Here is a 144179-nt window from a genome sequence, read left to right on the forward strand (position 1 = left end):
CTTCCTTCTCCACTCCTATCAGTATTTCAATGAGTCTTTTGTCTCCTCTTTCATTCCCACCCATCTTTGAAAATGGCACATCTGCTATAATTGCTGAAAGTGCAATACTCCCCTTCAATTCCATCCAGGACCACAAACAGACCATCCAGGTGAGGCAGAGCTGTACATGCACAGCATCCAACCTAATCTACTGCTTTCGGTGCACCCAGTGTGGCATCCTTAACACTGGTGAGACTAAACACTTTACCACACACCTGCACTCCATCTGTGGATCCACACTGAACTTCCGAATGCTTCCCATTTTAATTCCTTTTACTTTTCCTTGTCTGTCCTCAACTTCATCCATTTCCATGGTGAGGCCAAACATAAACCAAAGGAAAATCATATCATATTCCTCTTGAACATCCTTAAACCTAATGGCATGAATGTTGAATTTTCCTATTTTAAATAGGACCCTCTTCTGATTCCATTACTTTAATATATATTTTTAACCTATTCACATTATAATTTTTCTCGCTAATCTTATACACCCACCCACCCCCACCTCATCTCTCAGTGGTCTCTTCCTATACCTCCCTCTCCACCTTTCCCAAATTCTGTTCAATACCTTATCACCTCGATCCATCCCCAGTTTTCCCCCCACCTTTCTATGGGCTTGAAATCTCCCCTTTTACTTTAATCCCAAGAAAGACTATTCTCTCCATGGATGATGCTTGACTTGATGAATTCCTCCAGTCATTTTTTTTGTTCACTCAAGACCCCAGCATCTGCAGTTCCTGTGGGGATAAAATGGTTGTAACATTTCACTTTGATATTCCCAATGTGGAAACATTGCACTTTGTTTAAAAAATGAGGAGGGTACAGCAAAATGAAAGTCATGTCACATTTTCTCTTGAAAAGCTGTTTCTGAGGAAGGTGCATTGGCAGGAGAATGTATTGGAAGTAAAAACACACCTTGCTGGGAAAACTCAGCAGGTCAAACGGTGTCCTTTATATAGCAAAGGTAAAAATACATAACTGGCGTTTCAGGCTTGAGCCCTTCATCAAGGTATGGAAAATGTCGACAGGTATATGAGCTAAAGAGTAGAGGCGGGGGGAAGATGTGGTCACAAAGGCAGGAGGTTATAGGTAGAGAGGGGAAGGAGGGGACAGCAACAATCAAGGGTAGGAGAGATGGCTAGGTGAAGGGAGGGGGAAGAGAGAAAGTGAAAGGGGAGGGAAGGAGAGAGCAGGTTAGCAGAAACTGGAAAAGTTGATGTTAATGCCATCTGGTTGGAGAGTAGTGCCCAGAGAGTAAATCAGGTGTTGTTCCTCCAATTTGGTGGTCATGGTGGGATAGTGCATGAGGCCATGGACAGACACTTGATTGTGGAAGTTTGATTCAGATCTGGCTACTGGGAGGTCTCTGTCACTTCTACAGATGGAGTGAAGATGTTCAGACAAGCGATTTCCCAATCTGCACCCAGGCTCTCCAATGTAGAGAAGGCCACAAAGGGAGCACCAGATGCAGTAAATCTGTCCTGAGGATACACAAGTGAGGTGTTGCTTCATTTGAAAGGCATGTGTTGAGGGGGGAGATGTGGGTGCAAGTGCTGCTCCTCCTGCAGTCAAAGAAGAAGGTGCCGAGGGGGTGGGGGGAAGATTAGTGGGGAGGGATGAGTGCACGAGGAAGTCATAGATGGACCAATCCCTATGGAAGGCAGAGAGGGTAGGAGAAATGGGATCCTGTTGTAAGTTTTGCAGGTTAATGTGTCGAATGCGGAGACTGGTGGGGTGATAGGTGAGGATAAGGGAGACTCTATGTTCATTGCGTCTGGAGGCAGAGGGGCCAGGGCAGATGAGTGGGAAATGGAGGAGATGTGGGTGAGGGCTGAGTTAATGGTAATGGAGGGGAAGCCACGTTTGTGGGAGAAGGCAGACATTTCAGAAGATCTGGACTGAAAGACCTCATCTTGGGAACAGATGCAGCAGAGATGGAGAAATTGAGAGAAGGGGTTAAAATCCTTGCAAGGGACAGGGTGTGAGAAAATCTTGTCCAAATAGTTGTGGGAGTTAGTGGGGTTGTAATATATGTCAGTGGAAAGCTTGTCTCCCGAGATGGAAACAGAGAGATCCAGGAAGGGAAGAGTGTTGTTGGAGATGGACTAGGTGAGTTTGAGATTGTGGTGGAAGTTGGCCAAGAAATGGATTATATTGAGGCAGCCCCCATGTAATCATCGACATGCCAGAGGAAGAGTTGAGGAGTCTTGCTTGTGTAGGCTTGCAGCATGGATTACTCCACAAAACCCACAAACAGGTAGGCGTAGCCGAGACCCATGCAGGTACCCATGGCTACTCCTTTGATTTGGAAGAAGTGAGACGAGTTAAAAGAGAAGTTGTTTAAAGTGAGGACAAGTTCTGCCAGGCAGAAGAGGGTGGTGGTAGAAGGTACTGGTCAGGTCTCTGGTCCAGAAAGAAGCAAAGTGCTTTAAGACTTTCCGTATGGTGGATGGAAGTATAAGGGGATTGAAAGTGCATTGGATGTAGCTGAACAGAGACCTGGCTGATGTCAACTGTAAAGTGATGTGAGGAAAATATGGTGATTAAATTCAAGAGGCATCATACATGTTTTGACCATGAGAATTGTAAGGGAATTCCTTTTGTAAGGGAATTAGCAGGCAGGATCAAGCATCTGAAGATTGTTGTTAACCAGCATCTATATTCTGAACAAAGGTATTACCTCAGAGAGACCTATCCACTACAGCTGTGGGATCAGTTTTACATTTGGCACACTATATTTTCCATGGAATATAATCAATGTACAAACTATTACTTAAATTGGGTCATTCTTAAATATTGACTCATAAGGAATGGATTTGAATTGCATTTTTAACTTTAAAACCAAAGGAGCAAAAGATGCTTTGATCTCAATTAAGTTTCAAACCTAGATGCTAGCAGCTCTGTATGCATCCTAGTGCAAAGCCCAGCATCTCACCATGACATTGTACCCCAATACTTTGCAATTATATATTAAATTTTCGTTACATTACAGGCAATAAAAATAGATATGAAAATAAGCTACATAAATTGTAGGGAATGCCGATCCCTATCACAAGAAAAATTATGAAATAATGAATCTTATATTTGTGATGTCTATTTTTCAGATTTAGAATAGTAATGTTGATTATTGTTACTGCAGACCTGGTGCATTGCTTGGGAACACTGTTTTTATCAGGACTGTTTTGAAGTGATTGGGTCTAAATTCCCTGCAAGCAATTCACTCTACTATCCCATTATTTATTCCATGACGTTGACCCTCTAGTAACCATGTTGCAAGCCTGAATAAAAGAAACACAATATGTTGCTTATCTTGACTGACAAACTATCACTACAGCCTTTGTCCTGCAAATAAGAAATGTAATTCACAGTTTAGAAAGCAATTTGAGATGTCACAGTATCTCTCAATAGAAGACAGGTAATCTTCAAAGCCCACGATTACCTCTCAGTGAACAAAATAAACAAAGATTAGTATTTAGTTCTTATTCCAGGGAGCGAACCATTTCTAATGAGTTCAACTTAGGTGCATAACCTTCTGTGCTTTTAATATTAGAAACATGCACAATACCACATTAGTTTGAACACCATGGAGGCACATGTGCTAACCCCTAAAATAATCACTTTGATAAGCCAGTAAGGACCCTGATATATTTTCTGGGCCTCAGAGAAGATGTTGCTTTCTTCTCGACTTCCTTGAGTTACTTTGCTACCATTTCTCTCTTAGATCCCACTCTTCAACCACTGGAAACAATTTCTCCCTGTTTAATCTCTCCACAGCCTGAAAGTTTGACTAACTAATACATTTTTTCTTAACTTTCTCTGCTCTATGTGGAATACTCCCAGCTGCTCCAGTGTTTCCATGGTCCCAAGTTAAATTCTGATAATGCACCTCTGCTTCGTCTCGAGGTCTTGAATTTCTTCCTTGCACTCAGAACTGCAACAAAGTGCTTTAGCTTCAGCTAAAGTTGTCTTCTAAAGGATAGTAGCCCATTGGTTTACTCCATCCCTGTACCATTTTGCTTATTGGGGTATGCAGTGCACGCTCACATATTTATTTAACATACCATTTAGTCAATTAGACCTTCAATGACCTGTTCACTAGTGAAGGACACCTTAAAATTTATGTTTGTTTCTTATTCCCTTGCAACAAACTCAGAGTGAATTTTAAACTGATTTAATCCAAGCCAATATCTGGAATAAAATTGTCATGGCAGTGCTCCCAAGCCAGAATATCAATGTTGTTCTGGCAAAGCACTATCTATTGATAGCAGAATTTTTCATCCATGCACTCCATTTTACTGGAATTAACTACTGGAACCAAAATCAGCTTTATTGTAAGGGTGACATCATTTGCCATTATGCAAATAGATTTGTTAAGCATGCAGACAACTTGCAGATGAAATGAATGCAGTAGTGCGGGAGTGACGTGCGGGAGTGTTTGAAAGGCGAGTTGATCAGAGCTGAGCACTAGCACCTAGTAAAGAGGAAAGCTTTCAATAAATCTGTAATCAGATAGGGATGGCATGGTTCAGGGACCTTTGAATGACAAGTGATATTAAGTTTAGTCAAAAAGAAAAAATAAAGTATATATAATATATATATATAAAAGATGCAGCAAAGAATTTAAACAAGTTCAAGCTTATTGTCATATGTACCAATTCACAGTGATGGTTTGTGTTGTTAGCAGACCAATTAGACATCTTATACATAGTGCAACAAGTAAGAAAGGCTTGAAAGTGCTACAGAGAGATATCGATTGGCACAGATCAAAGGCAACATAATTTTACCATTGCAAGGTCATTCAGAAATGTGTTAACAGTGGGAAAGAAATTACTTGAATCAGGTGATATATGACCTCACACCTGTGAATTTTCTTCCTGATGGGAGGGGTGAGGAGAGTGTGGCTGGGGTGAGATGAGTTTTTCAATATGTTGGCTACTTTTTCAAGATAACATGAGTTGTAAATGGAATCAATGGAAGTGATGGTCTGAGCTACATTGACAACCTTTTGCAGATTCTTGCAGTCTCGAGTGAAGCAGTTCCATACCGCACGGTAATGTACCCTGATAAAATGTTTTCAAATGTGCACTTACAGAAATTGTAATGGAAACTGGTGACATTCCAAATTTCCTCAGGATTCCAATGAAATCAAGGCACTGGGGTTCTTGTTTCGCCACTATATCAAAGCATAGAAGGAGGTCATGGAACGTCAAGGAGAATCTTAAGGCATTTTAGGAGCAAGAGGGGGACTGTAGAAAGGGTAGACCACTCAAAGTCAAGGAAGAAACTTGTCTGTGGACCCAGAGGAATTGGGAGAAGTTCTAAATTACAAATTATGTCAGTATGTATCATGGAGATGAACAGGGGTGATAGTCAGATACTGGAAAGGTATGTCAATACTAGAGTGCATGTCAATAGTAAGAAAGAGGAGGTAATACATGAATTTAAAATCATTCAAATTGATTTGTCCACCAGAACCCGATTAAATCTATCCCAAGGTAATAAAGAAGGCAAGGAAGGAACAGGTTGAGGCCTTGACAGAGTTCTGTGTATCTTCTTTAGCCAAGGGCAAGGAGTAAAAAAAAAACAAGAGAGTAGACATGTTTGTTTCTTTTATTCAATAGGGACAAAGCAGAAAATTATGAGTTGGTACATGGAGGTCAGTAGTAGGAAAAATACTGGAGAAGATTCATATGGATAGGATTTGCTCACATTTGGAAAAGCACAGACAAATTATGGATAACCAGAATGACCTTATCCTAGAGATATCTTGCTCACAAATTTGAATTTTTTGAAGAAGTGACCAAGATAATTGAGGTAAGTCAGATGCTGTCCTCATGGACGATAGTCAAGCATTTGCCAAAGTGTGTCATGGTAGGGTGGTCATATTAATTAAATTATATGGGATTCATGGTGAGTTGGTAAGTTGGAAACAAAATTGATTTTGTCATCAGAGGGTAGTTGTAGATTTTATTTTTGACTAGTGGTCTGTGACCTCCACAAGGATCAGTTCTGATAGTAAAAGATACATTCCAAAAATACATTTCTTAGTATTACCTCTCCTAATAATAACTTGAAACTCACTATAAACTGGTAAGTGCATTGTTAGACCTAATTTTTCCCGCAAGTATCTTTTCAATTGGAGATAGCAGAAAAGTGTATTCCAAGTTGTTCCAAATTTATCTCTTAATTGTTGAAATGACATCAATTGAACTTGTTCTGCATTTTTAATACCATTATGAAACCAAATATTTTAAAATTGGTTATCTTTAGTAAACAACATAATATTATTTTGAATCAAAGTTGTCTTAGGTGATAGACTTACTTTTGTACCAATCACATTTTTTATTTATTTATCTTGTTTCAGATAGTAATCAAATGTTTAAGCAAAGGTGTTTCTTTCATACCAGTTATTAACTTTGAATCTTTTTTATATATAAATTCCTCTACTAATATCTCTCCTATTTTATCTATATCTATATTGACCCATGCTGGTTTTCCTGATCCCTCAAATAATGAGAAAATTTGCATATAACTTAAAAAATAAATATTCTACATTCTTACAAATTTGGAGCCCATATATCTAAAGTTTAGGAATAAATATGTAAGAATGCATTTCCAGCCTTTTAAGATCTGTAACAATCTTTTTCCCTAAAATCGGTCTATAATTCCCAACGTGTGAGCTAATCCTTTGTGCAATCCAGGATAGTATTATTTTTCTCCTTTTCTTTCTTCTTTTGTTCTATATTTCTTCATGCAACTATATATTATATGTATTTCTATTATTTTTTTACTGGGGGTGTAAGAGGGTGAGAAGAGAGGGCAGGGGGCTAAAGCACTATAATTTCAAGTTTAATCAAATTTTGTTTATGTAAAAGTATATACTGTATATTTCCTTGTGCAAGTCGTTGGAATATAAGCTAACCCCCCCCCCCCCCAACTTTTTCAGCTTAATTTTAAGGGATTTACGGTATATCCAGCGTATGTCGGCCCCAATTTCCTGGCTGCCTGAGGTGGCCCATTGACCTTTAGGCTCATGATACTGCGTATACATTGAACCCATAGATCACATGGATTGATCTGCTGGGTGTTGGCTGGAGTTGATTGCATCATGCAACGAAAATATAACGAGGTTTAAGTTGAATGTAACAGAAATGGCCAAGAAAACCAACAACTGGGCTGCTGCAAGAAAATTTAAAGTGCATGAGAAGTGGGTAAGAGGTTAGAAGAAGAAAGAAGAGACTTTAAGAAAAATACCGAAAAGACAATGTTCTTTGAGAAAAGGAATCACTCGTTGGCCAGTGTTGAGAAATTACGTTGCAGAATGGGTAAGTGAACAGAGGCAAAATTGCTACATAGTTACGCAAAATAAAATAAGAACATTTGCACTGCAGTGGGCCAATTTCCACTCAGGCCTCAGTGATGATTTTACGGCTATAGTAGGCTGGTGCAATCATTTTATGAACAGGAAAAATCTAGTATTACACCAGAAAATACCCTAAAATTGTAAAGAAACTATCAAAAGATCTTGATTATAAAGTTGTAGGTTTTCATCAACTTATAATATACATAACCAGCAGAAACACTAGTTTGCTTTGGCAAATATGGGAAACATGAACAAAACCCCTTGAATTTTGACATGATAGGCAATAGAACAGTGGAATAAGAAGGTGTTAAAACTGTGCAAACCAGAAGTACAGGCCATGAAAGGACTATGTTTACCATGGTGTTATCATGCATCGCTGACAGGACAAAGTTAAGACCTATGGTAATCTTCAAACACAAAATTAAAGTGAAAATGAAATTCCCTGCAGGTATTTTGGTACATTTTCATGAAAAAAGTATGGATGGATGAAAATGGTGTAAAACTATGGATAGACAATGAGTGGAATAGGTGGCAAAATGGTTTAGGCAAAGAATGGAGTTTGCTGGTGTGGGTTGTGTTTCGTAGCCACTTAACTGAGAAGACTGAAAGTAGATTAGCACTACATAATACTTACATGGCAGTTATCCCAGGTGGTTTGACATCTATATTGCAACCTCTTGATGTTTGCTTGAACAACCCATTCAAAGAGCATGTGCGTGAGGAATTGGGTACATGGATGTCAAGTGCAGAAAAGTGGTTTACAAAAAGTTATATGTGCTGCATCACTTGATGTGCTGTGTAACTACATGTTCAAGGCATGGGACAACTTTAAAGTAGACAATGTGATAAAATCATTTAAAAAGTGCGGTATCTCTTGTGAAATTGATGATTTATTGTGGAACACTGACGGCGAAGCTGAAATCGCCTCATCAGATACAGACTGGGTCTGTTTGAACAGTAAGAGTACGGATGTGCTTGCTTCAGACCATGATAGTGAGAGTGGTTTTTGAAGGGTTCTAAAGACGTTGCTATTTTCAGACAATGATAGCGATTTTGAAGGGTGATAATTGTGTTACTGTTTTCAATAAAAATCTCAATGAAAATCACTCGCAGTCAGGTTTTTTTAAGGGTCAAGTCATATGCAAAATCGGTTTTTCAAGGGTCGACTTATACACTGGATCAGCGCAGATTGCATTTTGAACTGAATTTAAGGTCTCAAAAGTATATCTGGCGTGTAAGTCGGCCCACATTTTTTGACAGTTTTTTTGGGTTTCACAACTCAACTTGTATGCTGATATATACGATAATTACATGGATGAAATGGTGCAGCCGAGATAGGCACCATTTCATCAGATGCAAGGATCGACAATGAGATAGACAACAGACTCGCCAAGGCAAATAGCGCCTTTGGAAGACTACACAAAAGAGTCTGGAAAAACAACCAACTGAAAAACCTCACAAAGATAAGCGTATACAGAGCCGTTGTCATACCCACACTCCTGTTCGGCTCCGAATCATGGGTCCTCTACCGGCACCACCTACGGCTCCTAGAACGCTTCCACCAGCGTTGTCTCCGCTCCATCCTCAACATCCATTGGAGCGCTTACATCCCTAACATCGAAGTACTCGAGATGGCAGAGGTCGACAGCATCGAGTCCACGCTTATGAAGATCCAGCTGCGCTGGATAGGTCACGTCTCCAGAATGGAGGACCATCGCCTTCCCAAGATCGTGTTATATGGCGAGCTCTCCACTGGCCACCGTGACAGAGGTGCACCAAAGAAAAGGTACAAGGACTGCCTAAAGAAATCTCTTGATGCCTGCCACATTGACCACCGCCAGTGGGCTGATAATGCCTCAAACCATGCATCTTGGCGCCTCACAGTTTGGCGGGCAGCAACCTCCTTTGAAGAAGACCGCAGAGCCCACCTCACTGACAAAAGGCAAAGGAGGAAAAACCCAACACCCAACCCCAACCAACCAATTTTCCCCTGCAACCGCTGCAATCGTGTCTGCCTGTCCCGCATCGGACTTGTCAGCCACAAACGAGCCTGCAGCTGACGTGGACTTTTTACCCCCTCCATAAATCTTCGTCCGCGAAGCCAAGCCAAAGAAAAGAACATGGATGAAAAAAATTAAATTAAATATTCCAAAAAAAAGAATCAGTGGAACATAGGAAGTAGGAACAGGAGTAGGCCAAAAATGGCCATCAAGCCTGCTCCGCCATTCAATACGATCATGGCTGATCTAATTTATGACCTACCTACCTTCTCCCCATATCCCCTAATTCCTCTGTGCTGAGATTGGGTTTTTTTGTAATTTATATAAATGACATGAATGGAATTTTAGGTGTCTAATTAGCAAATTTCAAGACAATGTGAAAAAATGTAGCTAATAAGGAAGGCTGTGAGAGGACCCAGCAAGATATAGATCAGCTGGAAACTTGGGTGGAGAAATAGTCGAGTGAGAATCCAGGGAAGTGTGAAACGATGCACTACCAGAGGTCAAATAAAACGGATAGTGTGCAGTGGAACAACAATTGTCCTAAGTGAAATGCAGGGCCGGGTGGAGATGAGCAAAACTTTTGTGATAAGAGATTTGATAGTTAGGAGCCATTCAGGAGATTCTGTTGCTGTAAGTGAGACTCCAAGATGCTAAGTTGCCTCTTGAGTGATGGGGTCGAGGATGTCTCCAAGCAGTTTTAGATAATTCTCAAGCAGGAGAGAGAGCATTCAGAAGCCACAATACATTGGTAGAGACCCAAGTAGAGAAATAGATGTTAATATACTGTAGGGAATTAGATTAATAAGAGGAACCTCAAGGGTTCTCTGGATTAATCCTAGTGTTATTGAGGGTAGGGATAGGAGGATAGGGCTGATGAATGTCTGGCTGAGGACTGATATGGGGTGCAGGGAGAGGGGTTGTTCTCAAACCATTGATTTTTCTTCTGGGGTAGAGGTGATCTGCACAAGATGGACAGCTTGCACCTGAACTGGAGGGGGGACTAATATCCTGGAGGGGTGATCTGAGAGGGAGAATTTAAAGTGGTCTTGGAGGGGAAGTGACAGATAAAAGCATTGAAGCAAATGTAGAAGATAAGATGAGTAAGTTCAATAGCCAGGACAGGCATATTTGAATCCAAAAAATTAAATGCACTCTGCTGGAGGATCTCACAGATCAAGCAGCATGAGTGGGTGAAGAAAGAATGGTCAGTGTTGCGGGCTGGGATCCTGATGAAGAATTTTTATCTGCAATGTTAGCCATTCTTTTTCTCCCATTGATGCTGCCTGACCTGCTAAATTCCTCCAGCAGATGATGTTTTGCTCCAGATTCCAGGATCTGCAGTCTCCTGTGACTTCATTGTAGTGCAATAGAAATTCACAGGAGACTGCAGATAAGCCTACTAAACTCAGGCATTGAGAGGTACATGGGACTGAGTTATTATAACTATTACAAAAGCATGTTTGTTGGATGGGTATGACTGACAGCTCAGTTCTGCAGTACAAATGCGACAGGCTAAAACAGAGGAGGAGGATGTGCCTTTTTAAGGACCGCAGTCCTCAGAAAGGATATTCTTGGGGGAGTGAGCCTATATGCGTGAAACTTGGGCAAAGGAACAGGATGAATATTTGATGAGATTGTACTGTAGGCCTCCCACTGTCAATGGAAACTAGAGGACCAAATATATAGGGAAATCACAGTTAGGTGTAAGAATATAATGGTTTTAATAAGAGATTATTTTAACTTCCCTAATATTGACTAAACAGAATTTGTGAAATTAGTCTAGAAATGTTATAACAAGCAATATATAGAGAGGAGACAATACTCAAACTCTGAACGGGAAAATGGTCAGGATTAAGGACTGAAGTGTCAGTTGGAGCAATTGGGACTAGTAAACCGAATTCTAATTGTTTTTACGTGGATTTATGAAAAGATAGGAATAGTCCACAAGTTAAAGTCATGAATTAGGGTCAGGTAAATATTTCCAGTATTAGACAGGAATCCTCATTCTCAGTTTCAGCTCAAAATATTGACAATCCTTTTTTTCTCCCACTGATACTGCTTGACGCATGAGTTCCTCCAGCAGATTGAGTTTACTTGCAAAGGTAGATTTGGAGAAACTGTTTGCAGGCAAAAGGGGGCTTTTACGTGAGAATAGGGAGACTTCAGGACCAGAATAATGATGCTAGAATGAAGGGAAAGTCGGGCAGAATTTAGAGATTCTGGTTGACAAGAGTTATTGAGGGTCTTGTCAGGAAAAAGGTGTATGTCATTTGAAAGCAGCTAACCAATCACTCGAGGAGCATAAAGGATGGAGGAGTACATTTAAGGGAGAAATCAGGGGGGCAAAAAGAAGTCAAGATAGTTTTGACAGATAAGATAAAGGAAAATCCCAAGATATTCAATAAGTATATTAAGAGCATGATGGTTGTCTGGGAGAGAACAGGGCTCCTTAAAAATCAATATATTTGTCCATAGGAGATAGATGAGGCCTTAACTGTATACCTCTTGTCTGTATTTACATTGGAGAAGGTCATAGAATAAAGAAAATTCAGATTAGAGAATTGTGATGTCATGAAGCATGTCCATTTTACAAAAGAGGAGGTGCTAGCAGGATCTAAATTAACTGAGAAAGTGAGTCAATGAATAGCAGATAGTAGAATTTAACAGTGTGAGGTGTTACATTCTGAGAATTTGAATCAGGTCAGGATTTCCACAGTAAATGGCAGGCCCTGGATAGTGTTGTACAACAGAAAGACTTAGGGTAGAAGTACACGGTTCCTTTAAAGTAGACGGGATGATGAAGAACCCAAGGGAATTCAAAAATGAAGATATTACAGTGTATTTAGTTGGTCTTCAAAGTGTCCAATTTCAAGTCACCACATTTCACAAATAAATTATCAAGTCATTTGAGATGTTACTGCTGAGGTGAAGTACTTCAGTTGTGTAGAGAGGTTATAATCACTTGAGATTTTTCCCAAGAGGTTTGAAAGATAAGAAATCTCTTAAAGGTTTCCAAATGATGAGTTTGCTTGATGGAGCAGACTTGGTATAACTGTGTCCATTCACACTGAGGTCAGTAACCAGAGAAAACAATTTAAAGTAATTGGCAAACACCTGGAGAAGGATGGTTTTCTAAAAACAGTCTGAATTATGATCAAGAATATACTGTACGAAAGGATTATTTTTGAACCGCATGCCTTAAGTGATGCCGAACCTTGAAATGTTGTTCTGTGTGAAAGTGATATTCATCAGTTTTGAAACATTGCAGAGCTGGATGAGGTGCCAAACTGAGCTGCAGTTATAAGTGACCTTCTTATTCCCCCACAGGGAAAATTGATGCTTATCTACTCTTTAATGATCAATGAACCAACTTCCTATAAAGGCAAGCTTTGATGAGATGAGTCTCTTGTGATATTTCTCGATGCTAGCTCTATTTATTTAAAACTGTTATTACTCCGTGTCAAACTTGCTCTGTCTTATTAAAGCTTCAATTACAAAACATAGATCATAATGCTTTGAACCCCAAAAGTTTGAATGTCCCTCCTCATGATCTCAGTTTCTGGGGGATAGTGAAGATAAAGCAACAAATTGCTAAAATATAGTTCCATACAAGTTGTCATAAACCATGAAAGCAATTCATGCCTGAGTTTAACTGGGAAAATAATATAAAATTTGATGAGCCATTCATAAACATTGAAATCTGTGGAAATGGAAATCAGAAATGATGCAGCACTGGTGATTTATCAGTAGAAACAGTTATCATTGCTGAATTGCCCTCAGTGTACAGTATTTTTTCTAAGTAAAGTCAAGCTTATTGTCATCTGATTACACAAGTGCAACCCGACAAAACAGTGTTCTCCGGTCTTGGGTGCAAAACATGAAGAGACACACCCAGACATAATACACATACAGACAAATAATACATATGCAAATAAATAAATAAGTATTTTTTCATGAATATGAGAGTCTCAGCTGGTCAGTGTGAGCAGTTCCTTTGGTCGTTCAGCATCCTCACTGCCTGTGGGAAGAAGCTGTTCTTCAGTCTGGTGGTGCTGGCTCTGATCCTCCTGCATCTCTTCCCCAAAGGGAGCAGCTGAAAGATGCTGCATGCAGAGTTGAAGGGGATCCTCAAAGATTTTGCGTGCCCTCTTCAGGCATCTATTCCAATAGGTCATGTCGATGGAAGGGAATGTCATTCCAGTGATCTTCTCTACCACTCTTGTAGTCCTGTGGATTAACCTCTGATCCCTTTCTCTGCAGCAATTGTCCCACACTGCGATGCAGCCAGCTAGGATGCTCTCGATAGAGCTCTTGTAGGAAGTTGACATAATGGTGGCCGGTAGCCGTGCCTGCTTCAGTCTTCTCAGGAAGTGCAGTCACTGTTACACCTTTCTGACAAGTAAGGAGACGTTGTGTTTCCTCGATAAGTCACTAGTTAAATGAACTCCAATGAACTTGGTGTTCTCCACTCTCTCCATTCTATTGATGTGTGGTGGAGGGTGGTCATCCCTAGTCCTCCAGAAGGCCTTCATCATCCCGTTCATCTTGAGACTCAGATTGTTACTCTGGTACCATATTGTGAGATTTTCAACCTCTTCTCTGTAGTGCGACTCATTATTGTTGCTGATGAAGCCAACTATTGTTGTGTCATCTGCAAACTTGATGACACTGTTGAAGCTGGTTCCAGTAATGCAGTTGTAGGTCAGTAACAAGTACAGAAGTGGGCTAAGCACACAGCCTTGAGGTGTGTCAGTGCTCAGTGTTACTGTTCTCAATGTTCTGCTACTGACCTGGACAGACAGTGATGTTTCCATTAGGAAGTCCAGAATCCAGCAGGAGGGCAGGGTGTTGAGTCACAGGGAAGACAGCTTTTCCACCAGCCTCTGGTATGAAATGCCGAGCTGAAGTCGATGAACAGCAGCTTGGTATATGCGGCATCGTTCTCCAGATAGGTCAGAACTGAGTGAAAGAACAAGGCCATAGCCTCATCTGTGGAACAATTTCTTCTATAGGAAAATTGAAATTGGCCCATTTGGTGGGTGTGCATTCATGCCTTCCATCACCAGACACTCAAAATCTTTCATAATGGTGGAGGTCAGTGTCACAGGGCAGTAGTCATTGAGGCCTATTATTGTCACCCTCTTGGGTACTGGTTTGATTGTAGCTGCCTTGAACCCTACAGGAATGATGAACTGTTGTAGTGAGGTATTGAAGATATCCATGAAGGCCTCCGTTAATTGGTCTGTGCAGTTCTTCAGTACCCAACCAGGTATGTTGTCTGGTCCTGCCATTGTGTGTGAGTTCACCTTTCAAGATTCAAGTTGTTGTCATTGTAATAAAACAGTGTCATATTATATGAAATTGCTTTTGCCTGCTGTAAGGCAGACAGATTCGCCATCCGCAGAAATTGCCTGAAGCGCCTCTTACAGTAAGAGAAAGAGGAGCAAAAGAGAATCCTCCCAGAGTCACCAAGAGTCTGTAGATTCACCTCCAGTGCACTGCAGCCCCCACAGCCACACAGAGTCCAGTCCAAACCATTTGTAAACTGAGCTCCAGATCTGAACTTCCGACATGGTCAACACATCCCCTCACATCCTGGTTCCAAAATCTGGTACACCTTCAGCCAGTTTCAAGGCAGTCTCCAGCAATCTGCAACCTGGCATTAGTCTCCCGACAGCACACTCCATCACCCCACAGCCTCCGTGAGTTCCTCACCTCGAGTCGCCATCAGCCCGCTACCTGCGTGGGTCTTTCAGCCGCATAACGTCCCACTGGTCTGTCGCTGTGATCACTGACCCGTGGGTCTTCTCCTCAGACGGATGGTCTCCCCGTTTTCTGATGTCCTGTGCCAGTCCTCCACTCCCTTGGAGTCTGCAACCACTCGTGGCTGCCTGCTATCATAGGCACTGCCATCTTGGGCGCAGACCCTGTGGTCACAGGATTTTAAACAAAACTACCATTGGCTCCTTTAATAGGCCATTCAGAGCCTGTGCACAGATGATGGCAGTTGACTGGGCAGCTGGACCCAGCGGGAAAGCTATATCTCCGCTCCTCACTCTCCATGGGTCTGCACCAGTGGCAGCACTGCCGTTACAGTGGCTTTGCCAGAGCCGCCTTTGATAGAGTTCTATCAAGTCCAAGTTCATGCTTATTATTATCTAATTGTACACGTGCAACATGATGAAACAGCATCTTTCAAGACCACAAAAACACACAATGCTGTACATAGAGATCACATAAATATTCAGATTAAATACATATACATAAATATTCTGAATAATTGTCATGGTTCCAGAATACTGTTCATCAGTTTCACAACCTGTGGAAAGAAATTATACCCAGGCCTTGCAGTCTTGTACCTGTACCTCCTTCTTAATGGTAGTACATTGAAGATACTGTGCCTTGAATGGAAATTGTTTTCTATAATTCCTTGAGCCCTATTTAGACAATGTCCTATGTCTATAGAGAAAAGGAAGATCAGAGTGATCCTCACGGCTGTCTTCATGATAAATTTCCAGCCTGATGCTTTGCAATTACCAGACCACACAATGATGCAGCCTGACTGGACACTTTCACTTGCGCTCCTGTAAAAGGTGGTCATGATAGGGGTCGGCAGCCTTGTCCTCCACATTCACCTTAAGAAATGGTGGAGCTGGAGCTGCTGTGCCTTCCTGACTAGTGAAGAGATGTTATGAGTTGAGGATTCCTTATATCCACAGCAAGGAAATTCATGCCCTCCAATCTTTCCACGATGGAGCTATTTATGTGAAGTGGAGAATGGTTGACCTTCGTCCTCCTGAAGTCAAGCATCATTTCTTTCACCATGTCTATGGTGAGACTCAGGTTGTTGTTTTTGTATCATTTTACAAGCCTTTTGACCTCCTGTCTCAGTCCTTGCTTGTAAACAGGTAGGAGAAGCATAGTCCCCTGGTCTTCCTTGCCCAAGTGCAGGCATGGGAATGAATGAGAGGCAATTTTGTTGGTTGTACAACAGCAGTCAAGGATTTTGGTGTCTTGTGAGATAGGAGATGTGCCAGTGGTATATTGGGAGCACACTCTTGAAATTGGCTTGGATGAAGCCTCTGATTTTGGTTCTTTGCAAGTCTGTTGATGGAGATTAATTGTTCATCTAGTGCTAGCTTCCTGTTTGCCTGATATAATACATAGAGAGTTGCCATATTCTAGTCATCGTGGAGACAGCACCCCAGAGTTTCAGATCCAGGCTCCACGTGTTACGACCAAGTACCGCATCGTGTTGATGAAGAAGGAGGCACTTCTGCCTCTTGCCTTTCCTGAGGATGATGTGTGATCCGCTTGGTAGAATTAAAATTCCCCCCACCCCCATTTTAAAGCATGATATCCAGTGCAAATGTAAGTCATGCATCAATGAAACAGAGACCACAGCAGGACCGTCTTGATTTGCTTCAATGGTTTTGATGTTCAGCAGGTGTATTTTTCTTTCATCATCTGCAAAGCATAAACAAATTCAATACAGTTCAAACCATTAATACTTATTCACTTATTTTTATCTCTTTTTCTGTCTTGATATTTGTGCCAATTTAATTTTTCACGATTGTAGTTGGGGTAATTTATGTCACTGTTTGGCTGCAGCAATTAAGAATTTTGGTGTTCCTCTACATTGTACTTGTGTATATAATGATAAACTAATCTTGTACATCGAACAAAATTTATGACAATTACTTGCATAGGCTAATCCACTCACACTCACAATATCTGCTACCAAAATGGCTAAAAGCAGCAAACACATGAGAACACCACCCAGTTGGTCACACACCACCCTAATATGGAATGTCATCTCTATTCTTTCCATGTCACTCAAATCCTGAAATCCCCATCCAAGACATTATGCAAGTGAATGAAATGAATAAAACATGATCCTGCAGATCCATACTGCATCTTTTTAGAATGAATAATTTAAAATTAAATCTCTGAATGAAGAATGTGATAGAACAATGCAGAATAGATTTAAATTAATGTGCTCTATATGTACTTCTTAGTAATACATAATTTATGAATTATTGTGAGATGAACAAAACTAATTCATTTCTTGATGCTTAGATTAATTTAATTTAGATGTACATCATGGTAACATCCATTTCACCGCCCCAGTCGGTTGGTGCAAGATGGAACGGGGCCCCCCTTCCCTTCTCAGGAGAAGCCCGTGTTTAGCGACACACATTGCCGGGGAGATGTCGCCACTTCCTCATTACATGTCACTGGGCAGGCAGTGACTCACTTAGACCAGCGCACCCTAGACAGGAAGTGGTCATCCCCTAGAAGCAGCACGACAGATTCATCCTCGTGTTGTGTGGACATACTTTAAATAGCACTGCCATTAACAGCCACTGCAGTGGTGACCCTGAAGGTTCCAACGTATTTGGACCCCACTTTGAATGCGACAAAATGATGCTGCTACCGCTACAGTCATAACGGCTGCGACCAACACTGTGGGCATGTATTTGCTGCCCTTCTGGGCCAACTGGTTACAACTGGCTGAGTTACAGTTCCAGGTCAGAGGCATTGTCTTGGAGGACATCAAGTTTTGGCACGTTGTCAGCGCCATGGATGCCGCTACCACAGACAAAGTAAGCTCCATCATTGAAAATCCTCCAATGGAGCATAAGTACGAACCATTCTTGCATTTCCTCCTCAATTTCCTGGAATTCAGCCAGCACGAGCGCTCCTTATGCATCCTAAATATGCAAAGCCTGGGCGATAGGAACTCCTTCGAGCTCATGCACAAAATGGTGGATTTAGCAGATGGGCACACAAACTGTTTCTTGTTCGAGGCCCTATTTCTCTCCAAGCTACTGATGCATGTTTCCTCGGCAATAACAGACATGGATTTCAGTGTCCCATACCTGGTAGCTAAGGAAGCAGATAGATTTTTCCACACCCCACAGCAGAGCTCAATAAATGTACAACTGATTTATGCCATTGGCACCTCCGGCTCAGCCGCTATACCAGGGTTTTCCCCTCCATCAGTTCTGCCAATTGTAGCTGCAGCCCAACCATAATGCAACAAGCGCTCAGACAAATGGAGCGATTACTGTTTCTACCTCCGCAGATGGGGCCGCAATGCCTGGAGGTGCATCCCTCTATCCTCATATCCAAATGCCAAGTTGAGGGCAGCAATGGGAAATGAACAGGCCAACTGTCGATAAAGGCCTCAACGGTTGGCACACATAAAGACCTACTCTACCTAAGGGACCAGCAGACAAGGATGGATTTACTAGTTGCAGAGATAAGCCTCATCCCACCAATGTACTTCAAGCTCAACCACAATCCCAAAGCCCTCCCCCTACAGGCAGCCAATGGCTCCTCCATTCCAAGCTTTGGCACTCGTCTGGTCACAATCCATGCCATGGGAACTGTTTTTTGTTGGAAGTGTATGATTGCATCCATTGGGCAAGCCCTACACAGAGCCAATTTCCTCTGGGTGCACGAGCTCCAGGTAGACATGAACAGATGCCACTTGGTTAATGCTACCACCTTCCAGTCATACCCCCTCATGCTACAGCAACATTCCTTTTTGCCATTGGGCATCCACACTCGAGACCGCAATGATCATGGCTTTTTACTGGCCAAGTATCCATCACAGTTGGTGCCCAATTTCCATGATGCTAAGCCACCACTGAGACCACCGGGCCTCCAGTGTACGCACGGGCATAGCGCCCTCCACAGGACAAACTCCTCCAAGCCAAGACCGAGTTTGCTGCCATGGAAGAGTTGGGTATCATTCGACACTCAAACAGCCCCTGGGTGTCCCAGCTGCATGTGGTTCAGAAGAACTCTAGCAGTTGGCATCTGTGTGGTGACTACAGATGACTCAATGATGTCACAGTCCTAGAGATGGGTACTCCATCCCACATGTCTAAGACCTCACTACACAGTTCCAGGGTTTCCAAAATTTCTTGAAGGAAGACTTTGTCAAGGGGCACCATCAGATTGTGATGCATCCTAATGATGTCCCAAAAATGGCCATTATTTTGCCTTTCAGCCTTTTTGAGTTCCCCTGGAAGCCTTTCGGATTAAAGAACACAGACCAGATGTTTCAACATCTCATGGATGTGGTTGGCAGGGACCTCAATTTCATCTTCGTCTACCTGGATGACATCCTCATCACCATCCCTGATGCCAGCACACACAGGACGCACCTAACACACCTTTTTGACAGGTTGCAGGAGTTCGGACTTATGGTGAACCAGGCTAAGTGCCAGTTCAGCCTGGGGCCACACCGCTGCTAGATAGCTGTCCAGCGATTTCCCCAGGCTGCGTATGATCAAAGGCCTTCAAACATTCCTATGGATGGTGAAATTTTATCATTATTTCCTCCCGGGAGCAGCCACCCTCATGCAACCTCTATTTGACCTCATCAAACTCGATGACAAGGTGCTCCAGTGGACATACAAAACCATTGAAGCATTCCAGGAAACTAAAGTGGCACTGACAGAGGCCACATCTTTGGCCAATCCAGACTCCTCCTCCCACCCCCCCACCCCCCGGGCCTTACAACAGATGCATCAGACAGAGCAATCAGTGAGGTGCTGGAGCAATGGGTCGATGAACAGTGGCGCCCCCAGCTTTCTTCAGCAAACATCTCAGAACACCAGAATTCAAATACATTGCATTCGACCGAGAGCTGTTGGCCCTGTCCCTGGCAATACGACATTTCTGTTACATATTAGAAGGAAGGGTTTTCATTGCCTACACAGACCTCAAGAAACTCACTCATGAACTCAGCAAGGTCTCAGACACATGGTCAGCGAGGCAACAACAACACCTCTCCTACATTTCCGTGTATACTATGGACATTCGCTCGTTGCAGGCTAGTTCAACGTTGTGGTAGACGCTCTGTCCAGACTGGCCATCGCCGCTATCTCAGGAGCACTCGATGTTGCTCAACTGGCCAAAGACCAGGTGGAGAATGCTGATGTCCAGTCTAGTGGACTGCCATCACCAGCCTGAAGTTAGTGATTTCTGTCCTTCACCAGGGAGCCCAACTTTACTGTGCGACATATCCACAGGCTTCCCCTGACCCATCCTTCCCGTGATCTGGTGACAGCATGTGTTCAACCAAATTTATGATCTGTCACATCCTTCGATAAGGTCAACAGTCCGCCTGCTGTCCAACAAGTTCAGGTGGCACAGCCTCCACCGCAACGCAGTTCTATCGGCTAAGACTTGCTTGGAGTGCCAGCGGGCCAAAGTGGTCAGACGCAGTAAGGCTCCTCTCCAGAATTTCACCCCGGCTCAACGCCGATTTGATTACGTGTATGTGGACATCCTTGGCCCGTTTCCCATGAGCCAAGATAGGTGGTATCTATTCACAGTAATCGACCGTTTCACCTGTTGGCCAAAACCAATATCCGTGCCCACATGTGACAGAGACTTGCGCCAGAGCCTTCTTGTCCACTTGGGTCGCATACTTTGGCGTCCTGTCCCACATCAACTGGGACCAAGCGGCCCATTTCACATCCTTGCTCTGGGCCAACCTAGCCAAATTCTGTAGCAGCCAGTTACACCACACCACATCTTATCATTCTCAGGCAAACAGACTTGTCAAATGCTTTCACTGCCATCTGACAGCAGCCCTGAAAGCTTGACTACAGGGCCCGAATTGGATGGACAAACTCCCATAGGTTCTGTTGGGAAGATCTTCCAGCATTGTCTGCAGAGATAGTGTACAGCTCCCCACTTACCAGCCCAGAGAACATTCACTTCAACCCTTCTAGCCTAAACCTAGTGCATTGGATGTTCTCCAGTGCTTGAGGGAACAAATGGGTAAGCTGAAACCTCCACCACCTTCCCGACCTGGCTTTTCACCCTGCCACATCCCAGCAGATCTACAGTCCACTGACTTTGTTTTCTTTCGCAAAAGACAGGAAGGAACACCTCAGAAAGCCCCTACAAAGGCCCATTCAAGGTGTTACATTGCGACAGTGTCATTTTCACCCTGGACATTGGTGGGTGGCAGATCAGACACAGAGGCCGCCTACCTAAAGACAATAAAGACAATACTGTGATTTGCTCAAAGGGGGGCAGACATTCTGAATGGGGGGGGGGGGTGCTAGAGGGCCAAGCAACCACGCGGTAAGATGGGCCAAATAACCGCCCCGGTCAGTTGGTACAAGATAGCGTGGACCCCATTCCTTTCTCAAGGGAAGCCCATGTTTGCAGAGGAGATGTCACCACCTTCTGGTTGCTGAGCAGGCCCTGACTCCACAACGCGCTGATGTCACTTTCTTAGACCAACGGGCCCCAGAGAGGAAGTGGGTCGTCCCCTAGAAGCAGCGCGAGAGATTCAAATAAAGTCAATTACTGGTTCACCCTCGTATTGTGTGGACGTACTTCATTTCAGTACCGCTGCAATTAGCAGCTGCTGCAGAAGCTCATTTTAAAATTACTTCTTTGGCTGGGGACTACTTTGGAATAATCAGAGAGTAGAAAAGGTGCACTCTTACTCAGTTTCATTTTTAAAATTTAAATCTTGCTGTTACTTTCAAACAAAATGTAATGATAAAATAATTAACACAGAATATATATTCAATACCATTGAAAGACAATAAAGCCACAGATGGTAACTAATCATGTCATGAGATAGTTAGAAATCAGGAATGCTAATACCCAGGTCAATCTTAAAATGTATACATTTTACTTGTCCCAGTAAATTGCATATCACAGAATGGGGAATAGCTGAGCTTGATATTCAGCATATGTCAAATAAAATGTTGCATCTCCACATGATATGCTACATGACCAAATTCTTATCCCAAAGAAGATCTTTTTATGACACTTTAAATCAGAAAACCACATTTGTAATTCATTTAGCCTGAATATCACACTCATGTATTTTCTTTTGTGAATTCAGGTTTCACTTTAATAACATTTCCAGCACACATTTAGTTCACTAAAGAAGTATGAAGTAAAATTCTCAGTCAGGCATTTGCCTGATGTCAGAAATTGTCTTGGACTTTAACCAACAGCTCTTAATCAGTCAGGTGTAATGATACAAGAAAGCAAAGCAAGTAAGCCCTACAATCCCTTGAATGCATTCCACCTTTCAATAAGATTACAGTTGATCGTCTTCCTCAACTTGCAATCCCCACAGTCCTGAACAAATTGAAACAAGCTCCAAATTTTATTCTAGTTATATTGATTGAGCAACAAAACCCTAATTAATATTTCATGGCAAAGTCCAGCGTGCTTGAGAGTTCTTCAAAACATGGAATATGGAGAAAAGCACATAAATCCTCATGCCTGTAAAATAATCTCCAATTTATTCCATTTTCTTCCTTTGTAATTTTCTTCCTATTCAGTATTTATTCAATTTCCTTTTTGAAAATTGTTCTCAACCCATGCATCTTTTGCACAATGCATTCCAGATCATAATTTTCAGAATGAAATTATGTACTTTCATGGCCCTCTACTCCTAGTGGAAGTTATTTTAACCATATTCACCTTTACCATAGAACCATCGAACATTACAGAATAGAAAAACAGGCCATTTAACCCTTCTGGTCTGTCCCAACCAATAAAACTAGCTAGTTCCACTGACCTGTTCTCATTCCATAACCTTCCAAACACCCCGATCCATGTATTTATCCAATTTATTTTTAAAACTCAAGATTGAATCTGCATTCACTACATCAGATGGAAGTTCATTCCACACTCCTACCACTCTCTGAGTGAAAAACTTTCCCCTAATGTTCCCTTGTGCTCCTTTCAACCTAAAGCTGTGACCTCTCGAATTTATCTCTCCCAATCTAAGTGGAAACATTCTGCTCACATTTACTCTGTCTATAATGTTATAAACCTTTATCAAGAACCTCATTCTTCTTCGATCCAAGGAGTAGAGTCCTAACCTGTTTAACCTTTCCCAGTAATTCAACTCCTGAAGACCCGGCAATATCTTAGTAAATCTTCTCTGCACTCTTTCAGTCTGCTGCTGGGTGAGCAGAACAGAACACCATATTCTAAGTGTGGGCTCACCAATGATTTGAATAACTTCAACATAACATCCCAACTTCTATACTCAATACTTTAATTTATAATGGCTAAGATGACAAAAGCTTTCTTTACTGCCCTGTCCACATGCGACACCACCTTCAGGGAACAATGTATATGTATTCCCAGATCCATTTGCTCCTCTGCACCCCTTAATATCCTACTGTATACATCCTACCCTGATTTGTTCTTACAAATTGCAACACCTCACACCTCACACTTATCTGCATTAAATTTCATCAGCCATTACTGCCTTGATTTCCCAGCTGGTCCAGATCCCTCTGAAAGCTTTGAAAATCATCCTCACAGTCCACTACACCTCCCATCTTTGTGTCATCAGCAAATTTGCTGATCCAATGCACCACATTATCATCTAGGCCATTTGTATAGATCACAAACAATAATGGTCCCAGCACAGATTCCTGAAGCACACCACTCAACACAGACCTCCAGTTTGAGAAGCAACCATCCACTACCACTCTCTATTTTCTTTCAATTTTGAGTCCAGTTTGCAACGTCTCTATGTATACCTAATATCCTAAGCTTCTGAACCAACCTCTCATGTCAAATACCTTACTAAAGCCAACATAGACAATATCCATAGCCTTTCCCTCATCAACATTCTTGGTAACTTCCTCAAAACCTCTACAAGATTTGTTAAACATGACCTACCACACATAACTCCATGCTGACTGTCCTTAGTCAGTTGATGATGTTCCAAATATCTATATATCCTATCTCTCAGAAATACTTCAAATAATTTACATACTACTGATGTCAAGCTCACTGGTTAGTAATTGCCTGGTTTACTTTTGGAGCCATTCTTAAACAGCAGGACAACATGAGCTACTCTCCAATCTTCCAGCACCTCCCCCGTGACTAAGGACATTCTGAATATATCCGCCAAGGGCCCTGCAATTTCAGCACTCGTCTCCCTCAAGATGCAGGGGAATGTCATATCTAGTCCAGGGGATTTGTCTACCTTGAATCGTTGCAAGGCACCAAGCATCTCCTTCTCCTTAAACTCCAAATATTCCATGACACTTCTATTTGTTTCCCTTCTATCCTTATTCACTATTCCAGTTTCCTGCATAAATACCGAAGCAAAAAAATTGTTTAAGGTCTCTCCCATTTTGTGAGGCTCCACATTTAGTTGACCACTCTGATTTTCTAAGGGTCCAATTTTGTCCCTTACTATCCTTTTACTTTTAATATACTTTTAGAAATACTTTCATATTATCTGCTAAAGCACCTTCATGTCTTATTTTTGCCTTCCTAATTTCCTTCTTAAGGATTCTCTTACATTTTCTGTACACTGCAAGGAACTCATTTCCTCCTTGTTTACTATTCTGCATATACAGCTTCCTGCTTTTCTTAACCAATATCCCTTGAAAACCAAGGTTCCCTATGTCTGTTAACTTTGCCTTTATTCCTGGTAGGAACATGCAATCTCTGAACTCTCAAAATTTTGTCTTTGAAGGTGTGCAATCTGCTGGATGCATCCTCGCCAGAACATTACTTTGGTTACTTTCTTTCAGCACAGGGGTAGGCCACCTTTTTTAAAAAATCTCACATTCCATCGTAAGTATTCCCTAATGCCACAGGTGCTCTGTGATTAGTAAGAGATTACTTAAGGTGGTATGTGAGTGGAGAGAAAAAGTTTGAAAACCACTGTTTTAATCATACCTAATTAATTAGTTATGTTCACGGTTTCATAACTCCAAAGGAAATGGACCAATGACAATTTTTCTCAAGCAAAATATTTCAGTAACAATTGGGTCTTGAGCAGTGATTTTCAAGCTTTCCTACCTACTCACATAACACCTTAAACAATCCCTCACTAATGACAAAACACCAATGGCATAGGTATTACTTAAAGTGGAATGTGAGTTTTTTAAAAAAGGTTGCCGACCCCTGTTTAGCACATTTTTCCTCCTTATTTTGAAATAAGGAGCTTTCTTTTGAAGGCTTCAGATCATGATACAATTCTATCTTACTTTATTTGATGAAATATTTGGCCATTAGTCTTACTTTCCCCTGTAAATTGTGATCACATTTCATCTGATAATACGTGTGCCAAGAGAAGTTGGGTTATTGTTCCCCTATTAAAGATGTTTTTAATGGAATAAATAAATGTATTCAATTACTTTCTAAAATATATTCAGCTTGTCAATTCTATATTCATTAAAATTTTAGTCAACCACTTGCAACCATCATCAAATTGTAAATGATTTTCCTTCTTTTTCTGCACACCAAATCTCCTTGCTGCTCCTAAATGTGTCAATATTGCTGTCTTTACTTCCAGGTAACAATCTACTCCTTACTCAAAGCTATTAATTTATAAAGTATATAGATGAGAGTATGTCTACCTGATCTGTGAAAGGATCTCTGATTGAGAGAATAATGTAGAATGGTTTGTGGAGGGTCATGTGATCTCTCCAGCAAGCCTGAGATGAGAAGTGAAGTCACCTGTCAATCAAGGATTAGATCTGCCCACCTGTGATTGGTTCTTGCAGCTGATGTGTGATTGGTCTTCTGGGTGTCAATCAATTGTGAGATTTGCCCACAGGTGAAGCTGGCACGAAATTGGTCTGAGCAGGTCATGTGATCAAGCCCCGCATTGAAAAGCCATGCATGATGCTGTTTGGTTCCTTTTTCTGCTGCCTCAAGACAAGCACTGAAATCCCAGTTGCTGGCTAGAAGTTGCGTATCAGTGGGCTGACTGCAACTGGCCTGTCTTGGATCCCATGCTGTGGTCAATGCTGGAAACCAGGTTCATTTGATGTACTTGTTGTAATTACTTTACTTTTCATTGGTGAACTTGGCTTGTGGGTGGTTGGGTATTGTGTATTTAACCTTTGTATTCCCAATCAAGAGTTCAGAATGTTTAACAGCGATTTATGTGCACCTTATGTATTTCTTTGTATGTATTCTGGGTTAGACTGTGGGAACTAGTGCCCTTTTGTGAATTCCCCTGTGCCTTGGGAATAAAGACCACTGTTTATTGATAGCACGTATCCAGCCTTGATTCTCTTCAAATCCATTGAACCTATTCTAAACACATGTAATTGCACAATTTAAAAATGTTTTAACCTATAGTTGGCTGCTACATGGAATAACAACATCAGTCTGATGTTCCTGCTTACTTTCCATTTCTTCCATCTATTTAGTTTTTTTTAAATTTTACAACCAAAGTGTTTCATATTACTTGCCTTCTTTCTTCTACTTGTACTTGCATTAAATTGGCTACTGTTAGAGTTCTGTTGACCTATGTGTTGTTAAAAAGTGACATTTTGCCTTAGAGAGCCAAAGTGAAATTGGACTGCTGTGAGTGGGAGGCAGACTGAGCATGTGCAGAAAATGATCTAAAAATCTCTGGACTTTGATGATAAACCACCACTGGGGGTGTTGTGAAGATCTTGTAACACTACAAGAAGTGGTAAATTGGAGAAGAAAGAAGTGCAAAATAACTTGACTCTGGAGGCCATTATTGACCTTCTGAATCAGCATGGGTCAGATTAATACTAATCTTGAGGATGTCCAGAGATTAGCCAAGGAACACTGAATGCTTGTCATCTGTTGAGCAAGCATTGAGCCATTTATGTGATCATATTGATGAAGTATAAAATTAAGCAATAGTCATTTGAAACTAATAGTGAAGGACATTGACTGAGAAGGCAGGAGCAGATGACAAAATCTATACCTTCGGGGCTTGGCTGAGTTATTCTTTGGCTATATCATTATCAAATAGAGGATTCTTTGATTTGTATTGGGTCCAGCATATCAATATTGTAGAAGATTATTTTCCTAAAACCAATGCACTGAATATAGAAAAGTAATGTCAGAGTTGTACAAACACGTTCCAAGCCTTCCTTGCTATATGCTAATGTCTCCACGTTAAACTTTCCAATGGTCAGAAGAAATGGTTGCATTCTGAAGAGGCTTGGACCTACCTAGAAGATCTCAATACTACATTGTGCCCAGTGTGAATTTCTACCTGATGACTGATTATTATTAAGGTTTCTAGCATATTATTCATTGGTCGAGGACTTATTGGTTTTCTTTGCCAAGGCAATTTTTATTTTCTGCGGTAATGAGCTTACAGTACTAAGGCTATATTAATGTAAGTACTTTTCTTTGCATTGTTATGAGCTGAGAGGACCCCAAAACCCAGCAGCAATAGAAATTCACCAAGACAAATGGTTACTTAAACAAAAGTTGCTTTTAATCTTTAAATATAAAAACAGGATCAAATGTTAACTTATTATTCTTAACTTAAACCCCTTATAATTCTAAGCACATATGTATGTAATATGTATTTGTTCAGGAAGATTCTTTGTTTTAATAGTCCAATCATTCACCTCACTTCTCCAAGTTCACCAGTATCAGGCAATTCTTATACTGAGCACAGAATTCAACATTCATGAATTTTCACCAGGATCTGGTGCTGAAAGGTGAATGGTTACTACTCAGGAATGTTCTTGTTGGTTTCAGAGAGAGATTTGTTGCTTGTTGGATCAGTCACTTCAGTTGTCTTGGTGGAGAAACTTACCCTGTCATGGGTTTTCCAAATGAAAACCTCTTCTTGCAGGTCACCACAGAGTTCCTCCGGTTTCCCTTATTTCAGGAGAAACACTCTAGCCAGCCATTTCCTCTTGTCAAGATTACACATACCACCTTAAGCATTCCCTTACTAATTACAGACCACCAATGTCATGGGGATAACTTAAAGTGGTATGTAAGAGGAAAGAAAAAGGTTGAGAACCACTGGTTTAGATGGAAGGATGATGCCCCACCCACTCATGCTCAATGACTGAGAGATATGTCTTGCTTAAATTTAAAAAACGATTTATTACTCAGTAACTCAAATAAGGCTTCAAATGCCATGGGGACCATTCCTGAATTATTTTCACAATCTTTAGTTTTAATATCAACTCTGAATTTTAATATTTACTGTTGTATTTTAGGAACAAAGTGTATTTTTCTTTTTTTGAAAATTTTATTTATTGATCATGAGAAAACATACAATGAAAAATACTGCTTAGAAATAAACAAAATACATACATGATATTTTTAATGTTGTGGCAGTGATTTCCACCACATTGAGGGTCGTTAATGACTGGTTTTATTCAAATTCAACACGCTCCTATAAGGGCAGCATGAGCTCAGTCATCTGGTATATTGTGATGTCATAATCACTGCCCAGGGTGCGCACTGGAAGGGCTGCTGGAGTCGGAGAGAAACCTCTTGACGGCGCCATTGCCCCATGACTGCTCTGCTACATGGCGATACAAGTGGGGGAAGTTCGCCGTGATAACCACCACAAGATAAATGATAACCCCTGCAACTCCGCACCCACTCCTCTCCACCACCCTAAACTACTCCTAAAGAAAAAAGAAAGAGATCACATAACATAAAGCTCATCAATTAGTTACCATGGTTCAGAACAACACGATTAATGTTTGGAAAGGGGATTAATTCAACCCCATATAATCTAAATATGTGCTCCGAGTTTTAAGAAAAAAGGAATAATTATTATGTAATTATGTTATCTTTTCCAATTGAATACAAGATCTCATTTTCAAATGCCATCTCTGAATACTCAAGTTAGTCTAATCTTTCCCAGTAATTGTCAAACATTTTCTCAAAAAATCAATTTGAAATTTATTTAATTTTAACTCTAAACTCAATCTCTTAATGTAACCCAACTAAAATACTAAAGGATCAGGTGGAACCTTCAAATTAAAAATAGCTTCTAAAAGTTGCTTAAATCTATTCCAAAAAGGTTTCACCGTCTCACATAACCAGGTAGAATACAAGAAGGAGCCAACTTCTTTATGATATCTAAATCATAAATTCAGAGGAATAAACCTATTTCCTTAATTTCTCTGGAATTGAATATAATTGGAGGAATATAATTGATGAAGAAAATTATAATGAAACAAATGATTCCTTACATTTATAATTTTAGTCATACCATCCTTGCATAAATTCATCCAATCATCCTGAGATAGATGCAACTAAATCTTTCTCCCATTTTAATCTAGATTTATGAACATCCAGCTTAAATATTTTATTCTGTAATAAAGCATATCTCGGATATGAATCATTTCTTGCCACCTTCAGTAAGTAAAATTTCAAAGTATATTTTTCTTTAGCCATTCAACATTGGTTTGGGGCTGGGTTCAGAGTCATGCTATACTTAATAAAATTTTATTTTTGATGTATTTGTGTTATGGATGCTATATATTCCATAAGTGTTTTGTACATGTTTGTTTATTTGTGAACAATCAATAAAAATATTAAAAGGCAATGGCAAAATTGTATTTGGTACATATAATTTTCTTCAGATGTATACTAGACCAATGGTTGGTGAATTAACCTTGAGTATGCAGAGCAAAGATAAAATAATTCTATTAAATTATCAATTGTGGCTTCTCAGAAGGTTAATTATCTCCTTCAAGGCAAAGGACATCAGGATGTTGTGTGTATGTAGTCATGGGGAGAGACTGAATAGATTGGTCTTGTTTTCCAAAGGAGGTTGGGGAGTGACTTCATGGAAATATACAAGATCATGGGAAGTATAGATGGAGCAGATAGACAAAAACTTTTTCCTGTGGTATGAATAGCAAAAACAAGGGATGTAGGTTTGAGGTGAGTGGAAATAGTTTTTAAGTGAGATCTGAGGGGCAGCCAAACTCAAGTTTCTTTGCTGAAGCATGAGTGAAAATTTTTCTCAAGGCAGAAAGCAGATTTGAGGTGAAAGATTGTTCATTAGAGTGAAGGATGTAAACTTCTCACAACCCCACCCCCAGCCAAGGATGAGAACTAGTTACATTGTATTTGTTTCATTACTATTAATGATTTAGATACGGGTGAGCAAGATAACATCTTCAAACTTGTGCATTACACAAAACTTAAATGTTTGATAAAACAATGAGGCAAATAGACTGTAAGGAGTAAATGCTGGGCTTCCAAAGGACAAATATGTCACAGATGCAACTTGATAAAAGTCTGAAGGAATCCATGTTGGCAGCTCAAAAGGGTGTTATTTAATGAATTGGCAAAATACTTCAAACTACAAAAAGATTGACCGGCTTATCAATGACCGGCTTTCCAAGTAATGGCTATGCATTTCCTAGAAATAGCAAAAGCAACTCATAAAAATTCAATTTGATACATAGTTAACCTCATTTTAGGTCTGATAATTTTAATACTACCAAACAAAAATAACATTGGATACTGGGGGAGTTTATCCCAAGTTATTTTCTCCAAAAAGTTCTGTACCTCTAACCAAAAAGGTTTTACTTTAGGGCACTTCCAAGTAGAATGCAAAAAGGAACTGATTTCCTTACTACATCTAAAACATAAATCTAATAATGTTGACTTCAATTTTTAAAAAATTTTTGAGGAGATAAGTATAATTGATGCAAAAAATTTTATTGAACTAATCTATACCTGACATTAATATTTTTGTCATATTTTATTATATAACTGCATCCAATCATCTTCATCTATTTGTCTATTTAAATCAATCTCCCATCTTAATCTCGATCTATGCATTCTTAATTTAGGAGCTTTTTGAAGTAATTTTTACATTACTGAAATAAATGTATTCAGATTGCCCTTACAGATCAATAATTCTAATTCATTCTATTTAGGTAACATCAAGCTAAGACCTAATTTATCAACCAAGAAAGCCTTAACTTGATAATAACAAAAACAGATATTAATTGGGACATTAAATTTATTCTTCATTTGTTCAAAGGTGATAAATTTTTCAGCTTCAAAACAATCTTCTATTTTCTTAATCCACATTCAACTCCAAATCCTCAAAAATTGATTATCCATAGAAAAAGAAAGAAGTCTATTTTGATATAAAGGCATTTTTCAAGAAATTAGACCTTTTCCACCTATTTCATAATCTATTTTACTCCATAATTGAATCTAATTTTTCAGACACACATATCTCTACTACCTACTAACCATTTTGAATTTTATTTATAAATAAATATCCTGCATACTACTTTCTCCTGTTTTACTCAATTTTATTTGAACTCAAGCTGGAGTTGTATCTACACCAAACATCACATTAATAAATTTCAATTGAGCTGCCTTATAATAATTATTAAAATGGGGAAGCTGCAAACTTCCCAATACAAACTTCCAAGTTATTTTTTTCCAAAGAAACTCCATCTATCTTTCCTTTCCATTAAAAAAAACTTCCTAATACTGTAAAAACAAGTCCTTTTATTTTGGGGGGTGGGGGAGAGTAAAAAAAGCAATTTTCTAAAAAATATATTAAACTCCAGGAAAAATATTCTTCTTTATACAATTGACTCTACCTACTAAAATTATAGGCAACTTATTCCACCTTTCAAATCTTTTTTGATTTTATTCAGTAAAGGTAAATAATTCAATTTATATAAATTATTTAAATCATTATCAACCTCAATCCCCAAATATTTAATTCCATCCTCTGGCCACTTAAATCGAGCAAATTTTATACATTGAGTATAATCACTTTTAGCCGGGGCATAATTTTACTTCTGCCCCAAGGAACCCATTTCTTAACTACTAGCAATTTTCAGGTCATTATTAATTTTAGTACAGATCAATGATTTCAACTGTTCAATTATGTTGGCTAATATCAGTTGTAGACAAATTTAGGAGAGGTTATGTCCAGAATTGGTAGAATTGAGTGCCTGTCCAATTTTGGGATGTTCCCTCGCTGTTTTTGCTTTTGTATTACACCAGTTGCAGAGCAATATGGTCACTTCGTAACTTCCCTCAAAAACAGCTAAGCAAGTCTTACAATTCAAGTGCCATTAACAACATGTTTTAAATGCAAACCTTGCTTTTATGCTCAAATCTTATGGAAAGTGCTAAAAATATCCCAAGTTAGCAATTTCTGAGTGTCCAGAAATTCCTTTATTGCCACATTCAAGGCCTTTTTGCTGCTACCTGTTGCAATCCTAATGCTTAAATATGTTGTTGTGTACATGCATTCTATAAATGTCCTATTTTTATCTGTGATTTACAGGTGTGACTGTTCTTGTTTGCCAATTCATCAAACTACAAAGCTATACAAAAAAATATTAATTTTGCTGGTTATTTTAAATCCAGAAATCGCACATATAAACATGCAGTCAGCTGTGGGTTACATAGATGTCAGTCAAGGGATTAAGATTATATTAAAAAGCACAGAAGTGAAGGTCAAGGGGATTATCAACACCAGCTCAAATCGAACACAAATTACTGCCTTTGAGCATGCTCTAGTAGTATGCGTTATTCTGGATGACATTTTAGAAATATTAGCCTTTACCTTCCTACTTGCATTCCTGGCATACAAACATGCTCTGCTTAATATTCTGCCTGCAGTTCAGAACTATACAATGAGTAGAATAATACCTATGTTTAATATCATACAAATGCAGGAAGTTTTGAATTCCAATAGTCAGTTTTCTTTAACTACAGTAATTTCAGCTTTAAAATCCACAGGAGGCTCAATGAATATTTTAACAATTAACATGTTAAGGAGGGTCTGGAGTTATGATTTGAACCTCTGTTGGAGTTAGAATAAACATGTAATTCTTATCTTACAGGGCTCTTTGCCTCAGGATACAATGCTAGCTGGTGTTACCAGTGCCAATTCTGTTTAATGGGAAGTTGGACTCTTTTTACACTGGGTCAAGATAGGCATCTTTATAGAGAGACAGAACTAGTTGCCTTTTTAGTGGCTAACTAAGCCCTGGATTGGTATAGCTCTCCAGGCAGTCAAGCAAGTTCATGTTATAAGTCCTGCAGCTATCTAGATTGGCTCTTTCATAGATAGAAACATCAGCAAGGAGGCCACATTATTAAATTTGCAAAAGGCTGGAGATTAACAACTAGATTACTTATTAATAATCCCATGGTCAAATCCCACCATGACAGCTGAGAAAGTTAAATCAAGTTTTATGAAATAAATTGCAATAGAGAGTTTGAACAATGCAGTTTGTGAAATTAATGGATTGACATCTGAATTTTTTTTGCCTTTTAGCGAAGAAAATACATTTTCTTGTGTAATCTGGCCAATATGCAACTTCAGACCAGAAGCTATGCAGCTGTCTCTGAACTGGTCATTAAAGTAGGTTATCGCAGCAAGCCACTCTTCAATATTTACTTTTGATGTCCATGTTACAAAATAAATATGTGGTTGCACAGGAAGTAATACTCACATCCCAGTGACCTGGATTCAAACCGAACCTCAAGTGCTGAGCGTGCCAAATTTCCACATTTTCCCTGTGACTGCAAAGATTATTTCATGTTTTTACCCCAAAACTTCAAAGACTTGCACATTGATAGTTTAATTGGCCACTGTTAATGAGGCCATTAGAATCGGGATGAATGATGGAAACTGGAGAAAGTGGATTCTATTGGGATGCAGGGAGAATAAATAAATAGTACTTGTGTAAATGGGGCCAGTATAGATACAGGGGCTAAAGGGCCTTTTTCCATGCTACATGGCTCTGTAATAGTGCTTGTTGTGCTCACCTGGACTAGCTTTAATTGCATGACATTGTGGAAAAGGTATTTAATTGAGCACTTCACCTTTTATTGCACCTTGAGGTCTCTCCATCCCTGAACTGATCTGATTGTGGTGCTGCAGGAGAGGTAGGGGTAGAGGAAGTGTCATTTCACAATCCTTTGGCTGAAGTAATTTTTTGATGAATTTAACAGCTCAGCAAATTCCTCCTTTCAATTAATTTGTAATTTTGTTTTCATGAGACTTGTGGTCAGTTGACCATGTCAGTGTTCCACCATGTGAAGTGGCTGGATGTCTTGCAGTGAGCTACATGAAAATTGCCATGACTGATGGGGATACTGCTACCAATGCAGCACATTTAAAGTACAGTTAATACAGTAATGCAGCAGATGTCTTGTGTATAAGAATTCCCAAGTGACAATGAGAAGGCAACCACTTTTACTTGCTCTTCCAAATTGTAGCTGAAATTTGCCAGGCCTTAATATTCCATCTTCTCTTCCAAACAAGGAACTCCACAAAGAATCAGACTATTCAACCCATTGTGTCTGTGTCAGACTTAATGGAGCTAATCCTATCTTCTGGTCCTGCAGATCATCACTCCTTAAGAACATATCCAAGCATTATTTAAATATATGTTGAGGTTTCTGACTCTCTCCTTTCAGATTGTGAATTCCAGACTCACACCACTCAGAGATTTTTGTTTTTAAATCTCACCTTCCCTTTAATCACTCTATCAATGTTTAAGCCCCTTAGATTTTAGATCTGTGCTAAGGAAAATAATTCTTTCCTGATTATTCCATTTCAAATGTTCATGAGTTGTAGCACCTCAATCAGCCTCCACTTTTTAAAAGAAAATATAACCAGCCTGTCAATCTTTCCTTGTGGCTACATATTTATGCGTCTTGGCAATGACCTTGTTAATGTCCTTTGCCCCCCCCCACCCTCCACTCTCCAATGCAATCACCTCTTTCCTAAAGTGTGGTACCCAGAACTGTTCTCAGTAATCAAAATGTGGCTAATCAATACTCACAGTCTCTTTATTTCTCCAACCATTCAATGGGCAATGAGACGGCAACCAGTTTTACTCATCTGGTTTTAGGAAGGAATGATGGCCTCAGCTCACACCTCTCAGTTATTATGCATTTCTTTACTTTGTTGCATCTTCTTAGTGCATTACCTTCCAGTTCTCTGAATTTAATTTGATTTAGTCTTTTTCTGTCAATCTAAAGCTAACCTCTTCTCTGCCAAAAATACAGGTAATCTGTTTTTCCACATGCAGATGACTTCTTCAGGAGCCTTACATTTAGGTCAAAGTTATTAGCACATTGGAGAAAGCAAGGGAACAACATTCCAGTTATAAAAGTAGCCATGAAACACTATCCTATGCTCCTGACATTGAACTAATTGTCAGTCAAATTTCCCAATCACTCTCACATCCTGACTTGGACGTCCACATTTGGTTTTCAGATTTTGAACAGTATATATTGTTGGGCCTTTTCAGATGCATAGCCAAAACCCATTACCTCCTCAAAAAACTTTATCATGTTAGACAGACACAAAACTCTTCTTAGCAGATCTATGCAGATTTCCTGATTAATTAATGCCTTTTAACGAGTTGCTACAACAGAGAATGGAAGAATGACACTCAATCCATGCAGTTATAGACGTGACTGGTTTATTTCACTCCCTGCTCCTTCTTGTATAGGCCCAGATTCCTGCCACTGAGCCTGGTTTTCCTGCTGTTGTTGGTGGAAGTGACATTAGCGGCATTCTGGTCACTGATAGGTCCGAGGAGAAAAGCCATTGGTCTGTGCGGGCCTTGTGTAATCGCCGCATTCAACCACCATTTTGTATGTCAGGCCACCTCCTGATATCCAGCACATGTGTGGACCCGCTGTGCCTGGTCACTTATATGGTCATTTCAAGGGAAAGCGGTGTGCTCCCCATCATACAAAGATGTATTTACATGTCTTTAGGTCCATGGGGATGAATGACTTTGGTTGGCCGTGCAGCAAGAGCTGCGCTGGGGCTAAGCTGCCTTGTCACTCCCTTACCTTATCCAACATTGTTGCTGATGGTTCTTCTAAGTCCTTGGCAGCGGCCAAGAATTCCCTTGGAATGACCAACAGTGTGCTGCACACCATTTCCACTGCTGAGGCATTGAAATCCTCCTTTGGTGCTGTGTGGATACCCAGGAGGATCCACAATAGCTCATCTGTCCAATGCATTCGCTTGAGTTGAGCCATCAGAGCTGCCTTCAGGTGTCTGTGGAGCAGCTCCACCAACCTGTTGACCTGTGGGTGATATGCTTTTGTGTGGTGGAGTTAGGTTCCCAAAAGGTTGGACAGTGCCACCCAGAGCCCTGAGGTGAATCGTGCCCCTCTATCAGAAGTCATATGCTCTGGTACCCCAAATCTGGCCACCCAGGTATTGATCAGGACGCGGTAGTTGTTTCTGAGAGTGGAACGGCTTCTGACCACCTTGTGGAGCGGTCGACTATCGTCAGAAGGTACCTTTCCCTCCCTGGGAGACTGGTAGCAGTCCTACAATGTCAATGTGGATGTGACTAAACCTTCATTATGTTGGTTTGAAGGTTTGGAGAGGTGCTTTGGTATGCTTTTGCATCTTTGACCGAGTGTGCAGGTCTTGGCCCATTAATTAACCTGCTTATGGAGGCTGTACCAGACAAACCTGCTGGCTACTATCTTGTTGATAGTTCTGATGGCTGGGTGTGCCAGATTGGGCACCACTTTGAAAAACTGCCTTCTCCGGGATGCTAGTATGAGGGGGCTGAGCTCTCCTGTGGACACGTTGCATAGGAGCATCTAGTTGCTTGGGCTGATGGTGATGTCCTCTGGCCTGAGCCCTGAGACTGACACCTTGAATGCAGGAATCTCAGGGTCTGTCTGTTGTGCTTTGGCCAGAGCCATGTAGTCTATCCCTGGGACGTGGTCTGGATGGCCTGAATTGCCTGTCATGATAATGCATCAGCCACTACATTGGTTTTACTGGTGATGTGTTTTATGTCCGTGGTAAACTCAATAAACTTTTCGCCAGGCTGACCACTTGTCCGATACTTTGTTGAAGGCGAAGGTTAGTGGTTTCAGGTCTGTGGAGAACTTGAATTGCCTCCCCTCCAAATGTATCTGAAGTGTCAGACCACCAGGTTTAGTGCCAAGAGTTCATGATCAAAAGCTCTGTATTTGATTCAGATGGTCAAAGGTGTCTGCTAGAAAATGCCAGGAGCTGCCATTGTCCACTGTTCAAGCACACCACTGACCGCCGTGTTGAAGGCATCTACTATGCGGGCATTCAGGCCATCTGTCCGAGGGTGCACCAGAAGCCTAGCATTAGCTTTTGCTTTTGCTTATTGTACTTTTGCTTATTGTAATGCTTCTGATGCTTCCTCGTCCCAGGTTATCTCTTTTCCTTTCTCTGCCATGAGTGTGAATAGGGGGCGCATGATGCAGGCTGCTGCAGGCATGAAATGGTGGTAAAAATAGATCATACCAGCGAATTCCTGGAGGTCCTTCACCATGTGGAGTTTCGTGAAATGCCTGATGGCCTCTTTTTGAATAGAGGTGGTGGCCTGTGACTGTTGATCCTGTGGCCCAGGAAGTCAATTGTCTCTAGCCCAAACTGACATTTGGCCGGGTTAATTGTAAGGTTGATGTCGCTCAGGCGAGTCCACAGTTGTCTTAGGTGGGCTGTGAGATCTTTGTGATTGCAGCTGGCTATCAGGATATCATCCAGGTAAACAAACACCAACCTGAGTTCCTGGTCTTCTGCATCCATGAGTCTCTGGAAGGTCTGAGCTGCACTCATGAGCATGAAGGGCATCCTTATGAACTTGAACAGCCCAAAGTGGGTGATGATCGCAGTTTTAGGAATATCATTGGTGTTGTGTGGTATTTGATGATAGCTCTGGATAAGGTCGACCTTGGAAAATATTCACACCCTTTGTAGATTTCCATTGAAATTCTGTATATGTGGTACATGATATCTGTCTGGTATGGTGGCTTTGTTGAGGCAGTGGTAGTCTCCACATGGCCTCGACCCTCCTGCTGCTTTTTGTACTGTGTGCAGGGGGGAGACCCAGGGATTGTTGGACCACCATACTATTCCCAGTTGCTCCATTTTTTTATAAATTCCTCTTTTGAGAAGTTGGGTTTCTCAGGAGGAACGTTCTGATAAGGAGTGGATGTCCCACTGTCAGGATTTGGTGCTGTACCCCATGTTTGGATTTGGCCAAAGTAAACTGGAGTGTTTACAATGGAAGGGAATTTGGCCAGGATGTGTGTGAACTCGTTTTCAGACACAGTGACGGAGTCTAGGTTGAGGTGGGTGGGGGGGGGGGGGTGCAGTAGTCTGGCCACCCAGGGAGAAAGTCTGAAAAGTCCTGGCATGCACCAAAAGCATGATGCAGGCTGTTCACTTCCCTCAGGGCTAGGCCTTGTTTAGCATTCCAGGTGTCATAGGCTGATGAGGGATGGAAGCTAACCTTGGCACCCGTGTTGACCAGGAGTAGCCATCCTGAGAGGGAGTCCAAGACATGTCTCATTGGCCAACTGCCATAGCCACTAGCAATGGTTTGCCACGGCATTTCCCTGAAACACACAGCATCAGCGGGCCTTCGTACCCCATCTCTGATGGTAGGAGCAGTACTGATTGGTGGAGGAGTCCCCTTGCCTTTCTGATTGTTGTTGTGGCCTTGGCATTCTGTGTGTGTGTAGCCTAGCGACCTGTTCCACCACAGAGCTGCCAATCCTTTTCACTCACCAGAGCACGTCCACTGAAGCTGCAGCTTTCCTGGGGTGAGCAGCAGTCGGATATCCTCGGGCAGCTGTTCCAGGAAAAACCTGCTCAAAAAGCAGGCAAGGCTTGTGCATCTCGGCTGAGTCCAGCATTTCACTCATGAGGATGGATGGGCCCCTGTTTTCCCAGGCCATCCACATGCATCAGTTGGGCAGCGAGCTCGTGCCATAAGGCCCCAAGTTCAGGTTAAAAGCTCTTTGTGGGCATTGTATTTGCCTTGTTTTGGCGGCGACTGCAGGAAATTGATGACTCGTGACACTGTGTCCTGTTCAAGTGAACTCACCACGTAGTAGTACTTCGTAGCATCAGCGGATATCTGTCGAAGTTGGAACTGTAGAGTTGACTGGTTGGTCATCTTCGGATCAAAATGCCGTTTGGACCAGCCACGTTCACCAATGTAGCGAGTTGCTGCAGCAGAGAGTGGAATAACGACACATTCAATGCGGTTATAGACAAGACTGCTCTATTGCACTCTCTGGCCTTGCTTATATAGGCCCAGTTTCCAGCCGCTGGGCCCAGCTTTCCAGCCGCTGGGCCTGGTTTTCCCGCCGTTGTCGGCGGAAGTGAGGACAGTGGCATTCTGGTTGCTGATTGATCATGCTCCCACTGTGCAGGCAGTTGGCTGAAGAGAAAGGCCATTAGACTGTGCAGGCCTTGTGCAATTGCCATGTTCAACTGCCATATTGTGTTTCGGGCCTCCTTCTGGGTAGTGGGCCACTATAGCCTTCTAAATGAATTTCCCCTAGAGCGCTTTCCAATAATTTGCTCACCACTGATGTTAAATTATCTGGCCTGGAATTATTCAATGTTCCCTTGCTTCCTTTATAAACAACAGGACCAATGGTAATCCTCCAGCCATCATTTCAGTAGATGGAGAGAAATTAAAAATAATGGTCCAGACCTCTGCAGCTTCCTCCCACATTTCTTTTAACAGCATATATTTCATTCTGATTTGACAAGTTATCTACTTTCAAAGATGTTAAACCCATAATACACCCCTTTCACTTTATTTGTCCCACCAAATATCTCACACTTTCAAACTGCAGTATCAAATTCATCCTTCACTTTTGTGAAGATAGCCTCCAAGAATTCATTAAGAATCCTCCCACATCTTAGCACTTCCACATATTGGTTTCTATTAGGCTTGAAGAAAAAATGACTAATTAGTTGTGAATTTCCTACTCACTGCTTCATGTCCAGTGTGGAACTCCATTCAATATTTCGATCTCCAAATTGCTGAGTTGAAGTGAATTAATACAACCCTATGTCACAAGTTCATGAAAAAAAATACAAGTCCCCTGGGTCCCTTGATCTCTATTTTCCAATCAGCTTCCTGCTGATCTGAGATTTTTAAATCAACTGCCTGAGTCACCTGACTCTAACTACCAGGTGAAGCCTTCAGATAAAATCCCTGCTGAAGTCTGCTACAATTGCCCCTCCAAGATCACAAGAGCACCAGTAATCAATAATGAGAAAAAAATAGCATTACAGATATATAATATCAAGAGTTCCTTCTGGTGTTGAAATATTATGCATAACAAGCTCCCCAGTTACTTTTCTCCCAGACCATGTTGTTTTTACAGGTGGAGGTGTTGCAGGTGGAGGTGTGTTATCGCCATCAGAGATAATAGTGCTTATGATTGCTGGCACAACGAGTTTGTTCCTGGTTATCAATGTAGCTAAACCTCATCCTGTAAGTGAGCAACTTTAAGACAGTTGATGCTAATAAACTCCCTCTTGCCTTGTATATTGAGAATTAAATACTTGGGAGACCTGTGTATCACCTTATATGGTCCAGTGTTTGGTGTCTGGAGGGTTTGATGTACTGGGTCATATCTGACAAATACATATGCACACAAACTGAGCTCAGCAGGTACATGTGATAAAACACTTCATGTACGTATCTTTGCAGGAGTGATATTTGTCATGTACTGCCATAGTCAATGAATATAATTATTTGTGTCTAGTATCGATGAAGATAGATCAAGTGCCACCATCAGTCTAGTTACTGTTAGTGTAATCCCATACGCTAGTTCAGCCGGTGTGCAGCCTTGGTCTTCTTTTACCATTGTACAGATGCCCAGTAGTATGATTGGCAAGTACTCATACCACTGGTTTAGGTTCTGCTGGGCTTTCGATGCTGCCTTGAGTTGACGATGCCACTAGCTGCAGGATGATAGGCACTTGTGCTGATTCATGTGCTACCAAGTAGATTGGTCATTTCATGAAAGAGTTGGGATTCAACTGTCATCCCTTGTCTGTCATGATGGTAGATGGTGTGCATAATGTGTTACTTAGTGGTGGACCAAACATTTGGCCACTGTCTCAGCTGTCATATAATGACTAGGTATAACATCAACCAACCTGCTAAAATGGTCTATACAGGCAAGAAAATAACTATATCCATTCAAGGGAGGGAGAGAATCTACCATATTGATGTGTATATGTTGAAATCTAGCATCTGGGGTAACATATATGTCAAGGGGAGCTCTGGTATGATGGTGAACTTTGGCTTTCTGACAGACAATGCAGCTTCTAACCCACTGCTTAACATCCTTATTCATGTTAGGCCATACAAAGCAAAATGTTATCAGCTTCTGTGTAGACCTTATACCAGGATGCAACATACTGTGGAGAGCATTGAAAACAGACTGCCGATATTTATTGGGAACATACAGTCATTCATGTCCAGTAGGTACATCACACCAGATGTGTCCATTACTTGCTAGCAAGGGTACATCCTCAATAAGAGTGAGGTTGATTGTTGAACTACAGCCCAGTCATTGTTATCCTCCAGGTCACAGGTGAGTAGCTGAAAAATCAATGATAGAGCTGGTATGCAATGCATCTACATGCAGGCATGACAGTACATCTGCTACTGTGTTTCCCTTCCCTTTGACATGTTCAATATCGGAGGTGAACTGCGATATGTAATCCAAGTGATGGACTTCATATGGGAAGTACCTTTCCAGCTTGGAACAAAGAGCATACATCAAAGGCTCGTGCTTGATGGAGATGGTGAATGTGCGGCCCTCGAGTAGAAGGCAAAAATGTTTGACAGCAAGGTAAATAGCCACCAGTTCATGACCAAGTGTGTTATACTTGGTCTCAGCAGGTTGGAGTCAATTGTAGAAAAATGCAAGTGGTTGCCAAGCACTATCTGAGCTGTTGAATGGCTCCACCCACTCCAACATCTGATGCATTGACAATGAGACATAATGGAATGTCGTGTCGAGGATGTACCAGAGTAGTCACACTAGCCAATTCGCTCTTAGCACAATGGAAGGCTGAAAGCTGCACCTCATTGGGTGTGATGGACTGATTTTTCTTAGCCCTATTGTTCAACAACTCTATAAGTGGTTGGAGAATGTCAGCACAGTGCAGGATGAATCGTCTGTAAAAATTGATCAGACCAAAAATCTCCCTCAGCTTCATGAGTGATGAAGGAATGGGGAAAAAAAACACTGATGACCTTGACCTTGTCATCATGAAGGCAAATCCCATGTTCATCAACTGTATGGTCCAGGAAGGTGAGTAATGTGTGACAGAGTATATAGATATGTTTTTGGGAGATAAATTTGGAAAGGTTTGTTAGAGTAGGTTACACACAAACATTTTAAAACAGATCTTATTTAAAATACTGGAGCTCTGTCCCATGCTAGATATATTGGCTCCACAGCTTTTGCAAAAGATTTGAGGAGTGCTCAAGAGACTTCACTAATGGATTGTTTTTTACAAAAGGCAACAGATGAAAGATCTTGTTGGAGCCACAGACTGTCTGGAAGAGAACTTGTTGTTCTAAGAGGGTCATGTGGTTTTGCAAGCAGAGAGAGTCAAACAGTCTTTCTCTCTGGGGGAGAGAGAGAGAGATCAATTCTACTGTGTTACAGCCAGTAGAGGCAGCTGGAACAGGACAACCTGGAAAGCTTGTGGAAAGCCCCACTTTGGAAGACAGCCTTGTCAAAACCCTTGTAGTTCATGCAAGAGGAGAGGACTGGCTGCCTAATGTTTCACTTGGAATAAGGGAAACAAAAAGAAACTCTGTGGAGACCTGAAAGAAAGTGGTTAGCATCTGGAGAACCCTGAAGGACCAAATTTTGTCAACAAGACACTGAGGTGACTGATGGAAGTCCATTAGTTGTGGAACAACTAATCTCTCTCTGAAAGCCAACAAGAACCTTCCTGAGCAGTAACCATTTACCTTTCCTCCACCAAAGCTTGGTGAACTTTATAAATGTTAAATTCTGTGCACAGTCTAAGAATTGCCTTCAACCAATGAACTTGGAGGAATGAGAAGTGAGACTGGACTGTGAACCAAAGAACTTTGCTGAATTTACACATGCATTACACACGTATGCTTTGAATTAGAAGGGGTTTAAGTTAGGTCAGTTAACTTAAGGTTTGATTCTATTTTATGTTTAAAAATAATTAAAAGCAATTTTTGTTTAAGTAACCATTTGTCTTGGTGAATATCTATTGCCACTGGGTTTTGGGTTCTTCTGGGCTCGTAACAAATGGTACTCCAAACGGACACTTTGCTAGGATGACAACTACGCCGTACTCGCGCAAATACTCAAAATAGACAGAGATGAATCTCGTTTTCGTCATCTGTAGAGCTGGCTACTAGCAGGTCATTTATGTAAACATAGACAAAAGGATAACCACAAATTGCATCATCCATCAGCCTCATGAATGTCTGTGCTGCATTTCATAAACCAAATGGCATATCAACCTACTCAAAGTTCAAAAGGAGTCATGATGGCTGTCTTATGTATGTCAGCAAGCTTCAGTTGGATTTATTGGTGTGCCCAAATCAAATCTATCTTGGAGAAAATGCGACAACCATGAAGAGATGATGAAAAATCCTAGAGATGCGGGATAGGGTACCAATCAAACTCTGTATGAGGATTCAGGGCACGGTTGTCTCTACAAGGGCATCAATCTCCCATTGTCTTCTTGGGAACCATGTGATGGGGAGACAACCAGTTGCTGTCGGACTGTTCAATTAATCCCAGTTCCAGCATATGATCAATTCAGCCTCAGCAATCTGCTGATGATTGGGCGTGAGTTGCCGAGACTGAGCTGAAACAGGTGGTCTACGTGTTTGTATATGGTGGGTGTCAGAGAGTTTGACCTCAATATGCTTGTAAATTGGACGAGAAATCTCAGGATACTTTTGAAGAAGGGCTTCAAAATGTGCAGTTAATATTGTGGTCATGATGGATGGACTGATTGATGTGTATCACTGATGATCTCCTGAACTGTGAGGCTGGTAGTGGAGTCAATAAGTTTGTGCTGCTTGATATCCACCAGCAGTCCATACCCGTGTAAGAAATCACCTGCAATGATGTGTGTGGGTACATCAGCAATAATTAAAAACCTACCTAAAAACACACCACAGGCCAAGATTAAGTGTGTGATCTTTCTCCATATGTAGAAATGGGTGATTTACTGACAGCTAGTAGTTGAATAGAAGTGGAAATTCCACATATATCATATATCGATGGAGGGAGAACGTTAACTTCGCTCTGGCACTTACTAGGAAACAAATGCCCTGGTGTTTGTCTGTAATGGACGACTGTGCAGCTCTGTACCAGGAAGACTCATTAACCCTAGTCCCTGGCTTGGGCATTTCCCTGATATTTAGCTTGAGAGCAGGGTGGCAAACAGTGTTAAGCCTTGTCACCAAATCTCCAGTGATACCAACATTCGGCTCTGGCATGTGATAGTGACTGGCTGCACTGAGGCTCCACCTCTGATATGAACAATTCTGCCATTTCGGGCTGTCACTGCGGCCTCGATTCGCAGTGATGTGGCAGGTGAATGCCTGGACATCACACGCAAGTTGATCAATGGTACGCTGCAGTTCCAACATTTCTGATTGCTATATGGAAGGAGGCCCAGGTGCGTCAACTGTTTGCACTGACCAGCCCGGCATAGCCACCTCTAAGTCCTTGTTAGCAATCTTAGCGAATTCATTGATATCTCCAGCCTCTGATGTTGACTTCAGGATCAGATGAACATTATTAGGTTAATGCTGTAAAAACAACAGTTTTAGAATGTTGTGCTCCAGCTTGCTGTCTCCTAACAGCTGGTACATTGGCCAAAGAAGCTGCAACAGCTTCCTATCAGCCAGCTCTTCAGAGATAAGAAGGCAGTTTAAACGTTGCTGTGCTGAAGTGCATTAGCACCTGATCAACTCAGCTTTGAGCTTGTTATAACTGTCTTCAATTGGTGGAGAAATTAAGAAGTCACGTAATTCTTGTACCACCTCTGGTTGTAAAGAGCCAATTGTCATGATAATGAATATGCATGAGATGTATTCACCTGACCGGAAGTCAGATGGTATGAGAGAGAGAGAAGAGGAACAATGAAAACTGGAGAATAAAGACACGGAGATATTTAACTGGTAAAACCTGCGGTATTAGTGTTATTAACTTCACATTTCAGGCCATAAATGTGACAGCAATAACATACGCAAAACAGGACTCCTGTGATGTTATGTTCCAGGTAGAAAATTGTGCCTCCACCTGCGCAAACTTAACACCAAGTTAGTGGGCCAAAATGGTGGTAGCTTCAAACTGACTACTGTAATAAGCGGTACAGCTATAGTGGTTGTCGACTGACTTGCCTCCTCTGTCTCTAAGTTATCCATAGATGAAAATAGGCATCTCCCATGTAGACAGTAGAATGAAGTAGAACAGTAAATGCATGTGAAACACTAGATCTCATTGGGGGTCACCAATGTAAAAAAAAAAGTTGTGAATTTCCTACTCACTTCTGCATGTACAGTCGATAATTCCATCTCCAGATTGCTGAGTTTTTAATTTTTTTAAATTTTTCACACTATGAACCATATTAACCAAAATAAACACAAACATTTCCCTCTTGAATATGCACAGTGTCATTTTCTTCCCTTTTCCCCCTACCCTCCCTCCTTCCCACCCCCTCAAAACCCATTAAACATTCAAGATATACAATACAATAAACCCATTAAACAATGTCATCACACAATGAAAATAAACAAGAAAATTGTGCCATCTACTTTTACACACTGGGTCAGTTCATATTGTCATCTTCTCATTCTGTCATTTTAGCCGGTGGAGGTCCGCGGTAGGCCCTCTCTGTTATGTTCCATGTACAGTTCCCAAATTTGTTCAAATAATGTGACTTTAATTTTTAAATTGTGTTATTTTTTCCAATGGAATACATTTATTCATTTCTATGTACCATTGCTGTACTCTGAGGCTCTCTTCTGATTTTCAGGTTGACATTATACATTTTTTTGCTACAGCTAAGGCTATCATAATAAATCTTTTTTGTGCTTCATCCAGTTTGAGGCCAAATTCTTTACTTATATTACTTAGATCTCTGGATTTTTTGGTATGTTGCTTTTGGTGATTTTATTTAATACCCAAATTGCATGTACTGTTGTTCCTGTTTCCTTCTTACAGTGAAAACATTTATTTGATAATGTTGGGTCCCATTTATTTAACTTTTGGGGCATGATATATAGCCTGTGTAACCAATTATATTGTATCATGTGTAACCTCATGTTTATTATATTTCTCATAGTTCCAGAGCATAGCTTTTCCCATGTTTCATTTTTTATCTTTATGTTTAGATTTTGTTCCCATTTTTGTTTGGGTTTATAGCTTATTTCATCATTTTCTTTCCCTTGCAGCTTGATGTACATGTTTGTTATAAATCTTTTAATTATCATTGTGTCTGTAATCACATATTCAAAGATGCTTCCTTCTCGTAATCTCAGCTTGCTTCCCAATTTGTCCTTTAAGTAGGTTTTCAGTTGGTATGCAAACATTGTACCATGAGTTATTACATATTTGTACTTCATTTGTTTAAATGATAATAAATTATTTCCCAAAAAGCAATTTTCTATTGTTTTAATGCCTTTTCTCTCCATTCTCTTAAGGAAAGGTTATCTATTGTGAAAGGGATTAGTTGATTTTGCGTCAATAATAATTTTGGTAGTTGGTAATTTGTATTTTTCCTTTCTACGTGAATCTTCTTCCATATATTGAGTAAATGGTGCAGTACTGGTGAACTTCTATGTTGCACCAGCTTTTCATCCCACTTATAAAGAATATTTTCTGGTACCTTCTCCCCTATTTTATCTAGCGCTATCCTGGTCCAATCTTGTTTTTCCCTTGTTTGATAAAAATCTGATAGATATCTTAATTGTGCTGCTCTATAATAATTCTTAAAGTTTGGTAGCTGCAAACCACCTTGTTTGTACTATTCTGTTCATTTATCTAGCGCTATCCTCAGTTTCCCCCTTTTCCATAAGAATTTCCTTATTATTTTCTTTAGCTCATTGAAGAATTTCTCTGTTAAGGGAATAGGTAATGATTGAAATAGGTATTGTATCCTTGGGAAGATATTCATTTTAATGCAATTTATCCTTCCTATCAGAGTTAGTGGTAAATCTTTCCAATGATTTAAGTCATCCTGTAATTTCTTCATTAATGGCTGATAATTTAATTTGTATAGATGGCCCAGATTATTATCTAGTCTAATACCTAGGTATCGGATTGCTTGTGTTTGCCATTTAAATGGTGATTCTTTTTTAAACTTTGTGAAATCTGCATTATTTATTGGCATCACTTCACTTTTATTTGCATTGATCTTGTACCCCAATATTTCTCCATATTCCTTCAATTTCTTATGTAATTCTTTTGATATTTCTGGTTCTGTTAAGTATACTATGATGTCATCTGCAAATACACTGATTTCATAATCCTTCTCCTTTATTTTATCCCTTTTATTTTATTTTCTGTTCTTATCAGTTCTGCCAAGGGTTCTATAGCTAAAGCAACCAGTGAGGGAGATAGTGGACATGCCTGCCTAGTTGTCCTGCTTAATTTAAATTGGCTCGATATATATCCATTTACTGTCACCTTCGCCATTGGACCCTTATATAAAGCTTTAATTCAATTAATATATTTCTCTGGTAAGTTGAATCTCTGTAATACTTTGAATAAATAATTCCATTCTACCCTGTCAAAAGCTTTCTCTGCGTCTAAAGCCACAGCCACTGTTGTCATCTTATTTCCTTCTACTGCATGGATTAAGTTAATGAATTGACAGACATTGTCCGTTGTTTGTCTCTTCTTAATAAATCCAGTTTGATTGAGTTTTACTATTTTTGGTACACAGTCGGCCAATCTGTTTGCTAATAGTTTTGCTATTATCTTATAATCTGAGTTAAGTAGAGATATTCCCCATCTTTGGATCTTTCCCCGTCTTTGGTATTACTGTCAACATTGCTATTTTACATGAATCTGGCATGCTTTGTGTTTCTTCTATCTGGTTCATTACTTACAGGAGAGGAGGAATTAGTAACTCTTTAAATGTTTTATAGAATTATATTTGGAGTCTGTCCTCCCCAGGCATTTTATTGTTTGGTAGCTTTTATGATATATCTTGTATTTCTTCTATTTCAAATGGTTTTATCAATTTGTTTTGCTCCTCTTCTTGCAATTTCAGTTGTTCAGTTTTAGCTAGAAACTCATCTATTTTGTCTTCTTTTCCTTCGTTCTCAGTTCAGTATAATTGCTCGTCGAATTCCTTAAAGTTTTCATTGATCTCTGTTGGGTTATATGTAATTTGTTTGTCCTTTTTCCTTGATGCCAAAACCGTTCTTTTAGCTTGTTCTATTTTAAGCTGCCAAGCCAATATTTTGTGTTTTTTTTTTCTCCTAGCTCATAATACTTCTGCTTTATTTTCATTATGTTCTTCTCCACCTTATACTTTTGTAGTGTTTCGTATTTTTTTTGTCCACCTATTCTTTTCTTTATGTTGTATCTTCCCTTGTTGCTAGTTCTTTTTCTCTACTTACTATTTTCCTTTCCAGCTGTTCTATTTCCCGATTGTAGTCCTTTTTCATCATAGTTACATAGCTTATTATCTGCCCTTTGATGAAGGCTTTCATTGCATCCCATAATATAAATTTGTCTTTCACTGATTCCGTATTTATTTCAAAGTACATTTTAATGTGGCGCTCGATAAATTCTCTAAAATCCTGACTTTTAAGTAGCATGGAGTTTAATTACCATCTATATGTTCTTGGTGGGATGTCCTCCAGTTCTATTGCTAATAACAGGGGTGAGTGATTAGATAACAATCTAGTTTAATGTTCCATTTTCCTAACTCTCCCTTGGATATGGGCTGACAACAAAAACATAACAATCCTTGAGTATGTTTTATGCCTACTCGAATAATATGAGTATTCCTTCTCCCTTATATCCATAAGTTTCATTTTCTACATTGATTTCACCCTATATTTGGCTACTTTGTTCTTTCTGCTATTCTTTGGTCCAGTTTTATCCATCTTTGAATCCAAATTAAGGTTAAAGTCCCCTCCTATGAATATATTCCCCCGTGTATCTACAATCTTCAAAAAAATATCTTGCATAAACTTTTGATCCTCTTCATTAGGTGCATATATATTGACCAAGTTCCAGAGTTCTGAATATATCTGACATTTTAAAATTACGTATCTCCCTGCTGGATCTATTATTTCTTCCTCTATTTTGATTGGTACATTTTTATTGATCGATATAGCTACACCTCTGGCTTTTGAGTTATATGATGCTGCCGTTACGTGCCCTACCCAGTCTCTCTTTAATTTATTATGTTCCATTTCAGTTAGATGCATTTCCTGCACGAATGCTATATCTATTTTTTTCGTTTTCAGTAAATTTAATAGCCTCTTCCTTTTGATTTGGTTATGTATTCCATTAATATTTATAGTCATATAGTTCAACATGGCCATCTCATACTTTGTTTACATCTCATTTCCGCTTCCTCACCACCACCTTTCCCCTTTTCCCCATTTCCACTTCTCAGTTTTCTTTTTTTGAACGCACTGTATGACAACACTTCTAAAACATAAAATATTTCAACCATTCCCACATCGAAAATTCCCTTAACCCCAAGTGTCCAACCCCTCTCTGAGTCGTCCCTTGCCAGGCGACCACAACTCCCCTCTCCTTTCGGATTGCAAGCCCATTTGCAAGTGTCAACTGATTTTGCAATGACTGTTATTCTCTCCCACCCAACCCCCTCCAGAAAAGACTTTTATCTTCACATTACAATAAAGCTCCCCCTCTTTTCTTCTCTTTTTCTTTTTCTTTTTTATTTATTTTAACCCCTCCTCTTCCCCCCCTTCTCCCTTACTTCCCTTTTCTTCCCTCCTTTAGTTCTTACTTATATTATTTTTACTTCTTTGTATGTAGTTTGTCGTCATTCTTTGTTCTTGTTACATCTCTTCATCTGTATTTCTGTCTTGCAGGTGTTCTGCAAATTCTTGTGCTTTCTCCGGATCCGAGAACAGTCTGTTTTGCTGCCCCAGGATAACTATTTTAAGCACCGTTGGATACCTTAACATAAATTTATAGCCTTTCTTACATAGGATCGATTTTGCTGCGTTAAACTCCTTCCTCTTCTTTAGGAGCTCAAAACTTGTGTTTTGGTACAACTTTTTTTTTTCCTTTGTATTTCACTAGTTTTTTTGACTTCTCTAATTTTATTCATTGCCTTCTCCAATATATTTTTTCTTGTTGTGTATCTCAGAAATTTTACTAAAACGGATCTTGGTTTTTGTTGTGACTGTGGTTTCGGGGCTAATGTTCTGTGTGCCCTTTATATTTCCATTCCTTCCTGCATTTCTGGCATTCCCAGGACTTTTGGGATCCATTCTTTTATAAATTCTTTCATATCTTTGCCTTCTTCATCTTCCTTAAGGCCCACTATCTTTATATTGTTTCGCCTACTATAGTTTTCCATTATATCCATCTTTTCAGCTAACAACTCCTGTGTTTCTTTAACTTTTTTGTCACTTTCTTCCAATTTTATTTTTAAGTCATTCACTTCCATTTCTCCATTACACGTTCTTCCACCATTACACGTTATTCCACATTTTCTAATTTTTCCCTACATCTGTTATGACCAGATCTATTCTACCCACTTTTTCTTCTGTGCTTTTCATTTTTCTTTTTATTTCACTAAATTCTAGTGTCAGCCATTCTTTTAATGTTTTCATTTGTTCTTGATTTTTAAAAAAATCTATGTACTGTCCATTCATTTTACCTCCTATTCCTCTGTGCAGAGTTTGGTCTTCTTCTGCTGCTGCTCCTCCTCCTCCTCCTGCTCCTGGGTTTGTGTCTTCTATTTCTCCTCCTTGTATCTGTGTCTCTTCTGACTTTCTTGTTGAGCTACTTGTCTCAGTTTGTTGGGTTTTTTCCCATGGTTTCTTGATGTTGGTCCTCTTCTTCTGGGCTGGCTATCTGTTGTGTCTCTAGTTTCCTTTTATCTTTCTCACTCCTCCTATTCCCATTGCTTTCTTCATCTTCCAACTGGGAGCCTTGCTGTCGGGCCTCTCTCAGCTGTTCGTGAAACTCCACAGCTGGTTCCCCCCCCCCCCCGTTGGTTTTCTACTTGCCGTGTGCATCGCACATGTGCGATTCCTCATGCGTGTGCAGTTGCATGCCCCTGTTTGGCTCCGTGAGCCATTTCTGCAGTCCTGCGGTCAGTGGGGTGTGACCCTATGGGGTCTCCACTAACCTCGGGGAGTGGGCTCCTCTTTCCACAGTGGGTCCCTGCTTTTTCGTGCAGGTAAGGCCTTCACCTTTCTCTTCAGGCATCTTTATTTCTTCTTTTCTTCCCGTTGTTCGTGGCTTTTCTTTCTTAGGTGCCATTTTCTCCACACCTTTGTTTTTTATTTGTTGTGATTTGTGTGTCTGGGGCTTTTCTTTTTCTTCACTTTTTTCCTTCTTTTCTGGAGAGAGCTGGTATTTTCCTATAGGCCACTACTCCAACACGTGACTCCTCTCCAGACTGCTGAGTTGAAGTGAATTAATACAACCCTGTTTCACAAGTTCGTGGAAAAAAATGTAAGTCGCCGTATCACTTCCTCCTGATCTGAGCTTTTCAAATCCAACTGCCTGAGTCACCTGACTCCAATTGCCAGTTGCAGTCTTCAGATAAAGTCCCTGCTGAGATCTGCTACAGGTTGTTTACTCAATGGTCCCTTTGTCCTTCAAGTATTTACAAACTTTCATTATTTGATTTTATATGAAAATAATTTTCAGACATTTACTTTTCTATCCTCATTTCCCTATTGATTTCACTGTGATAATTTCTGCACAATTAAGAGCTCTGACTTAAAACCCCTGACTGAGATCTCCTATTCATGCACATTTATTCTCGTGGCCTCACTTCTATTTACCTCTGTAAATTATAAAGTCCTGGAATCAGTTGAGTCAAATATGATTCTCAGCTTGTGGCCTCTTTCATTTTACTTCCTCACTGTCAGAGGTCTTGAATTCAACTGGCAGAATCCCAGGCTTGAAAACTCCATCCATTCAAGCCCTCACTAACCCTATAACCTCCCAAAAAAGTACCTTACACCAAACAATTGGTTACTTATTTTAATAGCCTATAATTATTTGCCATGAAAATCACTCCTGTGACGCCAGTAAAGAAGGCAGAACAAAGATTGGTAGAACAAAGGGAATGTCTCTGATCAGGTGAATACTTACAAGAGCATTTTACTTTGTTATCAGTGTGAAGTATTGTAAATTGTGAGGATATGGGGCATCTCCAGTTGACCAGACTGTAATAGAGAACGAGTGATCCAAGACAAAATGATGGCAGACAGAAATGGCCATTTCTGATGCAGAGAGAAGGAAAGAAAGAGCTACCTAAAATTGATGAATATGAAATTGAGTCCAGAAGGCTGCATACAGATGAAAATTAAGAAATTTTTCCTTCAGATTGCATTCATCCCTTTGTTCTTCTTTGGCTTGGCTTCGCGGATGAAGATTTATGGAGGGGGTAAAAAGTCCACGTCAGCTGCAGGCTCGTTTGTGGCTGACAAGTCCGATGCGGGACAGGCAGACACGATTGCAGCGGTTGCAGGGGAAAATTGGTTGGTTGGGGTTGGGTGTTGGGTTTTTCCTCCTTTGCCTTTTGTCAGTGAGGTGGTAACAGTGCAGGAAACCTCAGGTTTTTAAAAAAGTTAGAGGAGGAGTGGGATGGGAATAAAAATGGCATGGAATTGAAAGCTTATGGTCACTCTTGGAAAGAGAACACCAAATATTCCCACTCTGATTGAAGAAATGCTTTCTTTTTCCATCTCCTTACTTTGCAACAGTGATTACAGCAAAATTGTGCACTGCTTTGTGATTAAGTGAACAGATATTTTACATCTATCTCCACTACAGAAGATACCAGTGACATGCCAGAAATTTGAGAGAGCCAGTGGTAGAAGTGAGTTTAGTCACTATTAGTTAGGAGAAGGTGCTTGGCAAACTCAAGGTTCTAAAGGTGGATCAGTCACCCACAGTGTATGAATTACACCCCAGGATTCTGAAAGAGGTAAATGAAGAGATTGTCAGTAGTGATCTTTCAAGAATCACTTGAATCTCCAATGGTTCAAGAGGAATGGAAAATCACTAATATCATTCCATTCAAAAGACAGGAAATTATAGGCCAGTTAGCCTGGTTTCAGTGATTGGTATGATTTTAGAGTCCATTATTAAGGATGATGTTTCAAGGTACTAAAAGCACATAATAAAATGGGATGAAGTCAGCATGGTTTCCTTCAGGAGATGTTTTGTTTGTGAAAAATATTTAAAGTAGTAACAAGCAGGATAGACAAGGGTTAATTTGTAGGTTGAGTCAGTAATAAGGAATATAAATGTAATGTTAGCATTAATTTTGACAGGATTAGAATGTAAAATCAAAGATTTTATAAGAGGCTTCATAAGACTTGGTCAGACCATCCTTGGAGTACTGTTAGTAGTTTTGGGCTTCGTATCTAAGTAAGGATGTGATGGGTTGGAAAGTTTCAGAGAAGGTCTACAAAAATGATGTCAGGAATGAGAGAATTGACATCTGAGGAGCGTTTGAAGATTCAAGGCTTGTGCTTGCAAGAGTTTACAAAGATGAAGTGGAGTCTCATTGAAACCTATGGAACATTGAAAGACCTAGATATAGGGAACATGGACCAGAATATTTCCATTGGTGGGAGAGTCTAGGACCAGAGAGCACAGTCTCAGAATAAAAGGACATTCCTTCAGAACAGAGATATGGGGGAATTTCTTTAGTCAGAGGGAGATGTGGAATTAGTTGCCACAGGTGACTGTGTGGTCAAGTAAAATCAGAGGTTGATTGCTTCTTGATCGGTCAGGGTGACAAAGGTTACATGGACAAGGCAGGAGAATGGGGTTGTGAGGGAAAATATATCAGCCATGAATCAAATGGTGGAGATGACGATGGGCAAATGGTCTAATACTGCTCTGACATCTGATGGTTAGCCCCCATTGTCATCTCTTTCTACATGACCTTCTGCTCTATTCCTCTCCTGTGCTGTTGACTTTTCACCTTAAATATGTCTTTGACATTCATCTCAACTCTCTCCTGTAGTTTCAACTAGTTGAACACCACTCACTGGAAACAACTGGTGCCTGACAAGCGTTATTTTAATTGTTTTGTTGCTCTTTTTGATTCTCAGCAACCTTTGCACGCTTTCATTCCCACTGCCGATTTTGAACACTTCATTCCAAGTCAGCAAAAAAGCTTACGCTAGGAGCAACCACTTCAAAGACACCAATCAATGTGCTTCCCTGAAGTTCTCATTACAGCTGTAGTCAACCTAGGTGGACTTAAAATCAAAAACGATACACCGGAACTATGGATTCACACTGATTAATAGTTTATCTCTTGCCATTGGGCATCATCAGTATCATTCACAGTTTTTTTTAACCTAATTAAGAACTCTCTCTTATATTTGTGATTAACGTTATAACATTTCGCTGGCTGGATATAAATAGTTGTATATCCACCTGAAAGGATCACACTGCATTCAATATACTGGTACTGAACACAGCACCATTCTTGCTGTTACTAATGGGGCAGAGATGTTGCACAGACTCTACCAACAAAGAGATAAGATGAATAAGGATAATTTTAAAAATAATCTTGAAAATCACTGCGAATCAAAATAAAAATGTGTCTGAAGCTTTGATCAAGAGCCCATTGAAATAAGCAATAAAATTTAATTTTAGTGCTTGGCAATAAAATGGTTAAAATAACATGCTGAAATAAAAGCTGGTGGTGTGGGGGTGAAATAAAATGTAATCCTCAGTGGTTGCATTTAATGCATTAAATGCTTAATGTAATAAGGCAGCAATCATTTCTAAGGTTCAATTCCTTCAACACCACCAGAATTAATATTCACCAGCAACTGAGTTAAACAAAAGTGATCAAGTGTTGAATTCCACCCCATTATTGTTCAGTTTAGACCAGTGGTTCTCAACCTTTTTCTTTCCACTCACATACCACTTTAAGTATTCCCTATGTCATCAGTGTTCTGTAATTAGTAAGGGATTGCTCAAGGTGGTAATGTGGGTGGAAAGAAAAAGTTTGAAAACCACTATTTTAATCGTAACTAATTGACTAGTTAAGTGCGTGGGCATAACTCCAAAGGAAATGGGCCAATGACAATTTTTCTCAAGCAAAATATTTCAGTAGCAATTTGGTCTCGAGTAGTGATTCTCAGCCTTCGCCTACCATTCACGTACCAATTTAAGCAATCCCTTACTAATCACAGAGCATCGATGGCATAGGGATTATTTAAAGTGGTATGTGAGTGGAAAGAAAAAAGTTGAGACCACTGGTTTCGACAATCTTTGATTTTGATTAGCTGGTTATTTTGTCCACAATTGCACTCCAATCCATATCCATCAAGATCCACAGTATCAGACAGATGTTTTCACTGTAAGATGGAAGCGGGAACAACAGTACATGCAATTTGGGCATGTGAGAAAGTGGAAAAGTTTTGGGATGATCTAAACCAGGTATTAAATAAAATCACAAAAAGCAACATACCAAAAAATCCAGAGATCTTTCTTCTAAGTAATATAAGAAGTAAAGAACTTGGACTCGATTTGGATGGAGCACAAAAAAAGATTTATTATGATAGTCTTAGCTGTAGCAAAAAAATGTATTATGTCAACCTGGAAATTAGAAGATAGCCTGAGAATACAGCAATGGTACATAGAAATGAATTTGGAAAAAATAACATATAATTTAAGAAATCACATCACAGTATTCAAACAAATTTGGGAACCGTACATGGAATACAACAGAGAAGTCCTACCGTGGACCTCCACCGCCTAAAATGACAGAAGGAGAAGAAGACGAAATGAACTGACCCAGTATGTAAAAGTAGAAGACACAAATTTCTTGTTTATTTTCATTGTGTGATGACATTGTTTAATGTATCATATATGTTGAATGTTGAGTGGGTGGGGAGGTGGGGGGTGAAGAAGGGAGGGGGGAAAAGGGGAGAAAATGACATTGTGTATATTCAAGAGGGAAATGTTTGTGTGTATTTTGGTCAGTATGGTTCATAGTGTGAAAAATAAAAAAATCAAAAAAAAAGATCCATCTCCCAATTGAAAGATGACAAGTTCACCTTTAGAGGAATGGAAATGCACAGCTATGTCAGACAGTACAGGGAAAAAAAAAAATCAAGAGCAAAATGAAAGCTACCAGAGAAGAGAATATTTGTCACGCTATAGCACTAATCAAGAAGGAAGCTGGACTAAGTGGTATGAGTTGTGGTTGGGTGTGAAGCATAACCTGCGATACAGAAGACTGAAGTATCAAGTTCTCGTCCATATTTTTGGACTTTTAACTCAGCTGAGAACTCAGTACAGTATGTTGGAGGTGGCATCTTTCAAATGAGACTTCAAACCAAGCCTCTGTTTTTGTTTCCACTACTGGATGCTATGATTTGGGTAAAAGAACAGAGGGTTTGCTATGGCATTTGTGCTGATATTCATCCCTAAGTGGCTGGTACAGTGATGCCTTATGTTTTGCTGCTGCATCGGAGGTCCAGGAATCCATGTCTGATCCTGACCTCAGGTGTTTGCATGCAGTTTGTATACTGTGACCATGTAGGTTTCCCAGATTCCTACGCAAGCTCCAAAAACACAGAAACAGGTTAATGACAGATTAATTTTAAAAATCCCGCAGATAACTGGGAAACTGAAATAAAAGCAGAATGTGCTGGAAGCAACATATGTGGAAAAGGAAGAAGAGATATGATGGGTCTTGTACCCATCATATCTGGGGCCATGCTCTGACCAAATGAGTGCTTACGGCATTTTCTGTAGAAATAGATTAAGTGAAAGGAAGACATGAAGTGGAGAAAGGTCTTCAGCTCTACTTTTCATACAATGATACCAAACAAACTAATTCCCAAGGTATGTGACCTCGGCCTCAACACCCCTCCCTTCAATTGGATCCATCACTTTCTAACTGCAGGCTGTAATCAGTGAGGAATGGTGATGGAATCTCCTCCATGATTATTCTGTTCACTGGGGCACCACTCGGCTGTGTTCTCAGTCCTTGACTACACTCCCTGTACACTCACGACTGTGTAGCCAAATATAACTTCAACTTCTTCGATAAATTTGAGGATGACCCCATCAACATAGGCAGGTTCTCTAACAACAATGAAGCAGAGTACCAAAGAGCAAGAGAGATTTTTTTAGTTTGGTTCCGGATGCAAACCTCTCCCTCAATGTCAGCAAGACCAAAGAGATTGTTATGGACTTCTGGAGGAGGGGTAGAGGTGGAGAGAGTAGACACCTTAAAGTTCCTAGGAGTAAGCATTTCCACTGATTGTCCTAGTCTACCCATGTCGATTCCATGAACAGGAAAGTGCACCAGCTCCTCTTCCTCCTTAGAAGACTGAGGAGATTTGACTTGGCCCAGGCATCCTTAACAATTTCTACAGGTGACCCACTGAAAGCATCTTATCAGAATCATCTCTGCGTGGTATGGGAACTGCTCTGCCGAAGACCACAAAAACCCTGCAGAGGCCATCACCCACATTTCCTCCCATCCATCAACCCCACCTATAAATCCTGCTGCCTTTAAAACTATTTTAAAAGACTCATTCCATCCTTGCCACGTCCTCTTCAAACAAGGAGGAGATCCATGAGTATGAAATCATGCACTACCATATTCAAGGATAATTTATTTCTCACTGTAACCAAACTCCTGAATAAACCCAAAAATAGGAAAGATGTTTTGTCTTTGAACCGTATGAACTGAACTCTCTCTCTTTACATAACGCTGTATTTTGTACTTTCTTAACCTGCTGTACTATGTATTAAATGCTTATCGGTCTGCTTGCAAAACAGCCTCTTATAACTACATCATGGAATATGTAACAATAAACTTAAACTTTAACCTGAATAGCCTTCAGTGTTGAATGCAGCCACATCTTAGTGCATCTAAACAGGTGTGATCCAGTTTTTGGGTAATTGAATAAAAGCCATTAATCAATTAGTTGAATAAAATGCATCTGATCTTAGGGGAATGTCAGCAGACAGGAATCTGTCTAAAGGGCCTATCTCATTGGCCTGGAGACTAGGTGGCGACCTGGAGGTGACTCCAGTCTCCGTGACGTCTCCTGGAGACTAGCCGGGTCTCCGGGGAGTCAAGGGAAATTCAAACATGTTCGATTTTTTTGTGTAGACTTTTTCCAGTCTCCAGCAGGTCTCTAACAGTTGCAGTGATGTCACGGAGACTAATTTTGTCCACGATTGGAGAGACATCTCCATGACCTGCTGGAGACTAAGGAGACATTGCGATGACGTTGCAGCGATGATGCGGTGACGTCTCCGTGACACTGCTTGACTTAGAGACCATGTGACTGAGCGCGTGCTGGCATCATCGAGATGCCTTCACTCCTGGTCCAAGTCACAGGTACATCTCGCTTAAGGTCTTCATCATCTGGTACTTGTTCCTGCTGCTGCTGCTGCTCCTTGTACTGCGTTGGAAGAGGCCCCACCATCTTGTCTTGGCAGGGGACAGTTCCAACCCCAGAGTAGTACTGGGTCAGGTACTCTCTCTGGTTCTTGGTAACAGACGGCATGTTACTTTCTCTTCTCTGCATCCCCTCCAATTGGTTGGTATGCTGTCTCCACTCTCCAGGGGCAACTTCATGGGTGTGTGGGTCCTCTCTGTCAGCTTAGAGTTTGATGTCTGTCATAATGTTGTAGAGTGTATAGGCAACAAGGACCACCTTTTCAACCATCTATGGGTGCATCATCTTTATGTGAAAGCATCCGAATCTAGAAAGAAAAAAATAGAAGTAAAATTAAAGTCATTGTATTTGCTGTGTTTACAATCTGGCAAATATGACTGTCTGCGTGGCAGGAAAAAAAATAATAATAATTAAAAAAAAATAAAGTGCTGCACACCTGTTTGCCAAGATGCCAAAGCTGTGCTTCACAATAAGCCTGGAGCTGGACAGCCTGTAGTTGAAGATTCTCTCTGCATGGGTCATCTGTCATTTGGAGTAGGGCTTCATCATCCATGTCCTCAGGGCAAATGCATCATCACCAACCAAGAAGTAGGGGACATCCTGATCTCCACCAGGAAAGGGTTCAGAAGGTGGCAGGTTGACTTGACCTTCATCCAGTGCCTTGAACAAACTGCAGTCCCTGAAGATGCCAGCATCTGAGTCAGCCCCAGAGTCCCCACATTGAGGTACATGAACTTATAGTCAGCATCTACCAATGCCAGCATGATGATGGAAAAGTAGCCTTTGTAGTTTTGGTAGACACTGCCTGACCCTGGAGGTTCAAGAATTCTGACATGCTTCCCATCCAGTGCACCACAGACTTGATGGAAGTACCACTTTTCAGAAAAACCCTTGGCCACTTCCTTCCAGTCCTCTGGTGTAGATAGACACTTGATGGCCTCCTCATGATACTCATCATAGATGGCTTGGCACACCTCTGGGACAATACTGACAATGGTGTTTGGAGCTACACAGAAGCCATAGGACAGGCTCTTGTAGGGCTTTCCTGTAGCAAAGAACCGGGGGGTAGGGCCTTCCTGAAGTTAGTGTCTTGCTTCTAGATCCTGGGAGTAAGGTGAGCCACCAGGTTCCTGAACATCTCTGGATCCACCCTCAGGAAAGTTTTGAAGTACCTCACATTCCCTTCTTCCAGGTGTTTCATCAGCTTCTCATACCAGTCATGGTATTGCCGTTGTAGGAGCCACTCACGTACCCACACTGTCTTTGCCTTCTTGACACCCTTTCTGGCCGTATCCCTAGCCCTGGCCTTTGCTTGTTCACGAGGGCCAAGACCTCCTTCTGCTCATTCTCCAGGGAGGGATCCTGCTCCAACAGCATAACAGCCTCATTGCAGATGTCCATGGTAAGAGTTCTTGACTGTCTGACATCTGAAAAGTGAATGATAGATCTAGTTGTAGATCTAGGTGTATATATAGACAGGGAGAAGTCACGGCAATGTCCCCGCAACCTTGCGGAAACCCATAGTGACCTATCGGTGATGTCGCAGCAACTGAGAATATGTCCCCATGACTTCTGGACGAATTGGTTGTCACCTTATCTGGAGATGTCTCAGACATTTCTCTGGCGTCGCCTTGGTGAGAGCACAAGCCAATTTTTGGTCTCCCGAGTCGCAGCGACGTCTCCACCAATGAGATAAGCCCTTAATACTAAATCTCAGCCTATTAATCAATTTGGAATAGATTTACAAAACAGACAAACCCTAAGGCTGTCCAATTTTGATAGCTCTCAGCATCAAGGTTAAAGACCGATTTCTAGTAGATGTAACCGCCGATCAGAGATTATTTAAACATGAGGCTCAATCCATGGGAAACAGTTAAAATTGAAAATAAGCAAAAATCAAAGAACTGAAAACACCACACAGTACTGGTAACATTAAAAGCAAATAGATTGAATTATTCATAGTATTTTGTTGAAAATGTATATCAATAGCAATCAGATTACAGATTGTAAATGTTGACAATCAAATACTGTAGAGGAAATATGTGCAATATAACATAGAACAGCCATTCGGCCCTCAGTGTTGTGCCAAGCCATATATTCCTTCTTTTGAAAAAGTATTAAACCCTCCCTATCCCATAACACTCTTTTTCTTTCATCAATGTGTCTGCCTAATTGTCTCTTAAATGCCCCTATTGTTTCAGCCTCCACCACCATCCCCAGCAAGGCATTCCAGGCACCCACAACTCTTTTAAAAAAAAACTACTCCTGATGTCTCTCCTGAACTTCTGTCCTTTCACTTTGTTCTCTGGTGTTTGTTATTCCTCCCCTGGGAAACAGGTGCTGGCTGTTCACCCTACCTATGCCTCTCATAATCTTGTAGACCTCTATCAAATCTCCTTTCATCCTTCTACACTCCAAAAAGAAAAGTCCCAGCTCTGCTAATCTTGCCTCTCAAGACTTGTTCCCCAAACCAGGCAACATCCTGGTAAATTTTCTCTGCACCCTCTCTGGATGAGTTTCTCATGGGAGACGTTGTTAAATGCCTTGCTAAAATCCATGTAGACCATATCTCCCACCGTACCTGTCTTGGGTAAACTTATACCTCTCATTTTGTTAATTTTAGATTGGTCACAGTGTTTGAGCTACCGAAAGAAAATAGACACACGCACACCGAGAGCAGTTCAGTTTATACAAGTCTTTATTACTAAATCTAAAGCTGAATTCACACTACAACATGCAAGTCCTTCCCAATTATACTTATCAACGCCTGGACTGGTCCCAACTGCCGAAGCGAGGTTGTCGAGGCGCCGGTAGCAGCTTCTCCACCTCCCTCGACCGGGACGTCAGCTGGACTCTTGAAGTTCTTCTTCTTGCTGAGAGATGCTGCCACCTCTTGGAGAGTCTCAAACTTCAGCAGTGGGACCATGGCTTATACTACCCAAAAATTGTTTACTTCAGATCTTATCTCTTTGAACAAATTATTTAATTATCTTCAAGGTCTCCTGACAATCTGCGACCAACAAAAGAAAACTGCATCTCTGGGCCTCATGGTGGAAGTTGGATAATGTCTACTGATTCATATGCATCCCTGAGCCCCATAGTGTAAATTAGATAATGTCTTCTGATTCAAGTGCATCCTGGGCCCCATGGTGGAATTTAGGTGTCTCTACTAAATATGCATCCTGGGCCTCAGTGTAAATTAGATTATGTCTGCTGATTCTAAAAAACAAGCAGGTTCTCAGCCTTGCAGAAGGAAAGGCTGCAAAAATAAGAAACAAGGTTTAAATCTTCCATTACACTGTCCCTCTGCACACACCAGCCAACTGCGGTCTATGCATAATGAGCTCTGCCAGGGGTTACCCGCATGGCTCATTTTGTCAAGGCATGCAATCTGCCCTGCCCATTGGAAGACGTCAGGGAAATGATCAGGTGTTGCTAGGTCTGCACAGAGAGCAAGCCACACTTCTTTTGCCTCACAATTGCGGATCTGATCAAGTAATTCAGGCCCTTCAAACAGCTCAGTGTCGATTTTGTCACCTCTCCCTTCCATGAATGGGAACATTTTCTTCCTTTCTATCATTGATGAGTACTCCCACTTCCTGTTCACCATTCCATGCCCAGACATGACCACTATGTCAGTTATGAAGGCCCTCGACTCCATTTTCACTCTGTTCAGGTATCCCAGCTGTATTCATAGTGACTGGGGCTCAGCCTTCATGAACTATGAGCTTCGTCAGTACCTGCTGATGAGGGGCATCGTGTCCAGCAGGACTACTAGCTACAACTCCTGGGGGAATGGGTAGGTTGAAAAGAAGAACACCATGGCCTGGAAGGCTGTCAAACTGGCCCCTGAAGTCAAAAGGCCTTCCAGATTCATGCTGGCAGGAAGTCCTCCCCATGGTGCTCCATTCCATCTGGTCACTTCTATGTACCGCAACCAATGCTACTCCTCATGAGCTCCTATTCAGTTTCAAAAGAAGGTTGGCATCAGGAACTACACTCCCAGTCTGGTTCACCACTCCTGGTCCAGTCTTTCTTAGGAAGCGCGTGAGGAGAAATAAGACCAAACCCCTGGTGGAAAGGGTGAAACTGCTTCACACCATTCCCACATACCTGGATGGCAGGGAGGACACCATCTCCATCAGGGACCTGGCACCTGCCAGGACATAGGGTCCATTTCCTCAGGTGCCCTTTGAGCCATGGAGCTTATTCTCACCACTCCCAGTCAGGGCCTCAGGGGATCCACTTCAGGAGGAAAGTGAATCCCCCTCCATCGTCAAGCTGGAGACCCAGTCTACCTCTCTTCCCTCACAAGGGGCCCAGGACACCCAAGAAGTCCAAGGCCCCTCTAGTGTTAAGGCGCTCCACCAGAATTTCCAGACCCCCAGATTGCTTAAATTTTAAAAATTTGTAAATAACTTTTTTTTTACCACTTGTTTCTGAACCCATGTTCTCTGTCTTCATTCATAGACCCTAAATTCTACAGGAAGGAGTGAATGCAGTGAACTGGGATTCACTGGTAGGGTGTTGTACTGATGGCTGGTTCTGCCTCCCGGCTCCACCCCCATCTGCTCACATATAACCATATAATCATATAACAATTACGGAAACAGGCCATCTCAGCCCTTCTGGTCATAACCCTGGTTTCCTGCCTAGAACCAGAATCCATCTGAAGACTACTGTTGAACCCTACCCTTAGATATAAGCTGATAAAAGTGTTTGTTCTCCCTTGAGTCATGTTTTTATTCATGCTACACAAATTAAGTGGATAATTATTTGTCAAATTTCTTAACTTTTCATTCAGCAGTGCTCTGCAATTCTACAGCCAATTGCGACACCACTATCTCCCTGACACCACCAACAAGCCACTGTCCCACCCTCTTCTGTCCCCACTGTCACCCCATTGTTACCCCCCATAGCCCATCCATCCAACTCCTGCCTCTTTTCTGGGGTAGCCAAGTGAATATATTGCTCCATGAATGTGTTTGATTCCAGAAGCTGTGATGAGAACCTTTCTGCATTTGAGTGTCTGGTAAATGAGATGTGTGTTCATTAATCTGTTTTTGAATGTATGAGAGAGTGCATGTAGAGGACTGTACTCGAGTGTGTGTGGGACTATGGTGTGTTTGCAGATAAATTTGTTTGTGCATGCATGCAGGGTAGTGAATGGGTGGCAGTTTGTGTAAGAGAGAAGATAGAAAGAGGGTGAGATAAGGTGAGGATCCTGTCATCTCTATTGTTAGTAATTGCTATGCCTGATCAAAAGGATATGGTATATAGGTGGCATTTCAATCCAATGCTGTTGAAAAGATCGGAATTCTGTGATTTTATTAGGAGACATATTGAAATCTTTTGTGAAACTAACTGTCATTCTATTGCCAATAAATTTACTGTATGGGATACTTTAAAAGCTATTTAAGAAGTCAAATTATTAGTTATACTTCAAAAACTAAAAAAAAATACACACGGGAGGTAGATATATTAGAAAAATAAATATAGCATTTGGAGAAGGACTTACAGTTAAGAAGCTGAGAACTAAAAACGAAGTGCACTTATCAGTAAAAAAGCTTCAATACAACACCTTACAAACATATAAGATAGGAAAAGCAAACACAAGAATAAAACAAATATATTCTGAGCTGTGGGAAAGAGCTCATAAAGTCCTATCTTGGGAATTGAAAACAGAACTATTTATCATGCAGTCAATGCATTTGAAACAGAAACCAATTGGATCTCTTATAAATCACAGGAAATTAATGAGGCCTTTAAATCATTTTATTCTAAATTATATAAATTGGAATCACAAAGAGGTGTTAATAAAATAGATGATTATCTGTCATGATCAGCTTTGTCTTATTTAGATTGGACTGAATGGATAGAACTGAATTAACCCTTTATTCAATTGGAAATAGAGGAGGCATTGAATTCACTACATATTAATAAGTCCCACGGTGAAGATGGCTTTCCACCAAAATTTTACAAAGAACTTAAGGTCTTATTAAACCCTCTCGTTATGGAGGTATTGAATTAGTCAGTTGGATCACACACTTTGCTGGAATCCATCTCAACAGCAATAATAATGGTGATTCCTAAGAAAGATAGGCATCCATTGAATCCATCATCATATAGGCCGATTTATTTGTTAAATACAAATTATAAAATACTAGCCAAGGCCTTGGCAAATAGATTGGCAAAATATTTGCCTAAATTGATAAATATGGATCAAACTAGATTTTTGATGAAAAGAAAGTCAGCAGATAATGTAACAGGACTGCATATTGTAATTCATTTAGCCCAGAAAGAGGTCAAATTATTGCTGCAGTTGCTCTGCAAACAGAAAAATCCTTTGATAGATTGGAGTGCAACTTTTTATTTAAAATATTGGAGAAACTTGGATTAGATCAAAATTTTATAAATTGGATTTGAGCTCTATTTAATGAACCAAAGGCTAGAGTTGTGACCAATAGTAAAATATATTCAACATCCCTACTATCCAAGTCTAGTAGACAAGGTTGTCAACTATCTCTAACCCTATTCATAGAGCCCTTAACAGAAACTATTCGATGGGACCTAAACATTATGGGGTTTAGAGTGAACCAAGATGAACATAAGATCAGTCTCTTTGCTGATGATGTATTAATTTATCTGACAGAACCTGTAACGTCTCCACAAAAACTCCACTTGCAATTGGAAGATTATAGGAGGGTATAAAATAAATTGGAATAAGAGTGCAATTATTTCTTTAATGGCTGGGGACTATGCAGAGTGTAAAAGAAACACAATTCAAATGGCCAATAAATGGGATTACATATTTGAGGACAAAGTAAATAATGATTTAAAAAACTTGGGTAATTTGTACAATCTCTCCTTGCTTTAGAAAGCTGAAGAAGATTTAAGTAAATGGGTAACTCTCCCAATAACATTGATTGGAATGGTAAACTGTATTAAAATGAATGTATTCTCACATCTACAATATCTTTTCTAATCTCTTCCAATAACAATTCCGCAGAATTTTCTTTAAAAACTTGAACAAATTAATTAAGAAATTTCTTTGGAAAGGTAAGTTAGCCAGAATCTCCATAGAACTTGGACATATCATATGGGAGGTATATAACTCCCAAATGTCAAATATTATTTTTGGACAGGCCAAATTAAATTTGTCTCTTCCCTCTTTGATGAAATAGACAATTCTTCATGGGCAGAAATTGAACCGCACAAAGTCGATGAGAGAGTGACTGAAGACTTTATATACAAATCGGATACACAATATATTTCTGCTGAAGAGGGGCACCATTAATAAATCTTATTTTGAATATCTGGCAGAAATTGGATAATTTAATTGGTCCAAGGGAAAAAAAATGACTCCAAAAATGCCCTTGATTCAAAATAGAATAATTCCTTTAACTATGGACAATTTAATTCTACATGCTTGGTCCCGTAAAGGGATTAGACATGCAGAAGATTGCTATGTACGAGGGTAATTAATGTCATTTGAACAGTTAAAAAATAAATACAATATCCATAAAACTACTGCTACTTTCAATTAAAAGCTTTTCTTCTAGGACCGACCATGATTTTACCAGAGTGCAGTGAATTGGAGATTCTAATTTGAAAGGGGATCACAAATAAATTTACACCAGTAATGTACTTTCTGCTTCAATTGGACATTCCTAAGCAGGACACTCCTAAGACAGGACACTCCTAAGCAGGAGTTATACAAATCAAAACAAAGGTGGGAATCAGACTTGAATATTAGTGTTAATGAAAAGACCTGATCTGATTTATGCAAGATTGCATGACAAATACAATTAATGTAAGATATAGACTGGTGCAATATAATTTTTTGCATCAGTTATATCTTACCCTGCAGAAATTGCATAAATTAAATTCTAATGTATCTGTTATATTAGATATATTCTACCTGATCATGCTCTAAACTGAAACATTTTTGGGAGAATGTAAGAATTTTATTAAACCAGATTATTAGGAAGCAATTGTCACTAAGTCCGAAATTGTTTCTTCTAGGAAATATTATGGACATAAGACTTAAATGAGGCTGTCCAGGTACCAATTAGAATTTCTTAAGATTGCATTAGCAGTGGCCAGGAACTGTATTGCAGTTACCTAGAAGTCTGATTCCCCTCTGGACATAGCCTGATGGAATGCGGAAATGCCTGTACTGTGATGTGTTCTATGTGATATTACACATAATCCTCTTTAGTCTACTATAAGGCAGACAAAGATTTGCTAGAAACAGAAATTGCCCAGCCCCCCATACAGCCAGAGAAAGAGAAGCAAAAGAGAATCTTCCCCCTTACCCCCCACAGATTTACTGAGTGTCCATGGATTCTCCTCGATCACTCTCACAGCCACAGTCTTCAGTCACACCATGGCAACCCGAGCTCCAGATGCATATCTCTGACATGATCATGGAGACGCTGGCACCCTCTCATGTCTCATTTCAGAAGCCTGTTACCCCTTCAGCCAGTCTCTAATAGTCCGCAGCTTGGTGAGAGTCGCTTGACTGCAGTTGCCAGCAGCCTCCAGCATATGCATATTCTTTGCCTCAGGTCACCAACAACCTGTCACCGTGTGTGTTCTTCATCCTCACAGCCCCTCACTGGTGTGCCGCCTTGGGCACTGTCCCATGAGTCATTTCCCCAGCTTCTTCGACTCAAACATGGTGGGGGGGAGGGTGTTGACGGGTGGTTTTTCTGTCTCTGGTGCCCTGTAGTCTTAAACCTCTCAAGGCCACTGCCGATCATAGGCACCACCATCTTGGGCTCAGACCACCGTTGGCCAGTTAAATACTGTACAGAGTCAACAGCAGTCAGACTGAGGAACAGGATCCTACGGGGCAGCGCTGTGTCTTTGCTCCTCAATCTCAGTGGGTCTGCGGCAGTGCTACCATTGCAGCAACTTTTTTGTAACTGGTACAATCGTATGACAAATAAATTTGAAGAGGACATACTAGGACAACATTTATTGTGTCAGTCTATTTCCATTACTTACAGCCTTGCTTCCCTTTGTCCTAACTGTGTTTAACCAGTTTAATTTCTTTTTCTCCTCAGGTCATCTCTCAGCTCAAAAAAGTCCTCTTTCACCACTCTCAGCCTCACTTCATCTAAATCACACAACCTCCTCACCCAATCCCTACTAGATGATGAAGGGTATCAATGCAAAACATCATCAGTTCATTTTCCTCCACAGATGTTGCCAATGCCATTGAGTTCCTTCAGCAAGTTTTCATATTCTACCCCATATTGAAGCATTTTCAGTCTCTTTCCCGGCTAACTGATATTGGGAATCCTCTACTTCTCTCAAATCTGAACTAGTTACCTTCTCAGATTTAAAAAAAAACAGCCTTTGACTTATAATCTTTGTTTCTACCATTTGAAATTTCATCCTCACACCCCACCCCACCCCCCCAAGTATAATTTCCTTAATTCACCTACGGTTTCCCTGACCATCTCTCCTCCTTTATAACTTCCTTTAAAACCATCATCATCATGGCTCACTTCGCCAGCGAAGATGAACACGGTGCCTTGTAGCTCTTCTGCCCTCACAGAACTTTTTGAAGTTGTTGGCACATTGTGATGTGCCACTGCAAATCACGGAACGCCATGAAGTGCGATTTTTTTTTTGTGAGGTCCTTCCAGTCAGTATGGTTGACAAGGAATGACTGGAGATTGCACTTGATTACATCTTTGTAGCAAAGACTTTGGTGGCCAACAGGGCGGGAAGTATCTGGTAGCCCACCATAGAGGACATCTTTGGGCAATCGGCCATCCTCCATATCGACAATGTGGCCAGCCCACTGCAGGAGGCAAGCACGGATGATTGAGTAGAGGTCCGTATTTCCAGTATTCTCCAGGACTTGTGACTCTGTCGTGCCATGAGTAGCCTAGGATGGATCTGAAGCAGCGGAAATGGAATGCGTTAAGCTGGTGTTCTTGCTTTCTGTATGTGACCCAGGATTCACAGCCGTAGAAAAGAGTACTCAGCATGCAGGCTTCATAGACTTGGATCTTCAACTTGGTGGGGAGGTGGCAGTTATCCCACATCTGGACACGGAGGCATCTGAAGGTAGTGGATGGTTTTCTCAGACGTGTGTCCAGTTCTGTGTTGAGTGAGTTCATTGTTGTCATGGTGGAGCCCAAGTAGCAGAATTTCTCTGCGTTGGCGACCATCGACCCATTGATGGTAAGTGATGAAGTGTCGTGGGTTTGTTGGTTAAAGATGACTGTCTTGCCCAGGCTGATTTTTCAGACCAAATTCAGTGCAGGCAGATGCAAATGCATCGCACAACGTTTGCAGCTCTGGCGGGAGTGAACCACGAAGGCAGCATCATCTGCATAGAGCAGTTCTCGAACCATAACTCTTCTGATTTTAGTCTTGACCCAGAGCTGTGAAAGATTAAATGTTTTCCGGAGCTCTTGTGTACAGGGCTATGCCTGAAGAGCAGAAAAGAAAATGCCAAACAGAACTGGAGTGAGTAGGCAGCCCTGTTTTATGCTGCAGTGGATGGGAACTCTTCTGATCTTGAGCTGTTGAATTGGACAGTGGCCTGCATGTTGTTGTGAAACTGGATGATGATGGACAGTAGTGTGTCAGAGCAACTAGGATGTTTTAAGACATGAAATAGGTCTGAGTGACTAACATAGTCAAAAGCCTTGGTGAGGTCGATGAAGCACACAGAGAGGGTTTGCGTTGTTCAATGCATCTCTCTTGTAGTTGGCGAAAGGTGAAGACCATGTCGATAGTTGATCGAGATGGTTGAAAGCCACATTGCCCTTCAGGCAGTATTCTGTTGGAGAAGGTTTGCAGGTGGGGGAGGATTGCACAACAGAGTTTTATCCTTCAAAGATGATCAATGAGATGCCACGGTAGTTGTTGCAGTCTTGGTGTTCACCTTTGTTCTTGTAAAGGGTCACAATGTTCGCATCCTGCATCTTTCGGGATGCAATGGTGGAGCCAGCAGGTTTTGAATAGTGTTATGAGCTCAGAGATGAGCGCTTTGCCACCAAGCTTCAAGATACAAGAGGGGATACCATCGATTCCAGGTGATTTGTTATTTTTCATGCAGTGGACTGCTTTTCTGAATCGGTGATGGTAAATTCAGCATCTAGCTCTGCTCTGCTCGGACATATAGCTGCGGCAGGATGTTGTTGATGTTGGTACACGTCGACTGGTGTTGCGTAGAAAGAGCTGTAATGTTCACCCCAGCAATATTGTTGAGAGTTAAGGTCTGTGAAGAGACTACCATCAAGAGCGTGGAGTGGAGCAGTTTTCTTAGGTACTGGACCTAGAGCTTCTTTGATTCCATTGTACATCCCTCTGATGTTGCCACAATTCGCACTGTTCTCGATGCGCGCGCTGAGATCTCTCCAGTATTCCTGCATCACAGACCTAGTGGGTCTTTGAACTTTCTGCTTAGCAGATTGGTAAGCTGCCAGCATTGAAGCAGACTTGTCCTGCTGCAGTGCTTGGCAGGCTGCTCTTTTCTCGGATGGTATTGAAACAAACTTGTCCACACTTGCATGAAACCAGTCAGGCTGGTTTCATTTCTGGATTCCAAAAGCAGTTTTTGCATGAACAGAAACAGAGCTTTTCAGTTTCATCCAGTTGTTGTCAGGGTGTTCATCAACTGTGCACAGTGCAGGGTGACTGTGGAGGAGCTTCCTGAACTGCTTCGAGCGAGTAGAGTCTTTAAAGGCAGTGGGGTCGAGTTGGAACTGTGGTTTTGAGGTGCCCCTGTGGAATTTTTTGGGTTTCAGCTTAATTCTGCATCGTTGGAGGGCATGGTTAGTGTTACAATCAGCTGAGTGCATGCTGCGCCAGTGGGTGACAGCAGCTAGTTATCTCCTTCTGACAATGATGTGGTTAAGCTGGTGCCAGTGGCATGAATGTGGATACATCCATGTGGCCTTGGAGTTGGAGGGTCCAGCAAAAATATGTGGAGGGGAAGCATAGATCGAAGCTGGAGCAGAGCTGAAGTCGTCACAGGCCATTGTTATTGACTTTACCTGTGCCATGGTGACTGATGAGTCCCTTCCATGCTGCATTGTCATAGCCGATGCGGGCATTAAAGTCACCAAAAAGAGCGATTTCATTACCCTGTGGCACTCTTCTGATTGTTTATTCCAGGAGAGCATCAAGGTTTCTTTTTCGTCCTCTTGTGCAGCCAGCGTTGAGGCATACGCGGAGAAAACGGTGAGATAGCCACTTCTGAGGTGAACCCGCTCTGACATTAAGTGTAGTGAGAGGCAGATTGTGTAATGGAACTGAGCAGACGGTCGTGCACCGCCAGACCAACTCCATATTTGGGCCTCTCTCTGTCAGGATGGCTGCTCCAGAACAGTGTGAAGTGTTCCTCATGGATAGAGCCGCTGCCAGTGAGCCAAGACTCGCTGAGGGTGGAGATATCAATGGCCAGATGAGAGTTCCAGATCAATGATGTCAGACTTCCATGGGGAAGTGGAGTCTACATCCGAGTTGACACCTAGACACCGAATGTTCCAGGTGGAAATAACTGTAGTGGCAGTAGAAGAATGACAACCCTGCCGGGCAATGACAGCCTCCCGTTGAGGGGGGTCCCAAGTTGCCAGTCGCTGAATTCTATTTGTTCTGTATTCCATAGAGCTTTAAGCACCATGTGCCACACAACCTATTAACCACTTGTCCCAATGCTTGCTCCTTTGGACAGGCATCATTTATTGCATGGTAACAGTAGGAGGTACCTAAATTCACGTTAAAGTTTCAGACTGAATTTCATTTCCTATATATGTTCTTATTTTGTGTTTTAATTATTTTCAGTATTTTGCTGTAACCAGGGAAAGAAGATAGAAATATTGCTGCAGAGTTTTATATTGTAGAGTTGTGTTTTATACTACAAGAGGGAAATGAACTTGACATATTGAATGTAGATGTATGAAGTACCATATTTTCACTTATATAATGTGCACGTGCATATAACATGCATAGAATCATAAATTGTGTAAAATATTTTCATTTAATGTGCACACACATATAATCACATGGGTGTAGTATTCCAAAATTCTGACAGACAAAACCAATTTGCATTAAAATGGGACATGAGACAAAGCGACATACCAGTATCTGCCACAGTTAATCTCCCACAATTAACACCCAATCAAAGGTGTCAATCACCTTTTCTTATAGATGATGATATTGCGCTGCAACATATTAACAAGCTTTGGCGAGGAATCAATTAAATAGATCGGAAAACAGGTTCAGAGTTAAGCAGAGTTCATTGTAATATTGCCTCCAATCAGGCACTTGATATGTTGATCTCCCTGCTTAGGGATGGGTCTGGGCAATTAACATTGATAAGGTGCAGTGACCTAGCGAGAATATCTTGTTTATATGAATACCATGGCACTCAATACAAAGAGCTATTCCCAAGATCATAATTTTCTATGCCTACTATAAATGATTTCATTGCCGCCATTACATTCTCATGCTCGGTATAATATTCCCATGATCGTTATAAATTACGTATTTTCCCATGGCTGCTATATGTTTTGTGTGTTCCTTTTAATGCTGCTATTATATTCCTGTACCCGCAATAAACCATCAGTCTGACTTTCCTCTGCCTATGGTTTTCAACATTTAAAAATATTCTCAAATGCATATCATGCAACGGGATGGGGTGGTGTGGCTTTGTCAAATATGGTATCTAGCTCAGTTACTGTAACTCCTCTTGGAACTTGTTATCTCATTCCTGATTTTTGCAACCCATTTTACTGCAGTAAGTGACCCAGAGGAACACAATTTTGCCTAAATATGATGGATTTCATTCTCCTCTTCCCTCTCATTTTGAGGTATCCTTCTGCTTGCTGTTTTTCAAAGAACCTAAAGGGCAAGCATGCATATTTCACTATTTATCTTTGTTTACACCATCTTACCACTGAATTAAAAATGCAATTGATATAGAAGTCAGCCACATGATTTAAGCTTGTTCTGCGTGCCAGTGAATTTAAGATGATTTTCAGCCTTGTTTAGCTTCATACTGATTTTCATACCCTTGACTACCTTGGTGTTTATAAATATTCACAAGACTTGAACATCCACAGCATAAGGGCAGTGAAATGCATTTTGGGCAGAATTATCCTCATCTCAGTTTGAAATGTCTCACCCTCAATTTTGGGCCTTGTCCAACCAGTGGAAATATTTTTTCCATCAGTTATCATACCAATCTCTTTCAGAAAAACAGATTGAAATTGTCAGCAAAAATATCAAAGGTTATCTAAGCAAAGTAGACAAAGGACATAGATCCATAATCCAAATAATGAGTTCAAGGAGCCAAATGACTTTCTCATGTTGTAATGACTCCAGGTGATATGTACACATATTATTGCGCCAAATTGAAGACAGATCCATTTCTTAAAAGTTCACTGATAAATTGTGGCTAATACTTGGAATTAGGGAAGTCCTCTATTTGTATGATGAGAGATTCCAGTAAGGGCATGCATCTTACAGGACTGGATATCTTTTAGTATTATCCTTTTGTTGTATACAGAATTTTATTTAAATGTTTTTTTCTATACATTTAACTAATAAACCATTATACAATAAGATAGTTGTTTAACTTAACAAAATCTCCATTCATTACATGATGGTTATAACCCCACCCCTTCCCTCCCTCTCCCTTCACAAAGAATAACTCTTTATATTTATACAAAGAGTTATATATAGTATTAAAAGGAAAGAGAAAGAAACAGTATAATATTATGGATTGCCCAGAGCTTCACTGCCCAACACATTGGAATTCAACAGATTTAATCTAACCATTTTCATTTTAAGGAAGAAGGTTATCACAGGATTAACAGGCTAGAAGAACATTTCTACATATTTAAACCTAAAATTCATATATACGGGCTCCAGATTCACAAAATATGAGATCTTTATTTCTCAAATTATTTGAAATTTTCTCTAATGGGATACAACTTTGAATTTCTTCTTACCATCTTCTCATATCTAAAAATGCATCGGATTTCCAAGTCACTGCAATATATTGTCTTGCTTCTCCCAATGCTATTCTGACAAATTTCATTTGGTATAGACAATTTTAAGTTTAGGTCTTGTTCCTTTTATGTTTCCCACTATAAATAATTCTGGATTTAATGGAAGTAATGTACCTGTAACTCATTCTAAAAGGTTTGTAAATCCACACAAAAGGTGCTATCTTTATTTCCTGATAAAAAGAAATACCAATGTGCCTGGGAGAACCCATGACTGATTGATACACATGATGCAGAAGAGGGTCTTTATGTTTTTTTTAGATAGACTTTGCGTGATTTACTGGCCTGAAGAATGTTCGACATCTCAGCATCAGTCATTCACACATGAACGACCAAACTCCAAAACTCCATTCTTTATGCAAGTAAAGACCGCATACCAGAAGTCCGCTTTATGAATTCTATTCATTAATCCCCTTGGTCATGGAATTCCTGCAGTTCAGCAGGAGTTCCAGGAAATTTACAAGGGGTCTAGAAGTTAAAATGTCAGAACTGGAATGACACCCTCATTCCCATTCTGTGCTTTTTACACAGCAGGTGTTCCAGGAAAATGGGAATAATTTCCTGGAATACACCTGCTGTGTAAAAAACATAATGGAGAAGCAAAAAGATGGTAAATTGAGTTTAATTGAATGTAATTCAAACCAATCAAGGCTTTGAATGTTTGGAACAGTTCACACAGCTTAATTTATGTAACTCAAGGGAGGGAAGGGTTACAATCTGTTTATCAGTCTTTTAAATATTAGCAAAGCCTATAACTTGATAAATCACATCATGGACAGACACAACATAAAAACAGACCCAACAAGTCCTCACCAACCACTAATCATCCAATTACACTAAGTTCAATGTGAGTTTATTGTCATATACATAAGAACAATATGCAAATTCCCTGATATTCTTTCTGGCTGCAGCCAAAGAGGAACAGAAGATACACCAAATACAACCTCAACAGTTATGCACAGTTTGTGTATACAACTTTTTATTCTTCATATATTCCCATCAATTCTCCCTAAATTCTACCATTGAATACACATTTCTAGATGCAATTTACAGAAAGTAATTAACCTGCCAACTTTTCATCTTTGGCATGTGGGCAGAAATTGGAACACTCGGATAAAACTCACTAGGGGAACATGCAAGTGTCACCAAGGGAGCAGGATTGAAACCAGATCACTGGCACTATCAGATGGTGGCTTTATTGGCTGCACCAGAGTTCTGGATGAACAATAAGAAGCAGAAGACAGACCAAGTAACTTGTCTGATTTACCTCTTTGGGGTTGCCTTGTGGGTTCTCTTGACCTTCCTAGATCAGATTTTATGAATAATGGACCTCATTTGTCCAATTTGAGCCACAGAACTGACCTATCAAGATGAAAGAAAGTTATTTACTGTACATTACACCATACAAGTCAAGTCCTAAAACTTCCAAAAAGCACTCAAAAATCTGGGGTTCACTTATACACCAGATACAAAATGTGACCTTAAATTCAACTCGAAGAACCACTAGATGTATATTTGACATAGAAGACGACCCGGAAGCACCTCCCCACTCCTGGTGCCACCACTCCCTGACCCCTCCCCACTGCTGGGAACCACCATAACTCACCTAGACATTTTATAATTGTAGAGCTTGAAGTCTCTGTTCCTGTCAGCAGCAGGAGGTCCCTGTTCCTGTTGGGAGCTGACATGTAGCCATGGTTCCTGCACCGAGCACAATTGGGCAGCAAAGAAACTTCTTTGATGCAGATGGCATTGTACGCTAAGCTGAGAATGCAGTCGTTGACTCCAGCTACAGTGAATGATGAAAACTTGGACCCAACTCCGTTTGGCATCTTCATGGTCAGATGCAAAAGGTTTTTTTTTTCTGTTTGTTTTTACTTGCTTAATTTACAGATTTGTCACTTGGCGATTAGGGTGTTGTTACAAATTTGGGTTGCTGTTAATAGGCCTGAACATCAGTCTCCGTCTTGTTCCTTGCAGAAAATTGACTTATTTGCCTGATATATGATAAAACTATGAAAATGAAGCTGAAAATGGAGATGCGACTTATCTGAAAGTCAATTTATATGCTGATATATGTTGCAAGCCTATCATGGATCTGGACTGAGGTGGCTATGATTCATTTCACAGTACATTTGTTAATACAGTGAGGTGGAGACAGTCTTCCCATTCATCTAGACTTCATTAGACTACCTCAGAACACAAAAACCTAAACATCACCAATGATGCAAATAGGAGGCAACGATAATGCAACATACAACATGGATAGTCCGACCATATTTTTATTTTGCTTATGTGAAAAAAACTTGTAAATATAATGAAGGGAAAATATTCACTTTATTTACATAGCATTACTTCCATATTAATTAGGAGAGATGAAACAGTAAATTAATTGTACTAATTAAATCTAATTTGCAAATCAAATAAAGTAGAAAATGGATGTCAATAATATGCAATATTTCACATTGCAATCTGTTCAACATGCAATAATAAATCTCAATTTACAATTGAATATTAATTACTGATCATACTTTTCTCAGTGTATTTGAAGATGTTTGTTAATCAGGAATGATAACTTGACTTTCCTGTAACTTTTAAAGTTCAATGATCATAACCTGCATCGATGTGTCAAACATTTTGCATTCTTCAGAGTATTATTTTTATTTGCTTTTGAAAGTTTGGTTGCAATTCCAGAGTAACAATGGATTCTTTTTCTTTTGCACTCCACATCCACATTGCAGTCATTAAAATAAATTGTTCAGGGTACTGTCTTGGGTAAACTTATACCTCTCACTTTGTTCATTTTAGATTGGTCACAGTGTTCGAACTACCGAAAGAAAACAGACACACACACACACCGAGAGCAGTTCAGTTTATACAAATCTTTATTACTAAATCTAAAGCTGAATTCACACTACAATATGTAAGCCCTTCCCCATTATACTTATCAACGCCTGGATTGGTCCGAACTGCCGAAGCAAGGCGACGACTGCACACTTGTAGTAGGTTGTCGGGGCGCCGGTAGCAGCTTCTCCACCTCCCTCGACCGGGACGTTAGCTGGACTCTTGAAGTTCTTCTTCTTGCTGAGAGATGTTGCCACCTCTTGGAGAGTCTCAAACTTCAGCATATTACACAAAAATTGTTTACTTCAGATATTATCTCTTTGAACAAATGATTTAATTATCTGCAAGGTCTCCTGACAGTCTGCGACCAACAAAAGAAAACTGCAACTCTGGGCCTCGTGGTGGAAGTTGGATAATGTCTACTGATTCATATGCATCCCTGGGCCCCATAGTGTAAATTAGATAATGTCTTCTGATTCAAGTGCATCCTGAGCCCCATGGTGGAATTTAGGTGTCTCTACTAAATATGTATTTTGGGCCTCATGGTGTAAATTAGATTATGTCTGCTTATTTTAAAAAACAAGCAGGTTCTCGGCCTTGCAGAAGCAAAGGCTGCAAAAGTAAGAAACACGGTTTAAACCTTCCATTACAGACAGCTTCCTCTGGATAAGGCATCTGGAGAGTCATTAAGGGCTCCTGGCAAATAGACAGTGTTGCCACTCTTGATTTTATTGAACATGAATGCAAGTGAGCATTGGTTAGTACGGAGCATAAATCTTCTATCAACCAGGTAGTGTCTCCAGTGCCTTACGGCTTCTAAAATGGCTTCAGCCATTCAGCAATGGTTTCTGGAGCTCGTGGCCTTGTAATGTCTGTGGAAAAATATGCAACCAGCCTTCCCACCTGGTTGAGGCTAGTGGCCAGTGCTAGATCCAAAATGTTGCTTTCCACTTGGTAAGGTACATTGTCACCACCACGTGCATGGCAGCTTTTGCAATGTGGTTCCGGAGGTAGTTAAAAGCCATTTGAGCTTCAGCCGAGAGGGGGAAATTAGTGGCTTTTAAGAGAGGGCAAACCTTATCAGTATATTGAGGGATCCACTGGGTGTAATATGAGAAAATCCCTAAGCATCTTCTCAAAGGCTTCATGGTCCTGGGGATGGGGAGCTCTAACAGGGGGGCAGGGGCATCCTGTCGGGATTGGGTCCAATAGTGCCATTCTCCATTACATAGCCAAGGATACCAGCCATTTAGTCCTGAACACACACTTGTCACTGCTATAAGTGAGGTTCAGGGCTTTCACCGTGTGGAGAAAACTCTGGAGGGTGACATCATGGTCTTTCAAGCTGTGGCCACAGATGGTGATGTTATCGAGGAAGGGGAAGGTAGTCTTCAACCCATACTCATCCACCATTCTGTCCATCTGCCACTGGACGATAGAGACCCCATTAGTAATACCAAAAGGACCCTCTGGAATTGATAGATGGTGTCAACCTCGCGGTGCAGTAAGATGGCCACCCTCCTCCTTCTTCTAACAATGATGGTGCTGAGTTTGAATTCAGGTTGCAGCAAGATGGCTGCTAAGCCTTTTTGCACCGTTTCCTCACTGCCACCATCCGGTGTGTAGCACAGCAAGTGGATTCAGGTGAATTCAGGGCAGTCGGCTTGGGGCTGGAATTGGATCCGGGAGTGGTGCAGGCCGCAGACTTCCCTGGGCTTCCCCTCGCATGACAAACCCTCACCTAATGCCCTTTCTTGCCACTGCTGGAACACACTGAGTCCTTTGCTGGGCAACGAGATCAGGGATGCTGGGTCTTGCCACAGAAGAAGCACCTCCTGGCATGGGAAGTGACAGCCATTAGGGCAGGGGTAGCAGGAGCAGCCAGCATTGGAAGGGGTCACCTGGGTGGGTGAGCTTGCTGGCTTTGAGGTCACCGTTCTCAAGCTTAACTTGTTCCAGTGATTTAGCCAGCTTGACATGGCTAGCCAGATTCTTCTTTCCCGATTCGAGCAGTCACTGCCCATTGAACCTCAAGCGGACTCCTGCAACTAGAGTGTTCCGGATCTGTTCTTCCTCATGAATGGGCCCATAGCTGCTTTGTACCTGCCCTTCTTGACAACCGTCCACAGATCCAACAGGTAGTCATTGATGGTCTCACCTGGCTGCTGGTGACGTAGACCGAGTCCATGCCTCGCTAGGACCTCATTTTGTAACTTCAGGTACCTAGCCTTCAATGCCTTGATAGCAGCGTCATATGTAGAATTGTCCCTGATGATTGCATACCCTTTCGTTACTACGCTCAAAACGAGTGAGGACCTTCCGAGTTCATCGGTGTGGAAGACGTCTTTGGTCGCGTTCAGGTAGGCCTGGAAGCAGTCTAGCCAATATGTGAACTCCTCAGCTGCAGTGGGGGACAGAGAGTCTACCAGCAGCACACCTAGCTTTAGTAGCACTTCCATTAAAGAATAAGCTAATAAAATTGTAGCATGAATAAAAGCTCTCATGACTGGAGGGAGAACAAATGCTTTTATTAGCTTACAACTAAGGGTAGGGTTCAACAGTAGCCTTCAGAAGGATTCTGGTTTTAGGCAGGAAACCAAGGTTATATGTGGGAAGGTGGGGGTGGAGCCATGCGGTGGGGCCAACCATACCCTACCAGTGAATCCCAGTTCACTGCAATATGCCAGAATATATATGAATTCATGTTAATGAATGTCAAGATGGCAGCTAATTAAACTCAAAAGTTTCATTACTGAGTAAAATAAATAGTTCAGGTACCAACTGGTTATTTCACATCTATCTGTTATAATTTGGACTCTCTCCCAATCTGTTTTTTATGTTCAGAGATGATTGTGGTTTTCAAAGGCAAACCAATTTTTTGATGAGTTTGAATATATAATTTGAAGCTTAAAGTGTACCCCAAGGTAAACAAAATATCCTTGTCTTCCTGGTTATACATTATAATGAGATGTTTATTCTGGATAGATGGGAAACACCAGACTGTTAGAACACTAAAACTACACATCAGATTTATTACTATCAGTAATTATACATGGAAGAAAATCAAATTACCAATTAACTGTTAATTTAAAATATACATTTTCCATGGAATGTGTGCATTCTTAGCAAGGCAATTATTTATTATTTATCCTTGACTGACCTGTGAAGATGGTGTTTATATTTCTAATTGAATATTTTGATTGATTATTAATATCAATCTCTTGTTATATTAAACCATTGGAGCTACATTGAAAGAATTTTATTAAAGCCAATTTTTTTATCCTTCTTTCTTTTCCCAACACTGATTTGTTTACCGTTGATTCCAAGTCTCTTAAGCAACACAGGTGTGTCTTTGCAAAGTTCCTCAACATGGTTATCCAACTGCACGAAAACCAACAAGGTCGGGTCAGATACAGCAATGAGCTCTCTGAACCCTTCTCCATTAACAATGGCGTGAAGCAAGGCTGCGTTCTCACACCAACCCTCTTTTCAATCTTCATCAGCATGATGCTGAAACAAGCCATGAAAGACCTCAACAATGAAGACGCTGTTTACATCCGGTACTGCACGGATGGCAGTCTCTTCAATCTGAGGCGCCTGCAAGCTCACACCAAGACACAAGAGCAACTTGTCCGTGAACTACTCTTTGCAGACGATGCCGCTTTAGTTGCCCATTCAGAGCCAGCTCTTCAGCGCTTGACGTCCTGTTTTGCGGAAACTGCCAAAATGTTTGGCCTGGAAGTCAGCCTGAAGAAAACTGAGGTCCTCCATCAGCCAGCTCCCCACCATGACTACCAGCCCGCCACATCTCCATCGGTCACACAAAACTCAAAACGGTCAACCAGTTTACCTATCTCGGCTGCACCATTTCATCAGATGCAAGGATCGACAACGAGATAGACAACAGACTCGCCAAGGCAAATAGCGCCTTTGGAAGTCAACACAAAAGAGTCTGGAAAAACAACCAACTGAAAAACCTCACAAAGATTAGCGTATACAGAGCCGTTGTCATACCCACACTCCTATTCGGCTCCGAATCATGGGTCCTCTACCGGCATCACCTACAGCACCTAGAATGCTTCCACCAGCGTTGTCTCCGCTCCATCCTCAACATTCATTGGAGCAACTTCATCCCTAACATCGAAGTACTTGAGATGGCAGAGGCTGACAGCATCGAATCCACGCTGCTGAAGATCCAACTGCGCTGGGCAGGTCACGTCTCCAGAATGGAGGTCCATCGCCTTCCCAAGATCGTGTTATATGGCGAGCTCTCCACTGGCCATCATGACAGAGGTGCACCAAAGAAGAGGTACAAGGACTGCCTAAAGAAATCTCTTGGTGCCTGCCACATTGACCACCGCCAGTAGGCTGATATCGCCTCAAACCGTTCATCTTGGCGCCTCACAGTTCGGCGGAGAGCAATCTCCTTTGAAGAAGACCGTAGAGCCCACCTCACTGACAAAAGACAAAGGAGGAAAAACCCAACACCCAAATCCAACCAACCAATTTTCCGCTGCAACTGTGTCTGCCTGTCCCGCATCGGACTTGTCAGCCACAAATGAGCCTGCAGCTGACGTGGATATCACCTCTCCGTAAATCTTCGTCCGCGAAGCCAAGCCAAAGAAGAAAGAAGAAAATGATGATAATATAAAATATGTAGGATCAACATATAGGGTTAAATCTTCACTTTAGAATTTTGGATAAAGTTAAATTTGGCAAGATCACTTTTCACTGAGCATTATATTAGGTCAGGTGGACCTCTCCTTGATATTCCATGAACCTTTAAGCTTTCTCTCATTTTTCAAGAAATTGTTAGGGTTGTTTCATGTTGTCCTTAGTCGTGCATTGTCACAGGGCTTTTGGGTTATCTGCTCAGCAAAGAACTTGTAGCAGAATTATGCTTTTGGGAAAACCTCCACGCAACATGCAACTTTGCCAATGTCTGTTAATTTCAATGTGGTTTATATTTATTTCCAACATCTGCATTGTCAAGAACAAGCTGTTGTCAACAAAATAATGTTGAAGAGGTCACAGATGAATTATTTATGAGGGCCATCAACACTGTAACTTTGCTACTTGTGAAGCCAAGTGTCATTGGAATTAATGTGAATTAAAGTCCCTTCCAGAGTTAGAGGTGTTGAGCACATTGTATTCTGTCTTTTTAGACCCATGGGATTTCCATTCAAAGCAGAAAAGTGACCAGTGGGAGACGAATTTGTTTCAAACAATCTGCCTGAAAATTCAGATGAATATTCATCCAGTCATTATTACAACTCCCCCACCAATAAAAACTAAAATTTGTATGCTTCATTAGTAAGGTGGGTGGAGAACCACTTGTATGTTTCAGAGTTTGAAATCATTCATAAGAATACAATAAATTACAAGAGGAGTAGGACACTCTGCCACTCTGTATGGCTATGGTTCAATCTTACATGCAGGATTTGTTACTCATGGTCTTTCAGGGAACACTGAAACCTACCTTCATAGATGCATCTCACAAATGGCAAACTACAGCAAGCACATAGAGGTCTAGATAGATACTATCACTGTTGAATACTCCACAGCCTCTAAATTTACCGGAAGACATATTGAACCAATGCCAACTATGGTGGATGGGCCACATAGTTTGCTTTCCAACATCAGGCTGCTGGAACAGCCACTCTATTCTGAGTTCTGTTGTGGGAGGAGATTATCATGTGGACAAAATCTAGGATACACTCATACATTTCTTGAAGAATTACAACATCTCCCTTGGCTCTTGGGCCACAGCAGGATAGTTTTAAGAACCTCAAGGCCTAACATCGAAAGCATAAACAGTGGAAGGACTGCACTCACTCCTTCAGCTTCTTCAGGGGCCTTTTAGCCCATCTGTGGATGGGAATCTGCAGTTCCCATTATAAACTCATTACCTGTCTGAGAAGCAATAAAACCAGTGTATAGTAAAACATCCTTGATCCCAATGGATCAGCTAAGACAAATGGAAAAAGAAGGATCTGTTTGAGACACTTTTTAAAAATCCACCGCCAGTAATTTGGTTTTAACTTGAAGCTGTGGTCAGTGGTTATGAGAATGATTGCTGCCTTCAATAGTTAAGATTCAGCACAGAATTATTTTCATGGTCATGAAAGGTTATGATAAAATGAAAGGAGGACATTTTCTCATTAGAGAGTCAGCAAACAGAATTCAAATGGATTGAAGTTAAGTTTCCAAGAGAATCAGAGTTGAAATTAGAAGTTTCACATAATAATGAAATCTGAAAAGTCCAAAAAGAGTGGAAAAAGCAGATTGTATATAATTCTCAACTACTCATTAGAGATATACTTAGTAGCAGAAAATGCTGAGCTTAAGTTGTGTCTATTTAAATAAGGGAGCTTCTTTCAAAGAGAAATCACTGAAATGAAGTGATTTCTCCAGTCTGGCCTTATTTGAGATGTTGGGTATTTTTGTAATGCAACTCTTTAATACAAGACACTCATCTTTGACACTAAGCATGAATCAATTCTTACGGGTGATGTCTTAAAGAATATGTCAGTGATACAGAGATATGCATGGTCAATTTCAGAATTAACTTTAAACTGAGTTAAATAAGAAAATCTGCAGATGCTGGGGTCAAATGCAATACACTACTGTGGTGGAGAAACTCAGCAGGCCATGCAACACCACTTCCTATCATTGCTGCATAACCTGTTGTGTTTCTCCAGCGCATTCGTTATAACATTAAACTGATCATTTTATCATAATTTGCCACTAATGGGCTTTACATTGGACTTGATTAATAGCAGTGATCAGGTTTGTCAACCATTACAGTTAAAAGCACCGAGAGAAATACAAGAGGACAAATATATGACTTTGCTTTTTTGGAAGGTCTTCCACATAACTTTCAGCATGATCAAAATCCCATTATAATTAACAAGATACTGCTGAAGTGCTGCTATGGTGGTAAAGAGGGGAATAGGGCACATAATGATGAGATCACAAGACTAATGTTGAGCGACTCGGTCTACTCGTCAGGAGATACGAATCTATTTCATACCCTGGGACCGAAGATAATTAAATTCAAATGATTATATAAATATGGAATGAACTGGTCACATTAGTAATAACATTCCTGAAACTACTGAATTTTCATTTAAATTATCTAATTCATCAATTGTTTTCATTGTGGCATATACCTGAAAGGAGCAGCATAAGAATGCCTCCCTTTCTCAAATAACAATTAATTATGTTAGGAAACATTTTTATGCATATAATACGTGTATTTACCTGGATTGGGTGAACTGCGGCGGCCTCGGCCCCGGTCCGGGCAGTATGGACCGACCTAGGAGGGGAGGCAGGCCCCTCCAGCCCGGGTAAGAAACCTGCATAGGAGAAGGCCACTCCGATATAAAACCTACGACCCAAGGACCTCGCTGCCACGTCCCAGCTTGCTTGGCCACGGCACACGAACCATGGGTGTAAAGGGTGGGGCCAGTACTGCGCGCACTGCACTCCACCTAAAAGCTCCTTTGCACAGGCCCGAGGACAGGTCCACGTCCTCCCCCTCCACGTCCTCCCCCTCCACGTCCTCCCCCTCCACGTCCTCCCCCTCCACGTCCTCCCCCTCAAAAGATGCTCACAAACTCAAGCTAGCATGCTGGAACATCAGAACCATGCTAGACAAGGCTGACAGCCACCGACCTGAACGTCGGTCTGCCCTCATTGCACATGAACTCCTCAGACTTGACATTAACATAGCCGCTCTCAGTGAAGTCCGCCTGGCAGATGTAGGCAGCCTCCAAGAACGCGGAGCGGGCTACACACTCTACTGGTCTGGCAAGCCTTCGGATGAACGACGCCTATCTGGTGTAGGCTTCATGGTCAAGAGCTTCATTGCCTCCAAACTCGAAAACCTTCCGACAGGCCTCTCGGACCGAATCATGTCCATGCGACTCCCACTTCAAAACAAGCGTCACAGCACCCTCATCAGTGTCTATGCTCCAACCCTCCAGGCGGAACCAGCAGAAAAGAACAAGTTCTACACCGACCTGCGCAACCTCATCCAACGTACCCCTAGAGCCGACAAGGTTGTCATCCTGGGCGACTTCAACGCTCGTGTCGGCAAAGACTCAGAAACCTGGCCAGGAATCCTGGGCAAGCATGGCGTCGGCAAGTGCAACGACAATGGGCGCCTCCTGTTGGAGCTCTGCGCAGAACAGCGACTTGTCATTACAAACACCCTTTTTCAGCAGAGGGACAGCCTTAAGACGACCTGGATGCACCCCCGATCCAAACACTGGCACCTCCTGGACTACATCCTGGTGCGAGAAAGTGACAAACAAGATGTGCTCCACACCAGGGTCATGCCTAGCGCGGAATGCCACACTGACCACCGGCTGGTTCGCTGAAAGCTCAACCTTCACTTCAAGCCAAAGCCCAGGAACAATAAACCCCCAGAAAGAGGTTCAATGTTGGAAACCTGCAGTCAGACGAAGCGAGAGGAAACTTCCAGGCAAACCTCAAAGCAAAGCTCGACGTTGCAACCCGCCTCACGGACCCGTCCCCTGAAACCCTCTGGGATCAGTTGAAGACTACCATACTGCAATCCACTGAAGAGGTACTGGGCTTCTCCTCCAGGAAAAACAAGGACTGGTTTGACGAAAACAGCCAGGAAATCCAGGAGCTTCTGGCAAAGAAGCGAGCTGCCCACCAGGCTCACCTTACAAAGCCGTCCTGTCCAGAGAAGAAACAAGCCTTCCGTCGCGCATGCAGCCATCTTCAGCGCAAACTCCGGGAGATCCAAAATGAGTGGTGGACTAGCCTCGCCAAACGAACACAGCTCAGCGCGGACATTGGCGACTTCAGGGGTTTCTACGAGGCTCTAAAGGCTGTGTACGGCCCCTCACCCCAAGTCCAAAGCCCGCTGCGCAGCTCAGACGGCAAAGTCCTCCTCAGCGACAAGATCTCCATCCTCAACCGATGGTCAGAACACTTCCAATCTCTTTTCAGTGCCAACCGCTCAGTCCAAGATTCCGCCCTGCTCCAGCTCCCTCAACAGCCCCTAAGGCTAGAGCTGGATGAGGTTCCCACCCTGGATGAGACATATAAGGCAATCGAACAACTGAAAAGTGGCAAAGCAGCAGGTATGGATGGAATCCCCCCAGAAGTCTGGAAGGCTGGCGGCAAAACTCTGCATGCCAAACTGCATGAGTTTTTCAAGCTTTGTTGGGACCAAGGTAAACTGCCTCAGGATCTTCGTGATGCCACCATCATCACCCTGTACAAAAACAAAGGCGAGAAATCAGACTGCTCAAACTACAGGGGAATCACGCTGCTCTCCATTGCAGGCAAAATCTTCGCTAGGATTCTACTAAATAGAATAATACCTAGTGTCGCCGAGAATATTCTCCCAGAATCACAGTGCGGCTTTCGCGCAAACAGAGGAACTACTGACATGGTCTTTGCCCTCAGACAGCTCCAAGAAAAGTGCAAAGAACAAAACAAAGGATTCTACATCACCTTTGTTGACCTCACCAAAGCCTTCGACACCGTGAGCAGGAAAGGGCTTTGGCAAATACTAGAGCGCATCGGATGTCCCCCAAAGTTCCTCAACATGATTATCCAACTGCACGAAAACCAACAAGGTCGGGTCAGATACAGCAATGAGCTCTCTGAACCCTTCTCCATTAACAATGGCGTGAAGCAAGGCTGTGTTCTCGCACCAACCCTCTTTTCAATCTTCTTCAGCATGATGCTGAACCAAGCCATGAAAGACCCCAACAATGAAGACGCTGTTTACATCCGGTACCGCACGGATGGCAGTCTCTTCAATCTGAGGCGCCTGCAAGCTCACACCAAGACACAAGAGAAACTTGTCCGTGAACTACTCTTTGCAGATGATGCCGCTTTAGTTGCCCATTCAGAGCCAGCTCTTCAGCACTTGACGTCCTGCTTTGCGGAAACTGCCAAAATGTTTGGCCTGGAAGTCAGCCTGAAGAAAACTGAGGTCCTCCATCAGCCAGCTCCCCACCATGACTACCAGCCCCCCCACATCTCCATCGGTCACACAAAACTCAAAACGGTCAACCAGTTTACCTATCTCGGCTGCACCATTTCATCAGATGCAAGGATCGACAATGAGATAGACAACAGACTCGCCAAGGCAAATAGCGCCTTTGGAAGACTACACAAAAGAGTCTGGAAAAACAACCAACTGAAAAACCTCACAAAGATAAGCGTATACAGAGCCGTTGTCATACCCACACTCCTGTTCGGCTCCGAATCATGGGTCATCTACCGGCACCACCTACGGCTCCTAGAACGCTTCCACCAGCGTTGTCTCCGCTCCATCCTCAACATCCATTGGAGCGCTTACACCCCTAACGTTGAAGTACTCGAGATGGCAGAGGTCGACAGCATCGAGTCCACGCTGCTGAAGATCCAGCTGCGCTGGATGGGTCACGTCTCCAGAATGGAGGACCATCGCCTTCCCAAGATCCTGTTATATGGCGAGCTCTCCACTGGCCACCGTGACAGAGGTGCACCAAAGAAAAGGTACAAGGACTGCCTAAAGAAATCTCTTGGTGCCTGCCACATTGACCACCGCCAGTGGGCTGATAACACCTCAAACCGTGCATCTTGGCGCCTCACAGTTTGGCGGGCAGCAACCTCCTTTGAAGAAGACCGCAGAGCCCACCTCACTGACAAAAGGCAAAGGAGGAAAAACCCAACACCCAACCCCAACCAACCAATTTTCCCTTGCAACCGCTGCAATCGTGTCTGCCTGTCCCGCATCGGACTTGTCAGCCACAAACGAGCCTGCAGCTGACGTGGACTTTTTACCCCCTCCATAAATCTTCGTCCGTGAAGCCAAGCCAAAGAAAAAAAAAGACGTGTATTTAATATACTCTCCTAAGCCATTAAATGCAGATTCCTTCCTATGTAACTGGACATCATGGAAGACAATCTTCAATATTTCTCCAGTCTGGCCTTATTTGAGATGTTGAAAGAAGGTGGAATGTCATTCAGATCAAACACAATTAGAGATTACTGCTAAATGCTTATCTCCCTGTAGCGGTAATGCCAAAATCCAATTTGTCCGCATCAATGTCCATGGATAGAGATAGGATTGTGACTCTTTTACTTGTGCTCACAGAGGGTTATCTGACTATTTTGGTTGTGTTAGTTGGATGTTAGACTCCCATCTCTTCTTTAGAATATTTCCTTGGAATAATTTAAGTTCACCCAATGTAACAAAAGGGAAATGATGGTATTGTGGCGCTTGCAGGAGCTGAAAGAAATCACTGCTGCTACACCGAAGGTTGTTAACGACTGTTTTTATTCAAATTCAGCGTGCCTCTTTAAGGGCAGCATGAGCTCAGTCACCTGGTGCGTTGTGACATCATAATCGCTGCCCAGGGTGCGCGCTGGAGGGATGCTGGAGTCAGAGAGGAACCTCTGACGACGCCATTTCCCCATGGCTGCCCCGCCACATGGCAATACGAGTGGGGCTAGTTCACAATGAGGATGTGCGCCGCCACAGTATCAGTTTAATGTTCTATCTGAAGGACAGCATGAGCAACTGTGCAACATCCCATCATGAGATTATGATAGCAAAACTAATTATGCAAATAATAAATAATGAATGACTAAATACAGAAACCAGGACTTCATTATATTTTAGCTCCTTTGAACTGAATTCCATGAACTTAATCTAGCTTCTTAGTTTCTCCACATAATGAGGACTTATATATCTGACAAAATTAGAAATAACATTACCCATCTGAACTTTCCATACTTTCCATAACCAAACTTTCCATGTTTTACCAGAGAAAAAGAAATCTTAATTTTAGGGCGGCACAAATTATTTTTAATGGGGTGGTGGGGGGAACCGACTTATCAGAAGCATCTCCAAGGAAATATAAACTCATGGAAGGAATCATACATTCACCACAATATGTTCAAGTTTAAACAAAAAATGCAACTTTAGAAATGTAACTCTTGAAAACAAAGAAGATTGACAGATTTTCCTGAGATGTGAAACAGCAGTAGATAAATGGAATTCAGATGAAAATCAAGAGAGGTCTATTTGAATGGTTCAAGAGGCAGAATGACTGGCATTCCACTTCCAATGGTTCTAAATGTGAGAAGTCCCTCATTATTTTTTCTACCATGTGTGAGCAATCTGCCATATTGGATAGTCTTCTGACCAAATGATAGTTGACAAGATTTTACTTTTGCACTTCAAATGGTTTCCAAAGTGAATTTTGATGGCTGTTGTAATTAGATTATCCCAGATATTGAACCAATAGGGAAACAGTCAGGTATTAAGGACTGATTTGAGCTGTTGAGAGTGAGAAGATGGAAATAAAGGAATCTGTAAAATCTTTAATGTAGAGTTAATTCTGGAAATTCAAAAATTTTCTTCATTCTTCTTTGCTGAGAAAAAATAAAATTAAAAGGCAAAAGCTTTAAGTTGAAAGTGTTTAAACAGTTTGAAAAAGGAATGTACTCCAAATTTCCTTCAATTATCAATAACAAAACACAATGCCTGCCATTTACCAATCTATCATTTAGTTGGATTTCAGTGTTTTAATAGTCGTTTGATGTGCTGGTGTTTTGTGATTACTTTTTAAATTTTTTATTTTTATTTTTCACACTATGAACCATACTGACCAAAATACATAGACATTTCTCTCTTGAATATATACAGTGTCATTTTCTCCCCTTTTTCCCCCCTCCCTTCCATCCCTCCCTCACCCCCCTTCCCATTTATTCAAAGTTCAATCTATAAGATACATTAAACCCGTTAAACAATGTCGTCACTTAATAAAAATAAACAAGTAATTTTTGTCTTTTACTTTTATATACTGAGTCAGTTCATTTCGTTGTCTTCTATTTCTGTCATTTTAGGTGGTGGAGGTCCGTGGTAGGATTTCTCTATTGTATTTCATGTATGGTTCCCATATTTGTTTGAATATTGTGATGTTATTTCTTAAATTAGATGTTATTTTTTCTAATGGAATACATTTATTCATTTCTATATACCATTGTTGTATTCTCAAGTTATCTTCTGATTTCCAGGTTGCCATAATACATTTTTTTGCTACAGCTAGGGCTATCATAATAAATATTTTTTGTGCTCTATCCAAATCGAATCCAAATTCTTTATTTCTTATATTACTTAGAAGAAAGATCTCTGGGTTTTTCGGTATGTTGCTTTTTATGATTTTATTTAATATCTGGTTTAGATCTTCCCAAAATTTTTTCACATTCTCACATGCCCAAATTACATGTATTGTTGTTCCTGTTTCCTTTTTACAGTGAAAACATCTGTCTGATACTGTTGCGTCCCATTTATTTAACTTTTGTGGTGTGATGTATAGCCTGTGTAACCAATTATATTGTATCATGCGTAACCTCGTGTTTATTGTATTTCTCATAGTTCTGGAGCATAGCTTTTCCCAAGTTTCATTCTTTATCTTTATGTTTAGATCTTCTTCCCATTTTTGTTTAGGTTTACAGTTTGTTTCCTCGTTCTCCTTTTCTTACAGTTTGATGTACATGTTTGTTATAATTTTTTAAATTATCATTGTGTCTGTAATCACATATTCAAAATTGCTTCCTTCTGGTAACCTCAGACTGTTTCCCAATTTGTCCTTCAAGTAGATTTTCAGTTGGTGGTATGCAAATCTTGTATCGTAAGTTATATTATATTTGTCCTTCATTTAATAATTTATTTCCCGAAAAACAATTTTCTATTCTTTTGATCCCTTTTCTCTCCCATTCTCTGAAGGAAAGGTTATTTATTGTGAAAGGGATTAGTTGATTTTGTGTCAGTATTAATTTTGGTAGTTAATAATTTATTTTATTCCTTTCTACGTGAATCTTCTTCGAAACGTTGAGCAGGTGGTGCAATACTGGTGAATTCCTATGTTGCACCAATTTTTCATCCCACTTATATAGAATATGTTCAGGTATCTTCTCCCCTATTTTATCTAGCTCTAATCTGTTCCAATCTGGTTTTTCCCTTGTTTGATAAAAATCTGATATGTATCTTAATTAGGCTGCTCTATAATAATTCTTAAAGTTTGGTAGTTGTAAGCCTCCTTGTTTGTAGCATTCTGTTAATTTATCTAGTGCAATCCTCGGTTTCCCCCCTTTCCATAAGAATTTCCTTATTATTTTCTTTAGCTCCTTGAAGAATTTCTCTGTTAGGTGAATTGGTAAATATTGAAATAGGTATTGTATCCTTGGGAAGATGTTCATTTTAATACAGTTTATCCTTCCTATCAGTGTAAGTGGTAAGTCTTTCTAGTGCTCTAAGTTGTCTTGTAATTTTTTCATTATTGGCTGATAATTTAGTTTATATAGATGGCCAAGATTATTATTTAGTTGTATACCTAGGTATCAAATTGCTTGTGTTTGCCATCAAAATGGGGATTCTTTCTTAAACTTTGTGAAATCCACATTATTCATTGGCATTGCTTCACTTTTATTTGTGTTGATCTTGTACCCCGATACTTCTCCATATTCGTTCAATTTCTTATGTAATTCTTTTATTGATATTTCTGGTTCTGTTAAGTATATTATAATGTCATCTGCAAATAGTCTGATTTTATATTGCTTCTCTTTTATTTTTATCACTCTTATTTTATTTTCTTTTCTTATCAGTTCTGCTAGCGGTTCTATAGCCAACGCAAACAGTAAGGGAGATAGTGGACATCCCTGCCTTGTTGATCTTCTTAATTTAAATTGGTTTGATATATATCCATTTACTGTCACTCTTGCCAATGGTCCCTTATATAATGCTTTAATCCAATTAATATATTTCTCTGGTAGGTTGAATTTTTGTAGTACTTTGAATAAATAATTCTATTCCACTCTGTCAAAGGCTTTCTCTGCATCTAAAGCAACCGCTACTGTTGGAGTTTTGTTCACTTGCACTGCATGGATTAAGTTAATGAATTTACAGATATTGTCCATTGTTCATCTTTTTTTTAATAAATCCAGTTTGGTCTAGTTTTATTATTTTTGGTACACAGTTGACCAATCTATTTGCTAATAGTTTAGCTATTATCTTCTAATCTATGTTAAGTAGAGATAATGGTCTTTCTGTTGCTGATGTTAGTGGATCTTTCCCCATCTTTGGTATTACTGTAATTATTGCTGTTTTGCATGAATCTGGCATGTTTTGTGTTTTTTTCAATCTAATGCATTACTTCCAGGAGAGGAGGAATTAATAAGTCTTTAAATATTTTATAGAATTCTATTGGGAGTCCATCCTCTCCCGCTGTTTTATTGTTCGGTAGTTTTTTTAATATCTCCTGTATTTCTTCTATTTCAAATTGGTTTATTAATTTATTTTGCTCCTCTGTTTGCAATTTCAGTAGTTCAAATTTAGTTAGAAATTCATCTATTTTGTCTTCTTTCCCTTCGTTTTCAGTTTGATATAGTTGTTCGTAGAATTCCCTGAAGTTTTCATTGATCTCCGTTGGGTTATATGTAATTTGTTTGCCCTTTTTCCTTGATGCCAATACCGTTCTTTTAGTTTTATCTGCCTTAAGCTGCCTGGTTAGTATTTTGTGCATTTTTTCTCCTAGCTCATAATACTTCTGTTTTTTCTTCATTATGTTCTTCTTCACCTTATATGTTTGTAGTGTTTCATATTTTATTTTCTTGTCTGTCAATTCTCTTTTAGTTGTATCTTCCTTTATTGCTAATTCTTTTTCTGTATTTGTTATTTCCCTTTCCAATTGTTCGATTTCTCGATTGTAGTCCTTCTTCATCTTAGTTACATAACTTATTATCTGTCCTCTGATGAATGCTTTCATTGCGTCCCATAGTATAAATTTATTTTTCACTCATTCCATATTTATTTCAAAGTACATTTTAATTTGTCACTCAATAAATTCTCTAAAATCCTGTCTTTTAAGTAGCATGGAGTTTCATCTCTCTCTATGCATTCTTGGTGGAATGTCCTCCAGCTCTATTGCCAATAACAGGGGTGTGTGATATGATAACAATCTAGCTTTATATTCCATTTTCTTAACTCTTCCTTGAATGTGGGCTGATAACAGGAATAGGTCTATCCTTGAGTATGTTTTATGTCTACCCGAATAATATGAATATTCCTTTTCCTTTGGGTGTTGTTTCCTCCATATATCCAAAAGTTGCATTTCCTGCATCGATTTAATTATAAATGTGGTTACTTTGTTCTTTCTGTTAGCCTTTTTTCCAGTTTTATCCATGTTTAAGTCCAAATTAAGGGTAAAATCCCCTCCTATTAGTCCATTCCCTTGTATATCTGTTATCTTCAAAAAGATATCTTGCATAAATTTTTGATCTTCTTCATTAGATGCGTATACATTGAGCAAATTCCAAAATTCTGAATTTCTCCATTTCTTTATCATTACATATCTCCCTGCTGGATCGATTATTTCCTCTTCTATTTTGATTGGTAAATTTTTATTGATTAATATAGCTACTCCTCTGGCTTTTGAATTAAATGATGCTGCCGTTACATGCCCTATCCAATCCCTCTTTAATTTCTTGTGTTCCTCTTCAGTTAGATGTGTTTCTTGCACGAATGCTATATCATTTTTTTCTTTCTTCAGTAAATTTAACAGCTTCTTCCTTTTGATTTGGTTATGTATTCCGTTAATATTTAAAGTCATATAGTTTCACATGGCCATTTCATACTTTGTTTACCTTTCCTTTCCATTTCCTCATCACCACCTTCCCTTCTTATCCATTTCTGTTTTCTTTTTTTGAACACATTGTAAGACAACATTTCTAAAACATAAAATATTTCCACTATTCCCATATCTAAAATTCATTTAACCCCAATAGTCCCTCCCCTCTCTGAGTTGCCCTTTGTCCCTTGTCGGGCAACCACATCTCCCCTCTCCATTTGGATTTGCGAACCCACTCGCAACTATCAACTGATTTCGCAGTGACTGTTATTCTTCCCCACCCAGCCCCCCAGAAAAGATTTTAATCTTCATATATAACAAACCTCACTCTCTTAATTCCCTCCTTACTTCCTTTCTTCCCTTTCTTTCCTTTCTTCGTTCTTACTTATACTTTTTTTTGTTTTTGTTACATCTCTTCATCTCTCTGTCTGTTTTGTAGGTGTTCTGCAAATTTTCGTGCTTTTTCTGGATCCGAGAACAGTTTGCTTTGCTGCCCCGGGATAACTATTTTAAGCACCGCTGGATATTTAAACATAAATTTATAACCTTTTTTCCATAGGGTCGTTTTTGCTGCGTTAAACTCCTTCCTCTTCTTCAGGAGTTCAATACTTATATCTGGATTTTTTTTTTTAATTTTGACCTTTGTATTCCAGTGGCTTTTTGTCTTTTCTTATTTTTTTCATAGCTTTCTCCAATATATTTTCCCTTGTCATATATTTTAGGAATTTTACTAGAATTGATCTTGATTTTTGTTGTGGCTGTGGTTTAGGGGCTAATGTTCTGTGCGCCCTTTCTATTTCCATTCCTTCCTGTAATTCTGGCATTCTTAGGACTCTGGGGATCCATTCTTTTATAAATTATTTCATATTTTTGCCTTCTTCATCTTCCTTAAGGCCCACTATCTTTATATTGTTTCTTCTATTATAGTTTTCCATTATATCTATCTTCTGAGCTAGCTCCTGTGTTTCTTTAACTTTTTTATCAGATTCTTCTAATTTCTTTTTTAAGTCATCTACCTCCATTTCTACGGCTGTTTCTCATTCTTCCACCTTGTCTTCTCTTTTCCCTATTTCTGTCATGACCATCTCTAATCTATTCACTTTTTCTTCTGTACCTTTTATTCTTCTTTTTATTTCACTGAATTCTTGTATCAGCCATTCTTTTAATGTTTCCATATATTCTTTAAATTTTTTTTATCCATATACTGTCCCTTCCCTTCATCTTCCATTTCTCTGTGTAGAGTTTGATGTTCTCCCTCCTCTTCTTCTGAGTCCACTCCAGGATCTGTGTCCTTTACCTCTGTCTCTTCTGGTTTTCTTGTTGGGTTGTTTATTTTATTTTGTTGGGTATTTTTGTTTTATTATTTTTATTAAAGATGTCTTGGTGTTGGTCTTCTTCCTCTGGGTTGGTCATCTGTTGTTTCTCTGATTTCCTATTTTTATTCTCTTCCTTCTTGTTCCCGTTATTTTCTATGTTTTCCTGTTGGGAGTCTTGCTGTTGTGTCATTCTTGTCTGTTTCAGCTGTGGAGATTTACTCCTCAGCTGGTCCCCCCTCCCGTCAGTGTTGTTTTTGTCTTGTGCAGCGCGCATGCGCGAGGATTCACACATGCGCGGTTGCGCACTTTTGTTTGGCTCCGTGAGCCATCTTTGTAGTCCTGAGTTCGGGGTTTCCACTGACCTCAGGGAGCGGGCTTCTCTCTCCACGGCGGGCCTCCTCGTACAGGTAAGGCCTTCACATTTCTCTTCTGACATCTTTCCTTCTTCTTTTCTTCCCGTTGTTTTCGGTTTTCCTTTCTTTGCTGCCATTTTCTCCACACTTTTATTTTTTATTTGTTATGATTTCTGTGTTTGTGGCTTTGACTTTTCTTTACTTTTTAAAAACTTTTCTGGAGAGGGCTGGTATTTTCTTACCGGTCACAACTCCATCATGTGACTTCCCCCATGTTTTGTGATTACTTGATCTTTCTCTTCCTCACTTTTGCCTGCTCACAATTTTTCTTCCTCTCTCACTTTCTTCTTCTCTATCCCCCCTTTAGTTTCCCCTCTGCCTCTTTCTTGTGCTCCCTTTTCCACTTTCTCTTTCATTTTACTCCTCTCCCTTTCTCCCCATCTATTCCTTCTCTCTCTCCTTCGCATCCCCTTTTACCTCTTCTTTCCCTCCCTTTCTCTCCCCATCCATTATTTACCTCTCTCTTCCCACCTTTCAATATTTCATTCCTTCTCTCTCACCCATCCTCTCCACCTCCTCTGTCATCGTTCTGCCTATCCCTACATTTGTCCTTTCTGTCTCTAATCTTTCAACCTTTCTCTACCTCTCCTCTTTTCCTTATTGTTTTGCTCTCTTTCCCTCTAGCACTATACTGCTCACTCTGTTTCTCTCCTCATTCTACTCTCTCACTCACTACTTCTTTCACCCAAAAATAGTAATGTCAAAACAGAGCCTTCAGACTACAATTGCACATGCACCTGACAGTGCTGGAATACCTTTGAAATGAGCTTAAAGCAGTTGAGTATATTATTATTATTATGCACCTGCACATTTCATGCTGGTGAATGGAAGGAATGACTATCAAAGTTCATTGTCATACCATTAGTTGCGTAGATTGTTCTGAGTTCTCACTTTTTTTTCAAATTAAATAAACATGAAACTTGGGAGGATCCAACATATTAGCAGTACATAAATGAAATACTACGATTGTCAGTGAAAATAGCCATTGAGCTATACTTCCAGGAGTGCCTGTCAAGCTCAAATCAAAGCTTCTGCAGACCACTCACTTGCCAACAGCACCTCATCGCCATCATAATTGCTGCTTTTATTCTTAAGAAGGCAGCTCGTTCTTTTGTGCAGAACATCAGCAGATGAATATCGAATGAACGATCCAGAGCAAAAGATTAAAATTAGAATAGAAAAAAAAGATTCAACGTGGATAGCAAAGAGAGATTATGAAACTGTAAGAGAAAATGGTACAGGATTTATTTTTAATCCAGGTAAAACATTGCTTGGGGATCTGTTGGGGAAAGAAAAAAAAGATTTGACGCGGATAGCAAAGAGAGATTATGAAACTAAGAGAAAATGGTACAGGATTTATTTTTAATCCAGGTAAAACACTGCTTGGGGATCTGTTAGGAAAGGAGGTCACATGTGACATTGATGAGATGCACAAAATTCATCATCATACGCCCTCCCCAACCCCCCCCCCCACCCTGACATTGCACAAATATTAAATAATCTCATGAATTATATGTCCTTGTGTTATGATCAATCTTTCTAAATTCTAGTAACAATTTGGAAACTTTTCCAATGGGTAGTCCTTTGGCCCAAAGCATTATCTTAATTAAAATAAGTGGATTAATGCCTGTCTTAAAATAGCTCTCCCTAAATCTTCGTTCAACCCAAAACATAGCTGGAGGAAGCCTATCATCATTTTTACTCTCTCGTGGTTATATTGCAAAGAGAACCTCATACACTGAGAAGCTGGTATAATTCAGGGGGTCAAGTGCATCGATTGGAGAATAAAATGGACTGTCAACATTTTGGGATAGGGCACTTTATCAAGACTAAATTGGGAAGGAGTGAAGGCAAGAATGAAAAAGAGGCAGAAAGGATGACCGTGGGACCAAGAAATAAAAAAGTTTTTGGATAGCTGCAGGTGGGAGAGGTGGAGTGATACAGACAAAGGAATAGGGGTGAAGATCACTGGTAGTGGTGAGAGGTGAATGAAAATGTAACTCTGGTGATGGACAGATGCAAAGAGTAGAACCTGAAACTGGAAGATTCATTGTTCATATCATTGTATTGGGATCCCACCCTGATCTGGTAACACTGTTTCCATGTGCCCTTTGCATGTTTCTATTTCTCTTAGCCCATTCCAGTACTTGTTCTTACATTCTTACATGTGTTCTTCATATGTTCAGTATTTTATTATTTCACAGCCCCTCCTTTTTTTTATGGCTGCTATCTGCCTTTCCTGAAGAAGGTCCCAACCTGAAAAATTTACTCCATTTTTCTCCATGTATATTCCCTGACCCACCAAGTCTATCAATTTCAAACATGAAACATAGAGCATGACAGCATGGAATCAGGTCATTCAGCCCATCCAATTTATGCTGACCCATGGAACCATATCATGGCATCTGAAGTTTCTTGTGTCTTTTGGACATCGTTGCAGTTCCATGTCTTTGATCTGTGACCTACCACATATTTCTAACAGCTGTTTTCTTCTACCTGATTTTGTGCAAATGGTGCTTCATATTGAATATTGAGGCACTGTTTATTTTTATGGCCTGTCATGCCCTGTGATTGTACAGATTCTATCACCAATGTGATATGTACAGATTGTAGTGTAGGATGACTGTGATTGGCTGAGAGTGTGGCCACACCTACTGGCAGGTCTTAAAGGATTGCTCCTAGCCAGACCAGGTCATTCTGGACTGGTCAAACTACTTGTGATTTGCTCCAGTCTTTTAGTTAATAAAAGCCTTGGTTTGGATCAACAAGTCTTTGGTTCTTTTGACATCCTGAATGATGGTTGTCATACTTATGTGAATTGGCATTATATTCCCCTCAGTGAAAGCTTGCTGTGTGCAAATTGACTGCTAAATTCGAGACACAGAGACAGTATGGAAACTGGTCCTTCTGCCCTCTTAGTCCTTGTTAGTTCTACACTAATCCTCCCCTAACCTTACTTACTTTCTCCACATTCCAAGCAACTACCTCCATTTTCTGCCATGTACATAATTAATGAGGATACATTAACCTGCCAGCCCGTTCATTTCTAGAATACAAGAGGAAAACAGGGCATCAGAGGAAATCCAAGCAGTCAGGATTGAATTAGGATTGCAGCAGCCGTGAGGGGTATTTTAGGGTGGCTGATGCTCATGAGCTCAATGAGTCTGTCATTTCTCTGCATCTCTAAATTTACATTAAAAAAAAACTTTGTGACTTACTTCTTTGGCTTTAACTTTACTTTCCCATTTGATCCTCATCCACAACTGCCGCAAGATCTAATTTATTTAATGGCTCTGCCTCCACAACCTTTCCTGCTTAGAAAATTCCAAAGATTCACAAATCTCTGAAAGGACAAATTCCTCTTCATCTCTAGCTTAACTAAACAGCTCAGCCTGAAAGCAACAAGAGTAGATGACACCTCTGCATCTATCTTGACTTGGCTCCTTCAAATCTGACGTGGTTGAATGTGATCTAGATGACAATGTTGCCAAAACGCTTGTAATGGCAGTGCTATATCTGGTGTGGATCCAGGAGGAGTGGGAAAGTGGAGGAACAATGTTCTAGCAATCCTCTGAAGGGTCCTAATGCCTGGCTGTCCTGGCCCCTTGCAGCTTCAATCTGTCTGTAGAAGGGGCCAGGGTAATCTTAATGGTGTGTATTTATGGAGTCTGGCACCCAAGCTGTTGGGTCCCAAGTTCGGGAGTCCAGACCCCAGGGGTTGCAAGTTCCAGTGAAGCAGCAGACTGACACAGGGCATCACATTCCCTTTCCCAGCCTGCCTAGTAGGTGAGGCTTAGGAGAGGAACCTACAGCATGGAGATCGGTGGCTAAAGGCTTTTCACCAGGCCGTCAGCTGCTGTCGACCAGCCTCTGGGAACTGGGTGTCAGGAAGCAGGATTCATGAGTGTGCTGATGGTGAACAGAGTTGCCAAAGGACCTTGGGCACTGACAGCTACCTAATCACTTCTGAACAAGAATCCAACGAGAGTGACTTGGATGCCTCAAGCTCAGATTCACCACTAGACGGGCTGGGAGGCCATAAGGCCATGGAGGTTACGGGGGTGCAAGAAGTGACAGCATCAGATATGGTGACAGAATGCACAGACACTCGATGTCTCTGAAGGCACTTTATTGTTTTCTCTTTATCATCTTAATAATGGTGCTGCATTTGCTCACTTACAGGGCAAAAGGAACACAACTGTTTTGTATTTTGTGTTACATGACGATAAAGGAATCTTGAATATTACCTCTTCTTCTAATCTTCCATGACTCTAGACCCAACCTTATAATCCCTTTATCTCAGTGGACCTAATTGCTCTGCTCTCCATCAATGCTGTCTGAACTACTGACTACGCTCAGCAATAACCATTTTATTTATTACAGTCCTGAACGTTCAGGCTGCAGTTATGGTCCAGTTTAATCTTTGCAAAAGCTATTTGAACACAATAGCTGATGTGTTGTCCTTAGAATAGCAACCCAGCTCCCGTTGGATACTTAGTCAAATATGGAAACAAAATGAAAATGGCTTCTACAGTTGAATGGTCTGAAACCATGCAGTCTCTAAATCCATAATAAGAATATTACAGTTAAAGAGAGAAAACTGAAATAAGGTTAGCTTTGATCTCCATACTCCTTGAAAATGTCCTTTGTGAAGAAGAAAAAATCCTTGCCTGTCCAATTTTTAATTCTTGTTAGATTGGAATTACTAAAAACATGGGAGTACTTTGTCTTCATCTGGAATTGAAGGCCATGAGAATTATAAATGAAAATCTGCCCAGAATCACCTTGCTGTCCCCTTGTTCTTTAAGGCACTGAATCATTCTGGCTGTATGTTGACAGCTTGAAAGATGGATCTTTCTCAGAATGGACATTGAGTATTAGCAGACCATTCGATTCCAGGAGCTTTCAGATTCCTGCAGAGTGCAACTCTCATTTCTGAAGTATGTTAGTGAAGACCAAAGATTCACGAATCAAATCCCAAGTGAGAATTTAAATTCAGCTCATGAAGTAAAAATCTGGAATAGAATGATAATATCCAGGATGGTGATCACATTAACTGTCACACACAGATGGAGTTTACTCAACAAATGCCATTGAAGAATAACTTCAGTTACAGGGCGAAATTAGGACTGTTCTTTGGAGTAAGTAAAAATGAGATTTAAAAGAAATCTGAGTGTCAAAAATGCTTTAGCAGATCAAGCAGAGGGAAAAATAGAGTTAGCATTGCAGGTTGGTTACTTCTATTTAAGATTAATCCTGTTGAAGGGTGATTGACTTGAACCTGGTGTCTAACTCCTTATTTATAGATTTGTTTTGCTATATTTAAGTTATTTATTATCTATTCTATTTGTTAAGAGCGATGTGTGATTTAATAGAGGTGTTCAAAGTTAGGAAAGAAAATTAAGCAAATAGTCCTGAAATGAAAATCTTTCTTTGCTCTTCATGCATGCTAATCGTAAACAGAAGAACCAATCACAGAGTCAATTTCTTCCCTTTTCAATTAATTGAGAATAATATTTTTTTCTTTGAGAAGTCGATCTACTGTCATTTTTTTATTTTAACATCATAGGATCAAAAGAAAATATTGATCACCTTCTATTTCCCGCTGTGTGTGAAGGAAACGTGATCTCCCTGCCTGTCTGGAATGTTTGTATTGCAAGTGGTCACGTGCCATCCCCGTCTGAAAATCACATCACCTGTCAATTAAGGTTGAATTCCAACCATCCATTATTGCACACCTTTCCACTGGCTAATTTAAATCACCTAGGGTCATTATTGGCGAGAAGCTCAGATTAGCACTGTATCAGTGCATAATACATCCGTACTGTTTGCCTCATAGTCCAAGCGACGGACATTGCTCCACGCCATATTGCTACTGAGGACATCAGTGGAGGTGTCATGGGCAAGGTTTGCACTACACTGAAACTGAGCTGTAGTCTTGCAATAGATCAATACATGCAGAGAGCCAACCCCCACCCCCCAACCCTTCACAATGGTTCAAGAACCATGTGTGTGTAAGAGTTCCTGTTTGCAGTGTGTGTACTAAAGTGTGTGTGAATGTCAAATATAGGATCACTTTTGTCAGAGCCCAACCTAGGTCAAGGGTGAACGTGTATACCATTGCTTAAGTGAAATTGTAATCGAGTACAGTTTAACGTTCTCCCCTGTTTATCTCCTGCGTGTTAATTAAAGTTATGTATGATTGTAACACTTTATCCAGAATCGACCCTCTGTGAACACACTGAACCTGATACTCTTCCCAATATGACAAATGACGCTGCGAGCAGGGTTCAAAGTGTTTCTGCTGGACACACATGGAATCTTAAATATGTGGGAGTGGAAAATCATTCTAACAATCTGGGAGATCGTATTAACAAGTGTGGGAATCCTGTCCACAAGTATATGTATGGGAGTCCTTTCAGGTGCATATGTGATTGTGAAACAGAAAGTGACCCACAGCTAGAAAAGGGACCCTGGGGTCAGATTTTAAAATCTCCAGGTGGACCAATGACAATCAAGGGCTCAGTCATTTGACAGCGTGGCTGGCAAGCCACACAATGCCAGTAGATTAGATCAACAGGTTGGATCCCCACAGAGAGAAGATAGGGCACCATGTGATTTCCCACTAGAGTTACTGGGGTTTCCCAAATCATGGGGAAATTGTGGGGGCAGCCCTATGGTTACTAATATTCCTGCTGAGGTGTCAGTGGGGTATCATGTTCGAGTTAAGTAATAAGGGAGCACAGAAAAATAGAATCCCAGCAGCATCACTGATGTGCCCTGCAAGAGGCAGTGCTGATTGCCCAAGGGAAAGTGACCAACCTAGAAATTAATGTCATGGAAGCATCTTCCAAGCTGATTGAAACATAACAGCTGCAAGCAGCTCACTGGTCTGGCTCGCAGCTTGACCTAAGGAAAGTCTGATTCATTGACCAGTGGTGGGGAGGGGTCGACAAGTGGTGGGGGATGGGTATGTGTGAATGGATGGGTATGACCATGAGAAAACTGAGTCCCATGAAATACGTCATCCACCCATGCCCCCTCCATGTGCCTGAGCCTTTATAAGCCTAACCAGTGACTACACAGTTCAAGATCTGCCACAAGGCCTCTCCACCTACCATCCAAAAGTAGAATGTAGCTGAAAATGGGGGTACTTCGGGTGCACAGGTATGTGGTCACAGTGAAATAATGGAGTCCTGGGGCTACTCTGCTAAGGAACTAATCGGGTGAGGGGACCGAAACCATCAGCAGTCAGGCGAACACCTAGACATGCCACTGCTAAGTCTGTGGGACAAGAATGGGGCCTCTATGGTGAGCTGCAGTGGGTCACTATTGGCATGGGAATATGGGTTGTTAGGGAATGGGCACTGAACCTTCGTATCTACGGGGGTGCCTGCAAGCACCTCTTCACATGGAGCATGAAGATGACGTGCTTTGGTGGGCTATTTGATCGCCACCACATGTCCCGAACTTAGAAAGGTGGTCTTGCCCCTCATGGAACTGCAGACCAGGAAGGGGCTTCAGGATCTTGTATTTAAAATCACAAATTGACTAATTTTCAGTCCTGACAGGGACTTGTGGCAACTGTTTAAAGGGAACAAGAGCTGGAACAGATGTCAGACGATAGCCCAGGCAAACGGGTGTATATGTATATATACATCTGCCGACCTGCCCCCTGCCTCACCATGTGATAGGAAAATGGAACACTGTGCTTAGGGAGCGCCTAAGCATGAGGCCAAAGCGTGGGATGTACACGCCATGATAGGGTTCTGGCACCTGATGGATGAACTTGTACTGCCTGCTCGCAGATATTGGTGGTAAGGGTGCTCACATTTGCCAGCCAAGCCTGAGAAACCAGGTGTGTGAATCAGTGACCAGACACAATTCTTTCTTTACCCTCCCCTCTGACATGGTGGAGCAGCTCCCACAACACCCTGCTCCAACAGAAACACAGCGACCCTGTTTGGTCAGGAGGTAAATGGTGAGGCGTTGTCATTGAATTTGATTATGTGCCTTATCCAGTATAGGGATGGCATGTGTTTATGTATTAATCCACTTGATTGGTATCGTTTATCTTTTTTTCTTTTTTTTTAATAGTTGTAACATGTACATAGAGTTATTGATCATCTTTGTAGTGGTTACAGAGTAATGTAACTTCCAAGATGTGGAATGTTGTGTGTGGAGGCAACGTGGCCTATCTGCCTGTCTAGAATGTGTGTATTGCAGGTGGTCATATGTCCTACCTGTCTGAATCACATCACCTGTCAATTAAGGTTGGACTCCAGCCACCCATTAGTGCACACCTTGCCATTGGCTAATTTAAATCACTTGCAATCATTATTGGATAGAAGCACAAATTAGCACTGTATATAACATCAAAGCATAGCACATTCTTGCTTTTTGTCTCGTAGTCCAAGCCCTGCACAATTTTCCATGCCAGTTAGCTACTATGGACATCACTAGAAGTGTCACTGCTGAGCCATAATAGTGCAATAGATCAATACTTGCCGAGAGATACACCCCCATTGGTATAAGGAAACGGATATGTGTAAGAGTCCCTGTATGCAGTATGTGTACTTAAGTGAATATAGGTTCACCATTTTCGGAGACTGACATAGGTCTGAGGTGAATGTCTTTACAGTTGCTTAAATGAAATACTCGATGCTGTCGACCTCTGCCATCTCGAGTACTTCGACGTTAGGGATGAAAGCGCTCCAATGGATGTTGAGGATGGAGCGGAGACAACGCTGGTGGAAGCGTTCTAGGAGCCGTAGGTGGTGCCGGTAGAGGACCCATGATTCGGAGCCGAACAGGAGTGTGGGTATGACAACGGCTCTGTATACGCTTATCTTTGTGAGGTTTTTCAGTTGGTTGTTTTTTCAGACTCTTTTGTGTAGTCTTCCAAAGGCGCTATTTGCCTTGGCGAGTCTGTTGTCTATCTCATTGTCGATCCTTGCATCTGATGAAATGGTGCAGCCGAGATAGGTAAACTGGTTGACCGTTTTGAGTTTTGTGTGCCCGATGGAGATGTGGGGGGGCTGGTAGTCATGGTGGGGAGCTGGCTGATGGAGGACCTCAGTTTTCTTCAGGCTGACTTCCAGGCCAAACATTTTGGCAGTTTCCGCAAAGCAGGACGTCAAGCGCTGAAGAGCTGGCTCTGAATGGCAACTAAAGCGGCATCATCTGCAAAGAGTAGTTCACGGACAAGTTTCTCTTGTGTCTTGGTGTGAGCTTGCAGGCGCCTCAGATTGAAGAGACTGCCATCCGTGCGGTACCGGATGTAAACAGCGTCTTCATTGTTGGGGTCTTTCATGGCTTGGTTCAGCATCATGCTGAAGAAGATTGAAAAGAGGGTTGGTGCGAGAACACAGCCTTGCTTCACGCCATTGTTAATGGAGAGAAGTACTCGAGATGGCAGAGATCGACATCATCGAGTCCACGCTGCTGAAGATCCAGCTGCGCTGGATGGGTCACGTCTCCAGAATGGAGGACCATTGCCTTCCCAAGATCGTGTTATATGGCGAGCTCTCCACTGGCCACCGTGACAGAGGTGCACCAAAGAAAAGGTACAAGGACTGCCTAAAGAAATCTCTTGGTGCCTGCCACATTGACCACCGCCAGTGGGCTGATAACGCCTCAAACCGTGCATCTTGGCGCCTCACAGTTTGGCGGGCAGCAACCTCCTTTGAAGAAGACCGCAGAGCCCACCTCACTGACAAAAGGCAAAGGAGGAAAAACCCAACACCCAACCCCAACCAACCAATTTTCCCCTGCAACTGCTGCAACCGTGTCTGCCTGTCCCGCATCGGACTTGTCAGCCACAAACGAGCCTGCAGCTGACGTGGACTTTTTACCCCCTCCATAAATCTTCGTCCGCGAAGCCAAGCCAAAGAAAAAAGAAAAAAAAGAAGAAAGAAGAAAGAAATGAAATACTAAATGAGTACGGTTTAACATTCTCCCCTATTTGTCTCCTATGTGTTAATTAAAGTTGCATGTGATTGTAGCACTTGTGTCCAGACTCGCTTGTCTGTGAACCCACCAAACCTGATACTGGTCCCAATACAACACTTCCCTAGCAATTGTTATTGCCATTAACCTAATAATTAAAACTTTTACGAAGTAAAGGGATCACAGTACAACAACATTGTCATCTCTTCATAACAAATCCTGAGTAGAGCTGCACAAAAAAATGATGTAGGATCTCAGTGTGTCAGGCAGAGTTCATGTAAGCCAATAGATGGTCAATATTTTGGGCCACATCCCTTCATCATGTACAGCAAGAAACAGGCAGATACATAAATAAAAGGGTGGGGGAGGGGGGAGGAGAAGAAGTTGGCAAGAGACAGATTATGTCAGACTACTTTGGAACACAGCGAACTAAGGAGAAATTAAATCAGGATATATAAAATTAACAGAACAGAGAGGGTGATTAAGATGGACCTATTCCCATCAGTAGCGAAATCAATATCAATGCAGAGGTTCATTAGTAAAATGCCTGGTGTGGGGAAGCTAAGGAAAATGAAACTCACCCACAAGAACATTGTGGAACCTGAACTCTCTGCTCTAAATGGTGCATGAAACTTTCTAAAGTTGAAGTACTAGAGAATGCTGTGGAAGGGCCATAACTTGTGAACAATGGAGAGGAAATTGGAATTATTTTGGATGATTCTTTAATGACTATTCAGACATAATGGGCCAAATGGGTCACTTGATTTTAAGATGCTCTATGATTTAATGATTTAAATGTTTCTTCGCCATTCTTAACCAGTCTATTTCTTTTCATCTAAGTTCTATGTATCTTTTATTCATTAGTTTTATTTTGCTATCCTTGTCTTCAAAGTGAATTGTCTCCAGCTGAAATTATTATTTAAAGCATCAAATAGTAAATCCCTTCAGTGATTGAAAATCAGAATACAGCATCATTTTAAAATATTCTCTCACTAAACAGAACAATGCATTTTGTTGGTTTCCAACCCCAATGAAGCATTTTTGTAATGCACTTTAGCAGGTGACAGTGAGAATTAATTATTGAAAGAAAAGATCTTAACTCAGAGTAAAACCTTGTTTCTCGCGCAGAAAAAAACAAATACTTTACTTAACAAAATATATGTAAGTAGTAAAAGCAATCTCAATCAATGACTTTCTGGATGCAGCATTTCTATTGCTCAATTGAAAAGCAGTCCTATAAATGTAGCCCCAAAGCTTAGAACCTGTACTGTGCAAACTTACTGAATGCTGGGTACAAGCGAAATAGCAAACATTTCTTTTTGTGGTCCAATATAGCACAACAAAAGTAGTGTACAAATACACTTGCCTTCGCTACTTGCAACATGAAAGTATAGTACATGTTTTCTTCTTTGACTTGGCTTCGCGGACGAAGATTTATGGAGGGGTAATGTCCACGTCTGCTGCAGGCTCGTTTGTGGCTGACAAGTCCGATGCGGGTCAGGCAGGCACGGTTGCAGCGGTTGCAAGGGAAAATTGGTGGGTTGGGGTTGGGTGTTGGGTTTTTCCTCCTTTGTCTTTTGACAGTGAGGTGGGCTCTGCGGTCTTCTGCAAAGGAGGTTGATGCCCGCCGAACTGTGAGACGCCAAGATGCACGGTTTGAGGCGAGATCAGCCCACTGGCGGTGGTCAATGTGGCAGGCACCAAGATATTTCTTTAGGCAGTCCTTGTACCTCTTCTTTGGTGCACCTCTGTCTCGGTGGCCAGTGAAGAGCTCGCCATAGAACACGATCTTGGGAAAGCAATGCTGTCGGCCTCTGCCATCTCGAGTACTTCGATGTTGGAGATGAAGTCGCTCCAATGAATGTTGAGGATGGAGTGGAGACAGTGCTGGTGGAAGCGTTCTAGGAACCACATTAATCCACATTAATGAAGGAAGGAGATTCTGAGATGGTTTTAAAAATGGAAAAGAAAATAATGGCCTGAACTGATTCTAAAAGCTGAACTGGGATCTGTTTCAGGTAACCCCTGAAATGCCTCAGGCATTCCAGTTCACCTATTATAGCAACTGGGATGCCATCTCACAAACTCTACACAAAGCCCTGGAACACCTGGACAGCTAATATACATTCATCAGGAAGCTCTTTATCAACAACACATCGGCATTTAACACTATCATCCCCTCAAAACTGATCTGCAAATTGCAAGTCCTGGGACACAATACCTCACTGAGTAACTGGATCATGGATTTCCTCAGTGAGGACTGGTAAGAACAATCTCCATCAGTACTGGAGCACCACAGGGCTCATTCTATACCTACAAATGTATGGCTTGCTACGACAATAACACTGTCTACAAATTTGCCAATGACACCATTAAAGAAAGGTAATGAGTCAGCATACAAGAGGGAGATTGAAACTTGGCTGAATGGTGCACCAACAATAACCTTGCACTCAATGTCACCAAAACCAAGGAGCTGATTGTTGACTTCAGGAAGGGAAAACCAGAGGTGTTCAATTCAGTGATCATTGAGGGATCAGAGGTGGAGATGGTGACCAAATTTAAGTTCATGGGAATCACTATCTTGCAGGATATTTCCTCGATCCAACACACTAATGGCATTGTGAATAAAGCATGTTAGCCCCTCTACTTCCTCAGGCGTTTGTGGAGGTTGAGTATAACACCAGAAACCCTGGCAAATTTCTACAGGTGTGTGGTGGAAAGTGTGCTGGCCGGCTGTATCTTGGTCTTATATGGGGACACCAGTATCCATGAGCGTGTAGCCCTCCAAAAGCTAGAGAACACAGGCCTAGACATCACAGGAAAAACCCTCCCGACTATCGAGAACATCTACAGGGAACACTACCATCAGAGGGCAGCAGCAATCACCAAGGATCCACACCACCCAGGTGACACTCTGTTCTCACTGCTGCCATCAGGAATTAGGTATAGGTGTCACAAGAATCACACCATAAGGTTCAGGAACAGCTGCTATCCCTCCACCATCAGAAAGACACCTCAACTATAAACTTAATCAGGATTCATTTAAGGACTTTCACTTGTGCACTTCATTGATTTTTTTTAATTCTCTCTATATTGCACAGTTAATTTGTTTACATTTGTTATTTGTTTATAGTTTTTTATTTGTTTATGTATATACATTGGTAGTGCAAAAATAAACTAAACAGTAAGAGGTAATTCTGCCTTGCCCACAGGAAAAAGAATCTCAGGGTTTTATGTGATGTCATAAATATACTCTGACTATAAATCTGAAATCTGATGCTGCAGCAAAACTGACCAATAAGGGCCAATTTTCAAATAAGATGGCCCAGTGTCATGGGCATTGTGGCTGTCATTATCTTGTGTGTGAATAAAATGTACAACTTCTGATTGGACATTTTGATAATTTTTGCATCATGCTCCATTCCAGATACAAGTAATTTTCCAAAGATTTGTTTGGAAATTTCCAGACCCAACAGATTTACACGTAACAATGATAAAGTAAATAATGTTACCACTCTGGCCAGACATGAGGGGGTGGGGAGGTTAAACTCCAATTAGCACCATAAGACATAGGAACAGAATTAGGCCATTCAGCCCATTGGGTTTCCCCATCATTTCAACATGGCTGATTTATTGTCTTTTTTTTCAGCCTATTTATTCCTTACATAATAAAGAAAATACCCCTGACTTAAATAAATTGAATTTTCTTTCATGAGATTTCTTTTTACTTTAATCCAAGAGAACAGATATTTTGGCTCTCCCTCAGCAAAGCACTGGAGTGTGATCCAAGATTATATATACCTGGAAGTTGAACCCCAAATCTTCTTATTCAAAAGTAAGTGTGATGCCAATTAAACTGCAGCTAACTTTTCTAATTTAATTTATTCTATAAAATTGCAGTGTAATTTTTAATACATTGCAAACAACATTCAAATCAATTATTCAAAAATCTTGACATAACTATGTAACAGAAGCAAATATCTAGAAATTTGATATTGATTATTAAGTATTTTGAAAAATAAGTTGACAAAGGTACCTGCTAAGAAGAATGAGAAAGAATGTAAGAAAGAAAGCTAAATTGTTTAATCTGGAAATTATTCTGAAATACAATAATATTCAAATGTACAGAGTTGTTGAATATTGTATTAATGTTTCAGAAACAATAAACAGAATTTTTGAACCCTGCGTTGTCTGTAAGGAGTTTGTATGTTCTCCTCATGTCTGCATATATTTTCACTAGGGGCTCCGGTTTCCTCCCACCACTTGAAATTTCCAGGGGGTAGGTTAATTGGGTCTAAATTGGGCAGCATGAACTCGTGGGCTGAAAGGGCTTGCTACAATGTTGTATGTCTAAATGTTTAAAAAGTTAATTGATAAAATAAAAGTAAACAGAAAATGCTGGAAAATCTCAGCAGCATCTTTGTAAAGAGAGGCAAAGCTAATGCTACAGTTCAAAGATCCATCACCCTCAAGATTATTGTTATCTGATTGCACAAGTACAATCTGAGAAAACTGTTTTCAGGTCCTCAGTGCAAAACACGTAGACACACAACCAGACATAACGCACATGCAAGCAACTCATATGCAGGGAAAATATTTCATCTATGCAAATAAATGCATAAATAATGTTTCATGAATACAAAAGTCTGTGATGATTAGTGTGAGCAGTTCTTTGATCATTCAGCATTCTCACTGCCTGTGGGAAGAAGTTGTTCCTTAGCCTGGTGGTGCTGGCTAATGGGAGCAGCTGAAAGATGCTGTGTGTAGGGTGGAAGGGATCCTCAATAATTTTGCATGCCTTCTTCAGACAATAATCTTGCTAGATCAAATTGAAGGAGGTGGGGGAGGGAGACTCTATTGATCTCTCTGCTACACTCTTATAGTCCTGTGGATTGACCTCCTATCCATTTCTCTGCAGCATCCGTACCACACTGTAATGCAGCTGGCCAAGATGCTCTCAATAGAGCTCCTATAGTTCACATAATGGTGGCCAGTAGTCTTGCCCACTTCAGTCTTCTCAAGAAGTACAGTTGCTCTTGCACCTTCCTGACAAGTGAAGAGATATTATGTGTCCACGATAGGTCACTTCTTGAGTGAACTCCAAGGAACTTGATGCTTTCCACTCTTTCGACTACAGAGTTGTTGATATGTAGTGGAGGGTGATGGTTCCTGGTCCTCCTGAAGTCCATGATCATCTCCTTTGTTTTGTCTACATTGAGATTCAGGTTGTTACTCTTGCACCATTTCCTGAGATTTTCCACCTCTTCTCTGTAGTGCGACTCATTATCTTTGCTGACTGTTGTATTATTTGAAAACTGATAACACTCTTGGAGCTGGAACTGGCAGTAGTGTGAATAGCAGTTGATAATGCAATAAAATTGTCAGGTCCATTGAAGGATTATTGGACCTGCATGCTGCATTAAGAGAATTTTTTTTTAAATGGTTAAAGATGTTGAAGTGCCAGTTGATGAAGTAGACAAAGACGACGTGGTCAAACAATAATCATGGCTTTTATTAGCAGAAACTCATGGTACAATAATGAAATAATAGATGCATATACAGTTATATCCAAGGGTAGTGTCCTTAACAGTAGAGATAATGCACAGCCAATGTTAGTACAACAAGGCTCGCCAGAGGGGAGACAGGCAGCTTGGCAGACATTCACCACAGATGCATACTGGCTTTCATAAATAAAAATATTGAGTATAGGAGTAGGGATATTATAGTAAAATTATAAAGTGTCCAGTTTTACTCACTTAACAACAGGAAAGATATAAATGTTATTGAAAGAGTGCAAAGAAGATTTACTAGAATGTTGTCTGGTCTTCAGGAACTGAATTACATGGAAAGATTGAACAGATTAGGACATTTTTTTTCCCTCAAGTGTAGAAGAACTTGGAGAGATTTGATAGAGGTAATTAAAATTATGAAGGGTATAGACAGAATAAATATAGGTAGGCTTTTTCCACTGAGGGTAGATGAGATACAAACCAGAGGACATGGGTCAAGGGTGAAAAGGGAAAAGTTTAGGGGAAATATTAGAACTTCTTCACACAGAGAGTGGTGGGAGTGTGGAATAAGCTGCCAGCTGAAGTGGTGTATACAAGCTCAATTTTAGTATTTAAGAAGAATTTGGACAGGAACATGGATGGGAGGGTTATGGAGGGCTGTGGACTGGGTGCAGGACAGTGGGACTAGGCAGAAAAATAGTTCACCAGAGATTCAAAGGGCTGAAGGGCTTGTTTCTGTGCTGTAATGTTCTATGGTTCTAATTGTTAATCATTTGATTACAATCAACACGTTATTGGCTTCAACCTACTGATAAAGAGTAATCTCCACCACTTTACCATCTTTTTAATGTAACACTGCAAAAGATTGAATTGGCATGAAGTAAACTTTGGTGGATGCTGGTGTATTCGCTGCATTCTTTGAATTCATTAGTTTTCCATCCATTGGATTTATTTCCTTCCCACTTAACATCAGCCCTTTGAACTAAACTTGAGGAAAATTTGGGAATAATATGTGCGTGATATGTTTGCCTTTTAGATGTTGAGGAAATCAGTGGATTTAGGGCTAAGTGGAAATCAACACTGGGGTTCTCTATGCAAAATGAAGGGAGGAAGGTTCAAGGGAGACATCAGGGACACAGAAAGTTGCGGGTGCCTAGAATTCATTGCCATGAGTGGTGATGCAAGGCTGGAAAATAGCAGCATTTAAGAGATGGGCACATGGATGAAAGAAAAAAATAGAGGGTTGTGGGGTAGGGAGGATTTAGTTTTTTTTTAATATATGTGAAAAGCCTGAACTGTGCTTTGATGTTCGATGTTAATCATCATCCATGATCTCAGTGAATGGCAGAGCATACTCCGACTTTCATTTATATATGTCCCGAGACATACTTCCATGAAGCTAAGTGCAATTTTTAAACTGAAAAATTCACTTCTGTTGAAGTGTATTTAAGATCTGTTAGTGAATGATCAAAATTTGTCCAGTTCAAACAATTTGTTTGCACCTTAAGGAAAAGTAAACACGTCTGAAGTATCCTTCTTTATATTTGATCATTAACCTCCTGCTACTTTAACAGGTGCAGCGTGAGCTACTGCCATCTGTGTTTCCATAGCAAAGGTAAATCTGCTTCTCTCATTATACCTTAATGTGTAATTTATGATTACAATCAGTTCCTCATTGGTCCAGTAAGGAGAATCATTTGGTGCTAATCTGATATTGAGAATGGGACTCATATTGTGGCAGTCCAGTGGTAATATTTGGTTACTTACAGTTTACAAACCATTAACTCAATCATTTTCTTTGTTTATATGCTTCATTACAAAATAATAGGAGCCTGCAGCAAGGGAGAGGGCCTTTTAGCTCCTTATGCCATGCCAAGCCATAAAGATGTATTCAATCAAACTGAGCATTGGTGAAACAGGAGGACTGACCTCAGCTAGTTCATTATCAATGGCAACACATCAATTTGGAGCAGGTAGCTAATCCTCAATGCTCATATATTTTCTCTGCTGTAAACAAGAGTGTTGCAGGAACTCAGCAGGTCACACAACATCTATTGTAAGTAAATGGCAGTGGAAGTTTCAGGCCTGAACCCCTCTTCGGGAGTCCTGATAATCAGGCAGACACGTGAATAAAAAGATGAGAGGAAAGGGCGGGGAAGGGGAGGAGAGGAACACAAGCTAACATACAAGAGGTGGATGCAGGTGGGAGACTAGAAAAGAAAGAAGATGAGAAGTGATAGGGAGAAAGGGCAGCTGATAGGAGAAGGAAGGGAAGGGATTAGGGAGTTGGTGGAAGGGACATAAAAGGGGTGAGGGAAAGAGACCAGGGGAAGAGGTTAACAGAAATTGCAGGTCAAAATAGATGCTGTCTGGGTGGAGACTGATGAGAATGGAATATAAGGTGTTCCTCCAATTTGTGGGCAGTCTCGATTTGGGAGTACATGAAGCCATGGAAAGACATGTTGATGTGGCAATGATGTATGAGATTAAAGTGGTTGGCCATTGGGAGGTCCTTGCTATTACAGCAGGCAGAGCGAAGGCATTCAACGAAACAATCTCTCAGTCTGTGTCCAGTCTCCCTGGTGTAAAGAAGGCCACATTTGAGCACCATATGCAGTAAATAACTCCTACAGTTTCACAACTTAACTGCTTATTTACTTGAAAAGACTGTTTGGGACTCTGAATGGTGGTGGTGGAGGAAGTGTAAGTGTAGGTGTAGCCTTAATTTCAAAAATAACTTTAATGGTACATTACAGTAGAAGTTGATTCCACTCATTGAAACACATGCAGCCCAATTATAGCCAATTAACCTACCAAACCTATATGTTTTGGAGGGTGGGAGGAAACCGGAGCACCCGTAGAAAACCTATGCAATTCATGATGAAATCCTACAAACTCCTTACAGACAGTGCTGGATTTGAACCTTGGTCAAAAGCATTGCACTAACTAGTATGCCAACCATGCCACTGCAGTTCTTGAGGTTGCAAGGATAGGTACCATGAGTGGCGCAATTGGTAGAATGAGTAGACAAAGGATTCATGGATGGAACAATCCCTACAGAAAGCAGAGAGGAGGGGGATAAGATCCCATTGTAGGTGGCAACATTTGCAGAGAATTTGATGGATGCAGAGGCTGATGGGATGGTAGGTAAGGACAATGGGATCCTTGTCTTGTCTGGGAGGCAGCAAGAGGCTGGGGCAGATGAGCAGGAAATAGAAGAAACATAGGTGAGGGTTGAGTGAATGGTGGTGGAGAGTAATCCACATTTTATGAAGAAGGAGGATGTCTCAGATATCCTGGTGGAAGGCCTCAACCTGGGAGCTGATGTGTCAGAGATGGAGGAATTAAGAGAAAGGAATAGGATCTTTGCAGGAAACAGGGAGGGAAAATATGTAGTCAAGGTAACTGTGAGAGCTAGTGAGTTTATAAAAGATATCTCTAGATGTGGACATATGAATATATTCCTTTGAAGTCCAAGGATATTCCATTCATTTGAAGTGAAATCAGTGCTGCATCTCTACAGGAATCTCTAATCTGCAGCTTTGAAAGAAAAATACATTCAGTTTTTTTTTTCTTTGGCAGCTTTACAGTTCCTGTAGTTCCTCCAATAATTCGATTGATCCAGACAGTGATCTCTATTGAACATTTATGATGAGATTTCATCACAGTGATTTGTAACTGTGTTGAAAAACAAAAGGAAATGCTTCCCAATGGTCCAATAGAAAAATCAAAGAACTAATATTTATATAAAATCTTAGGGTTTCAACCGATTGGTGGATAGGTAATGCACTTGGATCATCTGCATTGGTTGAGAGTTAACAAATGATTGGAGCAGGAATTTGAAAACATAAAATGTCTTATGCTGATATGGCAATTGGGGATTTGCTTCACTCTGTGCTTTTGGCTTACTCCCAAGTAGAACTTCAGTGAGTCAGATGAGTGCAGTTCCCTATACATAGTGGGAACATATGCTGGTACCATAAATGATTCATTTGATTCATTGGGTATGAGATCATCAGGCTTCCATCTATTGCTTTTTATTTTTAATGTTTAGCCCACATTATCCTCTGCTGTGGCTGCCCCTTGTTTTTACTTATTGATGCTGATCCCAGCATACACTTCAGCACTGTGATTCAGCAAAACCAACCATCATCTTTCCAAGGGAAGTGGAGTAAATTTGGCCTAACTGGTGTCAACAAATTCCCACAATGTTTAAAGTGTTATAAGTTTATTGTCATATTCGTAAGTAAAGATGCAGTGAAATTCTTGCTTGTTCCAGCTACACAGGTACATAAACACACACTAACAAACCATAATTATATATCAGATTAACAGCATATTCCACAAAAGAAAAACAAGTGTTAATAAATATGAATGAATAAATAGTGATGAAAGATTGTACTATCTCAATGGTGCAAATAGCTTGAAATAATGTTATGGGCAGGTTCAAGAAACTGATGACTTTGAAAAGACTGTTGTTGAGCCTAGAGGTGTACCAGCGGGCATAATTTCTTAATCATCTCTCATCTCCAATCTAAGCAGCAATTGATTTAATGTTCGTTTCAATCGCAAGAGAAGATCGTTTGTTTGTGTTCTGATTCTAAACAATCCTGTAAAATGCTTTAAAATTAGGAACACCTGTCACAATTAACTTAAATACCCCAAGACTCCAGTCCCGGCATGGGAGAAGGGGATCAGTGATCAATGTGTCCTACTTTGAGGCACTGGAAATAGCGCCAATAGATTCAGAGCTCGGACTGGGGAAATAACTCTCATAGAACCATGGAACACTACAGCACAAAAAAAGGTAACTTGGCCTTTCTACACCATGCTGAAATATTATTCTGCTAGGCCCTGGACTCAGTCCATAACTCTCCAGACCTCTCCATCCATGTATCTATCCAATTTATTCTTAAAGCTTAAGAATGAGCCTGCATTTACCACATCAGATAGCAGCTCGTTCCACACTCCCACCACTGAGTGATGAAGTTCCCCCTAATGTTTTCCCTTAACCTTTCCCCTTTTACCCTCAAGCCATGTCCTCTTATATTTATTTCTCTTAATCTAAGTGGAAAGAGCCTACTCATATTTATTTTGTATATACCCTTCATAATTTTGTAAGCCTCTATCGAATCTCCCCTCATTCTTCTATGCTCCCCAAGGAATAAAGACCTAACTTGTCTAACTTTTCCCTGTAACTCAACTCCTGAAGGACCAGCAAAATCCTAGTAAATCTTCTCCACACTCTTTCAAGCTTACCGATATCCTTCCTATAGTTTGGCGACCAGAACTGCACACAATATTCCAAATTTGGCCTCACCAATATCTTACACAACCTCACCATAGCATCCCAACTCCTGTACTCAATATTTTAATTTGTGAAAGCCAAGATGCCAAAATCTTGCTTTATGACCCTGTCTATATGATGCCACTTTCAGGGAATTATGTATCTGTATTCCCAGATCCCTTTGTTCCTCAGTGCCATACCATTTATTATGTATGTCCAACCTTGGTTTGTCCTTCCAAAATGCAACACCTCAAACTTGTCTGCATTAAATTCCATCTGCCATTTTCTGGTCAATTTTTCCAGTTGGTCCAGATCCCTCTGCAAGCTTTAAAAGCCTTCCTTGATGCCCAAAACCTCTAATCTTAGTGTCATTACCAAACTTGCTGATCCAATTTACCACATTATTATTTAGATCATTAATATAGACAACAAACAACAATGGTCCCAGCACACTAGGTGAAACACTAGTCACAGGCCTCCAGTCTAAGAAGCAACTATCCACTACCACTCTCTGACTTCTCCTATACAGCCAATTTCAAATCTGAATTTACAACCTCTCCATGGATACCTAGTGTCTGAACCTTCTGAACTAACCTCCCATGTGGGTCCTTGTCAAGGGCTTACTAAAGTCCACGTAGACAACATCTACAGCTTTTCCTTCATCTACTTTCTTTGTAACCTCCTTGAAAAACTCTCTAAGATTTGTTAATTATGACCTACCATGCACAAAGCCATGCTGATTATCCTTAATCCAAATACCTGTATATCTGAATTTTGAGAATACATTCCAATAATTTATCTACTACTGACATCAGGCTCACCATACTATAATTTCCTGGTTTACTTTTGGAACCTTTTTAAAACAACAGAACAACATGAGCTACACTCCAATCCTATGGCTAAGGAAGTTTTAAATATTTCTGCCAGGGCCCCTGGAATTTCTACACTAGTCTCCCTTGAGGGAATATCATGTCAGGGCTGGGAGATTTATTTACCTTTATTTGCTGTGTGTAAGCACCTTCTTTTTAATCTCTATATGTTCCATGCTCCTACTGCTTGTTTCCTTTCCATCCTTATACACTATGCCAGTTTCCTGAGTAAATACTGATGCAAAAAACTGTTCAAGTTCTCCCCCATCTCATGAGGCTCCACACATACACAATCACTCTGATCTTCTAGAGGACCAATTTTGTCCCTTACTATCCTTTTACTCTTAACATACTTGTAGAAACCCTTTAGGTTTACCTTCACATTATTTGTCAAAGCAACTTCATGTCTTCTTTTTGCCTTCCTGATTTCCTTAAGTATTTTCTTACATTTTCTATACTCTTCTAGTACCTCATTTGTTCCTTGTTGCCTATACCTGCTATACACCTCTTTCTTCTTCTTAACCAGATTGTCTATATCCCTTGAAAACCAAGGTTCCCTACTATGCCTGTTAACTTTGCATTTATTCCTGACAGGAACATGCAAACTTTCCACTCTCAATTTTTTTGCCTTTGAAGGTTCAAAGGGCCTTCTGCTCGGGAGGGGGGATTGGCAGGAAAAGGGAAAAAACTCTTACTGAGTTCTAGGAATGAAATGACAGAATAGTCTAAATAGATCCAGGGCTGGTATTGTGAAAACAGGTCTTTATGAGTTCTGAGATGGGGCAGTGAAAATATCTTGGTGAGTCCTGAGCTGGGGCGCAGAAATACTATAGATCTCTATAAGGCTAGAAATGGGACAGAGAACTGATCTCACTAGGTTGTAGACTGGGACAGGGCAACAGACATTATCGAGGGCTGGGAGTGGGAAATCGTTTTCACACGATTTATGTTCACAATAAAGGACATACAAAAACATTCTGGATATACAACATTATAACATAAGAACCATAAAAAATGAAGCACGAGTTAACTGTTCAGTTTCTTGAATGTGCTCCATGTTAACCGACTGTACTTTGATATATTTAACATCTAAAATCTGTTCCCTGGACTCTGGAAAAGACAAAGTGGATTAGAAACAAATAAATATATATTGGTATTCAAGGAAGCAGGAATATCATATCAAATTAGCCAGACACCAATTGCAGGATAAATCTTGGAGTCCATTATTAAGGAAATAAGAACAGTACATTTGAATAAGAATGATATAATTAGGTTGAATCTATGGCTTTATAAAAGATAAATTATTTTTGATAAATCATTGAGGTAACAGTGCTGTTTTAGTAAATAATGGGGATGGTGTGTTGCTATTCATGTTAATTGCAATTTTATGATGAAATTCTATAGATCTTCACTGTGCAGTGAATACTTACTCAGATACCTTTCACAGTACTACAGCAGAGAGCATTAAGACTCATTTTGTGTCCTCTAATTGATAAAACAGCAGTCATCTTGTTTTCCATCTGGAAGATTTGAAATGTCAAGAGCCAAAGTACAGGTCACAACAAAGCAAAAAGTGTGGGGCGAAGATGAATATTGATATCATAAATTACTGATGGAATCAATGTCAGGAAATAATTCTTATGTATGTCCAACCTTGGTTTGTCCTTCCAAAATGCAACACCTCAAACTTGTCTGCATTAAATTCCATCTGCCATTTTCTGGTCAATTTTTCCAGTTGGTCCAGATCCCTCTGCAAGCTTTAAAAGCCTTCCTTGATGCCCAAAACCTCCAATCTTAGTGTCATTACCAACATTACCAAAATAATGATTCTCTGAACAGGTTGTTATTTCACATTGAGGATTCTGAATCACGCTAAATCACTTCAAACAATGCTGGTTCTATTTGTAGCTGTTTCTACCTCTTGTGGGGATGCTGTTGTATTGAGAAGAATATCAGGTTCGGTGGATTCACAGAGATAACTTTGGACCCAAGTGTTACAATCACACATAACTTTTATTAGCACATGGGAAACAAGCAAGGGAGAACATTAAACGGTACTCAATGCTAATTCACGTAAGCGAAGATGCAGACATTCACTTCAGACATCAGTTAGGCTCAGACAACAGTAAACCTATATTCAACCCCGCTCACACACTGCATACACTGTTTCATTTAAGCAACTATATAGATATTGCCCTCAGACATCAGTTTGACTCTGATAATAGTATCTATATTTGATCCTGCTCACAACTATAAACAGGGACTCTTACACATGCTCCCAGTTCCCTGATCAACAGAGATATGGCTCTACTGCAAGTATTGATCTATTGCAATACTACAGCTCAGTTTCAGTGTAGTGCACACTTACCATGACCTTTCCAGCAATGTCCACAGTAGTGACCTGGCATGGAGCAGTGTCCAGAGCTTGGACCATGAGCCAGAGAGAGCAAATGTGCTCTGCACTTGTGCTAAATACAGTGCTAATCTGTGCTGCTAGTTATTGATGTCCCTAGGTGATTTAAATTAGTTAACGGTGAGGTGTGCACTAATTAGTGGCCAGAGTCCAATCTTGACTGATAGGTGATGTCATTTCCAAATAAGTTTCAGACAGAGAGGACACATGACCACCTGCAATACACACATTCCAGACAGGTAGGGAGGCCATGTTTCCTCCACACATAACAGGTGCAGGGCCTGAAGGATAACCTTGACCAGTTTTGAACTTACAGAGCAGAGAAAGGAATTTTTTAAATAAAAACTGGGCCTAGGCTTTTTATCTCGTATCTCATCTTGCCCAGGAGATCACATCATTTTGGGTACTAAAATGATTTTCAGGTACACATGTGAGTTCAAATGGTTAGCATTGACAAGTCAACCACTGTTGAATGTAAATATGTTTACATCAAAAAATTCAGTGGTTTAAACTAGTCTAGCAGGTGGGTTAGACCCAAGGTATCAGGATAGCAGATGAAAAGCCAAAACTAATTTAGGTGTTACAGTGAGCAAGTCTTGTGGGCAGGACAGACAGGAGCAAGTCAGAGAGCGACAAAATTCATAGAGACTTACCTTCATTTATTTTAATTCAAGAACCCTTAAGGTGGATGAATTTGGAACTTGGATTGGTAAAAGGGATTAGGATATTATGAACACAACATAAACAATGCTGTGAACAGTACAGCAGTTCGATGTTCCAGGGTACAGATGCTACAGGTGGGATAGAAATAGAGAAAAGAGAAGAGGGGAGTTGCATTTTAGTTGAGGGGATCATCACACAGTACTTAGAGAAGATATTCTTAGGGGATCATCCACTATGACGCTCAGAAATAATCAACAGCACATTGGGGCAAAGATGAAAGGAGATGACAGAAAGTTGAATGAATAATTGGGTAGTAATTGGTGATTTCAACTTGCCTCGTATTGACAGGAACTCTCACAATCCAAAGGACTTTGACATGGTGGAATTTGTTAAAAGTGCTTTTTAAAACTCTGGGTAGACCATGTTTAGAGCACAGTGTTCAGTTCTGGTTATCTCATTGTAAAATAGGATGTGGAGGCTTTAAAGAGGGTGCAGAGGAAATTTACCAGAACATATCCTTTAATGTTAGGTTGACTGAACCAGAGCTTTTCTCTTTAGAGCAATGGAAGGTGAAAGGTATAAAAGATTATGAGAAGCATAGATAGGTTAGATGGCCAGCACCTCTTCTCCAGGACAGAAATGGCCGATACCCGAGAACATCTGTATATGGTGATTGGTGGAAATTTTAGGGGAGGTCTCAGAGGTAAGTTTGTAAAAAAAAGACTGGTAGGTGCCTGAAATGCATTGCTGGGGATGGTGGTGGAGGCTGGTCCAATAGGTACATTAAAAAGACTTTTAGATGATTTTTAAAAAAAGGGTTATGTCCATGAGGTTGGGAGGGGATAAGTTGGAGGTGGAATAGGTATATTTTACATAGTTAAGAAAATATTCTCAAATAATATTTATATGACCTGATGAGAAAGGTGTAACTCTGGATATCCTCTTGGGAAACAGAGCAGGAGCACTTTTGAACTAGTGACCATAATTCTAATTTTAAGATAGTCATAGAAAAAACATAAGACTGGCTCACAAGTTAAAGTCCTAAATTAGGATAAGGCTGCTATTGATACCACTATACAGTAACTTACAAAGGTTTATTTGGAAAATTTGCTTGCAGGAATGGAGAATCTGGCAAGTGGGAGGCTTTTGAAAGATGGAATGATAGAGTTTAGAGATAGTGCATTACTGTGAAAGTGAGGGTTTTCAAGATTAGAGAACCCTAGATGACCAGAGATATCCAGGTTCTAGTCAAGAAAAAGGAGACATTTATGAAATTCAGATAGATGAGATCAAGTGAATTCCTTAAGGTGTTTGAGATGCAAAAGTTTATTCAAGGGGGAAATCAGGAGGGCATAGAGTGGACATAAAATAGCTCTGGGAGGTAAGATAAAGGAGAATACAAGGAGATTATCCAAGTATATTAAGGGCAAAAGAGAAACTAGGGAGAAAATAAGTCCTCTCAAAATTCCAGGTATGACCTCTGGAAGCAAAAAGACAATTCTGAACAGAACTGGAGTCCTAGGCAGATGTTTGGAAGCTGCTGGCTTGGTCTGTAGTCCTGCCCTGCTTCAAAAGGACATTCATCAGAATGGTGCCCAAAAAGATTAAGAGGACCAGCTTCAAAAACTAATAGCTATTGACATTAAACTTAATGTATCTTGTATATGAAGGGTCTTAGAAGGAGGTATATCAAATTAAGCCAAATGTTACTGCCATGATAATGAATATGTATGAGATGTACCCGAGGTCACGTGGTATGAGAGGGAGTTAAGAACACAAGCAGGAGAACAAAGGAAACGGGAGAATAAAGCCATTGAGAAGTTTACCTGATAAAACTAGTGTTTACTGTTTTATTAACTTCACATTTCGGGCCACAAATGTGACATTGGCGACGAGGATGAAAGAAGCTTGAAGAAAATTAAAGACTAAACAAGATTACAGAGGTTTACAGACAACTTCAAGGTGATAAGAATTTTCTCTTTGCTCAGTACTTTTGGGGCTGGAATATTTCCTCATGGCTGGGGCAGACTTTCTAACACATAGTGGAATTGCTCATTTTGACCCAACGGGTGATGCAAGCACTGTAAGTGTGAAGTGGAAGGCATGGCTGGAAGAATTTGAATCCTACACCGACAGTCGTGGCCTATTTCTAGATACCGGTACAGTTGAACAAAAAGTGCAGAAAAGGGCGTTACTTCTTTTCACGGCTGGACCCGCAGTTCGGGAAACATTTAAGACACTTTTGTGTCACTTTTGAAGAAAGGATGAGTACCAGAAAGCGGTAGATGCATTAAATGCACACTATGTAGTGACACCGAATGCTACATTTCAATGCCATTTGTTTCAGAGAACGAGACAAGAAGATGGCCAGACAATTGCTCAGTACTTGATGAGACTACGCCAGCTAGCTGTTGGATGCAATTACATGCCAGCTGATTTGGACAACCAATTATTGGATCAAGTCATACAGCAAGGCAGATCAGATAAACTCAGAGGACGTCTACTGGAAAGAGGGAGTGAGTTGGAACTCACTAATGCTTTAACCATTGCTGCTGCATTAGAGGCTGTTGAAGGGCAATCTCATACCATGACCCTGAAAGACAACTCAAGCCAGCAAATTAAGAGGCTCTCACATCGCCATAACCAGCCAAGATATACGTCGACACAGGACGTGGAGTGTTATCGATGTGGAAACCGAGGTCACTTTGGAAAAAACCCATATTGCCCGGCCAAAGGCAAAGTTTGCGGAAAGTGTGGAGGTAAGGACCATTTTGCAAAGAAGTGCAAAAGCAAGTCCAATGCAGACCAGAAGAGGAAGAGTACAACTTCCAAAGGCAAAGCCTGGGGGAAAGGAAAGTATCCTGGAAAGAAAGATACCATTCGCCAGATAGACGGTGACGATGATGATACCCAGGAGGGACAGAGTTGTTACCAATTTACGTTGAATGAAGTACATCATGAGAAGGTCCCAGTGATCATTGGTGGAGTGACAGTTCAGGTCATTGTAGACTCAGGCAGTGACAGTAATATGATTGATCGACATTTATGGGAGAAGTTGAAAAGGAAAAAGATCATCTGTACCTCAAAGAAGTGTTCCAAGAAACTGTATCCATACACAGCAACCAAGCCATTGCAGACCATTGGATGTTTTACTGCAACTGTTGAAGCTGGAGATAAGTACACCGAAGCAGAGTTTATGGTCATAGAAGAGAGGGGAGAACCATTGCTGAGTAGAAGCACAGAGCAAGACCTGGCAATACTTCATATTGGAGCTTGTGTCAATTCAATTCAGTCATACGAGGATATGAAGCAAGAATTCCCCGCAGTCTTCCAAGGAGTAGGAAAGCTGAAAGGTCGACAATTGAAGCTAGTCAAACCCAAGGTACAACCAATGCGCCGAACTCCGTTTGGACTTCGTGGAAAAGTCGAAACCAAAATTAAAGAATTGATCGAACAAGACATTATTGAACCGGTGGAACATTCGACACAATGGGTCAGTCCCGTAGTGATTGTGCCCAAACCAAAGGGTGACATAAGACTATGTGTTGACATGAGAATGGCCAATGAAGCTATAATTAGAGAACGACATCCTATACCAACAGTGGAGGAAATACTTCAAGAACTAACTACCAGCAAGGTATTCTCAAAAATTGATCTGAAATGGGGCTATCATCAATTAGAGCTGGATCCAGGTTCCAGAGATGTAACAACATTTGTGACTCTCTGTGGATTGTATCGTTACAAGAGACTATCATTTGGAATTAATGCAGCTTCGGAGATCTACCAGTATGAAATCCATCGAGTGATTCAAGGCATTCCTGGAGTTGCCAACATTTCTGACGACATCATAGTCCATGCACCAACGAAGGAAGAGCATGACAAACGGTTGAGGCGTGTACTATCTAGACTACAGGAGTCAGGCCTTACCGTGAATGGAAACAAGTGCCAGTTCGGTGTGTCAGAAATGGACTTCATGGGACATAAACTTACACGGGAAGGACTAAACCCTGCAGAGGCCAAGGTGAAAGCTATTGCAGAGGCACGTGCACCTCAGAACACAACGGAGGTGAGGAGTTTCCTGGGATTGGTCAATTTTTGTGCAAAGTTCATTCCTAATTTCGCTACAGTGGCAGAACCACTAAGGAAACTAACCAGGAAAGGTGTACAATTTCATTTTGGATCTGAGCAGAAGAAAGCATTCACAGCACTGAAGCAAAGCCTGACAGATGCAAAATCTCTTGGATATTACGATCCGGCGGCATCAACCAAAGTCATAGCAGATGCCAGCCCGGTTGGTTTAGGAGCCGTGTTGGTCCAGATGCATGATGGAGGACCAAGAATCATTGCCTATGCCAGCAGATCGTTATCAGATGTGGAAAGAAGATACTCTCAGACAGATAAAGAAGCACAGACTTGTATGGGCCTGTGAGAGGTTCCATGCATATTTATACGGCATTGAATTTGAACTGATCACAGATCATAAGCCATTAGAGGTGATCATTGCACCTAGATCCAAACCATGTGCCAGAATAGAGAGATGGGTACTCAGACTACAACCCTACAAATATAAAGTAATCCACATTGCAGGGAAAACAAACATTGCAGATCCGCTGTCCAGATTGGTGAAGGATGGTGGTCCACAATCCAAGTCAGAATTGGGAACAGAAACAGAGAGCTTTGTATGCTTCGTAGCTATTCAGGCGACACCGAAAGCTGTGACTACGAAGGAAGTCGAGAGAGAATCCGAACGTGATCCAGAACTCATGGAAGTAAGAGAATGCATACAGAGTGGACAATGGGACAAGTGTACTCACAAGGCTTACATTCCCATTAGAGATGAACTTTGTTGCATCGGACAGTGTGTATTGAGAGGTTGCAGATTGGTGATTCCGCAAAGATTGAGACCGAAGATCGTATCCTTAGTGCATGAAGGACACCTAGGTATTGTTGGTACCAAGCAGAACCTCAGGACCAAGGTATGGTGGCCAGGTTGTGATAAAGACGCAGAGAAATTTGTTAAAACTTGTCACGGATGTCAAATCACAAGTAGGAGTAATCCGCCAGAACCGATCCGGAGTACGCAACTCCCGACAGGACCATGGATCGACGTAGCTGTTGATTTTCTTGGACCTTTACCGACAGGTGAATCAATTATGGTAGTGATAGATTACTACAGCAGATACTATGAGTACGTGGTGTTGAAGTCCACAACTACTGAAAAAACAATACAAGTGTTAGCAGAGATATACGCAAGATATGGATTACCTGTTACATTATACTCTGACAATGGTCCACAATTCATTTCAGAGACATTTGCGGAATACATGAGGACCACAGGTATCCACCATCATAAAGTAACTCCGAAATGGCCGCAAGCCAACGGAGAAGTAGAGAGACAAAATCAGTCCATTGAAAAACGATTGAGGATTGCACACGCTGAAGGACAAAATTGGCGAGAAGCATTGCTATCTTATGTGGCTGTCTATCGAGCAACGCCTCATGCAACCACTGGAAAAAGTCCTGCAGAAGCATTTTTTGGGAGAAAAATCCGCACAAAAATGCCAGAAATAAAGGAAATCCGAGACGACCAGGAGATGAGGGACCACGATGCTGAAAAGAAAGGTGGAGCAAAGCTGTACACAGATTCGAAACGTGGAGCCAAGTACTCAGACATCATGCCAGGAGATAATGTTCTACTGAGGCATGAAACTGGTGGTAAGCTAGACACACCTTATTACCATCAACCCTATACTGTCGTATCCAGAAGTGGCAGAATGGTGACAGTCAAGTCTCCGACTGGAGTCCTGTATAAGAGAAATGTATCAAGTGTAAAAATTTACCAGTCCAGAGATACATCGAGTGAAGAGGTTGAAAGGCCAATACGAGATGCTGAAACTGAGAGACCTGATGATGTTCCAGAGGCAGTTACCAGCACTCCTGATGAAGTGACTAGAGCGCCAGAAACACCCGAAACCAGGGCGAGCAGTATTTCCGACGCTGAGAGTGAACAACCGAGAAGCGACGACAATATCGCAGGCAGGCCGAAACGAAACCGGAAAGTGCCCAAATGATACGAAGACTTTGAGCCATAGTTTTAATAAGAACTTTGGGACGGTATTTTAATCTTATATCATACAGTGCATGTATGAGTGCTGTAGGAAGTAAATTTTATGTAGTTGAGTTATAGTATTACCATTCATTACGATGTTTGTATGTTTCATAGGGATATTGGTAAGTGAAGGTAAAGTTTATTTCTGATTAAAGGAGGGATGTCATGATAATGAATATGTATGAGATGTACCGGAAATCACGTGGTATGAGAGGGAGTTAAGAACACAAGCAGGAGAACAAAGGAAATGGGAGAATAAAGCCACTGAGAAGTTTACCTGATAAAACTTGTGTTTAATGTTTTATTAACTTCACATTTCGGGCCACAAATGTGACAGTTACCAGCTCAAAATGTTAACTTGGTCGGCATGGACATGTTGGGCCAAAGAACTTGCTCTGTGCCTCATAATTCTGTGACTCTGTGAACTCAATTTAAGTCAATTTAAAAACTGAGCAGGAGTGGAGGGCTTGAGCTGTAAGGAGAGGCTGAATTAGCTAGGACATTGTTCCCTAGAGTCTGGAAAGCTGAGTGGTATCTTTCTAAATATACAAAATCACGAGGCGAATAGTCACAGTCTTTTCTCAGGGTTGGAGAATCTAAGATGAGGGGGCAAATATTTAAAAGAGTCTTGAGGGCAACCACTTTGACTTAGAGAGTGATGTGTCAAAGGAAAGAACTGCCAGGGGATGTGCTAGGTCAATTATGGCAATTCAAAGAAAACATTTGGAGAGGCACCTGAACAGGAAAGGTTTCGAGATAATGGCCAAGTACAGAGTAATGGGATGAGCTTTGATGGGCAACTTGATCACCTTGAAGAGTGGGGCTAAAGGGACTGTCTCTCTGCAGTGTAGCTCTATGACTTTATGGTTCACATCTTCATGTTGATGAAAATTGTACCTGGGGAAATATGATGGAATATTATTATCACTGTGGAGTGACATTACACTTTGGCAAGCACCTCCACTTCAGAAGAAAGATCCATGCACTTCACTTCAGAAATTATAGGGAAAAGACAAATGGAATCAGAGTAGAAGTACTGCAGATCCACCAGCAGGATACCAAGGTTAAATGCATTAAATTACAAGCTTAACTTGTAAACGACTGGGTTTAGGATACAATTCAAGGACTAAAACTTATTTGATGAAGAAATGCAGAATGAGCAACAAGAGTTGAGAATGTGGACCCTTCAATGTCCATTACCAAAAGTGGCATCGGGAGCAACCACCAAGTTGGCTGAGTACTTACTTTATCATCTCTGCTTCAGTTTCATTGCAACTCGTATGATATTGTCACGAGCAATCTACAAGCAAAAGTTTAATTCCATAAGATTCATAGATCATAGAGACCCTCTGGCTCAAAATGATGTGCCTACTCTAACAGCAGTGAAGAATTTTCCTTTTCCATAACCCTCCATTTTTCTCAGTTCCGTGAACCTATCTCATAGTCTCTTAAAAGGTCCTATTTTACATGCCTCTACGATTGCTGTCAGCAGCATATTCCATGCACCCAAAACTTACCTCTTATATCCTCCCTGTACTTACTCCCAAGCACCTTAAAATTATGACCCCCCCCCCTCATGTTCGCCATTTCAGCCTGGGAAAAAGTGTCTGGCTACCCATACGATCAGTGTTTCTCATCATCTTGTACACCTCTATCAGGTCATAGGAACATAGGAAGTAGGAACAGGATTAGCCAAAAATGGCCCATCGAGCCTGCTCCGCCATTCAATAAGATCATGGCTGATCTAATTTATGACCTAACTCCACCTACCTGCCTTCTCCCCATATCCCCTAATTCCTCTATCATGTAAAAATTTATCTAACCGAATTTTAAATATGTTTAATGAGGCAGCCTCAACCACTTCCCTGGTTAGAGAATTCCAAACATTCACTACTCTCTGGGAAAAACTATTTTTCCTCATCTCTGTCCTAAATCTACTCCCCCGAATCTTGAGACTGTGTCCTCTCATTTTAGTCTCCCCGGCCAGCTCAAAAAACCTTCCTACATCTATCCTATCCATACCCTTCATAATCCTATATGTTTCTATAAGATCTCCTCTCATTCTTCTGAACTCGAGCGAATACAATCTGAGGTGATTTAATCTTTCTTCGTAAGTCAACACCTTCATCCCAGGGATCAACCTAGTAAACCTCCTCTGGACCGTCTCCAAAGCCAGTATATCCTTCCTCAAATATAGAGACCAGAACTGGACACAGTACTCCAGGTGCGGTCTCACCAGTACCTTATACAGTTGCAACATTAGCTCCCTACTCCTGAATTCAATTCCTCTAGCAATGAAGGCCAACATTCTATTTGCCTTCTTAATAACCTGCTGCACCTGCAACCTAACTTTTTGCGATTCATGCACAAGCACTCCCAAGTCCCTCTGCACAACAGCATGCTGTAGTTTTTCACCCTTTAAATATTATTCAACTCTTTTATTTTTCTTGCCAAAGTGGATAACCTCACACTTACTAACATTGTAATCCATCTGCCAGACCTTTGCCCACTCATCCAGCCTAACTATATCCCTCTGCAGACTCTCCACATCCTCATCACAATTTGCTCTTCCACTCAATTTGGTGACATCCGTAAACTTGGCTACACCACATTCTGTCCCCTCCTCCAAGTCATCAATGTAAATGATGAACAGTTGTGGGCCTAACATTGACCCCTGCGGCACCCCACTTATCACTTTCTGCCAACCTGAAAAACTCCCAATTATCCCAACTCTCTGCCTCCTGTCAGACAACCAATTTTCAATCCAGGCCAATATACTTCCCCGGACTCCACTTTCCTGTAATTTACTGATAAGTCTCTTGTGCGGCACCTTATCAAACGCTTTCTGGAAATCCAAATATACAATGTCAACCTGTTCCCCTCTATCCACCACACCCATTATATCCTCAAAGAATCCTAACAAGTTTGTCAAACAAGATCTTCCCTTTCTAAAACCATGCTGCGTCTGCCTGATTGAACCCTTACGTTCCAAAAGTTTCACTATTTCATCTTTAATGATGGCTTCAAGCATTTTTCCAACTACAGACATCAAGCTAATTGGCCGATAATTTCCAGTCTTCTGCCTATATCCCTTCTTAAAAAGTGGTGTGAGATTTGCTGTCTTCCAGTCTGCCGGGACCTGCCCAGAATCCAAGGAATTTTGGTATATGACTACCAATGCATCAACTATAACTTCTGCCATTTCCTTCAGAACCCTTGGATGCATATCATCAGGACCAGGTGATTTGTTTGGCTTTAGTCCCATTAGTTTCTCCATCACTACTTCCTTTGTAACAACTATTTTATCAAGGCCCTCCCCAACATTTGCATTCTTAACTCCGCACTTGGGCATGCTGGATGTGTCTTCCACCGTGAAGACTGACAGAAAATATTTGTTCAATGCCTCGGCCATTTCCTCATTTTTTTGCTACCAGTTTTCCTTTCTCATCCTCCAAGGGTCCTATGTTAACTCTGACCACCCCCTTCCGTTTTATATATTTATAAAAATCTTTGCTTTCTGTTTTTATATTTTGTGCCAATTTACTTTCATAATCCTTTTTCCCATTTCTTATTACCCGCTTTGTAACCCCTTGTTTTCTCTTAAAGTTATCCCAATCTTCCAGTTTCCCACTGCTCTTTGCAGCTTTGTACACCTGCGCCTTCAATTTTATACTCTCCTTTATTTCCTTTGTTAACCACGGTTGATTTTTCCCTCCCTTGCTGCCCTTTTTCCTGACTGGAATATATTTTTGTTGAGCATTACAAAATATTTCTTTGAAAATCTTCCACTGTCCCTCAACTGTTTCATCAATTAGCCTGTGCTCCCAGTCCACTCTGCCTAATTCCTCCCTCATCCTATGGTAGTCACCCCTGTTTAAGCATAATATATTAGTTTTAGATCTAACTATTTCCCCTTCCATCTGAATGAGAAATTCAATCATACTATGATCGCTATTTCCCAGATGGTCTCTGACTATTATATCATTTACTCTACCTATCTCATTGCACAACACTAGATCCAGGAGAGCATTTTCTCTTTTGGGTTCCTTAACATACTGCTCAAGAAAGCTATCACGAATGCATTCTATGAAGTCCTCTTCTAGACTCCCACGACCAACTTGATTTTCCCAATCTATGTGGAAGTTAAAGTCCCCCATGACTTCAGCCCTATCATTATTACATGCCTCACTTATCTCTCTATTTATTTCCTGCGCCACTAAACTATTGTTATTTGGTGGGTGATAGATAACACCCACCAATAATTTTTTCCCTTTGTTATTCTTTATCTCTACCCAAATGGACTCAACATTATGCTCTTTAGATCTTATATCATTCCTCATTACTGCCTGGAGCTCATCTTTGATTAAGAGTGCAACTCCACCTCCCTTACCATCCTGTTTATCTCTTTGTACCACCTGATACCCTTGAAAGTTTAATTCCCATTTAGGGTCACCTTGTAGTCATGTTTCCATGATGGCTACCAAATCATAGGCATGGGTACCGATTTCCGCCTCAAGTTCACTAACCTTATTTCTAATACTGCGGGCATTCAGATAAAGTGCCCTTATGCTCTTTGTCCTTTTAATATCTAGTGACTTCTGTAACCTTTTCTTTTGATTTTTCTGCCCACTATTTTTCTTTGTAATTTTCTTAACACTATCATTGACCCGAAAACTCACTGCACCATCTGATTTTTTTTACTTTCTCCTCCCAACATTACTTTTCCTATTTTATTTTTCCTGGCCATTACTTTATCTTCCCTACCCTTTTCCCTATCACTCTGGTTCCCATACCCCTGCCAAATTAGTTTAAACCTTGCCCCACTGCTGTACCAAACATACTTGCCAAAATATTGACAGCTTTTGGATTTAGGTGCAACCCGTCCTTCTTGGAAAGATCATGCCTTCCCTAAAAGAGATCTCAATGATGCAAGAAGCCAAATCCTTGCCCTGTACACCAGCACCTCAGCCACACGTTTATTTTCCTTATCCTTACATTCTTTTCATCACTTGCATTTGGAACTGATAGTAATCCCGAGATCACCACCGTAGCGTTCCTGTCTTTCAGCTTTCGTCCCAGCTCACTGTAATCCCTTTTCATTACCTCTATCGCCTACCAAATAACAATAGTTTAGTGGCACAGGAAATAAATAGAGAGATAAGTGAGGCATGTAATAATGATACGGCAGTAGTCATGGGAGACTTTAACTTCTAAATAGAATGGGTAAATCAAGTTGGTCGTGGGAGTCTAGAAGAGGACTTCATAGAATGCATCCGTGATAGCTTTCTTGAGCAGTATGTTAAGGAACCCAAAAGAAAAAATGGTCTCCTGGATCTAGTGTTGTGCAATGAGATAGGTAGAGTAAATGATATAATAGTCAGAGACCATCTGGGAAATAGCGATCATAGCATGATTGAATTTCTCATTCAGATGGAAGGGGAAATAGATCTAAAGCTAATATATTATGCTTAAACAGGGGTGACTGCAATAGGATGAGGGAGGAATTAGGCAGAGTGGACTGGGAGCACAGGCTAATTGATGAAACATTTGAGGGACAGTGGAAGCTTTCAGCTTTCGTCCCAGCTCACTGTAATCCCTTTTCATTACCTCCTCCCTTTTCTTGTCAATGTCGTTTGTACGCACATGTACCCCTCATTCTCCATCATTCCAGGGTGAAAAGACCACGCTCACTCAACCTATTTGCAGTGGTCTGCTGATCTGATGTGGGATGCAATTTGGTTAGAATGAATCTGCTTTCTTACAGGCATGTTCATCAAAGAGTGCCTCTATAGCATTCAGAAATTATTCCCCAGAGTGTTCTATTCCTGGGAACCATTAATGCAACAAAATTGTAAATGGATGGACAATTACATAGCTATAAAGTATTCTGCAGTCATTCATTTTCATTCAATAAATGTTAAGTATATTTGAAAACATAGTACCACCCCCCACCCCATACCCCTGGTAAACCATTTTCTGTTGTTGCCATGAAGGGATATGGTTAGTAATCAAAATGAAAAAGTTACTTACCTGCAGAAAATGGGCAGAGGAGCAATTACCATAATTTAGTTAGCTTACTGACCAGTGGCCAATTCCTGATTTCAACTGGGAGGTGAAAAAGTATCCCTGCAAAATCAATGCATCGTCAGTGAACCAATTACAGTATCAGGGCTCATTATAGTTTTAAGGTGGTGATCTGGGTTAAGAATCGGGTAAATAGGTTTAGAAGAGGATCAAGTTAACATTTCTTTTAGGAGGATTTCTGCAAGAGCTTGGATCATCTTCCCTGTGCCCCTAGTAACCCCTTCCATGATAGAGCTCAGAATACGGAATGTTTCTGTTGTCTGCATTTGGACATACAAATGATGTAGTTGACTTAATGCATCCAATAGTGATTATTTATGCTATCAGTTGACTTGAGAGATTGACCTGGAACATTGGTTCACTTATTCTTCCAAATAACTTGAAGAGTTTACTGTGACAGCATTATTAAGCTTGTTCCAGAGCCCTGAGGTAACTACTGTCCAGAGCTCAGAAGCAGATTGGGGGGCAGGCCTCACTCTACCTGAAAGGCAATCTGAGATCTTGATTTTCAAAGACACTTTTACCCAATTCTGCCTTTATCAAGGGGTGACACCCAAGTGATAGGAGGTGGTCCACATTTTCCAGGACTTTACCATGAATCTATTATTAGAGGGCAGGATAGTGGGGTGGGGCAGTTTAATGGACCACCTACTCTCCCCACAAATGAGAACATCTACAGGGAACACTGCTATCGAAGAGTAGCAGCAATCAAGTATTCACACCACCCAGCACACACGTTCTGTTCTCACTGCTGCCATCAGCAAAGAGGTATAGGTGCCACAAGACTCGCACCACCAGGTTCATGAACAGCTGCTACCCCTCCACTATCAAACTCCTCAACAACAAACTCAATCAGGGATTCATTTACGGACACATTTGCACTTTATTGTTTTTTTTTCTCTGTTTTGCAGAGCTTTTTTCCATTTGTTATCTGTTTACAGTTCTTAATTTGTTTACATGTATACATTTTTCCGCTCTGATAGTAAGTATTAATTCTGCTTTTCCCACATCAAAAAGAATTTCATGGTTGTATGTGATGGCAAGTATGTACTCTGACAATACATCTGAAATCTAAATATGAAATCTAAATCCAAATCTTTCAAATGTGTATAAGGCACATTCTCTCATATCCTTCAGTGAACAAGTTGACGATGGTTTGGAGCTTGGCCTCCTAATGAGCATAAGTGGAAGCATCATCTGAAGCAGCACTCCACAACCAATAATGCACTTTCAAAGTGCCTGTACTGTGCAGTATTGTTCAATGTTCTAATATGTCATCTTTATTATAATGTCGGCAAGTCCCACTGCAACAAAATGAAATTTTGATATATATTTTATGCAAAATAATTTGTATTTCTGGAATAATATTTTGATGCCTCAATATACATTAGAATGCAGGGAGGAACCATGCCAATACATGGTAGAGTTGCTGACTCTTCGCTCAAGCAATGCAGGTTCACTCCTTAGCTTTGGCTTTGTGAGTTGTTATGTTTATTCCTTGAAGAAGAACAACCTTGCATGTTTTTAATGCTTAAACAACTTTACTTTTTTGAGCTTCATGTACCAACAATGCACCCAGCTTCTGTCATGGTCTCCATTTTGTTCCATGCCAAGTGCACGCATTGCCTAGTGGGAAATGTACATGCAAAATAACACATCTTTCTGCTTTTAAAAAAACCCACCATATTATGTCTACATAACAAGTGTATCTACGTACCATGGCCAGTCTCTTTCCACTCAGCAGCTTTCAATCATTCTTTGAGGTGGTTTAACAGTCCTTTTTGGTCTATTGCTTGCCTTTTGCTCTGTTATTATTTGTGTCTTTCTGTGAACTCAGAGCAACATGTTTCATTTCTACATGTTCTGGCCCCTTTTGTGTACTGACAGGTGATGGTTCCTTCTCAGAGGTGTCCCTCCCTCTGTCTGGATCTGATAGGAATGTGGAACCGCAGCGTGAGCCCCATGCTGTTTAAGATCCATTGCCCCTGATTTAAAACACACCATGAGGCGCATTCACTGTTCGTGGACTCTACTACTCGTTAGACCAAACCGTGAGCCACATGCACAGTTCCTGGTCTCTTGCATATATCCTTGCATGGACCATTGCCAGAATTATTATCTCGGATGCGCATTTGAACTCTAGGCTTCAGGACTCGTCGGCTTTTTGCAATCTTATCATGATATTGGTTCTGTTTTATTTTCTCTTCCACTTTAGCCTGTTTGACCTTGTGCGCTCCTTTAGGTATCATCAGATTTTCATGCATTGGAGGATTGGTATGTATGTGCCGACCATCAGCATTTGGGGAGGAAAAAGGCCATTCTGCAATAGTGCATTTCTGTGAATCATCAGACTTCTGTGGAAATCCTCTTGTCCATCATGCAATTTCTTCATGAGACTCTTCACCACCTTGACAGAACTCTCTGCTGGGCAATTAGACATTGGGCTTGAAGTTATATGTTGAAACCCCCAAGTATTGGTAAAGGACTCAAATTCATTGCTCAAAAATTGTAGACCATTGTGTGATATTATTTCACAAGGAACTCCTTGCCGCTCAAACACATTTTTCATGAAAGTGATAATTGCTTTTCTGGATGTTGACTGCAGTATTGCTACCTCTGGGTAATTGGAAAAATAGTCTGTTACGACTATATGACTCTTCCCATTACAGTCAAACAAATCTTCTCCAATGTTGAAGTACAGCCTGTCTGGTACAGGGTGTGATATAAGTGGGTTCTGCTTGCTGATTTGTTCTATAGGTAAGGCATATTTTTTCATCCATTCCATGTGTGCTAGTTCTTGTTTAAGTTTATCTCTAGGTGGAAACTGATTTTTTCTGCATGCATGGACAACTGGGGCCACTGTCTCATCTATGTGGATCTTGTGAACACCAGGTAAACATTCAAGCCCCTCAAAGACACCTGCGTACTCTTCCATGAGTGTTGTGCGCTCATCTTCGGTGTGTGAAAACACTATGAAAATGCTAAGTATGCACATTGCCTACTGAGAGATGTAGTTCTTTATTATACATACATAATAATTGAAATGTGTGAAGTTTGTATGTTGCCTCTATGAACAGGTGAGTTTTCTATGAGTGCTTTGGTTTTCTTCCCTTCCCACAGCTTGATAGATCTTTTGAATACTTTAAATTGCTGCTGTATGTAGGTTAGTGATTAAAATATGGAAGGAGTACAGGGGAATGCAGAGGCTTAATGGACTGAAGGGCACGTTTCAATGTTTAGCGACTCCATGGCACACTTTATTTGATTTTTTTCTCAGAAAAGGGTTGTTTCAAAAGTTCATCACTTCCTGAAGATCAGTTAAGATTTTGGATGGTCGTCTAAATTTTCCAGAGTGTTTCTTGAACCCATAACCTTCACATCAATGAACAAGTACTCTACTCAGTGAACCTTAGCCAATAATCTGCAGCCTCTAAGAGAAACACAGTCATGTCAATTGTAGTGATTATCTTCCATTATAGTCACCTGGAGAGCCTGGAATGTCCTTGTTTATGACTCATTCATTGAAAAAGATCCGTAACAAAATTGAATCAAGTTTTTCAAGGTTTATTAGACCTTATATGGGTTGCTACTTATCACAGCTTTGATATGCAATTATATGATGTTTAAAAGATACTTAATACGATACTTAACATGGTCAATAAAGTTTCCGATCTGTTCCAAGACCCTCCATCTTCCATCTTCCCGGAACAAAGACAAATTCAAAACTGACTGTCTTATCTCAAAAAACAGAGAGAGCAAGAGAGCTAGTTAACTTTGAAGCAAGATGTTTCTAGGCGACGGGAAGATTACTGTCAACATCCACTGGCAAAAACATGTTTTCAAGACATTTTAAGTCATTTTAACCCTTAAGATACCAGACCCTAATTATTATATCTAAAAAATAATTATTACCATTACAGCAAAAATCAAATATAATATTCAAAAGAAAGTGAAAGTCAATTATCAAAGCTTTCTGCTTTTTGCAAAAGACAGATTTTAGTAATCGTTCTATTTAGAAAATCCATTTTAATTTCCAAGGTATTCACTTTATTGAGGGCACAAGATGTGACTTCTTTCCTTTCTTCTGTGATTGGTTTTAGAAAAAGTAGGACTTAAAACAACATTGGTTCCTCAAACTTATCAACAACTACTCTGGCTTATATTGACTTTTCCTGTAATTCTGGATCCAATTTTGCAACTTTCAATTCATTCTCATTGCTTCATCTTCCATATCTGCATTCATTTCTTTAGCAGTTATTCTTTTCTTCCTCTTGGTTTTACAAATTCTATTTTCAATGAATTCTCAATTCTTGTCAATGGATCTCTGAGCTTTTCTTTTGGTTACTTTCAAAACTGAAGGATCATCAGATTTAGTTTTGATTCCAAGTACAAAGTTAAAATCTTTTTGCTCACTGTTTTCTGGATGATCCAATATTTCTAAATTATTTTTTAACATTTTGTACTTTTGAAGCCAGTTGCACCATATATTGTCAGATTTGTTCTCAGACATTTGTTTCATTCCTGCCCTTGATTTAAATTCAAAGGAATAATCACCACCAGTATTTGTTTAATTTTCATCCACTATTGATGCAAACAACTTCTTTACTGATTTAGATGCCCTTGATTTATTTATATGTAAGATTCTCTAAGAATTGTGTATTCTTCAGAAAGTTCGCAACAGATATCATACTGACAAACTTCAGCTCCCTCTGCAATTGGATTCTTGACTTCCTGTTGGGGAGACCTTAGGCAGTCCAGACCGGTAACAGCATCTCCAAGATCATCACACTGCACACGAGGCCCACCCCCCCCCCCCCCAGGGTTGTGTACGAAGCCTACTGCTGTTCACTCAGCTGGTCTATGGTTGTGCAGCTAAACACAGCTCGAACCACATCATCAAATTTGCCGATGACACAGCCATGGTGGGCCTGATCGGTAAGAATGACGAGTCAGCAAACAACACCCGATGCAGGTGAAAGACAATAAACATTGTGAAGAACTCCATACGCCCCTCAAGTAAACTGTTCTCCTTTTTGCCATCTGGTACAAGGTACTATAGCACTCAGGCCCTTACCTCTAGATTGGGCAATAGTTTTTTCCACATGCCAACAGACTCCTGAACTCACAGAACACTTTGAGATAGCATACCAGGGACTGTTACTGTATACATCTAAATATTTTAATGTTTTTAACTTCTAAATTATATTTATATAAATATTCTCCGTGGTCCTGGAGAAACGCTATCTTGTCTTTACCATGCAGGCATGGTATGAATGATAAATAAAGGTGACTTGACTTGTTGACTGGTTCTGAGCAATTCTTTCTTTTTAATGATTATCCATCCAAATATAGTTTTGATAGCGTAAGGTCAATTTCTCACACGAGGCATTACTTCTATTACTTTCAGAGTCCTTAGTACATTTAATCCAATCAGTATCTCTATCTTCAGGTATATAAACCTTCCTCATATGTAACTACTGATCCATATCACTTTGATGTGGGATGTTTCCTTTATTCCTTTATAGGCATAGTCTTCTGTGTGTATATGCCTGGAAAATCACAAAAAATGTCACTGTGTTTTCCAGCAACCTCTAAACCTGAAACCATTTTAGTTTCAATGATCTTTCTTTATCCCATGGTTTTCAATAGAATCTTTGTCTTTTCTCCTTCAAGATTAAGTCTTTTCATAACCCCCACAATGCAAGATGACGAAGTGCTTCCTGGGTCAAGAAATGCACAAGTACATTCTGTTATATTCCTATTGTTGGCCTTAACTACTATCGAAAGTTTGCATTTATTTGCACCCGCCCCATTAAGCCCACTTGTCAATACCGAGGCTTCAGCACTGTTTCACCTGCTTCTTTCATCAAAGTTTGTTCATTTTCTGTATCCTTTTCCTTGAAGATGTGTAACATTTTGGGATGCTTTTGACTACATAGATTGCAACTGAGTCACTTTTTTGCAGTCCTTGCTGATGTGCCCTTTACACAGATAGCCAAAACATACTCCATTTTCCTTCAAATATCCGATTTTCTCACTATGCATCTTTTTTTTTTCATCTGTGGACTCTTGACCAAATCCTGGTTATCACTATATAACAAACATTTTTTTTTCTCAACGGGTGAACTTTCATTTTACTTATTTTATTTATCCACCACTGTCAGACAGGGGGAAAATGTACTTTTCTCCAATTTTGGTTGAGGATATTATTTGGACTTTTCAGCTTCTTCACTCACTGTTTGAGTACTCTTAACAACATTCACTTGTCCTTCAATAAACTCCACCAAATTCTTAAAAGTAGCTGCCACCTGGAATCTTCTTTGATGTTCAACATCTTGTCTTCTCCATAATTCTCTCATCTGGTTGGGTAATTTATCTACTATGTTCACCATGTTCTGAGATGTATCCAGCTCTCAAAGATTGCCAATCTCTGTCATGACATTGCAACATCCTCTTAGAAAGAGCGTGTAACCTTGTCCTGTGTCCTGTGGTCTTATTAATGACCATGAAAGAGCCTTATTTATATAATCTCTAGAAATTCTATATTTGTCATCAAAATGTTTCTTCACCATCAGGAAGGAGATACAGGAGTCTAAAGACTCTGTGGCACGGGGACAGCTTCTTCCCTGCTGCCATCAGATTCTTGAATGATCAATGATCCAAAGACATTGCCTTACTTTTCATGCCCAACCATTTTAAATTTTTTAATGTATTTATATATTAGTGTTATAAGATGATTCATAATATGAATGGTCGCACGGTGATGCTACCACAAAAAAATATCGTATTTTGTGACTCGTTCATGACAATAAATTCTGATTCTGAGTCTAATAACTATTAGCCCTTTTGAATCCTTGATTCAGAGTCACATCCTCCCAGCTGTGACTTTTAATTTCAATGCCACATTCAAAACTTTTCATAAACCCTTGAGAATGAAGTAGATCACCATTAAAAAATTTGGGATTTTTATCTTATGTAGTGAAGAGTGTGTCTGTAACTGAATTAATAATACAGCCATTTCATCCTGTCTTGCCATGTCTTGGTCCACCAGATATTTCTGATTCTTGCCAGGAGTTCCTGGTATGACCCTATAAGAGATGGCGTTTGGCTCCCATCCTGGTCCAATGTGGCCATCATTGGGGTTCAATCTCTGGCTCCTTGGATCCACCTGTTTAATTTTGGATCTTGCATCCTCGGGTCTGGCTCAACCCCTCCTCTACCTGGTTCAAGATCAAGTCCAAATTGTTGCTCTAGCTCTGGCTCAGCACCATCTTAAACTGCTTATTCCTTGACCAAACACTTATTGTGGTTCTATCTCTGGCTCATCCCCATGCCTAGACCTGCCTATTTCAGGACCAAGCCCGTATTGCAGCTCTATCACTTGTGCTTCAAGAGCAGGCCCATGTTGTGATTCTAATGCTGGCTCAGCTTTGGTATCTAATAGTTTCTATTTCTGAAGTCCTTCACCAACATTTGATGCATTCAATAATTTACTTAGAGCACCAAATACCACTAAGCCTTCTAGTGCTTGTGACCTGGCCTCATTAGCAGTATTTTTTTTTGTCCAGTTCCAGTTGCTTCTTTTGCTTTCTTATCTCCATTTCCTCCTTTCTTAGCTGCTCCTCTACTCTCCATCGCTGCTTCCGTTGCAGCTCCTCCTTTTTTTCTAAGTCCAATTCAAGCTGAGCATTTCTTTTTCCACTTTAAGAGCTGCTGTGTGTGCTTGAATTTTTAAACGCATAGATTCAATACTTGGAACATTGGAGTCAGCTCTAAAGCTCCTTCTGCTAGTAATATTTGATGCACTGTCGTTAGGTCCTATTAGGTCCTGTGCTTCAGGTGATGCTTGATTCGATGACGATCTCTCCATTTTAGATTGTTCGTTGTTCACACCACCATCTTGTGGCATAGCTTCAGCCACTATTGAGAATTCGTTCTTAAATTCTATTAATGGATTTTGCAGTAATTTTGTAAGAGGTCTATCCCTCACAACTGTATTCCTTTCTTTATCTCTATCCTCCCTCAGTCCTGCTTGAAGAGTCACTTTGTTTCCCTTTGTATCCAATTTCCACCTTCCCTTTGTATCCAATTGCCACCTTTGCAATTCTTTTATCAGTTCTGATACCTTAGTCTTCTCAACACATAGTTCCTACTCCTACTGTTTTCTTCATTGTGTTGTTTGTCACACTCAGATATCAAACATGCACAACAATCTCTTCAAAACCAAAAGAGTCCTCAACGGACAAGCGGCTCCAGTGCCCCAAACCATGTTCTAATATGTAATAAACACAGAAGGCTTACCACTTCTAACAATGGTTCTGATTGTTGTGTTCTCCTTATTGAGTTGCTCTCAACAGATCTCACTCGATCCAATCTTCTTCCAAATTTGATTTCCAACTTTCTCTATCTTCCAATCTGTCATTCTATTGACTAACAAGTCAATAGTCCAGATTATCTTTGACTTATGAGTTGATAATTCTGTCTTTATTGACTAACGAGTCAGTAACAATCACTTTATTTACCAAATGCAGCGACTATCTTACATTATAGTTGTCTGGAGAGCCTGGAATGTCGTTGTTTATCACTTATTCATTGAGAAAGATCCATATCAAAATTTAATAGACTTTTCCAAGGTTTTTTAGACCTTATATTGGTTTAGTACTTATCACAACTTTGATACACAATTATATGATGCTTAAAAGATACTTAATACGATACTTAACATGGTCAATAAAGTTTCCGATTTGTTCCAAGACACACCACTTTCCATCTTCCCAGAACAAAGACAAATTCAAAACTGACTGTCTTATCTCAAAAAACAGAAAGAGAAAGAGAGCTAGTTAACCTTGAAGCAAGACGTTATTAGGTGACGGCAGGATCCAGTGGAAAACATTTTTTTCAAGTCATTTTAACCCTTACACCAAGATTTATTCTGTTTTAATATTGTGAGGCGGTGAAAGCAAACACTCTGAGACAGAGAGGAAATAGGTACAATAGCACTGTTTAGAAGAGTCAATTTAAAAGAGAGAGACCATGGTCAAATCCTAACCTTTGATAAACCAACACCCTGCTTTCTTATAACAAGGGTTTTGATTTGAAGAGGAGGTTAATTTGGGAATTGAAGAGAAAGAAGAGAAATTGATAAAAAGCTCTGGTATCCATGGATTTAACTTCATTGCCTGTCCCTTTCTCTTCCACACCTAGTTTCCACCAAACAGAGCAATTAAAATTAAAGCCCTGATGTTTTTAGTTCAAAATTACTCTGCAATCATCTTCACCAGGAATTGGAAAAATAAAATGGCTTCTGTCCTCCTCAGTTGTTTAGAGACTAGCCTTTATAATTCGGGCAAATCACTTTTCAACAATGTTATAGCTGTAAATTATTTTCTTTTCAAGACTCTTTCAGTACCAACATGTATCGTCCATCCATAATTACTCTTGAGAAGGTGATGGTGATTTATATATTTGTTGTTCCTCCAGAAATGATAGTTCCACAATATGATTGGGGAGAGAATTGCAGGAGTGAAACCCAACCATAATTAATCAAGAGCAGCAGTCTGGAAGAGTGGTGACTGGGGCCATGGCATTTCAAAGCTCCTCCACTGGATCTTAGTACCCAGCGTCCTATCTGATGGCATCGTACAGATTTAAACTGTCTGTCAAATGAGGCTGACGTCAAAGTTCCTTGGATTTCTGGCACTGCAGATGGTGGTTCTCACTCTCGACAGCCAACTTCGAAGATTTCTGGACTTGAGGAAGCAATAGGCTAGTGCAGGGCACCAGGGAGAGAGAAAACACTCAATACACTCCCAGCCAAGAAGCAAATATCTGGGAGAGATACTGCAAGGTAGGAAACCACAGCAGCAGGTCAGGCTCTAGCTCTGGCCATGCAGTCAAAGGCCTCACTCTAGGCCACAGACTGCTGGACACCAGTTTCTGCAATAAAAACACAGAAATGCTGGAGGAACTCAGCCAGTCTTTTTAGCACCTAAAAAAGCAAAAAGATATATTGCCAATATTTCAGGCCTGAGCCCCTCTTCTAGGAATAAGAAGAATAAGCCAGAAACAGGAAGTCTCAAAAAGTCTCAGAATTCAGACAATGGAAGGAATCCAGACAAATAAAAGGTATTAATTGGATATGGTAAGGGACAATGTAAGAATTTATCATGTTTGTGTGAAAGGAGACAGGGAAAAGGGAGAGAGACAAAGCTGGAAGAAGGGGATGGGGGAAGAAGTTGAGGGGGGGTGGTGTTTAACATAACCCAGAAAAATCAATATTAATGCCATCTGGTTGGAGTGTGCCCAGTTGTTGTTCCTTCAATTTGTAGGTGGTCTCAATCTGGCAGTGAATGAGAACATAGGTGGATGTGGCACAAGGGAATGGGAATGGGGATTGAATCTGGTGACCACTGGGAGATCCATGCCATTGTGGTGGACAGATTTGAGGTGCTCAACAAAGCGAACTTCCAGTCTGCGTCCAGTCTCTGCGATGTAGAGGAGACCACAACGGGAGCACCTGATGCTGTAAATGAACCCTGAATATTCACAAGTGAAAGTTGCTTCACTTAGAAGGACTTCTTGGGGCCATAAATTGTGCGAGGGAGGAGGTGTGGACATAAGTGAAGCATCTCCTGTGGTAACAGAGGTAGGTCCCAAGGGGACAATTGGTGGGGAGGGAGGAGTGGACAAGGGAAACATAGAAGGATTGGTCCCTGTGAAAGGTGGAGAGTGCAGGAGAGAGGAATATGTGGCTGGTGGGTTGGTAGGTGAGAAGAAGAAGAATCCTGTCCTTGTCGCGCATGGAGTTGGAGAAGGCCAGGGCAGACGTGTGGGTAATGGGTGATATGCGGGTGAGTGTCATATTTATGGTGGTAGAAGGAAAGCCACATTATTTGAAGAAGGAGGACATCTCTGATGATATGGCACTGAAGTCCTGATCCTGGGTGCAGATCTGACAGTGATGGAGGAGTTGAGAGTATGGAATGGAATCCTTACAGGGGACAGAGTAGGAAGAGGTGTAGTCAAGGTTTGTGCAAGATGTCAGTTTATGCAAGCCAGGCATAGTGAGTGGGATTCGTAAGAGTGAAAATAGGGAGTAGTCTCAGGCACTGATAGCTTACCAATTACTTTAAGACTGGACAGGAGCCCTGTGGCTACATAATTTCCAGAAGCCAAGAAGGTGGCACCAGAGGAAGAGGCTGCTGGATCCACAGGCACTGTATTTTTCTGAACGGGCACTCTTGCTTTTCTTCCTTGTCTTGATAGTGGTGTTGTATTAGTCACACCCCTTTGTGTTTCTTTTCAGGGCAAACAAGGGGAAAGGAAGTCTAGAAAAACAGGCAGGTTTTCACATAATGGCCTTCCTGTAATTCTTCAAATGGTAAAAGATACATGTTAGTAAAGAAAGATAGAAATGTGCACAGCATCCTTCACATCCCTTTAAGGATATCTCAGTGCTAATGAAACACTTTTGAAATGAAGCTTTCTTTGTAAAGTAGAAAATGAGTGTAGCATGAATAAAAGCTCTCATGACTGGAGAGAGAACATACACTTTTATTAGCTTATAACTAAGCTAATAGTTATAAGCTAATAACTATTAACTTATAATAAGCTATTATAAGCTATATTATAAGCTATTAGCTTATAATAATGAGGACAGGGTCTTACAGTAGTCTTCAGAGGAACTCAGGGTTTAGGTGGGAAACCAGGGTTATTTGTGGAGCTGGGAGGCGGAGGCAGCCATAAGTATAAGACCCCCCCCCACCCCCCAGTGAATCTCAATTCACTGCATTCACCCATTCCTGCAGAATTTAGAGTCTGTGGATGAAGACAGAGAACATTGATTCAGTAAATAAATTCAAAAAAATATATACAATTATTTACAAATTTAAGCGGTCTGGGGTCGGGAGAACCTGGTGGAGTGCCTAAATACAGGAGAACCTTGGGCTCCTTGGGTCTCCTGGTCCCTTTGTGAGAGAGAATAGGCGGACAGGGTCTCAGGCTCTATGGTTGGGGGGGGTTGCACTTTTCTCCTGAACTGGATCCCCTCAGGCCCTGACTGGGGGTGGTGGGAATGATCTCCGTGGTTTGCAGGACACTTGAGGCAATGGACCCTCTGTTCCGGTGGGTGACCGGTCCCTCATAGAGATGGTGTCCTCCCTGCCATCTGGGTACTCCACATAGTCGTACATAGGATTGGCGTGGAGCAGTTTCACCCTTTCCACCAGGGGGTCAGTCTTCCTTCTCCTCACATGCTTCCTGAGAAGGACCATATCAGGAGTTGTAAGCCAGATTGGGAGTGTGGTTCCTGATGCCGACCTTCTTTCAAAATTGAATAGGAGCATGTGAGGAGCAGTACATAGT

The 144179-nt window shown here is 40.7% G+C and overlaps 2 long non-coding RNA genes across 2 annotated transcripts; one reads left to right on the forward strand and one right to left on the reverse strand.

Moving 5' to 3' along the window:
• Positions 1-12667: 12667 nt before the first annotated feature.
• Positions 12668-83964, reverse strand: LOC138756989 (uncharacterized). Its single transcript, XR_011353258.1, has 3 exons — positions 83798-83964; positions 74958-75052; positions 12668-16872 (listed from the first exon to the last, which is right to left on the reverse strand). It is a non-coding gene; the product is annotated as an uncharacterized lncRNA (long non-coding RNA).
• On the forward strand, positions 14111-112358 carry LOC138765016 (uncharacterized). The gene is made up of 4 exons (XR_011358432.1): positions 14111-14499; positions 14588-14674; positions 111966-112006; positions 112220-112358. It is a non-coding gene; the product is annotated as an uncharacterized lncRNA (long non-coding RNA).
• The last annotated feature ends 31821 nt before the right edge of the window (positions 112359-144179 follow it).

This window comes from Narcine bancroftii, chromosome 1, assembly GCF_036971445.1.
Source record: "Narcine bancroftii isolate sNarBan1 chromosome 1, sNarBan1.hap1, whole genome shotgun sequence".
In the NCBI taxonomy this organism is placed as follows: domain Eukaryota; kingdom Metazoa; phylum Chordata; class Chondrichthyes; order Torpediniformes; family Narcinidae; genus Narcine; species Narcine bancroftii.